This window comes from Stylophora pistillata, chromosome 1 (assembly GCF_964205215.1).
Source record: "Stylophora pistillata chromosome 1, jaStyPist1.2, whole genome shotgun sequence".
NCBI lineage: Eukaryota > Metazoa > Cnidaria > Anthozoa > Scleractinia > Pocilloporidae > Stylophora > Stylophora pistillata.
The window spans coordinates 22,521,797-22,649,296 of record NC_142519.1 but is presented as its reverse complement, the minus strand read 5'-3'; the positions used below and the strand labels follow the sequence as shown (position 1 = coordinate 22,649,296).

General features: G+C 38.5%; 8 protein-coding genes and 2 long non-coding RNA genes across 26 annotated transcripts in view; 5 read left to right on the top strand and 5 right to left on the bottom strand.

Moving 5' to 3' along the window:
* Positions 1-7,995, top strand: part of LOC111326446 (guanine nucleotide exchange factor for Rab-3A) — a 9,803-nt gene extending 1,808 nt beyond the window's left edge. For all 3 annotated transcript variants that reach the window (XM_088744802.1, XM_088744796.1, XM_022930447.2), the window contains 9 exons: positions 637-766; positions 2,764-2,859; positions 3,026-3,103; positions 3,439-3,666; positions 4,339-4,467; positions 5,093-5,169; positions 5,800-5,899; positions 6,403-6,469; positions 7,094-7,995. In XM_088744802.1, the coding sequence (XP_088600928.1) occupies positions 637-766; positions 2,764-2,859; positions 3,026-3,103; positions 3,439-3,666; positions 4,339-4,467; positions 5,093-5,169; positions 5,800-5,899; positions 6,403-6,469; positions 7,094-7,200 (1,012 nt within the window). In that variant the 3' untranslated portion in view covers positions 7,201-7,995. The remainder of the gene's footprint in view (positions 1-636; positions 767-2,763; positions 2,860-3,025; positions 3,104-3,438; positions 3,667-4,338; positions 4,468-5,092; positions 5,170-5,799; positions 5,900-6,402; positions 6,470-7,093) is intronic.
* Positions 7,996-10,161: 2,166 nt separating this feature from the next.
* On the top strand, positions 10,162-12,285 carry LOC111326431 (G protein-coupled receptor 22). Its single transcript, XM_022930432.2, has one exon. It carries the CDS (start codon positions 10,782-10,784, stop codon positions 11,736-11,738), a length of 957 nt encoding a protein of 318 aa, XP_022786167.2. The 5' UTR covers positions 10,162-10,781; the 3' UTR covers positions 11,739-12,285.
* Positions 12,286-15,256: 2,971 nt separating this feature from the next.
* On the top strand, positions 15,257-21,071 carry LOC111326449 (uncharacterized). The gene is made up of 3 exons (XM_022930451.2): positions 15,257-15,845; positions 18,284-18,338; positions 18,625-21,071. Exons 1-3 carry the CDS (start codon positions 15,434-15,436, stop codon positions 20,366-20,368), a joined length of 2,211 nt encoding a protein of 736 aa, XP_022786186.2. The 5' UTR covers positions 15,257-15,433; the 3' UTR covers positions 20,369-21,071.
* Positions 21,072-43,708: 22,637 nt separating this feature from the next.
* Positions 43,709-54,509, bottom strand: LOC111326451 (uncharacterized). Of its 5 annotated transcripts, none has more exons than XR_015995295.1 (7): positions 54,277-54,509; positions 50,428-50,507; positions 48,390-48,474; positions 47,206-47,351; positions 45,324-45,533; positions 44,799-44,863; positions 43,709-44,514 (listed from the first exon to the last, which is right to left on the bottom strand). It is a non-coding gene; the product is annotated as an uncharacterized LOC111326451 (long non-coding RNA). The 5 variants fall into 5 exon arrangements; XR_015995297.1 differs by having other exon boundaries at positions 45,324-45,411; XR_002694446.2 differs by having other exon boundaries at positions 45,411-45,533; positions 54,277-54,503.
* An 803-nt stretch (positions 54,510-55,312) lies between these two features.
* On the bottom strand, positions 55,313-65,322 carry LOC111326417 (deformed epidermal autoregulatory factor 1 homolog). Its single transcript, XM_088744775.1, has 9 exons — positions 64,533-65,322; positions 63,729-63,911; positions 62,546-62,663; positions 61,491-61,518; positions 61,208-61,269; positions 60,239-60,471; positions 59,745-59,876; positions 57,690-57,848; positions 55,313-56,785 (listed from the first exon to the last, which is right to left on the bottom strand). The coding sequence occupies exons 1-9, from the start codon at positions 65,112-65,114 to the stop codon at positions 56,702-56,704; spliced, it is 1,581 nt and encodes a 526-aa protein (XP_088600901.1). The 5' UTR covers positions 65,115-65,322; the 3' UTR covers positions 55,313-56,701.
* Positions 65,323-66,657: 1,335 nt separating this feature from the next.
* LOC111326444 (uncharacterized) lies at positions 66,658-82,692 on the bottom strand. 5 transcript variants are annotated; one of them, XR_015995282.1, is made up of 7 exons: positions 82,534-82,692; positions 77,293-77,487; positions 76,627-76,690; positions 72,372-73,661; positions 68,222-68,396; positions 67,268-67,338; positions 66,658-67,019 (listed from the first exon to the last, which is right to left on the bottom strand). It is a non-coding gene; the product is annotated as an uncharacterized LOC111326444 (long non-coding RNA). The 5 variants fall into 5 exon arrangements; XR_015995284.1 differs by lacking the exon at positions 82,534-82,692 and adding an exon at positions 80,377-80,636; XR_015995285.1 differs by lacking the exon at positions 82,534-82,692 and adding an exon at positions 79,213-79,362.
* On the top strand, positions 81,702-106,685 carry LOC111326441 (adhesion G protein-coupled receptor D1). Of its 3 annotated transcripts, XM_022930440.2 has the most exons (23): positions 86,685-87,024; positions 87,104-87,140; positions 88,442-88,606; positions 90,135-90,302; positions 95,194-95,313; positions 96,335-96,408; positions 96,741-96,824; positions 97,371-97,542; positions 98,244-98,363; positions 98,997-99,057; positions 100,164-100,278; positions 100,412-100,464; positions 100,815-100,950; positions 101,403-101,506; positions 101,659-101,761; positions 102,402-102,552; positions 102,991-103,057; positions 103,158-103,224; positions 103,332-103,417; positions 103,538-103,664; positions 104,475-104,516; positions 104,863-105,006; positions 105,942-106,685. In XM_022930440.2, the coding sequence occupies exons 1-23, from the start codon at positions 86,986-86,988 to the stop codon at positions 105,960-105,962; spliced, it is 2,256 nt and encodes a 751-aa protein (XP_022786175.2). In that variant the 5' UTR covers positions 86,685-86,985; the 3' UTR covers positions 105,963-106,685. The 3 variants fall into 3 exon arrangements, with proteins under 3 accessions (XP_022786177.2, XP_022786175.2, XP_022786176.2); XM_022930442.2 differs by lacking the exons at positions 86,685-87,024; positions 87,104-87,140 and adding an exon at positions 81,702-81,829; XM_022930441.2 differs by lacking the exon at positions 87,104-87,140 and having other exon boundaries at positions 86,687-87,024.
* Positions 106,354-114,876, bottom strand: LOC111326443 (galanin receptor type 1). Of its 4 annotated transcripts, none has more exons than XM_022930443.2 (3): positions 114,661-114,811; positions 114,418-114,541; positions 106,354-108,113 (listed from the first exon to the last, which is right to left on the bottom strand). In XM_022930443.2, exon 3 carries the CDS (start codon positions 108,091-108,093, stop codon positions 106,963-106,965), a length of 1,131 nt encoding a protein of 376 aa, XP_022786178.1. In that variant the 5' UTR covers positions 108,094-108,113; positions 114,418-114,541; positions 114,661-114,811; the 3' UTR covers positions 106,354-106,962. The 4 variants fall into 4 exon arrangements, 3 of the variants coding, with proteins under 3 accessions (XP_022786178.1, XP_022786180.1, XP_022786179.1); XM_022930445.2 differs by lacking the exons at positions 114,418-114,541; positions 114,661-114,811 and adding exons at positions 108,495-108,613; positions 109,123-109,413; XR_002694440.2 differs by lacking the exon at positions 106,354-108,113 and adding an exon at positions 111,396-113,505 and having other exon boundaries at positions 114,661-114,876.
* Positions 114,877-119,245: 4,369 nt separating this feature from the next.
* LOC111326448 (galanin receptor type 1-like) lies at positions 119,246-124,030 on the top strand. 2 transcript variants are annotated; one of them, XM_088744668.1, is made up of 3 exons: positions 119,246-119,616; positions 120,294-120,356; positions 120,774-124,030. In XM_088744668.1, the coding sequence occupies exon 3, from the start codon at positions 120,776-120,778 to the stop codon at positions 121,916-121,918; it is 1,143 nt and encodes a 380-aa protein (XP_088600794.1). In that variant the 5' UTR covers positions 119,246-119,616; positions 120,294-120,356; positions 120,774-120,775; the 3' UTR covers positions 121,919-124,030. The 2 variants fall into 2 exon arrangements, with proteins under 2 accessions (XP_088600794.1, XP_022786185.2); XM_022930450.2 differs by lacking the exon at positions 120,294-120,356.
* Positions 124,031-124,225: 195 nt separating this feature from the next.
* LOC148741718 (prolactin-releasing peptide receptor-like) lies at positions 124,226-127,393 on the bottom strand. The gene is made up of 2 exons (XM_088744678.1): positions 127,285-127,393; positions 124,226-125,561 (listed from the first exon to the last, which is right to left on the bottom strand). The coding sequence occupies exons 1-2, from the start codon at positions 127,298-127,300 to the stop codon at positions 124,561-124,563; spliced, it is 1,017 nt and encodes a 338-aa protein (XP_088600804.1). The 5' UTR covers positions 127,301-127,393; the 3' UTR covers positions 124,226-124,560.
* Between the last annotated feature and the right edge of the window lie 107 nt (positions 127,394-127,500).

Genomic DNA, 127,500 nt, shown 5'->3' with positions numbered 1-127,500 from the left:
GGCAAGGCCTGTCTACAATGAAGATTTAAAACTAGTTTCTACAGTGTAATACCCAAACAAGAAAACCACAAGTTTCTGTGTTTAAAACTAAGTAGCGCTTTATTTTGACAAAAGGTGCAAGACCTGATATGCAGATTCCTCAACTTCCCAAATCTGTGTCACCACTTATCTGTTTGAGCACTAGCAAACATGAGCAAATACAGTGTAGTAAAGTGTTCAACACTTGTGGAAATGACTGAAAGATTGATATTTTGTTCATTTGTTAAAAAGATTGTTATCTTTTTAGAACTGTTTTTTTAACAGATAGTTTATCAGGATGCAAAATTTCTATTCTGGCTTTATTTTTAAAGGAATTATCATGTGTTTTGTAACAGACATCTTGCGAAAAGACAAAACTATTCTGAATGTGAAAGTATTAGCTGGCAATGAAAATGATATGTACAAGAATTTAAAGTTCCCTGATTTCTGAGGAAAATAATTCTTGGTGGCTCTTACCATCCAAACTTTTCATTATGACTTTATTTTTTAAGCTCCTTACTTTAAACTGTTGACAGTCAACCAGTTTCCACAAAATTTATTTCCTACAACGGTAATTGTTTTTGTTATCTAACCTGCAGATTCTTTGTTTGTTTTCAGTACACTGAATGAAAGTTTCAACAGTGCAGACTTTACCTTCAGGGACCGTGCACCAACATCACCAAGTAGAGAGGAGGTGAAGGCACAGGCTTTTGAACGACTTCAAGAGGAGCTTAAGAAAGCTCAAGAGGTGAGGGCTTTTTAAATACACTAATCTGGACACATAATCCTTGTGTCGGTGATAATTGCACAAGTTCTCGTGGCTGACATTTTGTCACTCTGTCCTGAAAACATGCAATAACAATCATGACATTTATCAACTTCATAATATACTTATAGAGTTGAGTTTTTGGATATAAAATTTTTTGCTAAATTTACAAGACTGGGCAAAGGAAGGAACTTTCATCATCAACTCTTTCTTCCTAAAGAATGGAATTCTTTTCTCTTTGAGAGATGATGAACTCTCATCATCTCTCAAAGGAACTCTCAAGCTTTCACCTTTGTGATTGAAAGGGTTAAGATATATGCATTATTAACTAAGTGTGAGGTCAAGATGGCTGGATGTTGGCCAAGTTCATTTTTCACATTTTTATGGACGAAGACTTCGTCTGCATCCATAAAAATGTGAAAAAAGAACGAGGCTAATATCCAGCCATCTTGACTGAACAAGCTTGGTTAATAAAGGATTTCTTATATTGCAGAAAGATTTTGCTTTAATAAGAATTAGGAATGATTTGTTTATTTTGAGAGCCTAGAAAGAAAGCCAACTGTGTATGTAGTACAACATAATTTGGATATATCAACAAAGTTGAAATGGTAAATTGGCCACCGTAATGATTACAAAAGCTGACGTTTCGAGCGTTAGCCCTTCACTCCGACGAAGGGCTAACGCTCGAAACGTCAGCTTTTGTAATCATTACGGTGGCCAATTTACCATTTCAACTTTGTTGATATATCCAAATTATTTCGTTACTCCCACCGACGCAGCCCCAAACAGTTTCTTTCGAAACTATCAGCCTTTATTCGTATGTAGTACAACAAACTCGTGAGAGTCATTTCTGTTTTCTATGTTTTGACTATCTTCTGCTGCTTTTTGCATTTCCATCATCGAAATTGTCTAAGAATTATGAACATAGTTCTAATTCAATTTTTTTTTGCAAAGGATTAATGCAGGTAATCCTGAGTGGTCAAGATGGGCTCATCTTGCCCACTCGGGTAGCCAATCAGAACACAGGATTTGCTTTATCTTGTCCATGGGTGTTGTGAAGGATGTAGTAAATACCATTATAAGACTTGAAAGACTGCTGTTAAGCCTATAACTCTTTTAGGTTCTAAACAGACATTTCATGATTTTAACATGATTGAACTCTTAGTTGTTACCAGGCCAAGCGAGTGATCTTGTTCGGCCATGTGTATGATAAATTTTGTTCTCAAGATTGTGAATGTGAATCTTTTTCATTCTATCGATTTCGATGAACATTTTTCAGTTATTTTGAGAAGGAACCCTCAGATTGTTTGTAAGTGTTCGACATTTCGATTTATTTGAGCTTTGTATACTTTCATTTTGCTTTATTTTGCTTTGCATTTGCAAGTTTTGATTGTGTAATTCTACTGTCAGAAACATATTTGTATGCCGTTTATTTGATGAACCAGGATTAAAAGACTCTAAAATTAACCGATCGATTCAGTGGCTACAACTCTCAAGATCTGATTTTTAATTCTCCCCTCTAGCTTCCTCAATTTCCTTGTAAATTTAGTCAGAGTTTAGATTTAAATCAAGATAACCTCTAGCTGATAAGTTTAAGTATTCTCATTACCTTTTTTCTGATTATTGTATGGAAGTTATAGAGGAAGTAACTTGTTAATTATGTCTGGGAGTTAGGGTTACAATGTAAATCATCTGGCTCCGGTTGTTTGAAGGATGGATAATGCTATACACTGGATAAATCTCTATCCGGTGGATAGCGCTGTACGTTTTGGTAACACTTATCCGCTGGATAGCAATTTATCTGTTGGTTAGCGTTATCTGCCCTTTGAAAAACCAGAGCCTGGAGTAGATTTTGATCCATTTTGATTATCAGTTTCAGACCTGTTATTTTATAGTGTTTGGGCACTGACACCTGTACACTTGTAACTGGTTTATTTATTCAAGCTTAATGATATAATTCTGTTGTTGTTTCAAAAAAGGAGCTCAAACTGAAAGACGAACAATGTGAAAAACTATCAAGAGTAAGAAATCAATTGGAATCAGAGTTAGAAGAACTGACAGCAAGTCTGTTTCAGGTTTGTTTGGAATATACAACTATGCATTTAGAATGAAGCTAACTTGAGTGTTACTCTTCTTATTTGGAATTTAGATCAAATAGCTAATATTAGATATGTCATTGTATTTTAATTAACAATGTCTTCAAAGTCATTCATTGGATTATTTTTTTCTTAAATTTAACAGGAGGCTCATGCTATGGTTCGTGCAGCAAATGTTAAAAGGGCCGCAGCAGAAAAGAGGTTCAAAGAAGCAAATAACAAGGTTGGTGGAAAACTACTTGTGTTGTTTTAATCTTCAGTATTCCATTTATAAATCAGTTTTTTGCATGAATAAGCATGGTAAGGTATATTTTGGAATACTCCAGATCATTACCACAGATATTTCAATGCACTTACAGCTTCAAGTGCTGAATTATGCAAGTTTAACCTCCTGAAGGAATCAGGATACAGTCTGATTCAGGTTGGAACAAGGATTAAGACTTGTCATCCAAATCTGTTTACTTATTAGATTATGTCTGTCAGACTTCATTAATGAGTACAGAAAGAACAGTGAGATTTTTAAATGAAACAAATTTCATCCCATGCTGTTATTACTAGGTTGAAGTCCTTCAAGCAGAAGTGTCTGCTCTCAAACAGTTAGTGTTAACCTCCACATCATCACGGGGTCATTCTAGTGGAATCAGCTGGCGACGACACAGTGATGAACACCTCAGCCCATGTCCAGATTGCAACTCATACAATTGTGATGCTGCTGTAACAAGGTTAAATGGAACATGTTTGCATGGGTCACAAAATGGAAATGATCCCCCTTCAGATGAATCAGAGGTTGGTACAAACTTTTTGTTTCTATTTTTGTGATTGTATTGTAGTTTTGAGTCCAGTTTTGATGTATTGGGAAAATCCCAGGAATTGAAGTCATAAACAAAGGATTTTTGCAAATGCACAGGGAATAAATATATCCTTAATTTTTTTCATCTGTTTATTCAATAATGACTTCCTAAAGTAGAGTTTCCAGGGGAAGCATAACAAAAATGATGTATATGTATATGTATGGTGTATGGTGTATGGTGTATTGCGTGTTGGGGGTAGGAGACGTTAATTTCTCACGCACGAGATTACTGTGTGATGGATGTCCTTCCCTGGGGTGGGATGGGTGGGATTTATTGGGTGGACTACTAGCATGGTTTGCATATGTTCCATTCTAGTCCTACCCCACTGCAGTAATGCAGTGAAAAATGGTTAGGAAAAAAAGTATATATCAAACCATACATGTACCAAGATTACTGGTACTTTTCATGCATCCATTTCCAGGCACCAAAAAATATCTTCGAAGCAATAAACCCCCTCTTTGCCGTAGTTCAAATTAAAGTTACAAAACAACTTTTAATTATTTTTGTTTTATCTACTCTATTTTCATCTTTTTCTCAATCTGGCTGTCTTTTTTTTTCTTTTTTTGAAGTTCTTGAATATTCAAGCAGGTATGTAAATTATCTTCAGGTGGATGTGATCCTTTTCCGAGAATTTTTACAATGGATGGATGAACGTTCTGTTTCACATGATCAGCCATTTTTAGCCAGAATTTACAAAGAAGATGTTGGACCATGTTTAGATTTTCCTAATAAGGAGGTACTGTATGTGGTTACTGGGGAGGTAGACTGTACATTGTAGCATTGATTTCTTAGTTATTATTAAATGGCAAAAATTGATTGTCTTTGCTTCAGCTTTTTTCAACTAGTTTAGCTTTTTTTCAACTAGTTCAGCTAGTCATTTTTGGAAGTGTTTAAAATTGGCTTCCTTTGCTCCCTTCACTTGAATTAAAGAAGCAATCACCAATGAATGATATAAACGTTTCATGCTTTTTTTAGGGGACAGCTTTAGAGTGGCTGTTCCGATTCATTTTGTTTGGATGGCGTTGGAATTTGGACTGTCTTTTTGCTTGTTTGTTTTGTTTAGTTTTGTTTTTGGTTTGGGTGCATCGGCATCTGCCATAAACCCTTTTGGAGCAAACAACAAGCCTAATCCATGTGCATCAGACCCTGGGGGTCTTTGTAAAGGGAATTGAAGCTTTTCAACCCTGTGCCAGTCCTGCCATCCTTTTTACTTTCTTAATCCCTTCTTTATCTTATTTGAAGAATTTTGGCAAGATCATTAAAAGCAGGAGGTGTAGGGTGCATCTCTTATGTCAGTAAACTGCTGTCAGTTTATTGCAGAGATTGTGACCACATCACATTTTACTGGTTGTGTTTTTTAGCTTGCATTAGCTGTACACAGTGCTATTGAAAACAATACTTTAATGATGGAGACATTTAGTGGCAAACCAGTGTTCAGGTACGTTTCTTTGTCTTGTGTCATTTTATGTCCATGGTTGCAAAATGAACCACATCATTTTGTGCTATACTTTTCCCTTTTATGAAAATATATTTTTTTTTTGTTTTGCCCTCACAATAGCCCATTTCCGAATTACCCTTGGCCTCTTTTTCAAAACGAGGCCTGGTGCTCAACCATTCTTGTGAAAATGAGTTTAATTTGCATGTGAATGAAAATTTATTATCATATGAAAGGATGAGCACCAGGACTCGTTTTGAAAATGAGGCCAAGGGTAATCCAGAAATGGGCTATTGAGATTTATATAGGAATGCATAATTTCTGATGCTGACTTTTGTATTAAGTAAATTTTAGTACTTTTTATTGTGTGGCTTAAATCAATGTGAGGGTATATGTATGTACATGTATATTACTTTCATCCCACATGAGCGTCTTAAGACCTAAACTTCTCTTTTTTCTGATTATATTCTTTTGGTGGCATTAAGTGAGAAACGATGATCGTTTAGTGTAAGTTACTTGAATCATTTTTAGTGCAGCATTACAAAACAAACAATAAAAAGAAAAACTGCATCCTAGATTAATTCACTGTTGACTATTCCTCTCGTCTATTTTGTTTCTCTCTTTGTTGTGCAGGAAGTGCGCGCTCACAGGAACGTCTCGATTTTGTCTTCATCGTGTGAAGTTATCAGAAAAAGGTGACTGGTATAACCTGAGTCGCAACAGTAGAGTCAGGGTGAGTAGTAATCATTTGAGGAAAAATGCAGTTTCAGTGAAGTTGTAAAACTTCAAGGGACAACGAAGAATAACTGATCAAAGAGCATACAATGAGTTGTGGAGTGGTGCAAACGTTTCATACAGTGTATAATTATTCAAGATTGCAGTCATAGACAGCAAAGAATTGTGTATGATTTTTTCTATAGCCTATAATAATAATAATAATGATAATAATAATAACATATTTAACCAGGGTAAACCCGTCAGCAGAAGCTGTTATTAATAGGTGCCCTGGGAAACAAAAAAATAGATTCTTTTCTCCTTTCCCTCTGCCAACCTTGAGTGGCTCATGTAGAAACTCTCAACTCTTGTGGACAATTTCAAACGTGGAGCCTACTTGCAGGCTACTGTTGGTAACTTGGGAGCTTTATCATAGCTTTGAAAGGCTTCAGTATTTTATCAGCTGTTTGCTGAAACAAGACGACTTACCCCTCCCTACCCGCAATTTTTTTCTTGTGTTAGATTGTAGCAGTCTGTGACTTTTACACTTATTTGCGGTACATCCAGCAAGGACTGGTGAAGGCAGACGGTAAGTCTGAAAAACGTTTAACCCCTGGTGGCTTATGGCTACGTTTGTAAGAAATATACTCTGCACTGACAACGGCAACATCAACCATTACAGCAAACTATAAGAGTAAAAGCAACAAAAATAACAACAGAAGTGAAAAAACGTAAAATAGAGCAAATTTCGGGGTGATTAAAAACAAGTGCCGCTGAAATCATGGTAGATCATTGGTCGGTTTTACCGTTAGATCATTAGTTTCAATGAGATCATTGGTTTCCTCCAAGAATGAGATCCCACAATTCTCAAGTTATTGCCATAGGGATATTTTTCTGTTACCATCCGCAGACTTGAATTTTACCGAGTTGTTGTTATATGCGGGCTGTTTGTGGGTTAAACGTGCCCTTTATTTCACTCTCTGTCTTTCTCTCTCTCTCTCCTCTTCTACAAGGCCAAATCTTCCTTGCGTCTTGAAATGTTGTAGTGCTTTTGTAGTATTGGACAGGGCAGTAGTGTTCACATGTGTGAAAATGTCATCGTGTTTGAAGTATGTTTCATCTTTGTTACAACCTGCAGTACAATTTCATTAACTGTTGTATTGATTTTGTTATTGTTTGTTTGTTTTTTTTTTATTTTTTATTTAATTACTAGTAACCGAGATATACTGGGAGCTAATGAGATTGAGGAGTAAGATGGCACTCGCGCGGTTCGGAATGGAGGGCACAGTCAAGGTTCAAAGGAGCAGTGGTCACTCATAGCAACGCATGCTCTCTGGTTGAGATATCTTACGGGATCCGTAAGTTTTATATCAGGGCTCAGACAAAAGTAAAATTGTATTTTCATGTGAAGTGACTAAGCATACTGTGACTCTGAGCAGCTGTTAGGAAGCAATGTGGAAATGAATTTTACTGAGTGGTCCTAATAAAAATGAGTCGCTAAAGACTTCAACAGAATTTGTAAGACTTCAATATTTCAATTATTGAAATTATCAAAGTATTTATGCTTGCATTTTGTGTTAATGTAATTGAATACGTCATTTAAGGAGTTACAAAGTTAGCAAAATTCGCAAATTTGTGTAGGGAGTCTTTTTATTCACTCAAGCAAAATTACTCAAATTTTAAAATATTTTCAAGTGTAGAATTTGTGATTTTTATCGCCAAAGGACGGTGCTCGCGTGGGGATATTTCATTTAGAATCAAGTTATTTAACGTATTCTTGTAAAATCAGTGTGTATTATTATTTTAGAGCACTGGTATTACATATTACTCCATCACTGACAGAGATTGATGGACAAGAATTCTTAGAAACTTTGAAAGGTGGATTTTCACGAACGAGAGGTTTTCTTAGAGTTGTCGTGCGATTTTAATGAGTGATGTTGAATTTGAGGCCAGGAAATGAATATATATATATAAATAACTCATCAAACAATTTTCTTAAGATAATTTTTTATCAGTAGTTTCTATTTTTCTATGAGGAGGCCCTTCAGTCTCATTTGTACATAATGACAGAATCTTTTGATGATTTATCCAAAAGAAATAAACCTTCAAGCTTGACGTTGTAGTCAATGTACATGTTTGTTTATGTCTAAGTTACTAATAAGTAGTCCGGTTGGTATATTTTTGTTGACTAAATATTGTTGCTGTTATCGTTGTTGTATTTTAGACAAGCTTCAGAGTTCTGCATTTACTTTTCAGTGTGCAGACCTTCCAATATACACAGTAGAAATCTTAACTCTCTCTTTTTGGGTTGCTGTCTTTGAAATTTTCTTCCGTAATAAAAGATGCTGTATTTGTGGCCAGCGTAGAACGAAGTAAAAATGCGAGTTCTCGCAAGTACTCCAACCTTAGACTGTTCTGATTGTTTCACCTGAGGCACCATCAATTAATCTTTGACAGAGTAATCGTCAGTGATTCCGGCTATTTGCAATGCGTCATGTTTTTATTGCAATAATCATCATCATTATCAATACCATTTTTGCTATTATAAAAATATTACTTTAATTATGATTTGTCTTACTGTTATTGTGGCTATTTATGCCACAGTTGTAATTGTTATTATTTATTTGATGTAATATCAGTTAGGATTTTACATTTTGGAGACCTCATTTAAGTTTTACCCTCGTGTATTACAATCAACCTCTTTTTTCGCCTTGCGGATTTTTAATGACAAGCCATATCCTAATGTTCTTATTAAAATCGGACTGCTATGAATAATTCTTGTTTATTATCGGATAGTAATCGTCAATGGTACAAGTGTTCAGTGTTGCGGTGTGGATGTTATCTTTATGGTGAGCCGGTTTTATTGTGCCGACTCCAATACTCCGAGTCCTTCTGGAACAGATTTGCGGTTCAAATAACTCTTTGTTAGCTTTACCACTTTGACAGGTGTTAATTTAAAATCATAGGGCCGTTAAATTGTAATAATATTGTTCTCAAAAGCGAACTTTACACGAGCTTCTTTCCATTTTGCATCACTCAACTTGTTACCTTCTTTGGAATCAATATTATGATCGTTACACGCCCTGTTCGTCCTTAAGAGAAGCTGTTAATTCATTCGCGTCGCGTGAAATCGTAAACACTGCACTAGAACGCACAAAAACAAATTTATGGCTGCATATCAGGTAAAGCCTTAAAGTAATAGCTGAGGAAAATGAGTTGGCCGAAACATTGGGGTATTAAAGTTAAAGCACAGCGGTTAACTCCCCAAGAACTTGGAGTTTTGAAGTTTCCTATTTTTATTAAATTTGTTACATACATTTTCCATATAGCTGTAATTTCTATTTTTTTTTCCTACCACAAGAGATGTGAGTGATGAATTCTCGAAAATTTTCATTTACCATTATTTAAACACTACATTGTAGAAACCTATCTGTACCCATCCGTGTTATCTTTGACATTGTTGCTAAGAGAAAAAACAAAAACCATCGCGAATCGTCTTTCTTATTGTTAGATTTGTGGTTTAGTCGTCGTTTTTGTGATTTTCGAAAGAGATTTACCCTTTCTTTTGTTTATTTTTGTGGAAAAAAAAAAAGAATAGGAAATAGATAAAAAAGTTTCAACCTGTATTTCAAATGATTTGCATGACTAACTTTTTAGTACAATTTTTTTGAACGATGCTTTTAGTTCTTTTACAAGTCTCGTTTATAATTTGTAATCAAGCGAACAAAAACAATAACAGCTAACAGTGCACTGAGCACAAACTGTATATCTCACAAACAAGAGACGTACAAAAAACTTACGGCTCTACACGTGGTCGCAGATGAACGTAATGGGTATTAGTTCCCAGTACATTGTTGGAGGCTCTAAAAAGATCGCTCAATTGTTACCGTAAGACTATTAGCGTGTTAATTTACCTCAGAATCTGCTCGATCATTTTACATTTTATCGACCCCACAGATCTCACTCTCTGACAAATCTTTATTTTGGTAGAATGTTGTAATTCGTGATAAGTCCATTATTAATTAAACTGGGGATCGCGGCATCGATTTGTACTTGATTAGGGATAGCTTCCCGCTTACACTCTCTTGGACAATTATATATCCGTTTTGTCAATACGCTGTGACAGGAACTCTAAGTAAGTACAACGCGCACAGTTGGTTTTTGCCGCCCTTTTTGTCATTTTAAATGATATTTCTAAGAATGTAGTATATTGGAGGTACTTTGATGGAATATGATATCACTTCTCTGAGCAATAAATACCCTTTTTAATGCGTTATTTCTCGAGAGTGAGATAGTGCAGTTTGGAAAGGATTCTCGGTGATTATCCTGTGAAAGATCTCCAAGCAGGTGTTTGTGACAAAAGAAAGCAGAAAATCATTTGCAACGACGTGAATGCAAATTGTAGTTAGATATTAGCGCACTCTACTTAGTTCTGCGACGGAAACATGCAGTGTGTGGGCCTGGAGATTTCCTCTGCCAATTTAAGAAAAACAGATGAAGGTGTTTCACAATTCTGTGGTTTGTTTCGTTTATTCAGTCATTGTTAAGTCCAGAGCAAGCAGACTAAATATGTTTCCCGACGAGGATTCGGGAGAGTCTGAAGGAAGATAATAAATGGCACTGCCGCGGTAATATGTCAGACGCGTTTGATAATTCAGCCAATCGTATATGCGACCACTGACGAGATCGACGTATCATAAACAAAGCTCATTTTGCAATTGTTTTCGCAGGTGAAAATATCGCTCCAGAGACAAATCATTCGTGCAGAGTTAGGTAGATACAGTCACGTAGAAGCAACGCACCGAGCGCGGTGTTAGAAACGGAAAAAACGCGGGCATCACAACCTGTAAATGGTGCTTTAACGGTTTGCCCGCGCGGATTTGCCGCGCTGACACCGCCATATGTTCAGTAACATTACTTCAGAGTATAAAGAGCTGGGCCTTTCCCCAGGATTTAAGATCTCTATAATAATTGTGCTGGGGTTGGAAATAATTTTTGGTATTTGTGCCAGCTGCACTGTTTTGCTGATATACTGGAACAAGAGGAGTGTTCGGAGCGTAGCAACAAAGTTCATCGCAAACCTTGCTCTTATTGACTTAATAATCTGCTGTGTTTGTGTTCCGTTCACCATCGCTCGCGTTTCAGGATTTGCTTATCATTCTGCACTGTTTTGTTGTTGGCATGAGGCTGTTACATCAGCTCTGAGAAATGCGTCGTTTATAACTTTACTGCTGATTTGTTATGACCGTTACAAATCAGTAACGAACCCGTTTGTGTTAAGACTTACCCACCTCAAAGCCAGGCGCGCTGTTATTTTGGTATGGTGTTTGAGTACTGTTAGTGTTATAGCACCTTTCCTTGAATGGCGTTGGAAGGCCAAGACATTCTGGTCTTCTGCGTGTATTTTGATGTTTAGCGAGTCAAAGGAACCCTGTTTTTTTCGCCTGTATTATTTGCCATCGTTTTTATTGTCATGTACGATTCTGCTTCCCGCCTACTTGCGAATATCGAAGGCCGCCTTCTCCAGAGTGCACATACAAGCCATGATGATTCGAACGTCGTTCATTGTGCCTGCGACGTTTACGCAAAGGCGAAATGAGGCAATGGTGCGTCAAAAAGAATGGAAAATCGCCAAAATGACTGGAGCAGTAGTCTGTTCTGTGTGTGGATTATGGTTGCCATACACCACGTTAACATTCTCCATGTATTTTATGAGGCCCTCTAATCTATTGGTTCGTTTAGAGTTCGTGTTTTTGGCTTTTGGTTACTTCAACTGTGTCTTGAATCCTTTATTGTATGCGTTCACAAAAGAGAAATTTCGCACTGCGTTTTGGAGAACTTTGCCTTGCAAGAAATAACAGGTAGAGCGGATAATCAACTTTGTGCTCGTTTTCAGTCCCAATTTACCAACTTTATCTTTGGTTTGTTTACTGTAAGGTTTTTTCTTAATCGATGTACTTCCCTAGTGGCCTTAAATGCGGAAGATTATCGAAAGGAGTTGAAAAGTTGAAGCACCTCTGCGCTTTTCACAGTTGAGTTGCTTTCCGTAAGAAATTTATAACCGTGCATTAACACACGTAAAATTAACGTATATTTACTTTTCTAAAGGACTTCGTTTCCTTTCGAACAAGTCTGGTTCTTACACTATTGTAGTCGGATTTCTGTGGCTCAGTGTCTTTATACGAACAATAAAGAAATTTGTGTCCACACAAAGCTGCAATTTTTTTCATATCGTATTTCGGGTCGTTCGTTGACAAAACGATGAAAAATGCAAATCGAGACCTAAAACACGTACACACATAATCCGAGCAGATGGCATTTGAAAAATAAACTTTCATTTTTCCCTCGATTTGCATTTCGGTGGATTCATTAAATAATAAATTAAACGCTTTTCATTTATTTTGAAGATTTAAATAATTTTTAGCCGACTACGAAATAGGTTTTTTGGCACTTTTTCGTCCGCACTCTATACGATGGGGCTTTATTGGATCTCGTCTTTAACAAATTCGGTCATTCGTTCCTCCATTGTGACGCGCGAGATAAACATTATAGGTCGTAGTTGTGCACTTGTTACGGCAGAGAAATGGCGAAGATGTAAAACACACAGAAATTTGAAACCCGTGTATCGATTGTACCTGTTAAAAAGAATTGATGGAATCGTTACTTTTGCAATAAAAGGTTTGAAATGAGACCTTTTGCGGGAATAGGTCAGTAGTTCAGTTGTTCAGTTTACAAATAGGCGTGAATTATTAAGCGGCAAACTGAAGCAATTACAGATGCACCTGACGTCACAAGTGTGCTTGGAGCAATTGATATGAAGTTGTTTCAAAGGGGAAGGCTGCGCCGGTTAATTTGTTGTCAGGATGGAAGGTCAGGTAAAATATTAAAAAGAAAAAATGCGAGAGTCGTGAAAATAAAAACAATAATTATATAAACATCACGAAAAAGAGTTTCTCTCGTGCAGGACATTTGTGGTCGTGTAATGATTTTGTTTGTTAGACACGCGCAAATTATTTATTTCAATTTATTTTTGAAATCTTTGTTGTTCCCTGTGGTTGATTATTTGAAATTTACTCAGTATTCTTATATTTGAAGAAACTACTCCTTTTACCTTTTATACTGAGATGAGAATTTATGCACAGATCACTTCCTCGTGACCGTCGTAACGGAAAATCATCGGAATTTCTCGGGTGATACGTAACTCTAGTCGTTCGATCAATTTATGAAAGGTATGAGAGGCATTCTTCGCAAATCGTGGGTAGACTCTGGTTTAATGCCACCTCAATTATTTAGAAGATGTAATTTAAATAGCGCACGTTGAAGCTCAGCAATGCTTGTTAAAGCTTCGCAACCTTTAAAAATGAACTCACACAAAATGCATTGCGTTTCCATTTCTTTGTCACCATCTGTACAATTTGGTTCTTGCTGGCTAAGTCGATTTTACTAAAAATATGATTTTTGTGTAGATTGTCCTATTACGGCGTAAATCGACCAACCTTGTTCATGTTTTTGCGGTTTGGCATCGCTGACGGAAATGCATCCTCCATGAGTTCGCTAATTTTGAAGGTTGTCGCATAGCAGTGATAATTATGTTGACTTTTAACGAGTTGAAATCAATTCACCGCCGTTAAAAAATTTTTCAACTAAGTCAAATGTAATCTTGGACGGCATTGGTTTAGCTTCACTTCACTCAGGAGTGATTAGTCCAGAAGAATTGCACCAGCCTCTAAACCAATCACATACAAAACTAAAGCTAATTGTGTTTCCATGTCATCCGAGTATGAAGGAATGTTTCATGCTTTATTTTGTTGTAACGTTTTTCTCTGTGGCTTCTTTTGCCATTGTTGTTTTTGTTTTGTTGGTGCATTTGTGTGTATCGTAGTTCACGGAGTGTATAAAGGGTTTGCAATCGGTGTAAAACTGACGCTTTTACCACAGGACAACACAGGACACCACAGAAAGGCTGATTGTCGTTCGGCGGGACATGCAGCGCACCTGTTTGCGCGTCGGAAAACCTAAGAGTACAGACCGACAGTATTGTCGTTCATTGTTTTTGTTTTTCAGTTCTTGTCACCTGTCAGGAGCCCATTACCCAGAGAATGGGCTCCTGCATGAGCCATACGCTTTTCAATAACGACTATTGAGTCTAACTTAAAAATCTGCATTAGTTTTTGAATGCGAGACAATAACACACGGTCAAACATTTGTACTACGCGACTGAATTACTGGCTGTGATTTAACCGTTTAAGTCTCTGTCGATAAACAGGGGAAAAAATTATGCAGTCAACTGTCCAAGGTGGGTTATTACTTCAAAGCTGCTAAGGATTAAGTGTAACGATTGTCCGCTTGACTGAGTGTTTCAAAAGGGCTCTAGAGGATTCTTAGACTCCTTTGGTTTCTCTTTGCAATTGTTTTGTCTGATTTTTTTTGTCGTAGTTCTATTTTGTTGGTATGACTATACGATGAACTGTTTACTCCTCTTTTTCCTCCGTGAAATTTGTTATGGTACTAGTTGGGTTTTCATTAAGACAAAGGTAATTTATTACGTGATCTGTTTTTCTTTCCTTATGGAACGCTGAATGTTTTTGGCTTGATCGTTGCGGGGGAAGTAAACTTTTGAACAGCTAAGTAATTTCCCAATTGCTGAAATTACGTGAGTAAGCACATTTAATTCGCTTCCTGTGACTGAAACATTTTCCTTTTTGAAGTGGAAGTGTGTTTTAAGGTAACCAAAGTAATTTGTTCAAATATCCAAATATCACATGGATGATAAAGCGTATTTTTTTTTCCTTCAACGCACATGACGCATGCGATAAACCGCAGGTCATGGCAGTTGCTTGAAGTTCATTCTACAACTACTAAGATGAAATAAAAAACTCGGTCTATTCTGAAGATGATTAAAAAAAGAGATTGTTTGTGATGGAAATGGATTAAAACGTGTTGATTCTTTTGGACCCTTACTACGTTTAGCGGTTTTTCTGTTGAGCAAATATCAGGCTTGACTGGTCGGATGAACAGTTCACTATGTCAACATCGTCAATTTTCTTCTGCGGGGTTTTAATAATGGCCTCCCACTTCTAACCGTAATTCTACCCTTTCGCGAGTGTAGAGCGTGCAAATGTTTACAATGCAATCCTTAAACGTGCAAATATGTTGCAAAAATAAAACATTAGCAATTGATGAGCAGCATAGGTGAAAACTGCAGTGTCAAACGCTAAACTGCCAGTGTCAAACCCTAAACTGCAGTGTCACGGTGAAGAGAGAGGGAGAAAAAATTATGCTGACTCCTAATACATCATGGCGGTTCTCAAGATGAGCTATTGTTTCTAGATCGGAAAACAGTGCACAGTAAACAGCTTGCTCTTGTGGGAAAATTACTTCTTACGAAGGCAATTAACCAGATATTATTCTCATGTTAATTTCGTGTTTTTACGCTTCATCGAGTTTTTTGTGACGAAGCTGGAAGCTAATATAATCTTAGATATGCAAGCCTTATAGAACATTCCTGACACCGAAAGAGCCACGCAGTTTGTTGCTAAAACTCTTCGCGAACATGGATCCCGCAGTATCTGAGGAACATTTGAAAAAGTGTCGCTGGATCAAGGTGAACTGGGCATGGACCAAAATCGGCAGAGTAAACCTTGGAATTTTCTTGAGGTTCAACCCAGTAGTGAGTATTTTGTCGTCCTTTTTTATTTGGGGCTTCGTAATTTGGTGCATGGTCGAGTCAGAAGCCGCGAGCAAAGAGATGGGAAATTGGAAGATGTGGATCACGGAGAAATTCACCTGGATGTACATCGGAACCCAGGACATTTGGGCTGTGATCATTATAATGCTGTACTTCTCTAAGTTCGCCAACATGAAGCTGGGAAGGGACGACGAGGAGCCGGAGTTCAGTGACGCATCCTACTTTACGATGTTGTTTGCGGCGGGTATCGGAATTGGTTTGTTCTTCTTTGGAGTTGGTAAGTCAGAAGTAAACATCAATATTTTACGTTTCACACAATGCAAATGAACCACTTGTTGCATAATCGTAAAATATTGTTGAGTGAAACCTTCCATCTAATGACGTATAACGTCTTACTGAAGTCTTCAAACTATCTAGAAATTTTTTAGATAGTTTGAACGCTTCAGTAGCTCATTATAAGCTCAAAGAATACAAACTTTAAGATAAGTGTATTCTGACGCAGATGTTTTCCGATGCCCTTTTAGACTTTTCAGCCACGGATTAGCCCAACACACCCATTTGAACAGGGTCAAGGAGCTTGGTTTTTATGTTGTTTCGGAACGCGTTGCACAAAAATATGTTGCTTTTGTCGTTTTTTCATGTTTAGTTCTGTTTCGATGATCGGTAAACCTTTGGAAACAAGGTTACCTTAAGGACAACGGGAAACAACTTAGATATTGTATATCAGTGAACATTTGAAAAGAAATCCGCAAGATTGAAAACTCGGTTTTTTTTTCCGAAGCCTTATTTTTTTGTACGAAAGAGTTACATTGTTACCTTCAACGGTGTCAGCTGATGTAATCGTAGCGAAAAAAAACACCTCTACGAACAGATGGCTGAAAGAAAAAATTTACTGAAGGTAACAAGAGTTAGATCTGCTTGTACCCCATGTTACTTGTGTAATATTTCGTACCATTATTCAAGTATTTGTTTTAAAAACAAATTCTCTCAGAAGTCTATTTAGTTTTATAGAGGTATGATTGTAAAATTACGCAGTTTGGAAAACCTGCAACGGACTGCCTTTTGTGACCTGCAGCTGTTTGGATTTCGACGCATAGATTTTTAGGAGGCAATTAACGGACAGTTTGGCGTAGTGGTTTTGATTTGAATTGAGAGAGTAAATAATTCAATCATTTGGCCTATGATGACAAAAGACTGTGAATAATGTTTGCATGCGCAAGCGATGGGTTTTAATCTTCATTGTCTCCAAATATTAGAACGCTGAGCCCAAGAAATGAAAACTTTGTCTCCGTGGACGGAAATTCGTTCCAGGTCAATGCCGCTTTTGACTCTTTGCCTGTTCCTTTCCGTTTGATGTCTATTTTATTTAAGGATAAGGGTTAAAAAGTGATCAAAATGTAGGGAAATCAACAGACGCCTTCATTAAATCGGTGATATTTGGATTAAAGATTCATGTGATGATCACACGTAAAGCGTGTGATGGTCTGTGCGCTTCGTGATAACTTAATCCGGGTAGGAACTAGTGTTGGTATGCAACAAGAGAAAGAATTTATCGATCATTTCCTTTGATCATTTTTACGTACTTACACTTGTTGAAACAACTGAAAATTAATATCAACTGTATCCTGGTATTTCTTTGTGTGGTTGTTGCCTGCTAATGACAGAAATAGCTAAAATACCTGTAGCCCACGCGAAGTGATTTAATGATGTTCACGTAAATTCGAGAATTGAAAAGTTTAAGTCAAAACAACAACACCATATTTTCTTGGTGTGTGAAAATTCATTGTTGTGATCACTTCTCGGACACAAAATTCGGAAAGATTCATAGAGTAGACTTTATCATTTGGTTTCCGAAATAACTTTACTGTTAGAAGGTTCCTCTGTTTTGCCGCAACATGTCAGAGAGCTATACTTTCTTATTACGCGATTGGTTGCTTGGTGACGTGAGTTAAATACACTGAAAGAGAATTAAACCCTTTGTTCTGCGTAAACATAACGGTTCAGTAGCTTGTCATCATTATCATCTTACTTTCAGTTGATTCCATCAACAGCTGGAAGGGAAAAAAAGAACACTTGATATTGGCCTTTGATATGATAATTCTGGCGAAGAACCAATTCTTATAGGTCAGCTTTGTAAGACGTGCAGAGGCATGCCAAGCTCTCCTTTTAGACCTTTCATACAAGGACATGCATGATCGTTACGATATTAGTCAAGGGGAATAGGACTCTGAAAGCCCGGAGGTCCAAATCAAGGAGGCTTGCATACAAATTTTGACCGAATAGATTTCCCTTTCTCACATTTAGAATAAAAACACTGTGTCCTTTGTGTCCCTTTCTATCCCCAAAAAAGAGGCAGGATAAACAGAAGACGCGCTTTGATCAGAAATTTTTGTGCGGGTAACCCCCAAGATGCCACAAGGCTATGATCATTTGAAAATACCGACGCCACAAACGAATTATTTATTAGAATCTTAGAAAAGGACAGTATTCCTAAGGCCCTTCTATATCTGCAGTCAGATCCATGATAAAATATGTAGTCTATTGAATGGGCACCTACAATTATGGCCACCTACAGTCATGGCCAAAAGTCACGAGACAGTTAAGAAAAGGATGTGCAAGTTACTCATCCTTTGTTTTCTAGACAGTACTTTCTCCCAGGGTTTTGGTTCCTTTGTAATCATTTGCCTCATTGTTGTCCTCTTTCTTACTTTTCAGCCGAGCCGATTTACCATTACGTCCCAGGACTTAATGGAAATCGTTATGTCAACAGGTAAGGTTTAATACATAGACTTGACTCTCACAGAGGGGTCGCCATATAGAAAGGAATCTCTCGAATCTACGTTGTCGTGCTTAACCCTGCAAGAGGCGAAATATTGACAGAATGTAATTAAGATTTGAAGAAAGGGCAGTACACACTTTATTAAGCGTTAAGTTTCACTCAAAAGAGAATCCGTTTTTGGGTTCCTGCAGAAACGAGTCTTACATTAACTTCATCCGGTTCTATACCTTTAGAAAGTACTTCTACTTTTTCTTTTAAATTTCTTTCTTTTGTCAAGGTACACGGACAACCAACAGGCACAAGATGCGATGAACCTGACCTTCTTTCATTGGGGAATCCATGGATGGATTGTGTATGTGGTTGTCGGTCTGCTTTTGGCTTTCGTGTGCTACAGGCAAGGCCTCCCTATGACCATCCGCTCCTGCTTCTACCCACTAATCGGAGACAAGGTATACGGATGGATGGGGGATGTCATCGACATCCTTTCCGTCGTGGGTACGATGTTTGGTGTATGTACAAGTCTAGGCTTAGGTGCCATGCAGCTCAACACCGGGATCCACCGTATCAACAAAGACATCGCCATTTCATCTACCAACCAGATCATAATAATTTGGTGTGTCACCGCTTGCGCTACAGTGTCTGTGATCACTGGTTTGAAGCTTGGAATCAGGCGACTGAGTGAGCTCTGCTTCTCCATCGGCATGCTTCTCATGCTTGTTGTCTTCTTTTACGACGACACATGGTACCTCCTGAACCTGTATGTGCAGAGTACCGGCTACTACTTTCAGTGGATAATACAGCTTGGCTTTCACACGGATGCTTTCGCACAAATGGGAAATTCCCAGGATGGGAAGGAGGCTGTCACGTGGATGGACACCTGGACCATCTTCTACTGGGGATGGTGGATCGCCTGGAGTCCTTTTGTGGGAATGTTTATCGCCAAAATCTCCCGAGGACGTACGATCAAGCAGTTTATCAATGCCACCATGACGGCGCCCATCCTGTACTCATTCTTGTGGCTGACGATCTTCGGTGGTGCTGGAATAAGAATGGAACGTAGAGCTTTCCACGCTGGCATCACCTGCGCGTCAACTCTTGGAGGTAAAAACTCTACTGATTCCGACAATGGCCTGTACCGTCTGTCCTGTCGCACAACTGATGACATGTGGTTTGATTTGATGGAACAGTATGGCGACATTGGCTCAGTGTTGTCCATAATTTCTCTGGCTGGCATTATTCTATATTTCGTGACGAGTTCTGACAGTGGATCTCTAGTTATTGACTGCCTCTCTGCAAATGGTGATCCAGATCCCCCAATTATTCAGCGTATCTTCTGGGCTCTTACCGAGGGCGCTACAGCCACAGCTCTTCTGTACGCAGGTGGTTCGGAAGCTCTAACAGCCCTGCAGACCGTTTCCATTGCAGCTGGGGTCCCTTACACCATACTGCTGTGTTTCATGTGCGTTGCCTTATGGCGCGCTGTCCAAGTCGAAGGTGGAGCCCTGGATCCTAATGGCCCGCAATTTTCTGTCGACCTTCTGGAGGTGTTCTCTAAACCCACACTCGAGATGATTATAAGTACCATCATCGCCGTATTTTTTCCATGGTTCCCCATGGGCCGTGCTGCACACAGGCTGAACGACTGCAAGGGGAGTCGAGTGCCATACATGCTGTCCTTGGCTATTCCATTCTACTTGTGGGTCCTGGGGATGGCCCTCGAACCTGCCGTAGAGGGAATTAGCTACCTGGCCTGGGCTGTGTTATTTGCGTTCTTCGCGTACGGCTCTGGAATCCGCTTGGGTATACGAGAGAGGTATGGAATCAATGGCAACATGGTTGAGGACTTCTTTGCTGTGATGCTGTTGTACCCTTTTGCAGCTTACCAGATGGATCAGCACATGAGCAATCCACCCATGTCCTTGGAAGAAAATGGCCTTGAAAAATATGACCACGGAAAAGGTGCTGCATACCAGAACCAGGGAGCTGACTTTCCGTTGGAGAAAGTGGACACTGCTTTTTAAAGAAATGCACGTTTTGCATGTTTTTCTGTTTGAGAAAAATGAATGACTTTTTTGCGTTTGGACTTACTTAGCTCAGTTGCGTTGTAGAAAATTTACATTTGTATAATGACAGGTTTTAATGTCCAATTAACTGCCAACGATTTTGAAGTCTAACCTATGTTTCTTTGTTTGTGAATGAAAGGAGAGAGCATGGGTTGTTACATGTAGACAAAACTCCTCTTTACACCGGCTCTAATTCTTTGTTTTTACGCTCCGTCAAGACCTTTCATTTGAATACCGTCTGCGATTATGGGGCTACCATAACAAAGAAGAGTTTCTTAAGTAGTGTAATAAGGAAACTACATTTTTAGATTTTTAATTTTAATCGAGCTGGTAAGCGAGTATAAGGCATTTGTCTTCCAGGACTATTCCTTTGAAAGTTGTCAAAATAGTTTGATGCGAACAAAAGATGGTTCCGTGAAAGCTAAATGAGCTTCAAAATATATTTTTCTCAAAGAGTGATCGTCTCGATTGTATAAGAGTTTAGGCAAATGATATCCATTTTGAAGTCATGCGATGATATGACCTAGTAGCGACGTACATTTTTTTCGTTATTACCCGATGAACACTTTCTTTAGTCAGAGACACTCCATTATATTTCAATCAGGTAGGATGTTAATATTCATTTCAAAACTTTGCTTAATAAAATGTTTTCTTAACTGCACAGATCCCTATCTCTTTGGAGCAAATTAGTTGGGAAAATCCGGAAACTACTTGTACTGTTCGCAAGGGAAACCTACTGCAACTAGAATTTATACGCGCTCTATTTGATGTTCTGCCCTGGTGGCGAATCCGTTTATGGTTAACTTATTGAGGCGGTCAAAACTAAAACAAAGTTACAAACAAAGAACTTTAAAATAAAGCTAGAGAAATAATTATAAAAAAAAAACGATCGATCGAAGTTCAATGACTGCACTTACATTTGTTACCAGGTTTACTTAAGACTGCACTGGATGCGACTATAACTAACGAGCGAAACAAAAAGAACAAACGATAAATTTTAACTCTAAATACAACTACGAATAAATTACATAACATTTTTGCATCGACACATTCCACGCGGGTGTTGAAAAAGTATAATAACATTCTTAAACAAAACAACATTCAAAAGGAAGACAAAAGAAAAATTGGAAGTGATCATTAAGTGGAGTTTGGTTCTCACACTTCTTTGTTAGGCAAATTGTTTGATTACTCGATCTAATTTTATAAGACAAAATTTTCAGTATTTTTGTCTAAATGACTTGCTCTAATGGTCCTGGGTCCGATTTACCTCTTGCGCCTTACTCGTGTTTTAATCGAAATTTCTCTCTTTAGTTTCCAACCAATATTATTGTTCTCTATATTTCTAGTCAAGATACAATCTCCCACCCCTCCCTACCATTTCCCTTTGTTGCCACTCGCACTTTAATTCACAGATGCGTTGTTGAAAAAGTTTCCACAGACTTTTTCCCAACATGTCGTGGCTGGATGCGGATGAAGGTGAGCGTGGAATCACAACTCCGCTTTTAAGGATCGTGCACAGGCTAGATGAAAATTGTTACTCTTAAGTGCACAATCATTTCGTTTCACTTCATCGTGTTTTTTTTTTTTTGTTTTTTTTTTTTTTGTTCCTTGACCGCAAGCGTCAAACTTTCTTTTCAGAATACACGTATACCAAAACAAGCTCCGGATAGGCTTTCCTATTCACCTCCAAGCAACTCGCGCAAGATTTGCGCCCGAAGATATTGTTACACGGATAAACGTCTCAAAATCATCTTATTGTGCCATATTACCCCATGGTTTTAGTGTATTCTAAAACAACTAGTCACCTCGGTGTCGGTGGTTAGTGGTGGATATTTACCTTGCCGCTTTGAGACTCGATACTAGCCCCCTGTAGTTCCCTGCCCACTCATCTAATGGATGGCTTGCCTGTGGTTGGGCGAAAAACACTGGAAACCAGTACAACATGGCTGCGAATAGTCTTGACACTTTATGGACGATGGGATGTAAATTGCTTATTCTGGTCCAAAAACTGGAGGAAACCAGTAGCTTAAATATCACTTGCCTTTCATTACATTTTTTCCCCTCTTGTTTGATGGTGTTTGAATGGACAAGTGGCGTCTAAGTGAGTAAAAAAGAGTTTGAAAAGTAGTCCACGTGTAACAAGCAGATCGTAATATGCGCACCTCAGGTAAGGAACAGACATAATTATCACTATCATAGCCTTTATTTGAACACAACAACCTTGAATCCGTAAGCTTTTGGAGTCGTACATCTAACGAATAAAAACTAAAGTGGTTATGAAATGCAGATAAAAAACAAAAACAGTTTGTCCCAGGGCTCGACACTAACTTTTCAACTTCCTAGCCAAGTGGCTAGTGACAACGTAGCTGTTACAACAATTTCAGTTTGTTTACTATCCAAACTGGCCAGTGAGAATCGAAAACCACCAGCCAAAACTGAATTTCTTCTAGTCTGTGGCTAGTTGGCTACCGTTAGCGTCAAGCCCTGATTGTCGTCTTAATCTTTCCTGATTGTAGTTACATTTAATAATGAGCATTATTATCCAAATGTGCTTCGTAGAGTACAAATAATGCGCAAGATGAGAACAAATATCACACAATATTTGTACTCCAGGCCCTGGTTGTTCAAAGGCTGGATAACGCTATACACTGGATAAATCTCTACCGGTGGATAGCGCAGTACGATTTGGTAACACTTATCCGCTGGATAGCGATTTATCCGTTCGATAGCGTTATCTGCCCTTTGAACAACTGGAGCCTGAAATATTTGCAATATTCGCAGATATTCCAAGAAGTTTGCCCTTCGCGCAACAATTTGGCATGTTGGGTAATAAATCTCTTATTAGACGTTTTGTTCTGTAGAATTGCTGAGTATTTTAACTTGTTGTTTGTATTTTGACTCGCCCTACAGGCTTGTCATTATATGGCACAACTTGTAAAAATAGTCAGCAATACTATGCAACAAAATGTCTAATGAGATATGTTTATTACATCACTCGCAGCGCCTGCGGGCAAGATGAAGCGAATCCTCTGTTCTGATTGGCTACCTGAGTGGGTAAGATGGGCCCATCTTGCCTGCTCGGGATTGCCTGTATTAATCCCAGGCATGAAAAAAAGTAAATTAGAACTATGTTCATTATTCTTGGACAATTTCAGTAAGGGAAACACAAAAAGCAGCAGAAAAGTCAAAACAAAGAAACAGAAACGACTCTCTTGAGTTTGTTGTGCTACAAACACAGTTGGCTTTCGTTCCTGGCTCTCGAAGTAAACAAGTCATTCTTAATTCTTGATAAAGTGAAATATTTTTGCAAAATAATAAATCCTTTATTAACCAAGCTTGTTCAGTCGAGGTGGCTGGATATTAGCCTTGTTCTTTTTTTGCATTTTATGGACCTCAACTTCATCTCAGTCCATTTTTTCCTGTGAAACATGAAATGGCTTGCTTTTTTCCTCATGAATTGTGATTTCATTAGTAGCTGTGAACTGTGATTTTTCAAAATAATTCCCTTTGAAATGCACCAGAAAATGAATATAGAAAAAGAGAGGGTACAAATTCATCCAGGGATTCTGGAGGTGATCAGCTTTCTGAATATGACGAAGACTCCTCTGACGGGAGGGTAGTGCCCCTAGTTATAAACAAAGTAAGGAACTTGGTTTTCTTTTTGCTGAGCCCAGAAAAAGAAGGGGACAAATGGTTTAGACATAAAACAAGGCTGTGCTCTGGGTGTAACTTTTCAAAGATCAACTTATATGTAAGTTTGTATCAAAAAAATGCATTTTGCGTGAAACATGAAATGCCAATTTGATTTCCCATGAATTGTGAAAGGATGGATTTAATTTCTGTGAAATGTGATCTTGACCCCCCTTTACCACTCTCATTCAAAGCTGGGATAAGATAACCAAGGGTCAGTATGAAATCTGACTTAAGATCTGAAAGCTTTTAAAAAGAAAATTTAGTACTAACAACCATGAGATGAGAGATGATAGTTTATTACCAAAAAAAGAAATACTTTGCAACCATAGGCTGAATTCCATACTTTTCACAATTGTTTATAAATATATATATATATATATATATATATTGTGGTAGGAAAAAGACAAGTAAACTACAAGTTCATCCCTACAAGCCTGTTTCGTGGTCGCCCACTCATCAAATCCCCTGATGAGTGGGTGACCACGAAACAGGCTTGTAGGGATGAACTTGTAGTTTACTTGTCTTTTTCCTACCACAATATATACTTCGCTCTACTTCTATGTATTGAGCACTGTTCTACGAAAATCAAGTCACACTTTATATATATATATATATGTGAGACTATATAAAACTACAAAAATATATATATATATATATATGAGACTATATAAAACTACAAAATTTACAAAAAGATTCTAAGACCTAAAATAATTACAATTATTAAAAACTGGATCATTGGATAATGCAATTCAAGAATTTTTATTGGCTTAGCCATTATGGTATATCAGCCAATATGCCATAATCTACAAATATGGTAAGCGTACGCATCAGCTTAAAATCGAAAGGGAGCTAAAAAATCCAGTTTCTTCTTACAAAATAATAATTTCTTGGGGGCGTTTTTAATAAAACAATTATTCCACTCGCGCTTGTTGGATATGAGATGGTTATAGCCAACTCGGCGTTACGTGCCTCGTTGGCTATCTATCATCTCATATCCAACGCGCGCTCATGGAATAATTGTTAATTATACAGCAATGGAATAAAATGCAGTCAACGCTAAGACCCTAGATTAGCTTTTGCACACATAGCCGGAATGAATGAAGACTTCAAACGATCAGTGCGGAAGCATGGCATGTTAAAAATGCACTGGCATCTTGTGTTGGATGCTGAATGATGTCTATCTGGCAGCAAACTGTATAATTTATGAAATGGATTTGAGATGGACAAAAACAGATTCATACATAACTTCTTGAGTGAAGCTAAACCATGCCTATCTAAGGAATCATGATATGACAGTTCTGGTGAAATAATAGATAATGCGCGCCTTTGAACCCTTTCGATGTCATCACTAAGATACACGGGTAACGTATGATGGAATATGTGCGCGGAGAAGACTTCACCCTCGCTGTAGCTGGTCTACATCTGCACTCATAATTCTAGGTCTTTATATTTTGTTTTTCCTATTTAGTAATGCTAAATTTTTTCTATTCTCATATATTGTAATCAGTTCTCTATCGTGAACATTAATATTAATTCTTTTAAAATTTGTAAATAATTAGATATGAGGGTTAAAATTGTAAATAATTGGGTAAAAGTAAAGAACAGCTCCCCTAAAAGTCTGTCGGCCAACTGTCGGCCAATTGTTGGCCGGCAGTATACCAACAGTTGACCGATAGTTGACCAACAGCAAATTGACACTTAAAGTGCCACTACGACGAAAATTTTTGTCCCTGGTTTTGACATTTTTTAGCGCGAATCAAGTTAATATGGTTAGAATTGTACCATGCAATAGTTTTTAGGTCGATGGAAGCGAAATACGCCTTGATATAGCTGGCCGAAATTCACGAAAAACCCGTCCGCCATTACTCAGCTCGCAACCGAGAGCCAGCGACTGAACTGAAAAGTGGTTTTACACATGAGTTGGCGTGTGACGTCATATGTGCACTTTCGCATCATGCTTCGTGTGTTGTGAGAGCTTCCACAGTGGAAATTCTAGGCGTTTTATAAGATGTATTCTTCCTCAAATTCTTCTTCCAAATGGCATACAAATTTAGCCACGTTTTTTAGGTCGAGCTGCGCATATGACGTCACTTCCGAAGGGCTCCAACTAGTGCCAACTCTTTTTGCCACACTCGGCCATTTTTGAATTGAGTAATGGCGGGCGACCAAAAACGAAAAACAAGATTGAAATAATCATACTTCCCGTGAGAATTTTGCGATTAAACTTGGCAGGGTAAGTGTTTCTTACTTCTAGTTTCCAGAAGTGAAAAGAAAAGGCAATGCGAAATTTTGATCATAGTGGCACTTTAAAAATTTGACAAGTATAAAGACATCACAGTTACTCAACCCTTACCATTCTAGTAGAATCAGTCTCGTGATGTACCACAAATTGAGCTAAAATTGCATCATCGTATGTCCTGGGTAAGTTTATCTATGAAATCGCCCTATAATGCATTGCGGTTTGTTTTAGGGCATCATATATGGACTTTCAATTATCTCTGTCTGTTTGAGTTTTCTTTTGGTTAATATTTTCAATTAGTTTATTATTTTTTACATAGTCACTAGTCAGAGACAATAAAAGCTGCTTACATTTAGTAAAGTTAAAAAAAAAAAGCTGCAAGAAGCCACTGTAAACAATTTTTTGCGAGGATGATGCGATGGGATTGTGAGGGGTTTGGTACCTGAAAAACCTAAACATAGGAGATTGTGTTGAGATTGGTCCCAAAAAAACCTAAACAAAATGGCGGACTCAAGTGAGAAAGTTTCATTTTGTGTCGATATGCAATGTCCGTCCCTGCGAGCGGAGGCTTTTCTGGTATTCAACAGGGGTTCTCAACCGACACTTGGCCAACAAATTACCGACATGCTGCCAACAGTCAGCTGACAAATGGCCAACAGTCGGCCGACAGTCGGCCGACTGTTGGCAGAAGATTTTTGTAAAAGGCGGTAAACGACAGTCGGCCAACTGTTGGCCAACTGTTGGTCAACAGTCAGCTGACAGTTTTTGGGGGAGCTGTTCTTCACTTTTTCCAATAATTGCTATCATTATTATTAAATGAAATGGGCCAATTTTTATCATAATTTTTGTAAATACTTTTAGTGATTATAGTGAATAAAGGTTTTATTTTTAGTTAAATCAAAATGTTTGTACAATTCAGCTTATTATATTTTCTGCCTCAAAATGATCCTTATTTATTTGTATGTGCTTTCGTGCTCATTTGTATGTAAAAAGTGAATTTCCATAAAAAGTATTTTTCAAGGGAGTCTTATATTTTTCCTCTTTGCTGGTTGCATTTTTATTTCACCAAGTCATCCGAAACAAGTGCGGCATGGTAAAATGACATTCTAAACAATAGGCAGAGAGTAAAATTACATGGCCACTCCTGAGTGACATTTCTGATGACACAGTTAATTAAAATTTTTCTTTTGTTTATATGAGATGGTTAAAAACAAAGGCACATGTCAAGAGGAACAATACTAAATTAGCCGTGAAAAATGGCATGTTGTTTAAGTGAGCAAAATAGGCTCGCCAGTGACTGAAATGGTACACAGCTCAAGTAAGTAAATTGACACATTAACTGTGTTAAATGACAGTAGTTGTGTTTGAATAATTATGGTAAACAGCCTTTAAAGACAGACAAATAACCTGCTCTAATCTAGTATGATATCAAGAGTATACCATTCAAATTATTCTTCCCTTCTATGTTCTTTGAGGCAATAGAAAGGAGACAATTACAAAATTCCACATATCAAACGTGTATATGTGCTACCTGCAAAAGCAGTTTTCAGTCTCACTTAGCAGTAGTTTTGGTGTATTATAGTTAAACATTATTGCATTTCAAAGTGGTGTGTGAAGAAGTAGGCATTAATACTAAAGTGGAAGAAGTTTTGTGCTGAAAGACAATGAAATGTTGTTGCTGTGTTGACCTTTGTGCAGGCCAGTGTGAAGTTTCTTTACAATGTGTTGTTATGCAAGTCAGACTCAAGATGTTATTCATAAGTCTGGTCGAACACACAAGTGGGCTGTTGTGAGAGCCACGTCTTTTTGCACAGGTGCCACATGGCATGCACGCCTTTTCTTATGTGAGTTGTATTGCATGCTGAGGAGGTCATTACCACACTACTTGAAGCAAAGCCCAACAAGACTTGCCATGTTGGCATTTTCAATTTGAAGCCTTAACATCCCTCCCCCTCGGGCAACATTAGGGAACTTAAGCAGTCATGACAGCAATGCCACGGAAGACATCAATTAAAAAATGAGTTTCTACTTTAAGTTAGAATTTTGAAAATGGCTGCAAGTGTTTACCGTCTCATAGGGCGCCAGACCTCAAACTCAACATAACGCATAAAAGTGGCGTTGAGTTCCAAATGTAAATTAAAATAATTTGCCGCCGCAGTTTTGGTTCGCAGATGACGCAAATTTTGGTGATTTCACGTTGTTTTGCAAAGGATGGCTAAGACATGTACAAAGTTTTAAAATGCACGTGCTAGGCTATTGTTCTACCAATTACATCTATTGTTTTTCCACGTTCTCGTTGCCGTTGCTGTCGTGTTTTGCTTAAATTCCCTATTGTGCATGCTAGGGGGGAGGGTGGAAAATTTTAACCTTGCCTGGGTAGGGTGAGCCATTTGAACTTGATGAGTGACATCTTTCCAACTTGAAGGAAATACACATGTTTCAGTGGAGGAGTTTAAAGGAGAAGAGTCAGCTTTCTTGAGTGAATGGCCTAGAAAGAAAATTTTTGCATTGGAGAATTTATGCTTACAGGTGAAAAACCCAACAGCAACACCTTTAACTAATACCTGACTTTGCTATCTTCTACAAGTCAACATTTGTTTTATTACACAAAAAATTGTTCAATGTTGGGTATTGAGTGGGGCATTTAGAACTCAATTTTGGGCTAGGAGCCAGGAATTTGAACTGCCTTTTCTCAAAAGTTCAAATGCCAGTGGGTTGTGGGGGCATGGGGGGGATTTTAAAGCTTCAAATTGTAACAAACGAACTTATACACTCAAATCAGTGGGGTTTCAAGAAAGGTGTCTCCACCGAATCACTACTCTTGTACCTGACCGAAGCATGGAAAAAGGCAATCGATGATGGCTACAAAGTTGGAGTTTTATTTGTTGACTTCAAGAAGGCGTTCGACACCGTCGACCATACCATCCTAAAAGACAAATTGTCCGATGTAGGTGTGTCTGGTGTGTTCTTCGAGTGGATCGCAAGCTACCTTCATGAAAGATCCCAATATGTTACTGTTAACGGTGTACGATCAAAGCTACAACAAATTGATATCGGTGTTCCACAAGGTTCTTTACTGGGTCCCAGACTCTTCACAATATATGTCAACGATTTACCGAACTCGTCCGAAACTGGGTGCATTCATATGTTTGCAGACGACACCACAATTTATTACCTTGGGAAAGGAGTCGAAGAAATCATTGATGCGTTAAATTTAATATTAAACGACTTCAAAGTGTGGTGCTGTAAAAATCACCTGACTGTTCACACTGGTAAGACCGTGGCAATGTTAATTTCCAGTCAAGTCTTTGTCGGACCAATGAGACCCCTAATGTTCGGAAACTCTCACATTTACTTCACCACCAAATCTACTTGCTTGGGTGTTGAAATTGATTATAAACTGAACTGGAAACCGCAAGTTAAAGCCCTGCACTACAAGTTTGGAGGAAAGCTAAAATTCCTTAAAAAGCTCAAAGCCCTACCATCAGGTGTACTAGAAGAAATATATTTTAAAGGGATTGTCCCAAGCATCACATACTGCATTGCTATTTGGGGGTCCTGTTCACCATCTACATTTAATGAATTGGAACATTTACACTTGAAAGCAGCCAAACTAATCCATAAACTGCCCAGCGAAACTCCTGACTCTGACGTCCTTGACCTAGTTAAATGGAAATCATTAGGCTATATTTACAAACGTAGACTCGCTTCTATAATGTATCAAGTACATTATAATAGTTTACCTGATCAACTTACTGCCCTTTTCACAAAACGCAACATTGATAGTAATTATAATCTAAGGCGTATTAATGACTTTCCGCATGTACGGTGTAACAGTGACCTTGGTAGAAATAGTGCAAGGTACAGAGGGCCCATTGTATGGAATTTGCTGCCTAAAGCCATCAAGGATGCTTCCTCTCTACAGCTTTTTAAACAAAAACTTAGACAGGCCTCAAGGACATTAGATCGCATTCAATTCGAAAAGGAGGCCTGTGTGATAACATCAAAGCAAACGGATTTTTTATACTTTTAAGCCCTTGAAATTTCTTTACTTTTTCCTTAGAATTGTCCATATATTTAAGTAGTTCCTTTTTAGTTCCTGGCAGGTCCACACCAGCCTTTGGGTTGCCACAAACCGACCTGCCTTAACAAAAATTATATGTATGTATGTATGTATGTATGTATCAACACATTAGTGTACAGTTTCATGGCATGTTTTCCAGTGCACTCACCTGAGGAGGATCATTTTGTTTTCTCAACTGAGTTGATAGTGTAAATTGGCCACTGTAAAGACTTCCTAAAGCTGATTTTTCAAGTGTCTGCCCTTTGTCAGAGCAAGTAGAGGAATTGTGGATTGTGTTTGTTTTTTTTTTTTAGTTTCTCTAGAAACTTACCCCCTTTATTTATGGAAAACAAAGATTTTTCATAGCGTTTTTTGTGAGCAACTGGAGCAATATGCCTTATTGCCATGGTTGCAATAATTTTTTATGTGATTTGTGGGAACTGGGATCACCTCATGTTTTTCCTAAGATTGAAAATTATTTGAATTTGGAAATCTATGCAAACAGCTTCTCCTTTTCTTGATTTTCTTAGATCACTTTTCTGTTTTTGTTTCTGTTTTTCTGTTTTTGATTTCAAGGCCTATTTTATTGCCAGGGTAATTTACTCTTTAATTTGCAAGGGTTTCAAGTGTTTAAAGGTGCATGTTACAGTAGAAGGGTTAAATTTTGGTTCAGGCTCGTGTACTCTCCCCTTTTGTAGTTGTTAAGTGAACTCCTTGTGCTCCTCTTTGTGTAACTTAACAATTGGTAGCTGTCCAAAGTGGACAGTAATTTTTGGGGTCTGTGATCAATTTTTGGTCCATTGTTTAAATCCTTTGTAGCATTTGGCTGAATATTGGGGAAATCTGAGGTTTATTGATGTTCCCTTCTAATATAAAAAGTTATAAAAGCAGACCAAATAGCACTGACATTAGCATGATGTCATCAAACACATATCCTTCACAACAACCAGTGAGTTCTCATTTATTGGAGGCACCTCTCATTTTGGTGGTGCAAATCTACCAAACACTTGTTTTTGGACAACACTGCAGTTGATTGAAAACCACAATTTCATGTTATCCCTGCCATGCAGGGTTTTATGAAGGACTCTGTTGCACATAGAGGCTCTGTGCTTTGGAATACCCTGACTTCCAAATATACTGATCTTGTTGATGCAAACCATCATGAACTTGCCAAAAAAACTCAAAACTTCAGAACTTTTTAAGGCCATTAAATTCAACTTAGTATCAGCATCGACCACTAGTTTTGTACTTGAAGATTTTGTATACATCTAAATGTAAATTACGTATGATGGACGATCCTCGCAGTAGATAGCGCTATTTGAGCAATAGCGAAATTCAGACCTGAAAAAAATCAGGCCTGTACGGGACTCGAACCACTGACCTCTGCGATACTAGTGCAGCGCTCTAACCAATTGAGCTAACAAGCCAACTGAGAGCAGGCCGTTAAGTTGATTCGTAATGAACCCGTGAAAGTGATAAATGAGATAGAATAAATATATGAAAATCATATATTTTGAACTGCGGTATTTGATACGTATGATGGACGATTTGTACAGGCCTGATTTTTTTCAGGTCTGAATTTCGCTATTGCTCAAATAGCGCTATCTACTGCGAGGATCGTCCATCATACGTATCAAATACCGCAGTTCAAAATATATGATTTTCATATATTTATTCTATCTCATTTATCACTTTCACGGGTTCATTACGAATCAACTTAACGGCCTGCTCTCAGTTGGCTTGTTAGCTCAATTGGTTAGAGCGCTGCACTAGTATCGCAGAGGTCAGTGGTTCGAGTCCCGTACAGGCCTGATTTTTTTCAGGTCTGAATTTCGCTATTGCTCAAATAGCGCTATCTACTGCGAGGATCGTCCATCATACGTATCAAATACCACAGTTCAAAATATATGATTTTCATATATTTATTCTATCTCATTTATCACTTTCACGGGTTCATTACGAATCAACTTAACGGCCTGCTCTCAGTTGGCTTGTTAGCTCAATTGGTTAGAGCGCTGCACTAGTATCGCAGAGGTCAGTGGTTCGAGTCCCGTACAGGCCTGATTTTTTTCAGGTCTGAATTTCGCTATTGCTCAAATAGCGCTATCTACTGCGAGGATCGTCCATCATACGTATCAAATACCGCAGTTCAAAATATATGATTTTCATATATTTATTCTATCTTAAATGTAAATTGTTTCAATTTCACACTTATGGCATTTAATATGCTTTAATTTGCTTAATTCTACTTAATGTTTAGCTGTATTTGATTTTAATTTTAAAAGTAGTATTTTATTGTACACAACCCCACAAGCTTTTATCTTTCATATATATCGTGTATAAATAAAGATAACCAACCAACCAACCCTATAACTCCCAAGATCTGATCATTAATTCTCTCCTCCAGCTGTTACACATTTCTTAAGTTTGTAAATTAGTTACAAGAATTTGGTGTTAGATCAAGATAACAACTTCTGCCTCGTAAGTTTGAGTATTCTTATCACCTGTTTGCTAGATAATGTATGCATATCATAGGGAGAAGTTACATATTAATCAGCTCTGGGAGTTAAAGGGTTAATTTCCCCCCCTCTCCCTCCATTGTTATATTGGTGAGTTTACATGGTGTAGCACTTGCAGCATGAAGGTGTACAATCTACATACATTGTATCAACTTTGTAATGGGGGAGATGGTAGGAAAATGATGGATGTGGATGTGGATTTTCAGATATAATTTAAACTCTTTTTCAAATTGTGTCACAAAATAAGAAATAAGGGTAAGCCATTAACACCAAGATATTTGGATTAGCTTTCAATTGGTGACTGATTTCTGGATAAGAGGTAACTCTGGAGATTTATCAGTAATGAGGAAACAAATCATTGGTTATTGATCTTTTTTACTTCCAATTTTAAACAAACAAGATTTTGGACAAACTCGTGTTAACAAATAGATTAACTGTAAGCTACATGTAATTGTAGAACATACTCTAATGCTAAAGTGAAAGATTGTAAAAGAATAACACATTTAGAACCTTTGTCAGGTTGGAAGTTCAACTTTTCAGTATTTTACCAGCTATCACATTTGACAAAGAATCACATTATTTTTTTCGTCATTCTTTCCTCACAGTATCATTTGAAAATTGATTGAGGGGCCCATGAAATGTGGGATTTGAATTGTTGATAAGGATGTGCTTCTATTAACTTGATTAACTTTTAATGATTTCAGGATGCTTATCTGTAGAGCTCAGACCTTGTGTGGCTTAAAGCTCCCTGTATATCAGTTTGTTGCTGTACAAAGTTTTTTTAACAGGTGTCAAGTCCTCAAGGCTTAAGCCAAATTGTTGGTTGTTCCTGAGTGCTGGTTTTTGGGTCAAGGGAGTCAATCCATGAAGTAACAGGAGTGGTTCCCTCTTTGAACTCATGTAAGTTGCCTAGTTTCATTCAACACAATAATAACAATAATAATAATAATAATAATAATAATACAGCATTTGTAGTGTGCAAATTCCATGTGGATATGCTCAAATGCGCATTACAACATATCACTATTTAAATAGTTTAAAACTAAGAGAACAATAATAAAAGGATCACAATATATAGAATAATTAACATATAAAATAAAATAAAGTAATTAATATTAGGCAGGCTATGAAAATGCAGCATGAAATAAATGTGTCTTAAGTTTAGACTTGAAGCCAGCAACAGTGTTTTCAGACCTAATTTCCAGAGGAAGCGCATTCCAAAGTTTTGGCGCAGCATACGTGAAGGAGTGATCACCAATAGTTACTTTAGACAACTTTTTAGTATAACTAAGGAGGAGGTTATCATGAGAACTCCTAAGATCATACCATGAAGGTGACTTAATGGAAATTAAAGAGGCTAGATATGTAGGTGCCAAACCTTTAAGAACCTTAAAAGTAGTTAAAAGAATTTTTAAAAACAATTTGAAATTTAACTGGTAGCCAGTGTAAATCAAAAAGTAAAGGTGTGATATGGCACTATCTACTCTCCTAAGTAGATACCACAATATGATGTGATAACTGACTGACTCACTGACTCACTGACTGACTCACTGACTAACTCACTGACTGACTCACTGACTGACTGACTGACTGACTCACTGACTGACTCACTGACTCACTGACTGACTCACTGACTGACTCACTGACTGACTCACTGACTCACTGACTGACTCACTGACTCACTGCCTGACTCACTGACTCACTCACTGACTCACTCACTGACTCACTCACTCACTGACTCACTGACTGACTCACTGACTGACTCACTGACTGACTCACTGACTCACTGACTCACTCACTGACTCACTCACTGACTCACTCACTGACTCACTGACTGACTCAGTGACTGACTCACTCACTGACTGACTGACTCACTGACTGACTAACTCACTGACTGACTGATTAACTCACTGACTGACTCACTGACTGACTCACTGACTGACTCACTGACTGACTCACTGACTGACTCACTGACTCACTCACTGACTGACTGACTCACTGACTCACTCACTGACTGACTCACTGACTCACTGACTGATGCACTGACTGACTCACTGACTGACTCACTGACTGACTCACTGACTGACTCACTGACTCACTGACTGACTCACTGACTGTCTCACTAACTCACTGACTGACTCACTGACTCACTGACTGACTCACTGACTGACTCACTGACTGACTCACTGACTGACTCACTGACTGACTCACTGACTCACTGACTGACTGATTGACTCACTGACTGACTCACTGACTCACTGATTGACTCACTGTCTCACTGACTCACTGACTGACTCACTGACTGACTCACTGACTGACTCACTGACTCACTGACTGACTCACTGACTGACTGACTCACTGACTGACTCACTGACTGACTCACTGACTGACTCACTGACTGACTCACTGACTGACTCACTGACTGACTCACTGACTGACTCACTGACTCACTGACTGACTCACTGACTCACTCACTGACTCACTCACTGACTCACTCACTGACTGACTCCCTGACTGACTCACTGACTGACTCACTGACTCACTGACTGACTCACTGACTCACTGACTGACTCACTCACTGACTCACTGACTGACTCACTCACTCACTCACTGACTGATTCACTCAGGGACTGACTCACTCACTGACTCACTGACTCACTGACTGACTGACTGACTCACTGACTGACTCACTGACTGACTCACTGACTGACTCACTGACTCACTGACTGACTCACTGACTCACTGACTGACTCACTGACTGACTCACTGACTGACTCACTGACTGACTCACTGACTGACTCACTGACTCACTGACTGACTCACTGACTGACTCACCTACTGACTCACTGACTGACGCACTGACTGACTGACTCACTGACTGATTCACTCAGTGACTGACTCACTCACTGACTCACTGACTGACTAACTCACTGACTGACTCACTGACTGACTCACTGACTGACTCACTGACTGACTCACTGACTCACTGACTGACTCACTGACTCACTGACTGACTCACTGACTGACTCACTGACTGACTAACTGACTGACTCACTGACTGACTCACTGACTAACTCACTGACTCACTGACTGACTCACTGACTGACTCACTGACTGACTGACTGACTCACTGACTGACTTACTGACTGACTCACTGACTCACTCACTGACTCACTGACTGACTCACTGACTCACTCACTGACTCACTGACTGACTGACTGACTCACTCACTGACTGATTCACTCAGTGACTGACTCACTCACTGACTCACTGACTGACTAACTGGCTGACTGACTCACTGACTGACTCACTGACTGACTCACTGACTGACTCACTGACTGACTCACTGACTCACTGACTGACTCACTGACTGACTCACTGACTGACTCACTGACTCACTGACTGACTCACTGACTGACTCACTGACTGACTCACTGACTCACTGACTGACTCACTGACTCACTGCCTGACTCACTGACTCACTCACTGACTCACTCACTGACTGACTCACTGACTGACTCACTGACTGACTCACTGACTGACTCACTGACTGACTCACTGACTCACTCACTGACTCACTCACTGACTCACTCACTGACTCACTGACTGACTCAGTGACTGACTCACTCACTGACTGACTGACTCACTGACTGACTAACTCACTGACTGACTAACTCACTGACTGACTCACTGACTGACTCACTGACTGACTCACTGACTGACTCACTGACTGACTCACTGACTCACTGACTCACTGACTGACTCACTGACTGACTCACTGACTGACTCACTGACTGACTCACTGACTGACTCACTGACTGACTCACTGACTCACTGACTGATGCACTGACTGACTCACTGACTGACTCACTGACTGACTCACTGACTCACTGACTGACTCACTGACTGACTCATTAACTCACTGACTGACTCACTGACTCACTGACTGACTCACTGACTCACTGACTGACTCACTGACTGACTCACTGACTGACTCACTGACTGACTCACTGACTGACTCACTGACTCACTGACTGACTGATTGACTCACTGACTCACTCACTGATTGACTCACTGTCTCACTGACTCACTGATTGACTCACTGACTGACTCACTGACTCACTGACTGACTCACTGACTGACTGACTCACTAACTGACTTACTGACTGACTCACTGACTGACTCACTGACTGACTCACTGACTGACTCACTGACTGACTCACTGACTCACTGACTGACTCACTGACTCACTCACTGACTCACTCACTGACTCACTCACTGACTCACTCACTGACTGACTCACTGACTGACTCACTGACTGACTCACTGACTCACTCACTGACTCACTGACTGACTCACTCACTGACTCACTGACTGACTGACTGACTCACTCACTGACTGATTCACTCAGTGACTGACTCACTCACTGACTAACTGACTGACTGACTCACTGACTGAGTCACTGACTGAGTCACTGACTGACTCACTGACTGACTCACTGACTCACTGACTGACTCACTGACTGACTCACTGACTGACTCACTGACTGACTCACTGACTGACTCACTGACTGACTCACTGACTCACTGACTGACTCACCGACTGACTCACCTACTGACTCACTGACTGACGCACTGACTGACTGACTCACTGACTGATTCACTCAGTGACTGACTCACTCACTGACTCACTGACTCACTGACTGACTAACTCACTGACTGACTCACTGACTGACTCACTGACTGACTCACTGACTGACTCACTGACTCACTGACTGACTCACTGACTCACTGACTGACTCACTGACTGACTCACTGACTGACTAGCTGACTGACTCACTGACTGACTCACTGACTGACTCACTGACTCACTGACTGACTCACTGACTGACTCACTGACTCACTGACTGACTCACTGACTGACTCACTGACTGACTGACTGACTCACTGACTGACTCACTGACTGACTCACTGACTCACTCACTGACTCACTGACTGACTCACTGGCTCACTCACTGACTCACTGACTGACTGACTGACTCACTCACTGACTGATTCACTCAGTGACTGACTCACTCACTGACTCACTGACTCACTGACTGACTAACTGACTGACTGACTCACTGACTGACTCACTGACTCACTGACTGACTCACTGACTCACTGACTGACTCACTGACGGACTCACTGACTGACTCACTGACTGAATCACTGACTCACTGACTGACTCACTGACTGACTCACCTACTGACTCACTGACTGACGCACTGACTGACTGACTCACTGACTGATTCACTCAGTGACTGACTCACTCACTGACTCACTGACTCACTGACTGACTAACTCACTGACTGACTCACTGACTGACTCACTGACTGACTCACTGACTCACTGACTGACTCACTGACTGAGTCACTGACTGACTCACTGACTGACTCACTGACTGACTAACTGACTGACTCAGTGACTGACTCAGTGACTGACTCACTGACTCACTGACTGACTCACTGACTGACTCACTGACTGACTGACTGACTCACTGACTGACTCACTGACTGACTCACTGACTCACTGACTGACTCACTGACTCACTCACTGACTCACTGACTGACTGACTGACTGACTCACTCACTGACTGATTCACTCAGTGACTGATTCACTCACTGACTCACTGACTGACTTACTGACTGACTGACTCACTGACTGACTCACTGACTGACTCACTGACTGACTCACTGACTGACTCACTGACTCACTGACTGACTCACTGACTCACTGACTGACTCACTGACTGACTCACTGACTGACTCACTGACTGACTCACTGACTGACTCACCTACTGACTCACTGACTGACGCACTGACTGACTCACTGACTGATTCACTCAGTGACTGACTCACTCACTGACTCACTGACTCACTGACTGACTAACTCACTGACTGACTCACTGACTGACTCACTGACTGACTCACTGACTCACTGATTCACTCACTGACTGACTCACTGACTGACTGACTCACTGACTGACTCACTGACTGACTCACTGACTGACTCACTGACTGACTCACTAACTGACTCACTGACTGAGTCACTGACTCACTGACTCACTGACTGACTCACTGACTGACTCACTGACTCACTGACTGACTCACTGACTGACTCACTGACTCACTGACTGATGCACTGACTGACTCACTGACTGACTCACTGACTGACTCACTGACTGACTCACTGACTGACTCACTGACTGACTCACTGACTTACTCACTGACTGACTCACTGACTCACTGACTGATTCACTGACTCACTGACTCACTGACTGACTCACTGACTGACTTATTGACTCACTGACTGACTCACTGACTGACTCACTGACTGACTCACTGACTCACTGACTGACTCACTGACTGACTGATGGACTCACTGACTGACTCACTGATTGACTCACTGACTGACTCACTGATTGACTCAATGACTCACTGACTGACTGACTCACTCACTGACTGCCTCACTGACTGACTCACTGACTGACTCACTCACTCACTGACTGCCTCACTGACTGACTCACTGACTGACTCACTGACTGACTCACTGACTCACTTACTGACTCACTGACTGACTCACTGACTCACTGACTGACTCACTGACTCACTGACTGACTTACTGACTGACTCACTGACTGACTCACTGACTGACTTACTGACTGACTCACTGACTGACTCACTGACTGACTCACTGACTTACTGACTGACTGACTGACTCACTGACTCACTGACGGACTTACTGACTCACTGACTGACTCACTGACTGGCTCACTGACTGACTCACTGACTTACTCACTGACTCACTGACTGACTCACTGACTCACTGACTGACTCACTGACTGACTCACTGAGTCACTGACTGACTCACTGAGTGAGTCACTGACTCACTGATTGACTAACTGACTGACTCACTGACGGACTTACTGACTCACTGACTGACTCACTGACTGGCTCACTGACTGACTCACTGACTGACTCACTGACTCACTGACTGACTCACTGACTGACTCACTGACTGACTCACTGACTCACTGACTGACTCACTGACTGACTTACTGACTGACTCACTGACTGACTCACTGACTGACTCACTGACTGACTCACTGACTCACTGACTGACTCACTGACTGACTCACTGACTGACTCACTGACTCACTGACTGACTCACTGACTCACTGACTGACTCACTGACTCACTGACGGACTTACTGACTCACTGACTGACTCACTGACTGGCTCACTGACTTACTCACTGACTGACAGACTGACTCACTGACTGACTCACTGACTGACTCACTGACTGACTCACTGACTCACTGACTGACTCACTGACTGATTCACTGACTGACTCACTGACTCACTGACTGACTCACTGACTGACTAACTGACTGACTCACTGACTCACTGACGGACGTACTGACTCACTGACTGACTCACTGACTCACTGACTGACTCACTGACTCACTGACTGACTCACTGACTGACTCACTGACTGACTCACTGAGTGGCTCACTGGCTCACTGACTGACTCACTGACTCACTGACTGACTAACTGACTGACCCACTGACTCACTGACTGACTAACTGACTGGCTCACTGACTTACTCACTGACTGACAGACTGACTCACTGACTGACCCACTGACTCACTGACTGACTCACTGACTCACTGACTGACTCACTGACTGACTCACTTACTGACTCACTGACTGACTGACTGACTGACTGACTCACTGACTCACTGACTGACTCACTGACTGACTGACTCACTGACTCACTCACTGACTCACTGACTGACTGACTCACTGACTCACTCACTGACTCACTGACTGACTCACTGACTCACTGACTGACTCACTGACTGACTGACTCACTGACTCACTGACTGACTCACTGACTGACTGACTCACTGACTCACTCACTGACTCACTCACTGACACACTTACTGACGCAGTGACTGACTCACTGACCTACTTATGGAGTGACCAACTGACTGGCTGGGGGGCTGGTTTATTATTTTAATGAATAACCTGCTAAGTTATCAAGAGATTGATTAATGAATAGTTACAGACCGAACATAACTAGATTTCCAACTGATGTACTGCCTTTTGCTTGATCATTTTATGGTAATGGGCTCAACATGTTTTTTTTTCACAGCTGAACTGGTCTGGGAACCTGAAAAAGAACTATTTCAATTCAATGAAAAAATTGAAGGACCACTTCATAGTATCCATTTTAATAGCTCCTATTTCTAACACACCTTGATGAACCCCATTTACATCCTCACCTGTTGATGGTGTACAATTAAATTGCAGAAAGTTGACAAATGTCCTTTCATTATCTGTATGAGTTAAAATAAGTGACTACAGCAGCCTTTTAATTACTCAAAAATCCTATGTCTACACGAGTTCAGCCTGTTTTGTTATCATTTTTGATCAATTATCATTTTTTCCTCAGCAGATAAGGTAGAACTTGCTGTAATGTTTGAAAAAATCTTTAATGGATGTATAGGGTTTAAACCTATGATTAAAATTGTTATGGTGATACATACCTTTTACTTTTCTTCTTTCAATGTGACTAAATCAAAAAAGAAGAAATGTGATGACTCAAACTGTTTCAAAACCATTTCTGTTTTCAGCTCCTCCTGAGAGAAACCAAGAAAGCTGCACATGAGTCACATGAAGACTTTAGCTTTACACAACAAGATCTTGTATTTCTGCAAGGTGCAAGTCACAAACAGGTATTTATGTTACTGTATTTTCTCCCTTAAGTAAGTAATGTTTGTATGTTATCTCTTCAACATACATTTCCATACCTAAAACAGAGGAAAAGTGGCCTATTACTACCTCTAAAGCTTTACTTTTATGCTCCCGTTTCTACGTAATGAATTTATATGTATTTGTAGGTAGCAACTTTTGGGGTAGGATTCAGATCATTTATGTGCACAGACGTGCCCCTCCAAGGTTTATACAGAAAGACAAATTGGTGTGTTTCACGAGCTCTGACTTATTAGGTAGACTGGCTGGTAGATTCTTTGGTAATCCGCAAAAAGAACTATGAATTACAGTTGAGTTGACAGAAAACAAACTGATTTTAGTTGTATACCAGTGTACATTGTGCTGCAGGAAAGCTTTTCTGAGCACCAACATTCCAAACCATCTTTTAAAAGTATTCTTGCTGTAGCAACTTGCACTCACAGGAGTTTAAATATACATTGTATCAGATGTAGATTTTGTTTCTTCCAAGCTCATTTTCCATCAGAATGAAGGAAACTATCATTTAAAGGGTTTGGTTCCTGACATTGGATTCTAGTGAATGGTGTATAAAGAAATGTATGGTCATCAATTAGGAAAACGAGTCTTTAGACATCTACGGAGAGAGAAATAGAGTTAACAAATGTTACATGCACCAAATGGTGAATCCCCCATGCGGATTATTAGTCAATCCAAAACCAGATTCTTTAAATGAACACCATAAGAATTGCAAAGCAGACAATAAGGAGAATTACTAATCAGTCTTGCTAGTGAAAGGATTAAGGTTTCTTAGCTTTTTTCGGTGGGTAGGGTCAGCAGTGGGGGCCGGGGAAGGGGGGGGGAGGTTGCCTTTTGAGGAAGTTGAATTTGTTTATGACACTGTCGTTTACCAAATTTACACAAAAACTTTGTATAGTTGATTTCTGTCCTCGCGCTTAGTACATTTGCACAGTTTTTGTGTTCCTATAGTAAAGAAGTCTTGCGGGAACAAAATCTAAGGCGATCCCTCACTTGGAAATTCTAAACTTTAACCTAGTTTATTAGTTCCACGGTGACCGTGTGGTGTTCTTGGTATGCTTTCACTTTTTGCTGCATCAAAATAATAGCTACCACCTTTCGGTTACAGTTGAATTCTTTCCACTCGAAGGGAGGGGGTTGGGAAATCGGCATAATTAGTGAAGTGGAGCTCACGGCTTTGACTCTGGTTTTTCTTTTTGTGTCGTAAAGGTATTTTACTAAAACATTAACTTGCAGTAAAGTGTGTTGCAATCTGGCCGATATTTACACCAGCAAATGCTTGCTCAAATTATCTTTTTTAGATAGACGATGATTCTTTCAGATTGCAGTATTATGATATCTTCGAGAACTGAAAATTTCAAACTGATATGTTGACAAACTGATTACAGGCTAGAAAGTTCTACATCTTATTTAGTTTATGTAATATTTTACGAAAACCGAATTGTTCAGGCGTTTGGGTTGACAATTAAGACCACGACAGCTGTGGCAACGAGAACGTAGCCTAACGAAACGTTTAATGAGCGCATCAACAGCTCAGCACTTGAGTTTGAAAACTATACATTCCTTAGCTGTCCTATGCAAAACAGCAACGCAAAATCACCAAACTTTGCGTGGTCCGGCCAAGGAAGGGAACAATGATGGTGAATTATTGACGTTTCCATTTGGAACCAAACGCTGCGACCTAATCACGAAATTATTAAGAAAAATATAAATCTATTTTTCAAACGTTGTGTGGCCAAAATCCATGAAGAAGGCAAATTCCACGCTACCCGAGGGATTGTAGTGTTTTCCACACAGTGAAATGCAATATTGGCAATTGGTCTTTGTTTTTGTCATTGCCTTCTTTTCCTTTCTGGCATTCATAAAGAATTTTATTGTGTTGTTTCTTGGTCAATGACATTGTTACTTTGCTGCTAGTTTATTTCTAAGGAGTGAGGTGATTGAATACATAATAACACGGAGAAAAAGCTCATCCCATGCAAAATTGTAATTTTAATTTTCTCAGGCAAACTTAATGATTTTCTTCAATTTATTTCAGATCGACAAGAAGGAAAGCAAAAAGCCAGAGAAAAATCATGAACATTGTAAAGATGGGGGCCGATTGTCGAGAAGTAAAGCAAGAAACTAGAGAAAAATATCAACCTTGGACAGAACGCAAAAATTGGGGTCAGCTCGCCATGTCTTCCACCGTCAATACAGGCAGTCTTTTTTTAAAAGCAATCTGTATAAGCTGTCTACCTTGCAGTGACAACATCTTGGAATGCGTATGCGCAATTAAGACAGACGTTTGGTTACATTAACCGCCTGCGTTTGAAAGAAATGTTACTACCACAAAGTAGACAATCCTTGGAAAGATATAAGAAATGTGTAGGCTAGTGGCGGGTGCGGTGGGAGAGGACGGTTGGTGAAAAATAATTGGTACTGTAATATTACTGTATTGGGAGACTATAAGAACAATATTGTGCTATTCCTATTGTAATATGTACAGTACTGAACTGTATGTCAAAGGTGTTTGTACCACAGGATAGTTTGTCTTCAGTCAAGAGTTAAGAAAACTGTCTAAAAGTGGCGGCTACGGGGAGGGGTTGAGGACGGTGAGGCGCTTTTCGATTCTTTCCAGGGTAGATGGTGGACTGATCGAACCCCAATTTTTCATTTTATTCTCTGGATTGGGGCTCGATCCAATTGTGCTTTCTTTCCAAGATTGAAAATTGTCTCTAGTTTTAATCTTAAGGTGATCGTGTTCCTTGGTATCCAGCTTTGGGTGGTCGAAGAAGCCTGCAACACAAGGAAATAAAATTAAAACTAAGAATCTGAGCCATGAAAACGTTACCCGCCTTCATACTTCCTAAGACTTTAACCAAAAGGACGACAAACGTCGTCAACAAATAATCTGTTTCAAACTAGTGTAATATTACTGTATTACAGACAAAGACAAACTTTCACAAACATCTGTTCAACCTTTATCAAAAGGACACAAAATCTTCTATCAAAACACCACGAAAAACTTTCACGAACATTGCACAAGTTTTCGTTATAGTGAACAACAAAGCTACACACACCAGAGTAAAAAGTATAGTCGTCTCTCTTGACCATCTTTTTTTTACACTTTTAATCTTTGGGGTAGCTGAAAGAGAAAAGGTGCGAGAGAATTATACACATAAAAATTGACAGTTGTAATAATTTACTAATCGGAGACATTTCTGGACCATCATAACAGAATTACACAAGTATCCGTTCAACTGTGCCATAATAATTACACTCATCATAATCTAACTGTTAACGCTAACTTTCCTTTATCTAGCAGACCAGGAAAACGAAACGATAAAATTTTAAGACCTCTAGTTCTGGTTAAATAATCTTTTACACTTGAGCGACACAAAACAGTTGAAGATGGAAATTTCAGACCCACCGGTAAAAAAATTTTAATCATCCATTCATCTTAATCTCGTCAATTAAATTGATAATAAAGAAATCTTTTAGCAGTTCGAAATATTCAAGATGCAACTAAAGGATCGAGAAATTTAGATATGAAAATTAAAACTATTTCCAGACCAAACCTAAAGAATTGACATAAACAAGTTTACCTTGACGCATTTCGTACTGACTGGATGAAAAGATCAAGTAACTGCCTGCCGTTTTCAGGGGGAATAAAAATGTATATTTTCTCTTACCCTTGAAAAAAGGAGATAAAAAGTCAGGTCTTCCCCAAACCAGCTTATCCTTTCAAAGCAGCTTATTCTTCCGAAGCAAGTTTTTAGAGGTGCATAAAACTATATCCGCCATCAATCTTTGCTCTACAATCACAAACACATATTAAAGGACATTGTTAACAATGGTATATTTTGTAATTTGGTAATATCAATTAAGTTGAAATTGTAAATTGGCCACCGTAAAGAGTTAAAAAACTGACGTTTCGAGCGTTAGCCCTTCGTATGAGCGAATGACGGAGGGTTAACGCTCGAAACGTCAGTTTTTTAAACTCTTCACGGTGGCCAATTTACAATTTCAACTTAGTTGATATTACCAATTTACCTTGTTACCCCAACCGACGCAGCACCACAGTTTCTTCAAAAACTTACCCCCTTTCATAGTATATTTTGGTTTGGTTGTAAGTAGTATTACAAAATGTAGCGCTGGTCGTTATTATAGCACTAAAAAGTACAAAGATATTACGGGAAATTTGACCTCAAGATTTTGGAAATCTTTCATAGTCCTTAGGGATTGTAAGATCTTAGGTCTTGTGTGCTTTGAAAATCGTTTCTTTTTGGAGTCTTTTCAACTTAACTGGCTTGCACTCTGGAAACGGTTGGAAGAAACCATTCTCTAGACAACCTAACTAATAACCGTGCACTTTTCTTTGGTCATAAGAAACCCATGTAGGTCGTGCGAGAATGTAAACAGACTTACTCGTTAGCTATATCTTTTTCTGATATCTACCTGTATACTTTCAAGTACCGCGTTAAATTGTACACAAAAACCGATACAAAATCGAATCGCAATGCACTCTAACGCGGAATTCACGAGCCAAGTAAAGGATTTTCCTCGAATCGCATAATTGAAAAAAAAATAAGAAAAAAAGAAAACGATATTGTTTGTTTTTATCCGAGCGCAAAACAAGAGATGCCAAACAATATCACTTAGCCTCGTTTTCAACTTGCAATTTCGCGCAAAATACCTTGCTTCGTTAACCAATCAGAATGCGATTCTTTCTAAAATCATTCTCTGTAAATCAGTTACTAAACTAACAAAACCAAGTGTCAAGTTGAGTTTGATTCTTATCAACGTGACCTTTGCATATTTCCTAGCGATCTTTTCAAAACGTTTTAGATGTATTCCAGCAAACTTGACGCTTTTGGAACACTTTACACTTAAATAGCTATAAACGGTTCGTACCCTCTGCTAAAAAAAAAAAAAAAATCGATCTCGTTTGCCAAGCGCAGCAACAGAATGCTAACAGTAACAATTCTACTTCTTCTTACTTCTTCTTTATGTTGTGAAATGTGTTATGTTCTTTATCGTCCGCTAGTGTTTAATGTCTAACCATTTGTAAAACCGCCCGTAAAATAGTTTGAGAGTTTGGGAGTTCTGTGTTAGGAATCAAAGCCGTAGCGTTGACTAAAAGTTTGCATAACGAAAATACAAATTGAAAAAACTGAAAAACAATTTTTGTAGGGGGCCAAATCAGCGAGAGGGGATCTGTATCCGCTGGCGGATTCGAACAGGGAGGGGGATCCATATCCGCTGGCGGATTAGGACGGGGGGGGGGGGGAGGTCATATTCGCCAGCAGATTTGGACGGGGGTCCATATCCGCCTGCGGATTTGGAGTGGTTGGCCAATGTACATTATCAACTCCGTTGATAAAACCAAATTATCCTTTCGGTAAATGCAATTGTCTTTACAATCCACACCAACTTGAAAGTAAATTCTAACTGGCAGGTCATGAAAAGCCCAGCTCCGCGACATACCTAAATGATGCTTCTATGATGTGTACTTGAGCCTAAATGGAATACGTGCACCGCCTTGTACACCTCATGGAGTCGATCATGGTCCAACAATCCTCTGAAATCCAAGAACTTTGAAAACAAACAGCATCTCAACTCTTGCTTAGGTCCTGAGTAGAGATCAATAGATACAAAAATAAAAAAACATTACACCTTCAGTTTATACATACGTTACAAGTTTATAGTACTCTTTGAATTTAGTTATCTACAACTCTTTTCAGAGATTTGTTTGGTGAAACCGACACCTCATTGTATCAGTTCTTAGTCACCCATCTCTGGTACAAAATCAAACACCTGATCAGCGTCTTTGCATCATAGATCAAGACTAAGGAAAAGTTGAGTAGGGTGAGGCCAGCCTCTTAGCGGATCAGCCTTCAGTCACCCATCTCTGGTACAAAATCAAACACCTGATCAGCGTCTTTGCATCATAGATCAAGACTAAGGAAAAGTTGAGTAGGGTGAGGCCAGCTTCTTAGCGGATCAGCCTTCAGTCACCCATCTCTGGTACAAAATCAAACACCTGATCAGCGTCTTTGCATCATAGATCAAGACTAAGGAAAAGTTGAGAAGGGTGAGGCCAGCTCCTTAGCGGATCAGCCTTCAGTCACCCACTTCTTGTACAAAGTCAAACACCTGATCAGCGCATGAAGACAGTCCAGTGTCCAAAACAGTTTATCCTCTTTTTGGGGGACCAAGTCTTTGCATCACAGATCAAGACTGAAGAATATCAATTTTGGGTGACATGCTCAACTTTTTGTCACCAATATCCTTCCAAGAGTGTGCATCAGTTCAGAGCATAAAAACATTACAATTTTCCAAATGGGAGAAGGAAAAATGGACGGCAAGTTATCCACTGCACAGATCCACTTTTATTGACCCTACAAACAAACAATTCAGTCATGGATACAAGTGGAGAATCCAGACCTTGAGCTAAGGGGTGGTGCCTGGGTTTTTCGTGTGGATACACCTGCCACCTTTTCTTCCTTCAGTGTTTATTTTTTTTTTACCCCTAGAACCACCACTGGATAGTTCCATTTTGAAATGCCAGGGTGCTCTTCTTGCACATCAAACTCAGCATGTTACATAGCACAATATGCATCCATGGTAAACTCCCAACAACACATAGCTTATATCATAATTTTGTTTACCTGCTTCAGCCAACAACTGGATTTCACAGCAAAGCAATCTTTAATTAGCCTGGGATAAATACCATGGTTGTCATACATGTACACCCTGAAAAAAAAAAAAATAAATAAATAAATAAACATTTTCCTCCAAGTGTTCCTTGCATTTGGATATATGATGGAGAAAAAAGATACTGAATGACCTAGTTAAACTAAGAAATGCAACCTTAAACTTTTTATCAGTCTGTCATAAGTCAGAAAGATTATCAGCCAGTCTGGCAATTTATCAGCCTCAAAAAGCTAATTAATCTCTTCAAACGTGATCAAGATTTCATCCTGTAACAATTAATTAAAGAAAGGAAAACACAGCACAACTACTGTAAAAACCTGTTTAGAAGCCACATCTTTTTTCTAAAATATTGGGCTCAAAATAATGGTTGTGGCAATATACAAGACCACTGTTTCCAGAGGGAGTGAAATGGATTGTTCAAGGTCATAAATAACACTAAAAACCATCTTAGACTGATCACTTTAACACATATATCTCTTGGGAGTACTCTCAAGAGAAACAGCTGATTGTTTTGTAACCCTATCATTACTTGCATAGCATGTTTATCCTTGTGGTTGTTGAAATTTTGTTTAGCTATAGTTTTTCTTTGATTGATGGCTTTCATGATAGATATGCACACACAGCAAACCTTTCCATGTTTTTTACTGAATGTGATTCCTACGCAAATGTTTTTCTCCTATGCTTCATTTCTGTTCAAATTTCATTGTTTTCATTTCAACTGAGGGCTTAACAGTACAGACAACTGTTGTCAGTCTCAAGAGTTAGGGAAATTGATTAAATACTAGCTTTTAAAAGGTATTTTAATCAAGAGTTTGTTAATTCATTAAGGTTGCTGCAAATGCTCAGCAATAGATTTTGGCATGTTTATCACGAAAAACTGCAAATGAACAAACAACCTTTTACTGGATATCTTTTTCAAGTTTTAATTGTTTTTCTCGAAATCATGCTTGAAATTTGGGGGTGCTGCTTATACACAAGTTATTAAGGTATTTTGAGGTTATCCAAATACCAATTTTTATCTTGTGGAGAACAGTTGCTCGCCAACATGTGACCTTACGTTAAAAATTGCAAACACATGAAAAAGAGACCCTAAGGCTCAGGGAAATTCAGAAGGAACCACCAGATATTGCTTTAAAACTTAGAACCAACACGCAGCGTTTGCTTACTCATCTTGCTAAACAGGATCACTGAAATAGTTAACCCAATAAATCTCAGCCTTGTGGAACCTGGGAGTCATTCAGTCTTTAGTTTAATGGACCAATCTCTCTGCCACCTGAGCTGAAGCAAGTTACATATAGCACACTTCTTGAGTTGAAAGCTTTCTTATCAAATAGTGCAAAAAGAATGCAGGATAAATTTAATTTTAGTCATAAAAAGTTAAAAGAGTCAAAGAGCTACAGCAGAATCAGATGTCTGCCCCTTTTATAGTCTTTCCAGAGAAGAATAAGAACAAGTTTGTTTTACGTGTATCTCTGCCCGCTTTCACAAGCACTCTAGATGGACTTTAAATTATACAGGTATGAAAATAGGTAAGAAGTTATCACATTGTACTTTTAAATGTCACTGAAAGAAATAATTGTAGGCTTCTGTTAAAAAGGTGTTGACTTTTAAATTAGTTTCTTTCAGTAGGAAAATCTGTAATTTATCAGAGCAGGAGAAACCATACGAAACCTTGAGAATTCCCCCGTGAGGTAGATCAGGAGTAGACCATCAAAATTAGATGAATATGATGGCTGACCCCAATACCCCTGGGCATTCATTTCATTATTATTGACTGTTTTTGTGTGTGTAGATTATTCTCTTTCATCTTGAAGCATGGCTAAGGAGGAGAAGGAATACAATTTTATCAAATGCTACAAATCAGTTTCCCTGGAAATGTTTGTTTACATTTTCATCAGTCAGTTTTAGATTTGGGATAAAACCAAAACCAAAGAAAACTGACATGACTCGTGCGTGTAAAGATTAATTTTTTTAGAATTAAGTGTTACATACCTGAATTTTCGTTTGATTGAATTCTGTTTTTAGTATCAGAAAAGCAACATGTCAAGAGTGGCTTGATTCAAGCTTGATTCCTGTTTAGAATGAAAATATTTGCACACCTGTCAAGGGCTTCACCTTTGGCCATAATGTTTTGGTTGCAAGAATTAAATCTTTACTTGAAATTGCAATTGAGATACTTGAAAAGTCCTTCAAGCATATTGATCCTCAATACTCAAGCATCGATTCTTGATCCTTGATTCTCAATGGTTTCTATGGGCAGTATTTTAGTCAGTCTGTGGGCAGTCACAAGGTCCAGTTGTAAAGGTTATCAGATGGTTAGTCTCTTGGTTTAATATTGACAGGCTGTTTGGATTGTCAGCTACTAAGCAATATGTCAGTCTTTATATGGTCCAAATCTATGGTCTGCAGTTTGGTCAGTCAACCAATCAATTAGTCATTGAGTTCCTTAGTCATTTGGAAAGAAGCAAAACCTAAGAAGTTTGTCAGAGAATAGTATTGTCACCGATGTTACCAGAGTTGAATGTGGTAGACATACAAATGAGAATTTTGAAATAAATGAAGATGCCGACATCCACTAAGGTCAGTCAGTTTTGAAAACAATCAGAAAGATTATAAATCAGAGAGTGAAATGCTTGGATAGTTTTGTCCCAACAAAACTAAAAAGTAAAAGATGTTATTAAGGGTCAATTCCTTAAAACACCACAAACCTGCAATTAGAATATTAAAAGTGAACCCCTAAATGATTTCAGTTGTCAGTTCTTAGCATCAATGGCTTTTCCAACTTTATTTTCAGATGGTAAAGGTGACCTAACTAATAATGCAATATTTTCTGAGAGTCACATAGTATGGCACACCCATTTGCAGACAGGTACCCTGGTCCCAGAGGTTCTCTTCTCTCTCCCGGAGTATGATAATTTGGCGCGAAATGCCGATCAACGAGCTACAAAGCAGCGAGCAGAAAGAGAGAACCCCTGGTCAGGACTGTTGAGAATCTCACTTTCATGCCACCAAGCTTTAGGTGACAGCTATCAATCACACCCCTTTCCGACAACCAATCAGACTAAAGTACTATTAAAATACCTCTGGGGGTAGGTGTAGTGTTTTTACTTGTATCTGGAGTGGGGGTGGGGAATATATTTTGTTTGTGGCTATATAACTTCACGAGTCTTGTTGATCACTGTTTACTGTTGGTTATATTTATGGAGTCTACTTCAAACGTACTATTTGAAAGTGTAATCTCTGGTTGTTTGGAGAAACATTAGTTTCTTAGTTTCTTAGTTTCTTAGTTGTTTGTCCATTTAACTTGTTAGTGAAATCACATTCAAGAACTAGAAGAGCGAGGAATTACAGCTACAAGCCTCGTGGGTGATGTTGATGACGAAAGAATTATGCATGGTGAGTATTCGTTCGTTTTTGCAAACCCTGAGTCCCTTGTTCTGAGCGAAAAATGGCAGAATAAATTATCCTACAGAGCGATGTTTATCAAAGAAATCTCTTTTGGGGTTGCGAACTCGTTCAAATATTTTTGTCGCTGGTGAACTCAGTGTTCTTGCAGTTCTCAGTGATTTACAAGGAGAATCTTTCGCACATCTCTTGCGTCGCGTCAATTCTCCGACATCTATGTTTACTTCTTTGTATTTATTCCTGAACTCTTGTAATTCTTCGGATTGACTGAGTAGCTTTTCGTGCTTTAGGACAGCCCTGTAGCACTTTTTACATAGCACTTGTGAGATCTTGGAATTGTTTTCAACTTTGGCATTCACAACAAGCCTAAAGGGGCGCAGAAAATCTTGATTCTTCTCAGTGAAAATATTCAATTGAGTGTAGCCATTTATCTTGACATTTTCATTGCAAAATTGGCAATAGTCATTTGCCCGAGGGAAGTAGATTTTAATTGGGGTTTTTGTTGGAGTTCGTACTACATGCGAGCTTGTCATTTGGCACGTGTAGCAAATATTTTGACAGATATTGTAAATATGGCCACGAAACAAAATATATTCCCCACCCCCACTCCAGATACAAGTAAAACACTACACCTACCCCCAGAGGTATTTTAGTACTTTACTCTGATTGGTTGTCGGAAAGGGGCATGATTGATAGCTGTCACCCAAAGCTTGGTGGCATGAAAGTGAGATTCTCAATGGTCCTGACCAGAGGTTCTCTCTTTCTGCTTGCTGCTTTGCAGCTCGTTGGTCGGTGCTTCGCACTGAATTATCGTACTCCAAGAGAGAGAAGAGAACCTCTGGGACCAAGGTAGCAGACAGGCAAATGGAGAAATAAACTTGCTTTACATTCCAGATTTACCTTCTGAGCTTAAAATGTATTGTATCAAAAAAGGATTTTAAGGCAAGGTTTTAACTAAGTTTCATGATCTGCCAATCACACTTAAATTTCTGCAAAGAGAACTTTTGTTTTAAATCTCCCACAATCCTGAAATGATCATTTTAAGATGTTTATCATTTTCTGCTATCCTAAGTATGTTGTAGTGTCATGGAAAGAACTGAAAACATAATGTGCTAGTAGTTGTAAGCCAGAAATCACAAGAGGAGAGAACTCAAGTATGCATCAAGTGCAAATGTCAAACTACTGAAAAACTTTGAAAAAAACCATCAGAAACATAAGGTCCAAATGAAAGAAAACTGTAAAAAGAAATCCACCTGGAAAATGAATAGTTCAAATCCATTGATGGTATAGAACATCACAAAGTCAGCATTGTAACAAAAGGTATTGCTAACCATCTTTATTACATACACTTTGAAATCACCAGTGATTCTTGCAATCTGATTGGCTCTCATTGGTGCAATTTTTTCAAAAGTTGAACCATTTTTTTGCTCTAAATCACATCTATTTCCTGGCCAATAAGAAAGCTTTATTAAAACACAACATCCAATCAGATTTCAAGGCTTGTTTAAGTAACTGATCAAATTGCAACTATTTCCGCACCAGCTCAATAATGGATCAATAAGATAATTGTACAGACTTTGAGAAACTGAGTTTGCAATTACAAAATGGATGTGAAGGTGTAGCCTGATCGTAGGGGTGAGTGTAGTCCTGAGAAAGACTGTTGTCGGTGGTAGTGACTGACGTTTCGACAACCTGTGCGGAAGTCATCATCAGAGTCAAGTGAATGATCTTTGTCCGTAGAATGTTCTTATTCCAGTTCGTGTGGAATGATCGGTTGGTTTTGCCGTGATGTTATTGGCTGTAAGACTCAAGTGACGTAAGTCGGTCGTGATTGGTCTGTTTTGATCTGTCGGTAAAGTTAGGTCATTCTTTTTCGGTCGTTTGTGATGTTTATGTCGTGAATGAGTCGTTTGTATGGGGCGGGTAGTTGTTGACATCTGTTTAGGGGAGTCTGTTCTAAGTTAGTAAACCTGCTTTCCAGAGTCAGTCGTTGAAAATAGTCAGTGACTACACTCACCCGGACGATCAGACTACGCCTTCACATGTTACCCCCGGGTTCAAGCCATTTACTGCATTACAAAATGGATGTCATAAAGTGGTAATTGCACTACGTGTTGTGATTTCAAATCAAACTCGCACTGTGCGCTCATTCGATTTTAGAAATCATGCGTACGACTTCAGACCAAATAGAGTTCCACTCAGTTTAATCACCATTATGAGCTCAGCTACAAGGATGACAAGCAAATTGTGACATTCAAGTTATCATTGACTATCATTTTTGCCTTAAATAAAAAGCAAAATATGCTGAGAAATATTATTCGTCACAAGAGATGATTTTTGTCAGAAAGAGTATCCAAATCGATACCCATATGACTGAATGCCTGTCAACACAGCATTACAGTAAATACAATGTCATTCAAGCGTGCAAAATCTTACCTGCCAGCAGGTCTTTCTGATCGAGGTCATCTCTGGTGCACTATCCAGGATGTTTCCAGACTTCAGCCATCGAAAAAGTGAATTAAGTCATGAAACATTCGACACGATTTAAGAAAACTATTCTGAGCCGTTAAAATTAAAAACAGAGCTTTGCAAAAGGCAAATTCCAGTCTATTCTTGTCCACATGGCAGCGATAAAGTCGCCAAGTTATATACCCGCAATGATTGCTGGGAGATGTTTTGACTGCGTACGCGGTGAGACCCTGGAGACTAGCAATCGTGCTGAGCTCTTTACATTCAAGGGGGTGTCAAAGTTTCGAAAATTATCCAGCAAAACTATCAGCTAGAGAAACCAACGGTGCTAATACCTGCTTCTTTCATTTTTAAATGTCGATTTTAAAACATAGCTTCAGGCCCAGTAAGTTACCAGGACTTTCGAGAAACAGATAAATGATATGGGACAAAAAAACAGAAAAATCACAGCAGAAAAACAAACCACAGACTAAATGGTGACTTGATGCTGTCACCTCTACTTTACAGAGTACCAGTAGAAGACAAATCATGTCATTTTTCTTGCCTTATTTTATATTTAATGAAAAGTCAACATCAATGAAATTTTCAATGAGAAGTGAACCATGGAGCTACATATAGTTGTATGAATACTTCTCCTCTTGTGGTGTGGCGGGGGTGATTAAAAATGAAGATCAAAACAAAAACTAACGAATTAAATAATAAATGAATAAAGAAGCAACAAAGATGACAAATAGCTCCACTGTACTCATACACGAGATACCCAAATTGAGTGTGGGAGGGGGGGAGGGGGGATGGTGGGAGAAGGTGGGGAACAAGTGAGAAAGGGAATGGTGTTTGAAAGGAAAAGGAACTGAACACATAAGGGATGTTTCAAGGAATTGATTGATTGAAGGGATGAGTAAGAGAAATTACATTCCATGGTTAGGATGACAAGGAAACAATTGGGAATGCTTATGAGTGGCATTTGTTTGGTACAATATGCAGACCACCAGAAGGATACAAATTTTGTAACGATCAAATGTATTTATTTTACAAATTCAACAAATACAAACATGCATAAATGTATATGCAGTCACAAAATATGTAAAGTTTGCCAACCCCTAGCAGTGTAATGACACAAGAGTTAACAAAACCAACTGGAAGAACTTAAAACAAGTTGGCCACAAATATTTACAACAGTGGCCTTCTGAAGACTTCAGTTCTCCTTTAAAATAGTTCGCCACACTGCCTCCCTCTAGCACATTAAGCTCCTTCCAGGTTCTTCTATCTCTCTCTCTTTTCCCAGGGGGCAAGAGAGAGAGAGAGAGGAAGAGCAGCATGTTTGCTTCTTAAATGTTAACTCAAACAAAATATCAAAATTCTTGGCCCCACTTCTGTACAAAGAGTGAACAACACTATTGACAGGCCCAAGTTGTTCGAAGAGTGGGTAATGCTATCCACTGGATAACTCCCTATCCAGTGTATATCCAGCACAGTTTGTTAACACTTATCCACTGGATAACTCCCTAGCCAGTGCATAGCAAAGCACAGTTTGTTAACACTTATCGGCTGGATAACTACCTAATGTATCCAGTGTGTAGTGCAGCACAGTTTGTTAACACTTATCCGCTGGATAACTACCTATCCAGTGTATAGCGCAGCACAGTTTGTTAACACTTATCCACTGGATAGTGATTTAACCCTTGGATAGCATTGTCCACCCTTTGAACAACTGGGGCCAGAAAAATAACTGGAAAGCTCACTACCTTTTGTAAAAACAATGAGAGCAGTCTTCAACTGAGTGTCCAAAAGCTATTCACACAGCTGTATTGCTTCTGGTTCACTTCATTCTGTGATTCCTCTACAAAGCTCCTTGAGATGTTTTCCTTTTTTCTGATGGGTCATTAAGAATAGTTTCATTTTCTTTGGCAACACTCAAATAGAAACAAGTACTATCCAGTGTGGATGTATGGCACTATTCAACCCTTAAACAATATTGGCCAGATGTCTTGAGAAATTACAGCACTGTCTACATAACAAACAAAAAATTGAAAGAACAGCAGTACAATTAAAGTTCATACTTTTCTGACGAGAGACAGCCAAGGGAAATCACCTTAATGAAATAACAACAAAGGTACATGTACGAGTAGAATTAAAGTGGTGGGCAGGATGCTTGTATGATGAATGAAATCAAGAAATGCCGTCACAGGTGAACAATTCCTATATCAACCAATCTGGGAAAGTTTCTCCAAGCAGTACCGGTACTCCTGATACCTCTATAGAAATTTCATTGGGGCTTCAAACGCTGCTTTTGGTCTGTCAAGTATTCCACGGTACATGTACATGTATCACTCTGAGGTTCTTCATATCTCAGTTTAGTTTAAAGGTACGTTGGTTTCAACTTGATCTTGTTCTATTCCACACCATTCTTTTCTCCTTCTTCAACAACTGAGGGGTCATCTTCCATTGTTATTTCTCCTTCACCACCATTAAGGGACTGTGAAAACAAAAACCTCCTATCAGCAATTTACATCTGGGCTACATTAATTTCACAAAAACCAGTAAAGAAGAATGCCCCTCCATTCTACTTTACTTAGGGGAGCAGAGATCGTGCACAGGTAAATGGTGCTATGTAAAGAAGTGGTAATAACCCAATAAGAATATTATCACTAGCTCTTTGAAAAAAGAGACGTGGAAAGGACATGGAAAGGAATGACAAGGACACATCGAAACCAACCGCTAGACATTTTAATTTACTTCATCATTCTAAGCAACATATGGCAATATGCGGTCTTTCCATACACTTAGGTAGCACGGAAAAAATCTTGAACAAAAGCTCATCTTTCAAACCAGCAGTCTAAATCCGACAGGGATCAACAAACGCTTTTCATTCCACTAATTTATTCTTGTTTTTCCCGTTGCCATGTTCCCACCAATAACGTAGCTCCATTTTCTGCCTTTAAAGCACACACAACCCACAATTCCTCTATTCGCTCCGACGAAGGGCTAACGCTCAAAACGTCAGCTTTTGTAATTGTTACGGTGGCCAATTTACCATTTCAACTTTGTTAATATATCCAAATTATTTCGCTACTCCCACCGATGCAGCCCCAAACAGTTTCTTTCGAAACTATCAGCCTTTATCTTTGAAAAAAGGTTTTACTCATACAACTGGCTTGCCAATAAATTAAACATGTAAACGTTTACTGTAAATGAAGGAGGTCAGAGTTCAAGTATAACTGTACTAAGTTTAATCATTTGGTCATGAGATTGTAGCACATACATGTTCAAGTGAATCTGTGACTGGTGATACCATTCAATTACATGATTCAATACAATAAAGTTTACAAATAGAACACACATTGTCGCACAAAAAAGCTATGCAATGCTTTTCCTTCTACCTTGATAAGTTGCTCCTGTCGTTCATCAGCAGCAGCCTCCATCTTCTCAGCTTTTGCTTGAGCCACAGCTTGTGCTACTGCAGCTTCTTTTTCCACTCGAGCATCATTTAATGCCCGAGAAAACTGCATCAGAGAGTTCATACGAGCTTGTGCCAGGGCCTACAAAGTTATTGTTGACATTAAGAATAACTCAACATAAAACACAATGGAACTACGGGTATATGACATTTCATTTAAAATTCCATTGCTGAGAAATGTTTGATGGAGAATAAAATGATATAGAACAGTCATGTGATCTTTCTATGCATTTAAATTGAATGAAATCCAAAATTCTCCGCTAATGGAGTCAAGTTGGATTTGAAAGCCATTTCTGGAAGTATGAAAAATAAACATGTATGCAATGTAAACCTTCTTCATAAGATCTTTAACAACAAAAGGATGCCAAAGTCTGTTTGAGTACACTTTGCTGTACTTGTATGTGCTTTTAATTTGCAATATACTTTGACTTCAGAGCATTGTGATGTAAGTTTCATATGATTTCATTCATATTGGTGGAAATTCACTTAGCAAAAATCACTCAGTGAATAACACTCTGGTTTTGCTGTTTGCAAACTGATCAAAATCTTCGTGATGGATTATATTTAATGCTCCATTATTGAGACACTACACCTAATTTCAGAGTTCCTTTCTCTTTTCACAATCTTGGCTTTCATTTGAAGTGAGTTTCACACAAGAGGCTACACGTAACATTTAAGTCAAATTGCCACCAGTGATGATTTGACTTTGAGTGGTGGCAAGTTTGTTGCGGTGGCAAGTTTGTTGTGGTGGTGAGTTTGTTGTGGTGGCGAGTTTGTTGTGGTGGCGGGTTTGTTGTGGTGGTGAGTTTGTTGTGGTGGCGAGTTTGTTGTGATGGCGAGTTTGTTGTGGTGGCAAGTTTGTTGTGGTGGCGAGTTTGTTGTGGTGGCGGGTTTGTTGTGGTGGTGAGTTTGTTGTGGTGGTGAGTTTGTTGTGGTGGCGAATTGACCGTAAACTGATGAAAGCAAACATTGTACATATATTTTGTTTTTGTTTAGAATCACTTAAACACGAAGGCGCGCTATATAAGGAAGTCTTCCCTGGGAAGACCTAGGCTCATTTGTCACTCATCATTGATGTTTGCTGGTCAAATTTAAACACTAGTAGACAAACAAAGGAGCTAATGAGATATCTATTGTTTACTTCCACCAGCATGGTGGCATAAGGTAACATGCGAACCACCTACTTCGATCTATTTTAATCACTTTCACCAGAGTATGGTGAGGGTCGCACAACAGAGCGAGGCTCCAAATTAAGTGCGCCCAATATCCCAACCATCCCACCCCAGGGGAGGACATCCATCACACAGTAATCTCGTGTGTGGGAAATTAACGTCTCCTACCCCAACCCTGCAGGAGACGGGACCTCCATTTATTCGTCCCTATCCGAGAAGACTAGAATATCTAACCATTTCTTGATGTTATAGAAAGGTAGCAAATTCTTCTCAATTATTTTAAGACCCTGAGTGTTGGTCCGGCCGGGGCTCGAACCCTCGACCTCCCGCACAACAGTCCAGCGCTCTATCCATTGAGCTAACCGGGAGGCGATCTCAAATTTACCGCCACAAATAAAGACAGTTTCCATTGGAGAAAGGAAATACAAATCTCAAAACTTCTTGTATTGTGATGAAGACACAAAAAAATTTTGAGGAACGCCCCTGCTGTTCACTGCTTTGGAGTAGCTGTAGCTCAAGCTGACTTGACTCTAAGAGTTCTACATCACACGACAGTTGATTGACAAATGATCCAGCAGGACCTAAGGCTCCTTTCACAGTGTGCCTTTGTGTTTAAAACTTGAAAATGTTATTTGAATTAAATGAAATAATTTTATAAGTGCAATGATGTCAAAATCAACCAAATACAATAAAGAGACAGGACAATGACAACAACAAAGCACTCCGCATCAAATTCTTTTAGATATAACAAAGTTGCAAGATCACAAGTAAAAGGTAGGTTTAAACAAAAGAACTGTTGTCCCTACCTCCTTCTTTTCTGCTTCTGCCTGGAGTTTGACTTGAGCAATGGCTGCATCCTTTGCCGCTTCTGCTTGCAGCTTAGCATGTTCTATCATTCCCTTCAACTGCTGAGCTGTATTCAGCAGAGAGTTTACCATCTGCCAATCACAGAATGGCAATATTCAGTACAATTAAAATAACATGCCTTTATCTCTGCTCTGAAAACTTGTTTTGATTTCACAAAATGGAATATGAGATCCATCCTCACAAAATTCCCAATTCTGCAGGTTTTAATAATGACTAAGACATAATGAACATAGTATGCATTGTCTGATTGGTCATTCAGTAATGACTAAGACATAATGAACATAGCATGCATTGTCTGATTGGTCATTCAGTTTCCAAGGTGGTGCTTTATAAGGTTATAGAGCCTGCATGAAACTGGTTATGTCATAAGAGCAAGAGAACACACTTTTTTTTTTTCATCATTCACTACATTGCAAACCATATGTTCAATTACCTCTTCGATATGCCACCAATGTCTTCTCTGATCTACGACTGCATCTCCAGTTGGGAGAGGTGTAACAGGTAATGTAACTGTGATGGTCTGTTGACCTTCAGGTCTGACTGCTGCCGCCTGTGTCATGATTGGAGGACAGGGACTCATCATGGGTGTAAGAGGAGTGGCAGGAGTCTGAGGTGGCACTGCACTTGTTACGCAGCTGCTGACTGTCACCAGACCATTGGATAAATCTAATTATTAAAAACTAGATCATTGGATAATGCAATTTACGACTTTTTAATTGGCTTAGCCATTATGGTATATCAGCAGATACACCATAATCTACAAATATGGCAAGCGTACGTGTCAGTTTAAAATTAAAAGGGAGCTTAAAATTGAATAAAATTGAATAATTTAATTTAACGTTTTTAGTAAAACAATTATTCCACTCGCGCTTGTTAGATATGAGATAATTATAGCCAACTCAGTGCTACGCGCCTTGTTGGCTATCTATCATCTCATATCCAATGCGCGCTCGTGGAATAATTGTTAAATAACCAATGAAGTGAACCAATCCTCTGTTAGTTGCAGGAAAAAACAATGATTCAACAATAACATGAATATGCTGGATTCTCTATCTGGATTCTCTATGGAATGCTCCATTCTCTATCGTTTCCATAGTAGATAGTGAAATCACAAGCCTTTCTAGTTTATTTTAATGAAAAAACAACAAGATTATTTTCCCTTGATCTCTGTAGGCAATAGAAATCATGTAATCTATCTGTAAAAATAATAGACACATCTACAAAGTGTAGGCCTGGTCATAAAAAATCCTCATAAATTTTGAGGGTTTTCACAATTAGGAATTTGCAGTATACATTGAACAAACATTTTATGTACTGATAAGTCTATTAAATCTGAAGATGTCATGAAATTAACCATAAAAAAAAACCATAAAAGTAAAAACTTTGACAACATTTTTATTACCTCCAGTGTCCATAACTGTCCCATCCTCATTGGTAGTAAAAGCACCCGATGCTGAGTCAACACTGAAAAAACATAGTCACTCATCAACTTAGATGTACCCTTTTTGAAGTCAATTTCAATTTGATAATAAAACACACAGTAAGTATTTCACTAGCCTACCAATGCTACAGAACATCTCTTTTGTTCATCCAATATATACAAATTTAAGATGCAAATTTCACACTCCTGCACACAGCATGTACATGTTAAGTGTAATTTTCAGTATACTGAAAATAATTCTTACCTAACAGATCGCATCATGAATCCATGGGCTTTGACAAAAGATGTAAAATAAGAATGTTGATTATCATAAAGAAATTAGACATTGATAATAACATGGCTATTATTAGAATTGCAAGACTGATTGTCTCCACACATATTTCACAATTATAATATCTAAAAACATTTCTAATTCAGGCCTATAATGTGACAGTACATAATGCACTTCAAAATTGCCCAGTAACAAAAACAAACTGGTGTAAACAAGTGAGAACACGCAGTTATTTTCATTAGAGAAAGGATGACAGCTGTGCTGTAATAAAGGTTCCATTTTACACACAACTATATAAATGAAGTTTAGAACTTTGAATTGGTTTGCATTAACCTGCAATCTTTCAACATGTTTTCCTGTAGTAAACGGCTTGAACCTGTGCGGAAGTCATCATCAAGAGTCATGTGAATAGTTGTTGTCAGTAGAATGTTCTTATTTCAGTTTGTGTAAAATGATTGGTCAGTTTTGCCATGATGTTATTGGCTGTAAGACTCAAGTGGTGTAAGTCAGTCATGATTGGTCTGTTTCGATCTGTTGGTAAAGTTAGGTCGTTCTGTTCAGTTCGTTTGTAATGTTTATGTCGTCATAAACATGACATGACAACAAACACAACATAAACATTACAAACAAACTAAACAGAATGACCTAACTTTACCGACGGATCGAAACAGACCAGTCACGTCCAACTTACGCCACTCGAGTCTTACAGCCAATAACATCACGGCAAAACTGACCAATCATTTTACACAAACTGAAATAAGAACATTCTACTGACAACAACTATTCACTTGACTCTGATGATGACTTCCGCACAGGTTGTCAAAACATCAGTCACTACAACCAAAAACAGTCCTTCTCGGGACTACACACACCCAGACAATCACAATACACTTTCACATGTTTTCCTGTGTTTACATGAATATGTATATCTCTGTCACAAAGTTTTTTAAACATCTACATCCAAGAGTGAGCATGGGTATAAATTTATCCAAAATAAAAACTTGCTAGTGCAAGACTAGATTAATTACCATCTCGTCTTGAGTTCTCAGAACTGAGAGACAAACTCTTCTTCAGAATCGGTGATCCAGATTGCGATGACTCACGCTTACGACGTTTATATGGGACAAACAGCCTTATTGGACCAGCCTGATGAAGATCCAGGAAATAAATTAGAATACTGCTATAATTTTCATTTGTCTTGCAGAAGTAAAATTTTTGTGTACATCTTGAGGAGTACAGTTTCTTGATTCTTACTACAATAATAATGGGTATGCATTGTAAATTGCTGCCTAGAATTGCAAATAACAATAATAAATTCAAGTAACAAAAAGAAGTCAAATATGGTCAAGAGTCAATAGTTTGGAGAAAACTAAAAGGAAAATAAAAAGTGCTTGAGGTGATCTCTCCACAAAGTGTTTTCAAGATGATCTAAATTTCAATAACAGGTATCATGTACATGTATGTAGAATGCTGGTTTGTCATCCAGGAGTCACAAATAACTGTACAGTGGATTTCACCTGCTAATTAAAGATGATTTTTTTAAATATACAGCTGTATATAAACTAATAGCATAAACCAATAACAATAACAAAGATGATTTTTTTAAATATACAGCTGTATATAAACTAATAGCATAAACTAATAACAATAACAATCATCAGATTTAGCTGTAGACACCCACAAAGTGGTACTTGGTGTTTACCATTTCCCACTGAATTAGACATCACAGAGCTGTTTTTCCAGAGGAAGGAAAAGCAAAGAACCCAGAGAAAAACTGTCAGAGCAAAGATAAGAACCAACCACAAACTAAATTAAACCTTAAAGTGAAAAAAGGTTTGGGAATGGACCCTGGGCCAGAGCATTGTTGGAAAGATGGTCTTCTTGCCCCCTACAAAAGTAACCAATGCATTAATTTTTTCACAAGCACATAATTATATAGTGTCTAATAGCTTTCTGGTACAAACACAGTCAGCTGTACACTTGTATAGATTACAGTGCCCATGCAGGGTGCTTCAGTTTTGGCCTATTCACGCCACTGCTTTTCCAATTTGAGCAAAATTTTACTTTCATAGTCAATAATTTGTCTTTACATCAATAATTTATCATGTTAGTGTCAAGACATTCATCATTCTTTATTAACCTATCAGAATACATAAGAAATAACTATTTCCTGGAATGAAAATTTTAAAATAAACTGTCTGTTCAACATACCAAAGTGTCATCGTCACAACAAGTTGCACAAGTGCAGGAAATGGCATGAGGGGAGAGAATTCCATCCTCAATCAAAGACTGGAGGGTTCGACCACCATAACGTATGCTACGCTTCCAATCCTTTGAAGATGCCCTTCCACAACGTGCTTCAAACTCTGATGGTGTCATCCATTGGTCTTGATACTGTCGATCAGTAAGAGAACACAGAGACAAAAGAATAATTTCTGACATTTTATCAAAATAAACATTTCTCCCAATCCATGTTACAGCTCAGTGTACCTCATATAATGCATCATGAAATTTGCTATGGGGACTAACTAAAATTAATTTCATCAGGTTTTATTTTGTGCTTTGTTGCTTTTCCTTTCTTTTATTTTCTCCTTTTGGCATTTGTGCAAGAAACTATACTTTTGCTGGCCTATGACGTACTAGTGGACCCTGGTCACCCATATCAAATATGACAGTAACACTATACATAGCAGTAGCTGACATTGGGGAAAGATATACATTTGTTGTATCAGAATTGTTATGAGCGATGAAGCCAAAATAAGAAAAAAAAATGTACAAAGAACGGTAATAACTATACACAACAAAAACAAGATATCTGTGGTTGATTAGTTTACAACCATGAAGCGATATTACTGAGTTGAAAGGTTTTGTGAACCATTACAATCCTCAATACACAGAAACGGAAGCTCAAAAATTTCTTATCTTTACATGGCACGAAAAATGTAAGATCAAAGACCCGAGTTTCTTTACTGCAGAAAATCAGTCTGAAACGAGCGTGATACTTTTATTGCTTACCTTAATGCACTTTCCACGACCTCCTGATCCAAGTTTTGTCTTGAATAACTCAGCTGTTTCGTTTCTGCAGCGGACGATGAGCACGTCTGTACTCAAAGCTGCATCCCACGCCGATTTTCCCTGGGTTTCGAACTTCTGACGTGCCAAAGGTGAACCATTGTCGGCGTGTTGATTCCCAGATATTTCATCTTGTTCTGCTTGTTGAATAGTTGTCACGGCTTGCGATTCTTGAAGATTCGGACTAGATGATCGCGTAGAATGCGCCGGACTGTCTGCGATGACCTCCTGAATAGGTTGTAAAGAGGCTTGAGAAGCTTGAATGTGTGACACGGCCGGAGCAGGGGTGGCGAAACTGATACTAACATTGCCATCTCCGACTTTCACCACTTGCACTTCACACTGTGGATGTCCACCGACATTCGTGTTCGAAGCCTCTTCGCCTGCATGGAAGACGGCAGTTGTGGTAGTTTCGTGTTCAGTCGGGATGTGCTCGGCGATGGCGATCTGTTCGCTTACTTCAGATAACGAAGGCACTACCGATAATCCTTCGCCTGTCCTCGGAACGCCAACGTTGTCGTCCATTGTTTCTCGCTGGTATAACGATTCAGATAACGTTTTTATCGCTGGAAAACTTTCGTTACCTCAAAAATATATTGAAAAACCTCGCTCAGTCCTAATTTTTGTGAAAAGGGGGCAATTCAGGCTTTCTCAAGTGGAATATTTAGCGGTATTTTGATCTCGTAACAAACTTCGTTCCTTACGTGTCTGCTGGGGGTCTTTTGTATTCGTGGCCGACGAAAGTATAACTTGTTCCCAATCTTCTCGTTGAATCTGCCAGAGAGGAAAACAAAACACCTGATCGATCCTGAACCAAGCAAACCCCCCTCCCCTCCCAAAAAAATAAGATTGATAAAATCAGATCGAATAAAACAGATAAAACATTATTTTAGTAACTTTCCAGAGCCTTTTTCTAGCTCTCCCTAACCTTAAAGACCGTAATCGACCTTCTAATTAGCGTGCTCGTAGTCGGTGGTGTTTATTTCGGAGAAACATGTTAGTACAGGGCCGAAGAATAACACAGTAGGTATTATTAAGTGATTCCATCGGATGTCAAATATTAGGGCTTCACTTTTCAGCGTTTTTGCCCCCTATTTTCCTCTCTAGTTTAACAACATCAATGAGCGTCAGATATCTTCCGAAGTTGTTTCGTTGTCCAAAGGGGTCAGTCAGCGAGTGGGTAAGTTTCATGGAGGGTGGGGGCAAAAGGAGTGGGGGGAGGAAACAAAAGGTTACGGTTTTTTTGTGGGATATGGATTCCAAAGGAGTAAAAATTAATCAGTATCCAATGAGAAATCTAGCTAGAAATTTGAATCATAACTTCACGATTGACCTAAACAAAAAACTGGGATGTCATACCATTTATCTACTCTCTTTCACTTATTTTTGATGAATACAATTGCTAATTTGTATATTTTTGCGCAAGAGAGCGGGACAATGAATAACCTTAGTGGCCGAAAAATAGCCCCCCCCCGGCTAAAACTATCGTTACGATAGACTGCTCCCGCAAGGAATAAAGGCTGAGAGAACCAGAAACAGGGCAGCTTTTGAAGATTGTAGCAAGAGGAGGACTTGGGACGAAACTAAACTGCTTTCATAATATCCTAATTTTTTCGACGAGATACCATTTTGACGGGTCACTTTGAAGACGTAGGTCTGCAGAGCAGACACAGCGACTGAGCCACAAACCAAAAAATACATTTTCAGAGGCAACTTTAACGTCATTGGTTTCATTTAAGCGTGATTAAGAACTCTTTCATCTGCTACAAAGTTGCTGGCTTAGTAAGCGTGCAAGGGCTATGTCACAGTAAAGCGAGACAAGTGACCATCATAGCATGGCCATATGGGAGATTTGGGTATGATTGAAATCACCAGTAAAATTAAACCCCAAGCCCTGGCGAAGTGTAGATCACGTATGGAAAATTAGCAATGAGGCGTGTGCTCATCAAGATCTGGAGTCGACAAGCAGCGGAGTGCTAAGGTTGTATTGTGAAACCAGCAAAATGTGTCAAATGTGATTTCCCCAATTTTTTACAGTCGAGAAACAACAATGCAAAGTTCAAGCGGAGCGAGTGAACTCGAAAATTTTATTTCTTTAATCATCGATTTTCTGCTTTTTTTTAGATATAAATATACACGTAAACGTTTGCAATACCTATACGAATGATACAAGAGCAAAAACGATAAAGTAACTCGTTATCAGACAAGTCATGGTATCATCCAGTTAGAAGTAAAGTCACTGAAGCTGACTAAATAGGCTTTGGTTTTTGTCGATTCAGATAATGCAGTTATGGTGCCGGTTGCAAGGAGTCATAACTTTTCTATTTGGGTGCACAAACACAAAACGTGTGTGTTCTATTGAGAATTTATTTACACAGAAAATTGTGGCAAACGTTCTGGTGGTAGATCAAAATCTTCAAGCAACATAACCTGTCAAAAAGAAATTCTATCGTTAAAACACTGAACAAGTCAGGTATTATTACTTCGACAAAACTTAATATGGGACGAAACGAGTAGGAGTTCTGGGCCTGAACACCAGGTGTATCATAGAGGTGGGGGTAGGGTCCTTCAATTTCATGTTACTGGTACCTACGGCTTTGTCATGTAATTGGATTGTAATGATAACCACTTTTTCACCTTGCCACTGAATCAGAAGAAAACTAAACATTTTAACAAACCTTTTTTCTCCGCCATGCCCATCTGCAAATGACCTTGTCCATATCCCATTTTCTCGGAAAGGTTGCGAACTCTGTGCAAAATTGGAATAAGAGTTTTCATAAGCAGGTAGTGGCTTTTTTTACTTACAAATGATATGAAAACACATACCTAAGAAAAACTCATTGCCGATAAAGCGCCGTTGCAATTAATGATAAAGTTTCAAGCATTCTTCTGTTAATCAACGTGTATAGAGCTACAGTTGAAATTTTACGTTAAGGAATCTTTTTTCTTTTCCAACATTTTTCACTTAGAGAAAAAAAAGTTTATAACATAACCAAAGTAAAGCGCGCGCTCTGATTGGTCAATTTAGCGTTCCCCATTTGCCCATGGGTGTACGCGGCTGACGTGAGCAAATGCAAAGACTATTTTTCCGCGCGCGCTTGTTTTTTCTGGTCGCGTAAGATTTGTTAAATAAACGGGAACTCTTTAGCTACAATGTATCAATGTTATGTTATAAAACAAATGGTAAACACCACAGCGTACACTATTGAGTTATGGATGCACTTGGGAGGTTTGCTAAGCACTCAAGAAGCTAGAGTCGCTCTCGGCTGTCGCCTCGAGCGACTCTTACGCTTCTTTCGTGCTTAGCAACCTCCCGCGTGCATCCATAACTCAATAGTGTACGCTGTGGTGTTTACCATTTGTTAAATGTCTCTTGATGTCCTAGCACATTTCACACCCTAACGTCAGTATGCGTATTCTCCATATTGTTCTCCATACATTTCCTAAGTGCTGAAGAGGAGAATTTGTCAAACACTCAAGCGGTGATTTAGTTGGTGATCATTTCCTTTATTCTCCTGACCTTAATGTGTGATTCAGGTGGTGATATTGTAAGGAGACATTAGATGCCAGTCACTCTTAAGAGAATTGGTATTTGAGCTTGAATAGGAAATCATATTTCTTCCAACACTTACTGTTTCTTCATCATGATGAACAAAACCAGCAACACGACACAGAAGACAGCCAGAGCAAAAATAAAGATGCCGTACATCAGGAACGCTTCCTGATTGGTCATTATCTCTGGCATAATAGTCTTAGGCTCGGACTCAGGCTCTACGGTCGTTTCTGGTTCAGCGTTGTGTCCCATGGCTGTCAAGGTATTTGAACAATAAATGATTGTTTGATTTTCTAAATGATTTTATAATCTCACAGGCAGCATCTATCTAATTTAAGCTGTCCGTTATATGATCATTTTCTGGCCAATTTTGTATCGATTTTCGATAAGCTTCAACAACGCTTTGACTATTAGCAACTTACCAAAAATAAGAAAAAGAAAATAGAAAATAGAAAAAGAACGCCCGCGATCACGCGCACGTTTCTCGAAGTTCCTGCTACTTAAAGCGCCCGAAGCTATGTTTTAACAGCAAAAGTTAGTGAACAGAGAAGCAGGTTCTGACGCCCTAACCAGTCCATTATGTTTCTTTAGCTGATAGTGTTATTGTTCAACTCTCAAAACTTTTGAAACCCCCATCTTAAATGAAAACAGAACAGCTTCACGGACCTATCAAATTACCTAAAACTTTCGAGAAACGGGCCCCAGGTTGTGCTTCTGTCTCGTTATCGTTTCTGTCTCGTTGCTCTTAGTCGTTTCGATGAACAGTGAATTGATTCAGTTGTGAATCTGCCACATTGAAAAAGCCTGATTTGAAAGATGCCACTCACCATACAAAACGGTTTCTGGAGAAATTTAGTAGCTCTAAGATAAGAACTGAATCTTGATTACTTCGTTTGCTAAACAGTCTCATTGCCAGTTACAAAAAATCTACCTAAACGCAAGGGCTGATTCAACACTGAGTAGCTTAGAAGGTGCTTTCCCATTCTTGCCACCGCAAAGACCTTGAAACGCTCATGATGTTAATAACTCTCCTAATAAAATAGAGATATTCAAGTGATGAAGACGTTTTCGAGGGCGTTAATCACCGAAGGTAATTTAGGGATTTTATTTTTGCTCAAGAACTTGTTGCTGACGTAAAATTCAGTATGGGAGGGTCACTGAAATGTCTGATATTTCCGTTGAAGTAGAAAACTGTTCAGCTGCTCGTTCGCTCATTTTGAGAAAAGCAACTCTCACTAGTACTTTTTAAATTAAAACGATTTTAAAAGAAGCATTTGGTATAAATCAGTTTCTACCTTAAATTTTAAAATGTAAAGAGTTATTATTTCTCTCGTGCACAAGTGCAGTATGAAAGTTCATCGATGTTAAGAGCGATTCATTGAGGCATCTCCAATGAGAAACCTGAACGAAAACTTCACAACCTCAATTGTCGAGGATTAACAGTGTTGCAAGTGGAAGACAATTGATTATGTAACATTATGGAGGCTGTTTTCAACAAAGATGTCCATAATAAACTATAGATTAGTAATGTTTTAGATAAAGAAAATTTCCTTTTGCGAGTATCCGTTTCTTAGATCGAGCAAACTGATTGTGAAGGTTCCTTTCCGGCAACAAGCGATATCGATCAAATAACAGCGATGCAAATATAAGACGTCACTAGCTTAACAACAAATTCCCTGCATCATTGCAACTACCTCTCTCGTGGATATCTGTAGTAAAATCCTTAGGTAAGTTTAATCGCTCAGAAATTGAGATGAGAAATAAAGACATCGGATATTGTGGCGGTTATTTTATCACCTACTTTTCCTTACGACTGCAATGATCTGTTCGATCGTTGTGGTGGTGGACTAAAAAGCAGTTGTTATGACCGTTTTCACCAGATGTTTACCGGTTTTTCTTTTTGAATTGTATGATGAGTCTACGGCGATTCTCTGTTAGCTCCAGCTCGAATTCACTATCATTTCTCAAGTATTGATTACCGTACTCCTTTAAAACTTTTTTGCTCACCTGCGATTGTCAATATTCAATCTTTGTAATGAACGATGCGGGAGTTATCTGCAAATGAAACTTTTTATCAAACGACAGTGTTTTGTTTCGGCCCACTTGTCACAGTTACGCCTATATTGGACCGACAACGTGACTTGTCACTATTGGCCAAGCGTATCCTTCCTAATTAGACTGCATATAGGTGACATAAGCCTCTTATCAAATACATACTCGCTCGAAAATAACCAGCTCTATCAATGGATAAATTAGAAAGTGAAACTTGTATTATCTTTTCTTTGAAACACCTTTTTTGAAAGACCATTACAAAGTAAGCACTGAAGTCGGATGTCAGCAGTATTGTTTTTGAAACACGTCAATTCACGCTCTACTTAACATGCGGTTGTCTTTCAAGGCTTTTATCACACTGAGGAATGTTGTTTTGCTTTTGTTGCGTAGCCACAGAAAATTGTTTACAAACCCACTGAGAGGAAGGAACATATTTTTCCCGAACAACGTCAGTAGACCATCGATTTAATGCAGAGTCACTGAGTTATTTTGGTTGAATGGGTCTCGTTGCAAGAATTGTCGCTGCCAAAAAACGGGTTACACTATAACCTGAAACAAATTTATCACTTTTAGTCTAGAATTCTTTCCCGGTTAGCAGCGCCAATAAGCCTTTCGTGCTTTTCAAGGTACATCATCGGGAACGCAATTACTGAGTGACTCAGCGATTTACAAAGGCTTAAATGACGAACAATTATCTACGGTAGTTCAACTATAAAAATTATTTAGCCACAAGCTTTTTCCAAAGATGGCTTTACGTTAAAATTCTTGACTGTTGTGAAACGCGTTATTGCACAGACTTTTATAAGTCATTACTTGGCAAATTGTTTTTCTTAATGCAGTAATATTTGATAGATATGTTGTTTTTACAATTAAAACTTTTGTTTCATCTGTCGAAACTCTCAGAGATGGTTGTTTAATTTTTTTGCCGGCACTGGGGAATAATGTCCGAACACCGTTGGTGCTGGTCAACTTGAAGAGATCACAGTTAAATTCTATGCTAACGGTTGCGGAATCTTGTGATGACTTTTAGTAAGCGAAGCTGAGACAGCGCATTAATTTGTCGACTTTTAATTCATAGTGGAATGTTTTAGGGGGCGCAGACATTAGCATATGCAACTCTGAATGCAGATGCTATGAAATATGTTTACATCTGTAGTCAGCTCGAATGTTTAAAATAAGAACAGGAAGTGTATAATGAGTCAGTCTCCATGTAATATACCCCTAAAAGTCTCCTCGTTTTATCAATGATCATCTTTACGCCGTGAAGTGCTCTTGAAAATTACGACCTTTAAATGTGCACCTAACTGGTTCGTTGTGGTGGTCGAGTTCGTAAGTTCAGGTAGTAACCAACATATTAAGTTGCTTCGTCTATCTGATGTTGGTATATACACACTCAGTGATCTTGGCGTTTCAAGCAATCTGATTGGTTCGCTATCTCGGGCTAACACCTCCGAGCGAGTGGATAATGTGAAAAACAAAATAGCGGGCGTAAATTCGCGTTTCGCTAAAGTTTCAGAAGCGGAAATTGCCTTTAAATGGCTTCCTTTTAATTTTGTCGAGATCATTTCGTGTGTTTATACTAAAACAATTATTCTTTTCAATCTCGGTGAATAGTGGCTTTCGGGAATATTTACCTCGCCGTTTCGCGGCTCGGTAAATATTTAGTCACTATTCACCTCGATTTCAAAGAATAATTGTTAGTAATTCATGTAAAATCATTGATAAAGAGAGCTGGGATTCCAAAAGTTCCCAGTTTACAATATTTAACTCGTCAATAAGTATCCTTCGGATAAGCTCTTGTGCGGTATGATTTATTTTGATCGGCGTCAGAGTTACACTCGTGCTGATAGTTTCCCATCCATTTTAGAAACTAACATTACAGGTCTCTTTCATGTCAGCTCTTAGAGACAAGAGATCTCAGTGACGGAAAGGTTTTGGCAGGATTCTTACCTTTTTGTGAAACTGCTTCAAAATATGTGGCTCTCCTAAAACAGAATTTTCAGTTGTAATTGATTGCCCGATAACCTGTCTTGTTATAACACGTTGGTGACGTTTCCGAAATGACGCGCGTCCAATTTGCGTTTTCACCTTTTCATGGTGCCCTAATGTCAACCAGTGACATCTGTATTTGAGTATTCCGTGAATTACACTTTTATCGCATAATCATGATCTCTTACCTAGAAACACAAATGCACACCTGACTGTATGAAGGGGTGGCGATCACCTGTCATATGAGCGGAGGAGGTGATTAAACGGACATCATGACGCTGGTTTCTCTTGGTCGTGCGTTGAGCAAGCCATGAAATTGTAAAGAATGTGAAATGGCTCAAGTGAGCAGGACTCCTCACTTGAAAATCAAAATTATCTACAAAAACCCTTGAAGGTCAAAGCTTTCCTAGCCTCCTTGCAATCTTTGTTTTTCATTCCGTCTCATTATTTCACTCACAAGCGAATATGAAAAATAAATGTCACATTGCCAAATGTTGAGTTTCGGATCAGTGTTAATTCTTGGAAACCGAAGGTGCGAACTGTAAACTCAGCCCAAGAATAAACATGTTTCATTACAATGCGATTGAAAGACTTAAAGATTATTGATAATTTTATAGATTCCTCTGATCCATAGAGGAAAAAGTCGAAATCAAAGTGGCATTATCACTTTTTAAATGAGTTATTCGACGGTTCCTGTTGGACCATGCTCCTTTGTCGAATGGATTTAGATTCGACATGACTAATCTTTTTTTGTTTTTTGTTTTTTTTTTTTATCTAATGTTGTGCTTTTCGATCGAGTTTTGTAAAACCAAACCCAAAGTTATCACAGCCGGCCAATAAAATGACAGGAAAATATCTCAAGTAGCCAATGGAAACTCAAAATAAAAATAACCAAATTGCCTGAAGTGTAAAAGAATGCGCTTTGAATTCGATTGGTTACTAATAAAGAAGCGCAAGTTTTTACTTTCGACATTTAAACCTAGTAGGGGACTTGTGTCCTATTGTTTTTGCTTCGGTACTGCTTTGTACAAATACTTGAATAAATAAATAAATAAATCTAGTCGCAAATTGTTCTGTGTAAAATTAGTCATATCTTAAACAACTTGCGGATAAGAGATGGCTTTTAATTCAACAGCGAAGTGCAGTATCTTCAAAGAACAATAAAAAATGTAATACATGTTTTTAAAATGTATGAAAGTGATTAGCTATCGCAAAAATGACTGAAAAATCTTCGAGTTTACGATATTTGTCTTTCTCTACAGCAAAAAACCATTAACTGTAAGTGTGGTTTACCCGATATGATAATAGCTGTCCCAGTGTTCGACTTTCTACCGCTACGGGAACTTTCAAAGGCAGTAAAATTTACAGCATTTACAGTAACCTAAGAGTGATCACTATCCATGAGTATTATAGAAGTCATTAGTGATCACGTGCTATGCAACAAGAAGCCATCTTTATACAGATCCTTCACAGACAACCTGAAAGGTAATATCTAAATTTCATTAATGAATCCTCCTAATCAAGCGGTGTGCACACTCTGACTGCGTTGCATCATGGTCGCAAAACAAAAATTGAGTCATTTGCATCTTGACGCATTGGAGTTCTCTTCTTCGGTGGTAGTGAGATGGCGTGAATATACGTGGATTGCAATGGGGATTCACTGTCTGTTGCCGTTCCTTCGAAAGTTAAAAAGTTTAACGGGCTTGCGCGACTCATGTTATTCCTCCGTGACGAATTCGTTCTCAGGAGGCAACTGACGTTATTAAGAAAGATTCGAAACTGCAATCTGCTTAAGAATCTCGACACAAATGGCAACAGTTACACTCACAGCTGATGGCGGGATGAATAATTTCATAGTCAGAAATTATATTCCCAGACGCGAGTTACTTAACAGGGAATTGACCCTTGAAATGCAAACGCATATTAAAGAGACAGAGAACTTGTAACACGAACTTTTTCAACCAAGCGCAAATACGGGATTTGTAAAAGGAGAAGCCCCACGCCTCCAAGGAACGAGTTTGCCTCGCTCCACGTTTAGTAAGGATGGGCCGATACGGCTTTTTCGAATCGATGCGATACCGAGTACGATATTTACTTTTTTCTTCGATATCGATACCGATACTATGACGTAATTGAAATATATAGTAAGTCACGTGATCTGAATGACTAAACGAGACACTCTCGCACGGTTTTCTGTTCAGGTCTGTATAGTAGCATCGACAAGACAGTCAAGCATGTCAAAAATCTAATTTATTGGGACTCATTTTTAATTTTCCCGAAGAAATGAAGAAGACCGCAATGGTACAATCCTTCTACTTACTAATAATATTAAGCAATCTGCAACTTTCACTTGCATTCATGATCATAAGGCTACACTGAAAGGTTATCAATGTAAGAAACCGCCACTTTGACCGGTACACTGCGGCATATGCAATCCTAGATTGCACACAAATGTACACATACACGATCTCGAGCCCGGAGTCTTTTCGGCTGCTTGTCAGCGGTTAGTCGCAGGAGATTTAAAGCACGGGTAGGTCACTTGCAGCATCAAAAGAATTGGTACTCTCCGCTAGTATCGATATTTTTCGATCCCACTTCAGTATCGCTGTTATCGAATATTTGGTATCGGTATTGGCCCATCCCTAACGTTTAGTAAAAACGTACAGAGTTTCATAATACCCCCCGAGAATAGGGGATACCTAGATGAGGGTTTTGATAAACGTATCTCTGGAGTTATTTCTGCAGGAGAGGAGTATACTTTAAAACAAAGAAATAGCACGCGCACAGAAGAAAACATAGCCTTTTGTAACACAATCTCATCCGGTTTTGCCAAACATCAAGAACATCCAGATAGGGAAATGACACCCCATAATTGACCCTTACTATCACATTGCAAAGGAAAGTCATCAAGAGATATCCTTATAAGAGCTAAACTTTGAGGGTAGAAGATTTAAAAGCTCTGGCGAATGGTAGGAGACGCGCAGGCCTATCAACTGAGCTAACCGCCTCCCGGTTAGCTCAGTTGGTTGAGCGCCGGACTGTTTTGCGGGAGGTCAGGGTTCAAGCCCCGGCCGGACCAACACTCAAGGTCTTAAAATAACTGACTGCATCTATTAGTTAATTTGGTTAGGCAGGGGACGTTAAAGAACCCACTCACGAGATTACTGTGATGTGGTCTGGCCTGTTTACTGGGAATTAGGGGGAGGGGGCATCTGTTAGATTCGCCTTTCATTGATTGTAAACTGCTTAGCAGTCTGGTAAAGTCCCCCGCACAGTGTTGTAAAGCGCCATGAGCTTAGGATATGAGCGCTATATAAATAAAAGCTATTGTTATTATTATTATTATTATTATTATTATTATTATCATTATTATCAACGCCTTTCAACGGTCGACTGCCTTTTGCTTTCCGGCTTTCCGGCGGGTCGCCTCACGCAAGGTAGAGGTTTTCATGGATCAAGTGGCTCTTTTTATCACTCTAATTAAACTGTCCTTCATTCAATGATCAAGATAGAAGATTTATCACAAAATAATAGCGATTAGTTAATTTTCCTTCACTTAAGAAAGTAGATTTACAATACGATTGAGTACATACGATAAATGTCCTTGGAGTAGTGACGCTATGTAACGCAACAATGGGCCTTTTCGCTCCATAAAAGGGCCTCAAACACTATCACTTTTAATGCATAAAACAGTTGTACCGTTGAAGCGCGTTTGAGCGCGTTTAGTCAGAGCTGTTGAAGAAGGATCAAAGTAGCCATACAAATCTTTGAAAGGCTTCAAACTACGACGTGCAATGAATTTGACCTTCTCGAAAACCGGTCCCAAATTATATGCTAAAAAGCAGTGCTTGCGTTTGTCCTTGAGAACGATAGAATACGCGACAAATATGTACGAAAAATACTTCTACACATTCAGAATATATCAAATTATATTTACGTATAGTGAAAGGAAAAATAAACGGCCTAACTTTTACGGAATGTTCAGTCAAAAGCTGCTGATTTCTGCCGCTTTTACCGCCATATTGAAAATAACGTTACCACAATGCAATGCAATCGGAGTGCGCACACCGCCTGCCTCCTAATAATGTTATCATTAAGTCATGAATATTATTTAGTCATAAAAAGAAATGCACGGACGGACCCAACCCCCCCCCACCCACTAACAAAAAAAAAAAAAAGGTAAGAAAAAAAAAACAGTCGAAAAGCAAATTAGCAAATGCTGAAAATGGAAAAAAATAAATGAACGAATAAATACATGATCGGTCAAGTGCCAGCTATTATCATTTAAACAATAATTTCACCACTCGAGGTCATTGTAAATCATGATAAAAGAAATATGTGAAATACGTGTTAAAAGAATAGTCTTGAGACAGACAAAAATCAGAGATGATTCACAGAAGGTGAAAAACGCGACAAAAGTATCCAAAATTTTCATCTACTGACCCCTGGCTAACCATTATAAGCTTTCATGTCCACTGATCCAGTTGTATTCATCAGTTTTTTCACCCTAAAAGTAAATGAAAATAAAAATGTTTTACATCACTTCTCCACGCAGTTCAACATGAAAAACATCCCACTATTTCCCATAAAGAATTTAATTTTTTGAAAGGAAAGAGTCTGGTCATCGGAGTCCTTTGACTCTGATGATGACTTCCGCTCAGGTGGTCGAAAGGTCAGTCACCATTAACGACAACAACAGGCCTCCTCAGGACTATTCCATCCGGATGATTAGATTACACGATCAAATGTTAACCACCACTCTCAGAGCAAATTTTAGCCCCGGGTTCAAACCGTTTACTCTAAGCGGTTAACAACTGAACACCTGCCAGTCTTTCTCTGCAACACAGCAACACAAAATCATCAACCCAAATTTGTCTATTCTGAGACTAGGAAATCCCATAGCAGAATGTTTATGTTAAGCCCTCAGATGTTTTACCGAGGTCTAATGATGTCACAAAACGATCCCAGCAATTCGATGACTGTCTCTTTTGATTTTTCTCAGTTCACGCAAGGGCAGATCTCGCTATCGTGAATACTCAACAACCCCTTGTCGTTCAATAAAAAAGAAGGTATTCAAATGCGAAGTAAGAGGGTAGAAATAAAACTAACCTCTTCTTCAACTTGATGTAGAGAACCAGCAGCACAATGCAGAAGACAGCTAGGCAGAAGATAAAAACCCCGTACATCAGGAACGCTTCCTGATTGGTCATTATCTCTGGAAACAGAGTTTTTGGCTCCGCTGTACTCTCGGGCTCAGGCTCGGCTGTTGAGTTGTGTTCAGGTTCTGCGGCCATGATTGACGCTCTAAGCATAAGATCGTGAAGGGAAAGAAAGTACATAGCTTTTGATGAGAATATTCTCAGAAGGGTCAAAAGGGGATCGTCAGCTTGATCCTCTCTTGGAAGACTATAGAACCAATTTGATTACAAAAGTCTTGCATATAGGATCCAAGCGAAGTGGCAGGTGATTGTCCAGTGGCGTATGTTGGTCAAGTCCTTTAAAATCCAGTCCAAGAGGCCTAAAGAGCCAGTCAATTCTTCGGTAATCCGGCTGCCACTGGACAGTCCCTGATCCCATAGCATCCCCTTTTAGACAATAAAACTGTTACCCAAGAGACCATCTTCCCTTGTGGTAAACCTTTGTCTAGCAGTTTTTCTCATATATTTTATAATTAAGATCAAAAGGTATCATTTCCTTTTGGTATATTATTTCTGTCACTTTTCCCGCCAAAAAAAGTTGGCATAAAAAAAAAAGAAACAAACCGAGCACATTTCAAAGTAAGTTTACCACAGTTTAATCGCTCTGAAGCCCGTTTTTAAGTTGCCGTAATTCTTTAAACGTTTTCTCAATTATCAAATGATTTGAGTCCGTTTTACGATGAAAAAAGAACATATTTACCGAAGAACCCAAGATTCACGGTCAATACAAATCAAATTTAAAAGAAAGTCAATTTAGTGGAAGAATCACTAATACCGATGACACGAATAAATATGTTTTACCATGGATCATGACCAGGAAGTAAGAGAGAGACGTTGTGACAGACGCAAAATATAAACATTCAGTTTCAGTGGTGGGCAACAGAGAATGACAGACTTCTCTTTGGTGACTTTTGTATATCCCTCAGGGAATTTAAACTAGGTTGATCTATAATGAAAACGTACTTCTCATCCTCGGCTCTTCAGATATACTCCTGATCAGAGCCGGCATAAATAATTTCTAGAGAATTGAACTATGTAATTTCGTCAGGAAACTTTAACACATCACACAAACGATGTGTGAACGTCTATCCGTGAATAACCTGGTGATGAATTGAGGCGGTTCTCTCTTGTCCAATGCCAGAAGACTTGAGAGCCGGCCGTGGTACGAAAAAATACTGAACATTCAAACTGTCGGAAGCTTTACTGAAATTCCACTCAGTTTCACCGGTGTCAGTTTCTTTTATGAACTTTTTGGCTCTTTTCCGAAGATTCTTACATGAAGTGGAAGCTCACAATATCAAGGCAATCTAACCCCGACGGGAAAAAATTTCCGCCGCCTCGGAAATTTCTATCGCTCAATTTTAATTTAATTTTTCAAGAGACCTTTGAGAAATAAATGGAAAAGTTAGCTAGCTTTTCCATATTATAGATGGTTCCTTAAAAGTTAGTGTATTTGACTGTGAAGAATATTATGGAAAGGATAAGGAAAATATCATTAAGAGAGCTGATTCAGCTGTCTTCTCGTGTTAATCGTGATAGTAAACTGAAGGTGATACTTTCAGTTTGGCTCACAGTCATTTGACACTTTTTTGTTGTTCACGAATTTCTGGTTTTTTTCTTTCAACAGCTGAAATAAAGGACTTGCATCACCATGGAATTTTGACAGAACGCTGCAACTGATTACTGACATACATTCAACCGTTCTTTCGCAACCATTCTTTCGCGCAAGGAATCTTTCTGTGGCAAATGCCTGTTCATTTCCCAGAAGGGAATTAAATGATATTCTAAGCTAACGTTTGAAATACAACTCATCCGTATAATTGTTTACTACCTTTTTCTCCGGAGACGTGAGCGCGAAGATACGAGATAGAGGTACTTGTTGTTAGCGTGATCTCCGTGATAAACTAACCACGATTGCAAATCAATAAAAACAAAACAATCAGTGACAACCCCCACTGTTGAGGGACAGAATATTGTATTTACCTGACAGCCTCAACCTCATGCCAGCGCACAGCTTGATACGAAGCAAGCAGGATGAATCAGCGAAATGTAGGCATAGATAGAGTGTCACTGATGAGCTCCTTTCTACAAGGAGATTGTGGAGCTAACATCGTTTGGATGCGCTTTCGTGAAATCGTGTGAGCAGATTTGAAACAGATGATCGAGAAGTTTTTATTTTCCGCGAAAATTTCGTTTGTAAAATTACTCAAATTCCTTGGGTAACTAAGAAGTCTCTTAAAATCTGAAAAGATCGATTTTCTTTGACTTCTTTTGTGAAAATCTGAGATGGCTTTTGAAAGGAGAAGAAATTGACAAGGTGTTCCGTTTCAACTAATTAACTCAATCGCCCGGATGTGAAAAGCTTTTCGACGTCTGCTTTCATTATTCTCACGCCATAATAGAAACTCACACGCTAGAATTTTCTGTAGGAAACAAAAGAAAATAAACCTAGAAACAAACAAATGCCCCCTACTAATCACATAGATAAATTCACTTGTAAACAAGATGAAAAAATGAAGCGAATTCACTTGCATCGCATCAGATCATGACGGATCATTGGCCCTTAGCCATGCTTGGTCGAGCTGTTGATACAACCAGTATGTCTCAAAAGCCAATTACAAAGTCGACAGTCGATGGCAGAAAGTTTTCTTTCTCGTCACCTACCTAAGGAAAATCCAAAGTAGTTTGGAGCGATTTTTTCAGTCAGACACTATAATCAACATCATCTCAGCGCCGGAAAAAGCGAAAAATCAATGACAAATTATTTCAATACTTGTGTACGAACACCTTCACGCTGATAAAGATATCGAATTTGCGTCAAGCTTTTCTACGGTTTGAACCAGTGTTTGCTTAAAAAAGGGATTTTCACAGCTCCATGGGAGCTTATCAATTCTCAAAATCACTAAAATTATGTGTTCGTTACGAAGAAACTATCCAACCTAAGTTAACGTTATAAAAATAAACAAGCATCAAAACATTGTCTCTCGTGACTTACCGAGAAGGAAGTTAGATCAGACACAAATGTGAGGTGGAAATCTTCCTCTAATATGAATCAATCTCTGTCTAGATCGAAGATTTTCGCAGAAGCCGCTAAGGTAATGAAATATTTGCAAAGAAGATTGGTCTAATTCCACCAAACTTTTTCCGTTCCTTAACAAGAGTGAAAGTCGACGGGAGGAAAAATGAAAATTCTGAAACGTCGGACAAAGCTCGGATATAAGGTTTCCGTGACATTCAGTGAACCTTCTACAGCTTGTTATTTAAATTATACTAAGCAATAAAGTACTCAGTTCAATACTTCCGCGTTCCCATTGGCTGAATTCTTTATCAACACTAGTTAATATTCGTACAACTACTTCTGACAAAAGCAAAAGCTTAGAAACTACACAAATTGAACCAACATATTCATAAACAATAAAAAAAGAGAGAAAAAAACATTAGTAAAATTCAGCCACTTGACACAGAGCAATAATTAGCAAATGCAGTGTATGGATGCGACTCAATTGTGACATGGCTCCGATCCAACGAATATGGTACGTTATTTAAAACATCAAGAGATCTTATTCGATATCAGATAAATACATCCAATCAAAACAAAATAAACAACAAATGAGAAATTAAAAAAATAGGCAAAAATAAACGGGAATTGTGAAAATTGGCGTTTTAATTTCATAAAGCTTCGTATTTCACGCATGATATCAGAGAAATTTTTTGCGTCAAGAACTACTTTAACCTTCTATGCCCAAGCATCAGTATGCATATTCTCCGTACTGTTCTTTATTATGCATTTCCTAAGGTGCTGACAAGAAAAAAATTTTTCGCAATCAAGAGCTTCTTTTGTTGGTGATCCTTTCCTTTATTCGCTCGACCTTAATGTAAGATTCGGGAGTGATGTTGTGAGGGGAAATTTGATGTTAGCCACTCTTAGGAGTTAAAGCGTTATGAAAATCAATCTGTTGTGACTTCAGTGTTCGAGATTTTAATCCCCTCGAGTAATTTAATTTGGATAGCTATGGAAGACATCAACAGAAACCTCCTTAAACATGATTTTGCTTTGCGGAGGTGCAAGTCAATCTTTTTAGCCTTTTAATCGGATAAAGACTTAAAGTAATTCCATACTAACTTTTTTCTCTTGACTTTAACAAAACCCTTGTCCCAGCCCTTCTATTCTCTTGCATATTTGTTCTCGCACGAGTTAATCTTTGAAGTTATGGAGTCAACTGACTTTTTACAGTTGACGATTCTCTTTTCTATCTTTCTTTAAGTAATTACAAAGTTTAATGCTGACTGCGCATGCACAAATGCAATCCGTAGACAATATGAGGAGCATTATTTAGGTAGTCTACGGATACATTTGATTATGGAATCATCTTAGAAACAAGAAGTAAGAAAACATAATATGGTATACAGATTTGGAGTGGGCTTGTATTAACTTGGCACAGGGGAACGTGAGTAAATACGCTTTCAATATTTATGCTAATTTGGTAATTAAGTTCACTGCACAAGTGTAAACATCAAGTCAATATCGTCAGTTTCGAAAAAAAAAATTGTCATACCCTAAGCAGCATGTGTTAATACAGCCCAAAATACAAAAACTTAATGAACAGTATGTTTCACAAAGATGCTGGCAAACACGTACACACGGATACAACGTACATCTTTGTTCTCTGTAGCCATAATTAGAGGAGTTATTTAAATAGTTGTATCTGAATTTTTACTTGCTCTATATTTACCGAGAATTCCTAAACCTACTAAGCTCACAAGTTTGACTCCACTAGACAGTTCTTTTGCTTGAATACGGTCTATTCACTTCCAAATAAACATAATTCTACTCGCAAGAGTAATAGCATGCATTCGTCAGCCGAACTTTCGCTATTTTCATCCGGTTAATCTCGAGTAGCCACAACATGAGCTTGCATGTCACTCAGGTGACATGCAAACTTTCAATGAGGCTTTAAAGCACTTCTTAGTGGCCTTCATCTTTAAGGAAATGTCGGATTCACCGCGCGAGTTCTCGACGAAATAAATGGCAACGTTAACTTTTTTTACAATAGAAGAGCGTTACAAATCATTTGATATCGAGGTTCAAGAGTCGTCAAAGCTGTTTTCATAAGATTTAGAAACCGTAAATTAACACAAGCTATCGATATACCTGCTCTTTTTTTCTCCAAGGGTCACTTTTACCTTTGCTTCAGATATATCCTTGATCAGTTCCGTGTAAACGAAGAGGGAACTTACAATAACCTTGGTATATCAACTTCAAAACAAAAAAATTCCTACGCTAATTGAATTCAGCGCAGTATTAATTGTTTTATATTAACGCCCAATTGACACAAAATACAATGGCCTGTCACAAAAGGTCAATATTTTGAAGGCCTCTTCAGCGAGAAATATAATTCAGAAGAATAACAATGAGGAATGAGTATTTTTTTGTTGACAATCAGTTATTTCTCACGGCGCTCCCTACAACCGCTATAAATATACAATTGATTTTAAAATGCAAGTTTGGACAAGATCTGCGCAGGCCTGCAAAGACAGGATTACATTTTTGATCATGTAGGTGATGCAGGGAACTTGAACTGAGTACTAAAAAATCGAAACTGCATGGAAACATTAGTGTATTGGTTACGATGATTATGTATTCAAACTACTTCGCTATTTTGATCATGATCACGTACTCAGTACAAAGAACGATCTATCATACCCAGTCGATCGCAAGCAAGCTTAGCATTCTGAAAAATATTGCCTTTCTGTGTTTAAAGGTGCAATCCGTATAAATGCTCGTGACCCTAGAACATTTTTTTCGCTTTGCTTTGTTTTTATTATCAATAGTTGCCATCCCTAACAAACTGTCACTTCAAGGTTTCATTCTATCTTTAAAACATATAGCTCAAAATGGTTACACATCAACTCTTTGATGGGTCATAGAGTCTATATATTTACGTTTGTTTATTTGAAAAAAGCTACATGATCGAGAAAACTCGAAAAATACAAGGTTACCACAATGACTCTACGGCATCGAAGAAACACCATCAAGTTTTGGTTTTTGCACTTACAATCAAATTTGGTAACCGCCATTTCTCATTTAGCATGCTGAGATGACGTAGTCACTAAAACATGGAACGACCTACAACCACCTACAACCACCTAAAACCACCTAAAACCACCTAAAACCATCTACAACAACCTACAACCACCTCAAAAAAATTCAACAACCACCTACAACCACCTCAAAAACATCTACAACCACTCGCAAACAATCTAAAACCATCTAAAACAAGGTATAAATGTCTGAAATAAGGCGAGACGACATGTCACGTACATGAAATACGAGAATCGAACAAAACATCCACTCCCCCCCCCCAAAAATATCTTACTCTCCCTGGTCCCTTGTAACCATTGGCTTAAAATTGTCGATAAGTTTCACAAGAGAGAGAGGAAACAAAATCAAACTCATATCCCAGCCCTCCCAACATATGAGGACAGTGCGGTGGAAGGTTTGTGTTAAGCTTAATGGTTGATGACGCAAGGGACCAGGGAGAGTAAGAGTAAGAGTAAGATTTTTTTTTGGGGGAGGGGGAGTGGATGTTTTGTTCGATTCTCGTATTTCATGTACGTGACATGTTGTCGTCTCGCCTTATTTCAGACAGTTATACCTTGTTTTAGATGGTTTTAGATTGTTTGCGAGTGGTTGTAGATGTTTTTGAGGTGGTTGTAGGTGCTTGTTGAATTTTTTGAGGTGGTTGTAGGTGGTTGTAGATGGTTGTAGATGGTTTTAGGTGGTTTTAGGTGGTTGTAGGTCGTTCCATGTTTTAGTGACTACGGCTGAGATGAATAAAACCGCTGATTTAGATATGTACACACGGTTTAGAGCTACATTAAGATTTTTTTTTTTTTTTTTTTGAAAATTGAAAAAAACCGGCGTTTGTGCCTTTGCTCCTTTGCTGTTTAAGTCCGACAGGAGGAAGAAAAAAGTCACGCCACTCTACAAGCAATGCTTAATGCCATCTTTGTATTAAAAACTGATTACTTGAGAAATATTTTTACTGACTCGAGATAAACAGTCAGCTGGAGAACAGGAATCATTAGCTCCCTTTCTAGGTAACGCCCCCGCTCAGTTGCTTAAAACTCACATGTTTGTTTCTCGTCCATATAGGCGAGGCCTGGAAACAAGGTTGTCAAGAACATTTATAATTTGGATATAACAACAAAGTTGAAATGGTAAATTGGCCACCGTAACGATTTAGATGACCGCTTTGGTTTCCTTCTTGACATGTTGATCTCATCAACCCCGAGTTTCATACTGTTTGGCGCTCTTATTCAGCAATATGTAAAATTTCGTAAATCAAGATTTCGTGTCACTTCACTCTGTGAAAGAGTCACCGACTTAGTCCAGAAGAGTTAAGGTCTAACCCAGGAATTCTAAAATCGTTAGATCAGAATCACAATATATCGGTAGCCGGCTTCAGAAAGTGACCGATTAATCGCTTAGGCCGAAAAAAAGGTCAAAGACTCACGCGCACAGTATGTAAAGCCCGGACAAGAATGTTTAGTTTGCTTGTTCAAATTATCTTTCAATGCAATCATCATGTGAGTGACGGAAAATCTTCCGTCTCTTAGTAATCTGAAATGTGTCGATTTTTGACTACTGGTCGAACATTATTGTAATGAAAGCATAGCTTTCTGTGGATAAAGAATTAATTCAAGTAAAGTTTGTTAATCCATTAACCCTCAGTAGCGATGAACTTAACATGCAACGTCCTCCGATAATATCCATACATTATCCAGTAAGGAGGTATTGAGAATACTCAAACTTATCATGTAGGAGTTGTTACCTTGATCTAACACCAAATTCTTGTAACTAATTTACAACGAAAGTGTAAATTAGCAAGAGGAGAGAATTAACAAACTTATCATGAAAGGCAGCCCAATCATTCCAATCATTGGATGCGGTTTCGAAGTCACTATTTACATTGTCACGTAGTTATCTTGTCAGTTCTTATTTCACAGACAACAAAGACCAAATAACGAGTGAAATAAATCATACTTGACCTGCAGTTGACCAGATAAATGACGAGTTGATACGCTTTGTTATCCTGTCAAAGAGTAATTAAATCTGAAACGCACTGAAATGCCTACGGTGATATCTGAAAGAATAATTCAGGCTTCCAACTGGGGCTTAAACCTGCAGTTTCAAAGGTACAGTTTGATGGCGAGACATTGGTCTGCCTATCCCATCAAATCTGTGAATTTTCCAAGATCAGCTACACTGTGTTTGCAGCTGTTTCAGTGCAATGTAATTCCAATTCATTTAATTTGTGGCGATCAATCTGTCCCGAACTTGACTCGCTGAAATCTACAATACAATGGAACCCGTGGGAACTTTTTCTAATAATGCCACCTTAGTGTTATAAAAACCTCTTAATGCGCTTGCAGCATAATAGGTGTAGCTTTCGGGTCACAGTAGAGCTCAATTAAATTATTGTTGCTGTTGGTTCGTCGGTTAAGAGATTTCCACATTATCAAGTTTCATTTTACGGCAAATATAAGGGCGGCTAAAGTGAGGCTTTGGCTGGTGACTGCTTACACCGTGTGCTCACTCAATGTGCGTTCCGCTCGATACAGGTTTCATCATTGTTAATTATCATCTTCTGACTCTAGCGTCTTCGCTTTTTGCGGAAAACGGTGGTCTGTGTTTGGCCATTGTTGCGATATTTGCTTTTCCTCCAAGACTGGGATAGTAAGTTGCAACTGGCTCCTTTCAAGTAACAGTTCATCGGTTATCGATTGAACTGGATACCTGAGCGACAAGCTTTGTTCTTCGCGCGCATAGCAGAAAAAATGGCAGCCTCAAGGGTCTAACTTAATGAAACACAACAATGGTTACTTTTTTTCATCTAAATATACGTATTCTTACTACAACTTAATTAGATAAAATAAAAGGAAAACGTCTGAACAGGAGACAGTCGCATCTAGCAATCTCTTGCTGTTTTCAGCTTCTTTGTTTGTTTTCAATCAATGACAGAGTATGATAATCTCTTATTTAAATTCTCTTGGTCGTGTTTATAGTAGCACTTTGGTAACTAAGTTAGCCAAGGGGTTGCACAACCAAAACACTAAAGCCCAATATGGGAAAGTCTGAAAAGGGTGTGCGAAGTGTTGAGTGACAAGGTATAGAGAGTTCCGCCGACTATGATATCGATTTTAAAAACGTTCTAGAAGCTGAAAATAATAGTCAAGATAAAAGGCTTAAGAGCTTTGAGTCAAAGTTAAAACTGATAGTGAGCACCAGGTCGAAGAGGAAACGTGTTAATCCGGTAGAACTAAACTCATTATTATGATGTAAATTTTTTTAGTCGAATCGTAAGCCGACTCGACATTTTTCTGATTGTGGTCAAATTAGCCCAGCAGCTATCACACGGACAGAGGGCGGTTTCAGTTTTCGTACATTGTCGTGACCACAGGTTATTTATAATATCTCGAGTTCCCAGGAGCATTGCCAACATTATCCTCAAGAATTTGAGTCTGGGGAAGTGTATGCCTTTACAGGAGCGTCGCCATCTTTGCTTCATTCCGAGCTACTCCGAAGCTTTTCCTTGCAGCTATGTCAAAACTGAGTTGCACTGTTTTATTTCTGATTGAGGTAAGAAACTGGAGTTTCGCTAACGTGTGAGTACAGTTTGAAACTGAATCCTTACGTGTTGATTGTTATCGCTTCTAAGGTTTGCATATTTTATGGAAACGGCAAGAACACAGTAGGTAGGTCAAATCCAATTTGATTTATAATTCAGGCAGTACTGTTAGAGTGTTGCACTTGTACTTTATCTTCTCCTGAAAGTTGTTGGTTGGGACTGCACGAGAGGTCGACACAAAGGGCGCTGCCGATGATATAATAACACTGTAGTTTCCTACTTGATTCTCTTCGGTTCCCATTCTATGTCGGTGGTCTATTAAATGATGCTTTTCTTAATAAAATGCACTGTCCAATGCACATACTATTATACTCGACACTTTGATCTGAAAGAATCACATTGAAAGTTATAAAAACTGATTTTGGTAGAAATGTGTTTAATGCTTGGTGATTGCTCCTGTGAAGTATATACCGGCTCGAGCTGAGCGCTGGGTTTTTTCAGGGAGTGCCTATCTTGGAGGTGACGAGCGACTACAAATTCAGTTCTACCTTTCTTCCTGCTCCTTAGCTGTAGCTTTCCTCTAACCAAGTCGTATTAACTATTTATCACTTTCTCCTCTCGATCAAGAACTTTCTCTTTTGGTGTATTTGAATCAGAAGCAAATCATAAATCCTTCCTTTTGCTTTATCAACGACAGAGCAAATGTTACACAGCCCGAATGGCGTCTATGATCATTTTGAGCCAGAGCTACCTGAGGCATTTTATAAATCACTTTATTCTATATTTAGTCCTAAGTGAGCTACGAATACTTTTCATAGGTTGCCAGCGGGTAGACTCTCGTTACCACTGCAGAAAGAGAAGCTTAACTCGATAGACTCGAGCTGGCGAGCGAAGAGGGCGAGTTAGAATTTTGTGAGGGATTTGGTACTAAAAATTCTCGCTGTCCTCCCGCTCATGTCTCAAGGTGGCTCGAAACGCGCGTGTTTAGCCGCTCGTATGCGTGTCGCTGCATCAGTGAGAGCCAGCCTTTTCAAAGGAATATCTTCATTTTCTGTTCTAGGCGAGTCATTTTTGTTATAGCGATCGAGATGTTTAATATTGACTGTTTAGTTTTTGAAACGAGTTTATGATTCCGCGTAACGTATAGCGGTCGCGTGTATTACCATGTGCTCTAATCGGAGTTATTGGACCCGCATCTTGTCTGTTGTACTGTCTTAGAATTCTTTTAACCCAAAGATATAACAATTGTATTCCGATTGTTTGAAATGAGGTGATTGTTGTTGTTATGGTTGTTGTTGTTCTTTGAGGTTTGGTTACCGCAATATGATTGATAGCTATTTTAAGGAGAAATTCTGTCTTGGTCACCCAAAGTATTGAAAGAGTAAAATGATGTAAACTTTTTGTGTTTCGTGATTTTTTTTTTCGCAGACGGTCTCATATGCTTAACCAAAGGGTCATTCCCAGATCCAAACGACTGTGCAAAGTTTTATCACTGTTTTTCCACTGGAATAAAAGCCAATTTAGAGATATGCCCATCAGATCGTCCTATTTACAATCCAGTGAATAGCTTCTGCATGAATATTACAAATAGAGGTAGGCACTTTGTTCACCCATTGATTGTTTTGTACTATTCGAACTAAATTTTACTTGGCGCGCTTAATGCCCCCGAGACGAAAATTAACTATTTTATATATTTTGGGCCAATTTTTGCCCAGAATGTTGAATCAGGTCAAGTCAAACCCTTTTCGCCATTAAAAACCCCAAAAAAACCTTCGATGACCAATTTTAACCGCTTCAAAGTCGTCCAAAATCGTCCGCCATTCCTAAAAGCATGTTCCAGCCGAGCCCGAAATCGTACAGCAGAAAATGTCATCATGACGTTAAAGGCTCAACCACAGGCAGCCCAAGCTCACTCTAGAAAAGCGGACGTGACTCTTACCGTGTTGCGTAACGTTTTATATTTATAAAGGTTTGTATGGAATGTTATCGGTTTGCCTTAAAAGAGAGAAAAAAATGTCTTGTTTTGAAATAAAATGGGCTTACCTTATTGCCTTGTTGTTTTCTTTGTTGATTCCGAGCGTCTCAGGCCATTTTGAAGCGTTTTCGGCGAGTTAGCGCTATGTTGGTGTTTAGCAGTTGAACACCAACATAGCCGAGTACTTTCCTTTCTGCCAGAGAGTTGTTAAAGGCAGATATTGATCAGCTCACATGTAAAGGTAACGAATCACGTGGACTTCCCTTTCGTCGAGATCGCACTGAGAACGGTTTTTCTTGTCCCTTTTTTGGAACGGTAGGCATTGAACTCTTCGCCGAGATCCTCCGAAGTGCACAGATCTCTCGAAACAGTCTTCTGAAAAGTGTTCGGAGCAGATTACAAATATTCCTGCAGGATTGAAGTTTACCCGGCAGGTTCGCACAAATCGCACCCGATTTTCCCTCTCTGACCTATTTGCAAGGCTTGGATGCAGAGAAATACCACCAGCATGGCCTGTACGATTGCTACAGCCTTGAATTACGCATCAATTCCCTGTCATTTTTGTATGTGTTTTCGTAAGAATAGAGTAAAGCTCTGTCATGCTTACCTGACATTTTGACAGGTGAGATTTTCGCGTTGAGCCTTTGACGTCACTTCCTCTGAGTCTTGCGATCAACTTTCGGAACATACTCAAATAATGGCGGACGCGAAAACGCGAATTTAACCGCCCAAAAAAAAATACTTCTGGTGCTCGGACTAGATTGAAATTTGGCTGGGTTGGTGAAGGAGACACGCTGAACACGAAAATGAAAAAAAAAAAAAAAATGGATGTACGAAAATTTTGATCTCAGGGGCACTTAAGGTGGGTGAGAAAAAGTCTGGGAGACGATTGACAATAATTGTGTCACAATTTGATAAATTATCAATAGTTCAATAATGACTTAACGTAAAATATTTTTCCTAATTCGATTAAAGACAGACTGACCCAAATTAAATCATATTTAAATGAAGAATCTGTCGCGGGCATGAAGTCTCCACTCTTCTGTACGATGTGCAACATGGAAGCTACAGGAATTACCTTATGTGTCAGTGTGGAAATCAGTAACATTCTTTGTTTCGAAGATAACAATAAAATCAATTTTTCAGCTCAAATCGCTTCACTTTGTAGCAGTTCAGTCACTCCTACTGCTACGATATCCTCGAGCTTCAGGAGCTTGGAGTCAGGTGGAATTTTACGTTACTCGTCAATCAATGTTACTCAAAGTCCATATTCAACAATGCCAACACAAGGAGAGACTACATCTACACTAGCAGGTAAAGAAAATCCCTCATACCATCGATGAGCTTTACAAGTAGGTGTACCGCTGAATTTTCCTTGGCGCGCTTACGGATGATCAGGTGAATTATTAAGTTTCAAAAGCCTTGGAGACGACTTGCAATAATTATGTTACAGTTTGATATAATATCAATAGTGACTGAAAGAAAAATCTTTGCCAAACTCGATGAAAGACCAACACAAATTAACAAAAGCTGATAGTTTCTAAAGAAACTGTTGGGGGCTGCGTCGGTGGGGGTAGCGAAATGATTTGGATATATCAACAAAGTTGAAATGGTAAATTGGCCACCGTAACAACGATTACAAAAGCTGACGTTTCGAGCGTTAGCCCTTCGTCGGAGTGAATAGAGGAATTGTGGGATGTGTGTGCTTTTAAAGGCAGAAAATAGAGTTACGTTATTGGTGGGAACATGGCAACGAGAAAAACACGAATAAATTAGTGGAATGAAAAGCGTTCGTTGATCCCTGTGGGATTTAGACTGCCGGTTTGAAAGATGAGCTTTTGTTCAAGAGTTTTAAGGCTTTCCGTGCTACCTAAGTGTAGGGAAAGACCGCAGATTGCCATATGTTGCTTAGAATGATTAGGTAAATTAAAATGTCTAGCGACTGGTTTCGACGTGTCCTTGTCATTCCTTTCCACGTCGCGAAGGTGTTCTCGGAATCGGTCACCTAGTCTTCTGCCTGTTTCGCCGATGTATATCTTTTTGCAATAAGTGCAAGTTATGCAATAGATTACATTGGCGGAGGTGCACGTGAAGTGAAATTAGATTATGATCGCACGGGAGACAGAAGGAAGCACATTTTAACCAATCGTTAAGAGTTTTAAACTTGAATTTAGCCATGTTGAAGTCTTAAAGGTAATAAAGTCCTAAATGTAACAAAATTTGGTCCTAAATGTAATAAAATTTGGTCCTAAATGTAATAAGCCTCCAATGCAATAGTTTAACTGTGCTTGTGCATCCACATTGAGATGTTAAAGTGACAACTGTTGCACCAGAGAATCCTCTGACCAAAATTCATGGCGTATTGTGGGCTCTCTCTCGCTGATTTTAATCAGGATCTTTTTTTTGCTTGAGATGTAGGCCGAGAAGCATCGGCTACAAACCTTCATACTGATGTGCTTTTGGCATCAAATTGACAGACCCCAAAACAATAGAACGCTGACCAATACGGCCATCTTGACCGAACAGGCTTGGTCAAGAGATTTTATATTTTCGGTAAGCAATTTTTCACGGAAAAAAATGCGTTTTTTTTTAATAATAACGGATAACGGAAAATAGTATCTTTGTTTCACGTAACGCGACTGGCATATCATTCATAGTTCACGGCTTTTAACTCTTTACAATCATGAGTCACGGCACTTAAAAACAGCAAATCACGTTTCACTGAAAACCTCCACATATACATTTAGACATGGAGACGAAACGGCCGAGACGAAATTATTTGTCTGACCATTTACTAATGCAGATTTAAAAGACAAAAACCTGCGACTAGTTGTTGAAGAATCATCGCATGAAAACTGGAAACTCTTAACCTTGGGATCTTAAAGAAATTTATGAGAAGACAAATCCGAATTTGCGGAAGCATTTTAGCAGTTGTAAACGAACGATGTAGTTAATTTAATATTACCACTAGTGTTATTTACCCATTCAGACTAGGAACAATCTAGGACGTGTGAAAGAACTGAGGCGGAAACTGTTTCAAAACAGAATTTACATAAACTTCAACATTGCCTATATTCAGGGATGCAACTCGTTAATCGCCAGCAGATAAAGCCGCATTCTTTGCATTTTCTTCTCAATACATATAGGACATTGTATTTTAATTTCTCCTTAGCGTCTTCCAAAATATACCACAAGCTGTGGTGGACATAATGTTGGAAGAAATCGAAAGTGATGACGGAAGAATGTTGGCAGCTGAAGGCTTTTGAAAAAGTCCCGCGGTATATGTACTTTCCTTAGTCTTAGGCCCTGTTTACCAGCAAGGAGGGTAACCGTTGTGCTAGGGTTGCCCTAGCAGACGGGTCAAAGATAGCTCGGGTTTACAAGCAAAACTTCACTGGTAGGGTTACCCTACCACCCGGGACAACTTACCTATGCTTGGTAACCGCACGCATTGTTATCAATGTTCAAAGGGTCTGGAAACAAGTAAAAAGTTGTCCCGGGTAGGCGAGTTATCCCCAGCAGAGCGTTTACAAGGCAGCTAGGGTCACCCTAGCGCTAGGGTAGGGTAACCCTAGCGCTCAGGTAGGGTTATCCTAGCACTAGGGTAAGACTAGCTGCCTTGTAAACACGTCGATGAAAAAAAGAAGAAATGTGGGAGTAGTAGTAGTAGTAGTAGAAACTTTATTAAAGTGTCAAAAACCGTCTAGCCAGGGAACAAATCCCTTACTAATTTGGGGACACCAATTAGGGGAGAATATACAAACTAAATACAGTAGTAGATAAAATATCTATAGTTAACTTATTAAGAGATTTATAGTAAAAAATACACAGAAGTCAAAATGAACAAAGGCTACAGCCTGCGCAGCCATCATCTAAAAGTTCACTTATATTGAGTAACCCTAGCACTAGCGTAACCCTAGCACTAGGGTTACCCTACCTGCTTGTAAACAGGGCCTTAAAACTCATTAAATGGTCTTAAATGCAACCCTTTGTCTCTACTTTAAGGTAGACTTTGAGAGATATTTCTTTTACTGTGCAAAAAGGTTGGAAAATGTTCTTGTTTTTTGCGATGAGCCATAGTCTCGGTATTTGGTGAAGGTATTTGCTTTCTTTTTTCTGTTGTGACTGTTTAAAAAGGGACTAAAAAAAGGGCTCGTGAAGGGCTCGATACAAGGCCCACGTCTTAAGACCCCACGTCTTAAGGTCCCCTAGCCTAATTCTGCTGACCACAAATTTTATGCTATTTATTCGTATATTTTATGCTATTTAATCGTATATTAATACTTAATTATTTATTATTTTATCTAAATTATCTTGTTGTGTCCTTACTTAGTGGTTTTTGTTACTGCTATTTTATAATTGACACATGAATAAAGTTCATCATCATCATCACTAACAAGGGACATCGATCAGAAAGCGACAACATGTAGCGATCTTTCTTGTTCAAGAAAGATGCATCTAAATAGTGGTTAGTCTTGTTATATACCTACCTTGAAATTCAAGTTTCTTGGCGGCGCACAACGAGACTGATCAGCGTAATGATTTATACATCGGAAATGCACAATTACATCCCTTTTTAATTAGAACAATTAATTTTAGCGGTATTACACAATTCGCGCCGGATCGGGGTAAATAGGCACCGTCCGCTAAATTAATGTTCCTGATGTTTTGAACGGATTTTTTCGAGGGTAGGGAAGGTATTCTTCTTCAGATAAACAGTATCAGTTGAAATTATATATTCTATTGAGTGTGTACGATAATTTCAGCGTGAGAAAATTAGCCAAAATTGAAAGAAACGACGGTAAACGACTTCGAAGTAAGATAGATTTTATCTTTGGCTTAGTCAATGAAGGATTTAATATAAAGCAAAAAGATTTCGCTCTAATAAGAATCAAGAATAAATTATTTATTTTGAAAATCGAGGAGAGCCGACTGCGTTTGTAGCACAATAAACCCAAGAGGGTCGTTCAAACTTTTTTCTTTGTTTTGACTGTCTAGCCCTTCTACCGCTCTCTGCGACTTCGTCGCAGACATTGTTCAAAAGTTACAATCAACCACGCAAGCGAGTAAGTCACTGTGTTTTAGAAGCGCAGAGCCATATTGATAGTTAAGCTTTAAACAGTAGGATAAAGTATTTGAATAAGCTTTGCGTTTGAAAAGTCTCCAGTTTTTCTTTTCCCTTCTTTTAATTCCTTTTACAGACTTCTATAAATTTTCTTGTACCTATTTGGCAACAGCTGTTGATTCTTTATGTTTTCGTTGAAAATTTTGCGTGAGTTTTTGGGGATCGGTACATCATTAACAACCTTTGACATAGATAACTATTTTGAATGTGCTGGTCAGCAGCTTCTTTTCATTTACACCTGTTAAATGTAAGTCACTGAGTATATAATTTGATGCAGATCTTCGCAGTACCTTTTTTCTTTGTTGGATTTGTTGCATGCATTTCAAGATCAAGAGAAAAGTCTAGGGGAGAAAATAACCTCGTCGCTATTCATATGGCCACGAAAATATTCGTCAATTTGAAAACAATAACTTTCTGGAGAGCTGTCACAAGGTCCGCATTAGGAAACAAAATCTGCAATCTAACAAGGTCTGGTCTAAAAATAAAATAAAACAAAATATTTATATCCAAGCCCGCAAGTCTGCAGACCTCCTTGTCCAAGTTCTTAATTTGGTTTTATGACTTGTACCTCCATCACTGATCACACAAGTATGACGTTATCACATTTTTCCAAAACCTATTGTACTTAAGAGTCTGAGTCAGTGATATATGGAGGTATTGGCCAGCGTACTCATTGTTTTGCCAGCTGTCATTAGATGCTGTCAGTATAAGGGTCTCCAGCCAATGCTACTCGACTAGCGATGAGTAAGTAAAAAGATGCTGGTTGATATCAGCGAGCCCGCAATGTGAGATGAATACTGGACAGATGAATTTTTGGTCCAACAGCTGTCACTTTAACACCTTAATGTGGATGTCCGCTATAACAACAATGTATTAGCGCAGTCGAACGATCGCATTGGAGGCTTATTACAATTAGGACCAAATGTTATTACATTTAGGAAAATTATTACATTTAGGACTTCAACAGCACCTGTATATATGGTACTACTTTTCTGGAAGCTACAGAAATTATCTTACGTGTCAATAAGGAAAAAACATTATATGTTCCGAAGATAACAATAAACTGTTTTTTTTTTTCAGCTCAAATCGCTTCACTTAGTAACAGTTCAATCACTCCTGCTGCTACGATATCCTCAAGGTTCAGGAGTCTGGAGTCAACAACGATGCCAACACAAGCAGTGAATTCATATTCATTTACTGGTAAAGGAAATACTTCATAGCATCGATGAGCTTCAAAAACTGTCTTGAAAACAAATTTTATCCGATGTCTCCTACAAAAGTAATGCAAACGATAATCACCGAGAAGTGTCAGTGTGCCTGAGAAATGTCCTCTAGAGCGTAAACTGCTACATGTAGCAGCTCAATCATCAGAATTTCAATTTGAATGTACAATTAATTAACTTAAGGTGATTCCTCAAAAAGTTATCGAACAATTTTTTTTATTTTCCTTAAATGTTCCCTACCAATGTTGAAAAATATAATAAAAAAGGTAGGTCACAGTGCCTGTTTAAGCGATTTAATAGGAAAAACCACCCCATTTATGCTAAAAGTGGCTCTAATCACGAGCATCGTTTCATCGGTTCACGACACATTCGCGGTCGCTGGAAGTAAGGGTTTTTAAAGTAACACTTGAAAAAAAAACTTGATGGGTAAGAAGTCTCGAGCGTTGTGGAAAAATTACGCAATTTCAAACGACATCGATTCAAAACGTTCAAAACGTTCCCAAAATTATGCAATAGAAAATGACAGGTCGCCGTGCTCTTTCAAGAGCTAAAGACCAACGTACTTCATTGACTGAAGAACATTACGGTCTTCTTGGAATGCGTGCGTTTATTCGCCTGATTAGGTGATTTTTATGCGCAGTACAGGATGCGCAGTGCAATACTGAGGAATCACCTTAAGATATATTTTGGCAATTTTTTAGCATTCATTAGGGTCCTATGTACTTTTGACCTCCAAAACATCGCTTAATAATGAATAACAACTTTATTATAGTTATCTCGGTTAATGAAATTTATCATAAATGTAATCAGCATCATCATCACCATTATTATCATTGACGATTATCTAAACTACGGACATTTGCCTAACGGTAATCTTCATCGGCTAGATTTTCTCTATTTTTAATTCCAACGTCAATAATCACTGTAATCCGCAGCAAAAGTGGAATCAATTGTCTAAATTGTCTCATGGAAAATTTGCTTCTTTTTCTCTTCTTTAGAGTCAGAGAATTCTCACCTAACTGTTGAACCTACAAAAACGAAACACTGTGGGTCGGAGGCCCTAGAGGAAAAGGTAGCGATTCCAAAAATTAACAATCGACAAAGATGGTTCATGAATTGGACTTTAATTACGATTGACGGAATAATTTCGAAATTCTGAGGTAAAACTTTAAGAAAGACGCCTAGTGACCACAGAAAACGGCATGTCCACCTTAGACTCAAAAGTCCACTGTTTCCTTTGTGTGTGTGTGTTTGTATGTGTGCGCGTGTGCGTGTTGCTCCATCTGATTGACTGAAGTGGATTTTCCTATCTTGCGAAACTTGAAATACTTGCCAACCGCAGGGGAATAAAGTTCTCCATATTCTGTTGTAAACATGAAAACCAGCAGATAATTTTCCCCAAAGGTTAAGTGTTTCGAGAACGAAGCTGAGCAGCTTCAGGAAAGCATGCAGAGAAATACAACTGCTTCGATACTGGATATTTTACAGGTGTGTTACATTATATTCTTCCTTGTCTAAACAACGCGATACAAATCTCCAGCATCCCATACTTTCAAAATCCTTCTGATCGGTTCAGCCGGATTTCTCTCTTGAATAAGAAGTATTTTAGAAGCAATGACTGGGCTAGGCCTTATTGTATTTGTAAAACAGAGCCACTTAAAATCATAAATATCAAATAACAAGATAATGACAGCTGTGTCTAGAAAGTGCGCACACATCGGATCTGGATCTGATACTACGATTTTCAATTTAATGCAGAAGGTAGTCTAGGATAGCACTACGTTTTCTTTGGTCCGAAAGCCTCGCGTCATCTTCTCAACTGAATAGATGCAATGTAGAAAGCCAATCTCGATTTAGCGTTTTTTCGCCATTTACGAACTATGCTTTTTTTCCTCTACCCCTTGGCTTTTTAAGTTATTTTCCTTTCTTTGGTCGGAAGTTTGACAACGCTCAATCGAAAAGCGGTTCATATTCGAGAAACTTATTTGTACAAATTACATGCGGCAATACGCTATTGTATTTCATTCCGTGTAGGCAGCGGCTAAAGATGCCGACGACGTGCTTGGAAGCTTGACTTTTCAAAGGAACAGTTCTTCTTCTTTCAACGCTTTTAAGATCGTATCAATACTAGACGACCTTTGGAGGGAGGCCCAAAAACGTCTGAAGAATAGCAGCGAAATTATTCGAATATTTACCGAGAGTTTTCGTAAGTAAACGTAACAATAATAATAATAATAATTTTATTTATATAGCGCTAAAATCCACTAATTGTCCAAAGCGCTGTTACCCACCCATCCCACCCCAAGGGAGGACATCCATCACACAGTAATCTCGTGCGTGGGAAGTTAACGTCTCCTGCCCCTAACCCTGCAGGAGACGGGACCTCCATTTATTCGTCCCTATCCGAGAAGACTAGAATATCTAACCATTTCTAGATGTTAAAGAAAGGAAGCATATTCTTCTCAGTTAATTTTAAGACCCTGAGTGTTGGTGCGGCCGGTATTGAACTCTCGACCTCCCGCACAGCAGTCCGGCGCTCTCCCAATTGAGCTAACCAGGCGGCGGTAACCAAGCCTTTTGTAATTATGGAAAGATTTTTCAGGAAATAAAATGAAAATATTAGAATCAGTTAAAATTTTATAGATCAAAATGTTAGAAAACTTGACAACTAGGAAAGCAAGATAGTTTACCAAAAGTTGACGTTGGCCGTGATTTTATCAGCGTTTAAATGGTATCAAAAAATGAATAGATTGGTTTTAACAAATGCTTATCTCCTTGGTGGTTAATCGTTTTCTCGTTTGAGTTCGATTTTTTGGCGATATGATAATAAACATAAATATAGAAAAGGGAAATAAAGAGTTCTCGCCTTCTTCATGATAAATTGATACGATTTTCGTCATATTTTAGTGTTTGAAAGTGTCAACATCAACGGGGAGTACATATTTCGCTATCTGCAAAACCAGACGCATTGGGATGGACTTACTGACCAGATACGATTACCCAGGAAACTGTTTTCTGAAGACAAATGTAGGTGCCCTTTCTACCCTGAGATCAGTAAGCCTTTTTTCCATGCCGTTCTCTCTCTCGCTATATATATATATTTCTTAAGGTCCTGACAAAGAGAACTTGTTCAACAATCAAGAGCTTCCTTGGTTGGTGATCATTTCCTTTGTTCTCATGACCTTAATGTGTGATTCAAGGGAGATAATGTAAGGAGAATTTTGATGCTAATCACTCTTAGGGGGAAAAGGGTTAATAGTTTAAGTTTACAGTATGTATCCCTTGACTATCAAAGCGCTTTGAGCGGCTCCTCATTATCCAACAAACCATATAATAGGTATTCGCTCTGACAGAAGGCTAACCCACGAAACATCAGCTTTAAATCTCTTTACGGTGGTTAATTTACATTATCAACTCAGTTAATAAAACCAAAATTACCATATAATAAGCAAACACGCGCTAACTGCAGGATAGCCTGACCGTGAAATGCACAGACATTTACAAGAGATTATAAACTACATCACCTCTTTGCATTTATGATTCTACCTTATGTTCCTCAAATACTTCCTGAACTTTCTCTGTTTAATTAGCAAGACTGTGAAAATTGTGAGAGTTCAACGCTAGAAAATAGAGATCCTTTGGTCTCTGACTTTTGTTTAGATCCCTGTCGTTCGGTTGGTGCGCTGTACTCAAAATTACATGCTATGGTACCCGTGCGACTGTAAGTATTTACTCATTTTAACCGGAACTTGAGTGTTAGGCCCGGTTTAGACGCCGTACTTCAGCCAAACCGAATCGAATTCAACAAATTCAGTTCATGTGAAGTACGGCGTCTGAATCAATTTGGAATGGTTGATTGAATTTAGATCGGCTCGGTCAATTAATCCCGCCTGACTCAGCCGGGAAGAATGGCTGTAGACCGACTTTGATTCAGACGCCGTACTTCACATGAGCCGAATCAAATGCATATATTATTTCAATGTATTTTCCCTGCCGTTTTTACATGTGAGCATGTGCAAAGGAGTGCTGCAGAAGAAAAATGGCGGCTTGTAGAGCTTAGCAAAACGATGCTGACAGGTATTGAATGGGCGCCTATTCTACGCCTCTCGAACTGCCACTGATTCGTCGCTCTGTCGGTTGTTTGGGCTTTATGTAGTTGTCCTCTGCGTCAGTAACGTCCTCTCCCGCCTCTTTTGTGTATCGCTCACAAAAAGCGACGCTTTTACTGGCATGGTAATCTTTGTTTTTCTTCAAAAATTGAACATTTATTGTATAATCAAATTTCACATTTTAAGCAAGTATATTTGGTCGCGCCGAAACGTTTACTGATCGACTGCCGGACTTTATTTAGGTACTTCTTCATAGAAGTGACCAAATAAAATACTTAAAACTTTCTTACAACGACCATGCCATACAAATAGCTTTCGTCCTATATAACACTTATCAAATTTGTTATTCTGAACTGCGCCGGCCTCGGCCGCAAATTTTCTTCAGTTAATTCATGAAATTTCGGCCGAAATAAGTTCGGCGTCTGAATCAATTTAGCCAGGATTAAATAATTTAGGTCGGCCTAAAGTTGAATTCGATTCGGCACGGCTGAAGTGCGGCGTCTGAACTGGGCCTTAGTCTTCACGGCAATTTGCTCAAGAAGTTTATAATTGATGTTTTAAAAAAGGAGACGTTTTTCTCAAAGTAATATAGTCCAATATAAAATAACACAGCCAGGTTTGCTGCTGACAAAGTCGCCTTGTAACAACCAAACAATAAAGTAGAGAAGCTGTTACTGTATACATGACATAAGTCTATCTGTAACTGTTATTATTTCAGGAGCGACACCAATGAAACTCTTAGGCTGAATAGCCACGTGATATCCATGTCGCTATGTGTCCCGGTGAAACACAACTACCAAAGAAATATACTCATCATGATGGAACATCTGAAGGTAAATGATATGTCTGGTATAATCGCGTGAAACTCAGTACATGCTTAATGATGCTTACGAATTTAGAAGTTCTGAAAATCCACCGAGTTTATCTTCATTTCTAGCAGTTGACGCTCCACTTCCTTTTTTTCAGGCTCTTGATGACAACGAGTATACATATTGCGCCTTTTGGAATTTTTCAAAACAGTAAGTGTACATGTACCTTCGCCGATTATAAAGCTGATAGAACTATTAGGTCTATACACAGGGTTCCTGTATTGTTCGTTTGAATCTGAATGGCAGCTTACTTAAAAACGTTTTAATTGTTTCGATACCGATACCCGATGCCATCTACACTCATGACTTATTTTTAACAGGTTAAGTGCTCGTGTTAATTTTTATTATAGAAAAAAGTGATGTCATCTCTTAAAATTGTTCAAAGTTAATCATAGGAGTCCCCCAAAATCACGCTGAGTTCCATTACTACGCCATATTGTAATGGGGCTTTTGAATCGAATTTTCAAAATCCTTATCACCTTGTTTAAAATTTCCTTCAGCACGATTCATGGTAACGGAGCTTGGTCACGTGACGGTTGTCACGTAGATACAGAAAAGTCCAACAGGACACACACAGTGTGCGCCTGTGGTCATCTCACCAACTTTGCTGTTCTGATGGGATCTGGAGAATATTTGGCAAGTGTCTCATCCTATAACTCGAAACTCGTCCTTGTTCTTTTAAAAATTAGCTTGTGTTGACTGCTTTGTTTCATAACGCACTCGGCTTTAACAGATGGTCGTGTTTGAATTGGTTATCATGGTATGGGGTCAGGGGATATGGCCACTTCCTTCCCTTCCCCTCCCTCCCCTTCCTCTTCCCTCTCTTCTCCTCTCCCCCACGAAAAGAAAATTGTTGAAAATCAATTTATGTTCAATAGGGCCGTTATAGTGGCTTATGCCCCCAGGACAAGATTTTTAGATTCTCCCCTTCTTTAGCTGTACTATCGCTTCACCCTCACTTATAGAAATGAGACAGTTACCTACAAAATCGATATTTTTTAATGTTGTCACACTTCAAGACGTTAGTGAATGCTTGGATGATTTATTGAGCTGACCCAGTTTGGATTTTACTCGCTTTATTTTCGCAGGTGTCAAAAGCTGACAAATTTGCTTTGGGTATAATTACTTACGTTGGTTGCATTTTATCCTTATTTGGAGCTGTTGGTGCCATTACGTCGTTTGCTGTTTTCACGTAAGTTTCAAGTTCAACCAAACTCAGGCTCGGACAAAGCTTAACGACATAGCTAAACATAAAAAATCTTTTGGCTTGGATTTTGTGCAAAACCTTGCGATTGTGATGAGGAAGGGCCTGTTTCCTAACATTCCTTTGCTTTAATTTTGCAGCCAGTTGAACACAGACCGACACATCATTCATGGAAACTTGCTGGTCTCCATTGCTATTTCCCAGACCATATTTTTGTTTGGAATAGAGCAGACCGAAAACGAGGTTTGAAAAGTAGTTACGGAACTTTAAAACCGTATTCTATCTACTGATTTTACGTACTGCCAATGGTTCTCACTCGTTCAAACGAAACGAAAGAGTAAAAATGATTAATTAATACTTAATAATCGTGATCTCAACCAAGCCGGGTCACAGTTCATACGAAACGATTTAAAAGCTGAAAAAATCGTGATAAGTCTTTAAAGAACGAAAAGAAGAAAAAGGGAAAAAAAAAAAAACTAATTAAAACACAGACATCGGTAGCGGTTTATAAGGATGGAATCCTAGTAACAAAGAGTTTCGTTATCGAATAATGGACAGATCATTGTTTATCACCTGCCGGGGCTGGAGGATTTAAGTTGTGTCACGATGAAATTTACCAGATATCCTCATAAGGCTCTCTAATAATCTTGTGATTCCCCATCATTGGCAGTTATTTGACAGTCAATTTTCTATTTCTTTTTCAATTCTCTTTTCTCTTTTTGCTCTGTTGGCACCTACTGATCCACCCTCCGTTCCCTTCTGTTATCCCCACCCCTCCCTCCCAATCCTCCGACCCTTCCCTCCCCAGGTGGTAAATCATGACTGGTTCCTAAGTACAGGAATGAGCCTCGCAATGTTGTCTTTCTCCTCTTTGCAACCCTAGTTCCAGTGTAGATTCACGGCGATCATGCTTCATTATTTTTACTTGGTATCGTTTGGTTGGATGCTTTGCGAAGGACTTCATCTTTACACCATGGTGGTGAAAGTCTTCAATTTGTCTTCTAAAATTTATCACTATATTGTGTTAGCTTGGGGTAAGCGATTTCAATTTGCGTTTGAGAGTCTATCATAATTTTAGTGTTTCGGACGAATGTCAGAAATCTTCGCACTAAAACTTAAGGGGCACTTAAAATTATACTTGTATTGCAAGGTAATTTGATTTCATCCGGCTGTGTCGATGATGTAAACTGGCCAGCGCAAGAAGTTTCTAAAGGTAATGTTTCGAGCGATGGACTCCACTCCACGGGGACAGCACCACAATTTCTTTACTGAAAACTGACCCCCTTTATTTATTTTACGCTTGCATTGGACGGGTTCTTTTTTATTATTATAACAAGTTGTACCACAGTCAATGGTCGAATCTTTTTGTCCAGCTCATTCCTTTATGTCTCTCTCGGTCAATGATATGAACATTATGACCTCAAGCTGTTATTAATCTACTTTTTCTGGCCAACATTTTTTTCTTCTAAAAGGGATTCCGGCGTTGCTCGTTCTCATAACAGCTGCTTGTAGTTACTCCGACTATGGCACAAAAACAAGGTATATAAGAGTTTTAAAAAGTTGTGGCGGCATTCATTATTTTCCCAGTAGCAGTATGTTGCCTGTCATAACTGAAGATGTGATCGTTCTATTTATTCAGTTGCTGGATTTCACCCAAACGAAACACTTTGTTGGCCTTTATCATTCCTGTAGCTGTTACTACTTTGGTAAGGTTTTTGTAGCGAAGTTTATTAAAATATAGGCACGGTACGATGATTATTTTCTCAGAAAAACTCTCTGCTTTTAATTAATGTTTTGAATTATTATTTTTTAGGCGAACATTGTGATCTTGGGTTTGGTTTTACATGAAATTTGTCGTCTTCACACGACTGGAAGAACTTGTATGAGCGATATCGTTCGGTAAAGTCTTTACATTCTAATTCTGTTCAGTTAAGTGAATAAAACCGGCCTTTATTGGACACCGGTTTGATTACAAGGCTACCGACTTCGCTGAAAAACACATTTTATTCTATGTTTCAGATCTACACTAAAGTCATTGGTGGTACTCATTCCTCTTCTTGGAGTGACTTGGTTATTTGGACTGCTGGTGTTTGCAACTCATAGTGTTGAATTTCAGTATCTTTTCGCTATTTCTAACACAATGCAGGTACTCTTTCTCTTTTTTCAAAAAATCAAACTCATAACGATCACATCTTAGAAGGAGTTCATCATTTTACGAAAACAGCATCGAAACGCTTCCAAGATAACAGCTGTTACAATAAAACATGTGCAGTATACTTGCCATATCCACGAAAGCATACACGCGTAATCGCGCACGCAAAGAATACGTGTATATTAATGTCGTGCGCGTAAAACGTGCGTGAATAGTGCGCAAAATGGCGTATTTTCGTTCATAATACTTCGTACATTTAGTCTGAAAGCGTTTTATCACTAACAGTAAGATTTCACTTATAACACAAACGGGCGACAGAAAAACAATCAATGAAATACGTGAAAGTGATAATTTTTTTCTAGGTTTAAAGGAAATGTGCGAGTTCGAGAGAGAACGGGTCTTACCTTTCGACTTTTTGTCAAATCGTGAATAGCTGCTTGGTCCCCTCCGCTTAAGAACTTCGTTTGTGCCCAGATGTGAGCAGTCTGATATGACCTGTCATCTCAGATCTTAATAATGGAGTTAACTTCTTCATTCCTTTGTAGCGAATCTCTCTCGTCGCCATTTCAAACACAATTGTTACTGTGTGGTCAACGTTGAACATACAGCAGTTGATGTTCCGTTTCCGAGGTTTCTACATAAACATCGGTATTTTCATGCGTGCAAATGTCATTGTTATATGCGTCCCCCGGGTAAAATCAAACAAAGGAAACCTTATCAGTTTTGCATTCACTTGACCGGAACCCCGCGCTTTGTTAGAATGCCGGGTAGTCATAGAGATAAATTCTGTCTTGTCTTTTGCAGGGCTTTTTCATTTTTCTCCTCCACTGTCTGTTTAATTCGGAGGTATGTAATGTCGTTTCAACTAAATATACATTTAGAACTATAAAGTGATTTTACCGTGTTCCTGTTTCGGATCATCATATCCCCTTCAAAGCTTTGAACAAGTTTTCTTTTTCTTACCAAGAAATTCTCAAAACATCTCTTATTATCAATTACATTAAATAATTGACAAAATATTATTCGACTAAAAGCAGAAATGTTGTTTGAAATCATTAACTTTTGATGAGATCTCCGAAGATAACGTTACGTGAACCTCATGTCTGCGCAAATCACAGTCAAAACAGTTCGTCTGGGCTAATAAATAGACCTTACATTATAGCATCATACAACGAACATGTTTTTGTTTTAGATTCGGAAGAACTTCATGCGTAAGAAAGAGACGTGGAAGTCAATAAAAGCCATCCGCTATATCCGGAAACGGCTACTAGCTCCCTCAGTTGTGGTACCTTTAGAACGGCACAGCTCTCTCTCAGAGAAAGCTTCTACATTCAAGGTAATTAACTCGATGAAACACTGCTCTAACCTAATGCCTCTCAAGCAAGCTCTTAGAATTTCTTCGACGATTTTTCTTGACAAAAGAATTTCTTTCCAAATTTTTTTTTGAACAGAGAAACTCAATCAAATTTCCAAATGTAGCTTCTGCCCATTTTTTGGTCAGCATTAGGAAACTACCCGTTGCAATCTTAGCATTCCTCGTCCACCAGATTGTCCTTGGTCAGTTTTGGACGATAAGTACGAAGGTAGTTGTCCTTAAAAAGTCACGCTACATGAGCATATTACGCATCGCATCATTGATCAGTTCAGTTTCCAAGCGAATGCTTTATCAGGTCGGTTGAAGAGCCCGCATGGAACTAGTTTTGTCATATAAGCAATATATAGAACGCGAAACAACTCGGAAAATGTGTTCTATTGCTTAGTCAAAGAAAGTCTTGCTCGAAAAATGTCGTTGACAAGTTTTCTTTGTGAAGTAAACATCAAACATTCAATTCAAAAGTGCACTTACTCAGCCGAATTTTCCTTTAGTGGCGTAAACTGACATTAGTTGTTCGATTTTATCGTTTAGAGATTCAGAAAAACAGGGTCAAGAGTCCAAGATTTCAGGTTATTTACTTGGTCATCGCAGCTTACATATGGTTTATCTTTACCTGCCCCTAGGTGTCTCCTAGTAGAAGATTTCTCCCAGTGTTTTCTCAGTATTCTTACTTGTGTGGTAAAGAATTTGTGGGACGTTAAAGAACCCACACACTGTTAGAAAAGAGTAGGGCACGTAGTGCCCGGTGTTGAGGTCTATCTTTGTGTAGTGTCTATCAAATTGATGGGGGGTACTGCGCCTTTGAATATTGTATAGAAAGGGCGCAATATAAATAAGGAATTCATTCAAAGACACATTCTCACCCAAAGTGAAAAACACATTTGCTTTTTTTCCAGCCTTCTTCAGCTGAATGCTAACACGACCATAAGGATACCTGATATCCACGACTGTTCACGATGTTCACGCCTATTGTGACATCAAGGTGTGCTCTCTGATGCTTACTTGGGCTATGGGGTGATGGAGAGTACCTAAAGTGGAATACTTAGGAGATGTTCTTCGCAGAGAGTGCAACTATAGCGGAAAAACATGTGCACTTTAAATACCTACAGAAAGTTTCAGGACCAGTTTTCTGAAAGTCACGATCGACGGGAAGTATATCTTTGGCAATCAGTGATGCGTAATAAGGGTAGACCCTTATAGCACTTCCGAAATAAAGTGAAAAGAATTTAGTATGAAGGTTACCGAAAAGGTTCTTGGTATAGCTTTGTGCTCCCTGTAAAGAAATGGAGAAGAGGTTGTCATAATGAATACTTTTGAGACACTTTTTACTCAAAGCATGGATACTTGCTCTAAAGGCGTTTTGAACTCAGTAATCCTATGACGCACAGTTAATACATTAGTTTCGGTTGTATATCTAAAACCATGTGGTGTTATCCTACATATGAATGAATGTGTCCGATCAATTTCTATTACACAGTGACAAAATCTATTTTAGCATTGCAGTTATTGCACATCCTGATATCGACAAAATGTTTTGGTTATTTGATGTAAAGAGTATGCCACCAGTAGGGTAGCATTTCACCTTACAGAAATCAAGAAATAAACATTGGTGAGCCCAAAGCCAGCTTTTAAGCTACGTACTTCATGTATGCCTGTTTCTAATGCAAGTACTATTAGAGACAATTTTAAATGAATTAGTCATCGCAGAAAAATTAGATGTAACCCTACTCCCTTCAGTTTTCATGCGGATGTAGTAAAAACCAATTTAAATGTGAGTTTACTTATCGAAAAAAATCCAAACTCTGTCAACTAAACTTTGGAAAAAAATCCGTAGCTAGGATGATGAACAGAGCGTCTGTGATATGTCATGGCTCTCAATTTATCAAGCAGACCGTGACTTTACGAAAGAAATTAAAATCAAACGGCGTTTATAGCGACGAACGAATCGCGTTTTGTTGTGTTGGCCCCGCGAGCCATACTTGGATCACTAGACAGCGTTGGTAGGGAAAATGTTCGTTTACTGAACTGGTCAAAAACATTGGTGCTTCTGCTGCTAAGATGCCGGAGTATTCCTTTCGTCTCCATTCGTAAGTTCTCGCCAAAGGAAATGAACAACCAGGGATGGATTGCAGCATTAGCATGCGCCAGCCAGTACATAATCACCAGGGTACTCAGGGGAATCGTGTAGTAGATATCAGTGTAAAATTGTTCCATTATGTGAGCGATATGAACGGGAAGCCAGCAAAGGGCGAAAACGACAACAGCTGTAACCAGCATCTTGATGACCGCACGGTGTTTTCTTGTTCGCTTGACATGCACTTGTAATGTGGCATTTCCCGGTGGCTTGTGTGTCCAGAGGAATCTGGCTATCAATGAGTACAGGACTGAAATGATGAGTAGTGGAACAGCATAGTTGATGACGAATCTGACGATCATTTCAACTCGATAAAGAAAATCCGAAAGCTCAGGCCTCAAACGGTGCCACTGGTGATGGCATTCAGCGTTTTCCCCCTCCTCCACGTCTACCGTAAACTTGTAAAGTTCCCCACTAAATATGAAGCCTGCGGATAGCCACACGGCAACGATGGACTTTTTCACAGACCTGTGCGACATTGGCTCCCTATTACTCCTCCAATCTGTGCCCACAATGGCTAGATATCGATCGATAGCAATGATGGCGAGGCTCCAGATTGAAACACAGATGGAAACCGGTAACAAATACGCCGTCAACTTGCACAGGATCGCGCCTAGTACGCCTGATATCCATCGGTTGTCACACAAGATGAATGGCACCGTGAGGGCAGAGGCTGTGGTCACATTCAAAAGATCAGCTACAGCAGTGTTGACTAAGAGCCAGTTAAAGGGGTTGCGCCGAATGCTCACACGAGTGCGCACAATGTGGATGACGAATGAATTACCCAGGAATGAAAGCAGGAAGATGATCGCGTATGCACTAATGGTGACTATCTTTGCGACGTCATCCATTTCTATTTCGAAGTCGGGATCCTCTTCGTCAGGGACGGTTGATTCGTTGGAGTTATTCATCATCGGCACGGTAATCTCAGGAGCTTGAGAAAGATATAATCATCATAATCAGCGACAATTTCAACAGCAAACATACTGAAAAGTTCTCTTTATTCAGTTTTCAATAGGATGAAAACGATCTCAATCAAGTTAATGATACTGACTCGATAGTAACCGAGCCGAGTTACTTCAGTGAGGAACTAAGTTAAAAAAGATAGACACCGTTTCAACAGTAATTTCGTCTCGCAGAATTGAAATGAATCGAGAGGCTGTTTCATGTGAAGGATGTTTATATCATGAGGGGAATTCTATTGGCCGCAGAATGTATTAATTATGGAAAATCAAATAATAAAAGCTCCTCGCAGGTGTTCAGTTAAACAGTGGTTTCGTGTGAACGGTTTTAAAGGTATATTCTTGCGTCTTACTTTTTTGACGAGCCAGTCGTTGGGGTTTTTATGATAAAACGTCTTAGAGATGGCTACCGATTGTACACGATGTCGTTTTCCTCCCTTGGCTTATTGCTCATTTCATTTACCTTCACCACCTGGGGAAACGTCACAAACTACTCACAAATTTGATTCCGCCAGAATTTCCCAAGCATTCTTACGATCAAAGCTGTTATCGTTAACGCGTATTATTAAGAAATATTCTTCCTAAAACCAGATCTTGATTAACAAACGTGCTTTAGGCTGAACAGTGCGATCTGTCAGTGCGTCAATGAAAGTGAAAAACAATATCAATTAACAGTTCCACTCCACAATGAATCGCAAATTTCACTTTGTCAAATATGATGTTATAGAACGGAAATGGAACAAAATAGACAACCATAACAAGAGAAGTCCAGTCTCAAATTCTTTTTAAGAGTTGGTCTACTTCCCCGGCTGATGCCTTTTACTCTTCCCTGCCGGCGGTGATCTGTGCTGCAGTTTGTTTTGTCGCCAAAGAAATAAAAGAAATCATGCAAGTGCAGATTGGCGAGGCTTCCCAAAAGGCACGTTCGAATTTTAAGAACTTATTTAGAATAAAACACCTTGTTTTCATAAAGCACATTACCTTTCTTTTGAGTTCCCTCCCGTTCCCCTTTCGAACATTGCTGCAGTAAGTTTATGCGATTATTTCAGCACTCGCCACTTGAAATAGTGAATCTCACTTTCGCAAGGGGAAATAAAAGACAGAGACAGAAAGCAAATGAATGACGCATTGCTATCGCTTGATAGGATCAATATTGACAGACCGGAGACAAATGCATTTCCCGTATATCACGTACATCTGAGGAAGTATTCATGAATGCGAATTTGTTTTTCAATTTTCAGAGAGAATGATAGATTCGAGTAAATTTTTCAGCTTTCAAATTCCGTAGTCATGGTGCTGAATGCGGAAGGAAAGAAGAGCTGAAACAAAGATGGAAAAAAGGCGAAATTATCTAACTATGCATGAATATCTTTTCCAAACTTCTGTTCAAGGAATAATACCTAGAATGATCAGAAATAAATAGCATTGTCAACAAAGAACTGGACGTTCAAAATCTTCAGGAACAGACGAACAGCTTCGTTTTACCAAGATCTGTGTGTTTGTGAAAATCTGACGCTTTTCGAAAGAAAAAAGTATATTTTCTTTTAGGTCGAAAAGTGTATAACTCATGAAACTGAGTCCCGGGTTCAAACGTATTTTACAAATTCAAGAAAATTGCAACTAACCAGACAAATCTGTAACTAACATAGAAAAATTATCCTCTCCTCCCTTGACGAAAGAAATGTCTAGGCCTTAACTATGATTGGGTTAATATTCTTTCTAGATACAATGAATATATGAAGTTGTATCTGATTTATCATCACAGGTTCATTACGAATCAATTTAACGGCCTGCTCCCAGTTGGCTTGTTAGCTCAATTGGTAGAGCGCTGCACTAGTATCGCAGAGGTCAGTGGTTCGAATCCCGTACAGGCCTGTTTTTTTTCAGGTCTGATTTTCGCTATTGCATAAATAGCGCTATCTACTGCGAAGGATCGTGCATCATACGTATTCTTTCTAGATGTGATTTCCATTAACTCTTCCTGTTTCAGTAATTATCAGTGAAAATTGGGCCTTTATTTTTTTATTTTCAGAATTCCCTCAACAGTGAGCTCTAGTCGGAAGAGTACATTAGAGTATAGGCATACATCACTTAAAATACTTCAATTTTTAGCTATCTGATTTACAATTAACTAATTTAAATTTCCTTTTCCAGTAGATCACGAAAACAGGAGTATATAGTCACAGAAATATAAAAAAAATCTCTTGGAAATTTCCGTAACTTTACTTTATCAAGATTGAAATATCCTTGCTTAATTTGCGAAATGTCTTCGACTCTTTCTATCCGGATCCTAAAGCTTTAAGAAAGGTAAAAAATAGCTCTTCCTGTACCTTATGCGTTTGCCTTAGGGATAAGTGTAAGGTTATTTCAGTTCTCTAGCTCCGATGTCACGGACTGAAACTTGATCTTTCCATAATTAAATATTTTTAAAAAGCGGAACTGTCAAGAAGCCGTATAAAATCAAAGTTTTTCAAAGCCCTTTTATCCAGATGGTAAAATTAAAAAAATTTCCTTTATTCAAGTGCCGCGTCGACGGACTTCCTCTCAGAGTAAGGAAATTTTACCTCTAGGAAACGTGATGTGTGTTTTCTTATAAAGGTGAATTTGAGAAATTGAATAATTGTCTGAAGAGTTTGTATTCTAGCAATATTAAGGCTGAGGAAAAGCAGCGAATTTCCGTCGCTCTTCAGATGACATCCTTAGAGAGAATCTTATTGAAATTAAAAAATAGAGAGATTGAATATTAAAGGCAGTGTTCTGTTTTGCAAAAATCTTGTTCCAGTTATTGTCTCAAATATTTCGCTAGAATAATATATATTTGAAAAACGCAGGTTTCTATTTTATTGCATGAAGGTAGCCCCCAAGGTTAAGATATAATTTTTTAAATACTGTAAACAATGATTGATGTGTTTTCTGCTGAAATTGTTGGAAAGTTCCTTTGCTTTTTCAATTTACATTTATGAAAACTAAGCTTCTCATAAGGTTGTTTTTCTAGCCTATGTAAACATTAAAAAGGGTCTGTTTTGCTTTCAGAGAGAATATGTTGATTTGCTTTGATAATTTTAACATGAGATCCTACTGATTTTACAGAGAGTTTGCGACGTCTAAAGGTGAAGGATCTGTTGAATCGAGTGACAAAATAACTTTTCGATGTCTACAGCTGTTTCTCGCCAAGATTAATTTACTGTATTATGAATTTCCGGTGCTATAAATATGTATTTTGCACAGTCTACCTGACGGTTAACTTCCGCAGCCAGAGTTTTAACCTGAAGGAAGTCTTTTGACTTCCTGATGACTTAAAATAGCTCGAACTTGAAGCTTTCAGTTAATGGAACACGGTTCATTCAGTTGTTTTAGAACCAAATTATTGCAGGTATCAGGAATCCTTTTCTACTATTTTAGATCAGTTGAGACAGTCTTAGTAGATTTCCAATAGCAACGTTGAACCGAGCTTTATTTTAGTGTGATGATCTCAATATCAGCTATATAATTGACCACTTTCAAAAATGGCTGCCGGATTGATAATCTTTTGTTTAAATTTAAATTAGTCTTTCTGGCCTCGTTCTCCAGTTCAAAATTCAAAAGAATGCATTATCTCAAGCGAAGCTAGTGAGGCTAATTTGAATTTAAACAAAAGAATATCAATCCGGCAGCCATTTATGAAAGTGGTGTATAGCCGGCACTAATGAAGCCGAACGACACGACACTTCCACGATGAAAAATAATCAAACTACATGACGACAACATACTGTAGTCGCTATGGGGGGAGGGAGGGGGGAGGGGTAATTGATTGCCATCAAGTCATTATCGTCACATATGAGTACATTACATTTGAAACTTAGCCCAGCAGACCGCGATAAGAGAAGTTTCGGAATAAAGATCTTTTTAGACATTTTTTTATTTGTGAAAAGATGTCTAATTCGAATTCTGTTTTGACTGAATCGAAAACTTACTTTTAACCAAAAGGTATAAACAGATGCGTGAAGCCCTATTTTTGAATATCATATCAAAGCCTTTGATATGATATTTAAAAACAGAAAATAGAGTCTGATAAACATGGCAAATTTTTTATAAAGAGAAAAAAACCTGAAGTTTACGAGCTGTGTTTGAATGTGAGACACTTTTCTGGCGTTGTTACTCACTTTTGCTTCACAGCAAAGTTATGATTGTAGAAAATAGATTTTCCAGAATAACAATACCATGACGCAAAGGAAGACCTTTATTCCGGGGCGCTATTATTTTAAATCACTCCACATTATTGTCAATTTCAACCCCGAATCTCTAGCTCAACTGCTTCTCGATTTTTTTCCGCTTTATTTCATTGCAGTTTTGTCAAAAGACTTAGATTCCTACCAAAATCATGAATAATAAAAACCATTGAGATTATCTGTAGACAATGCGAAAAAGTCACTATTTCCTCCTTTATTGGAAGAGGACGCCACACTGCCTTCACCCCTGATGATGTTTTCAAGCTGCCAACAAAGATTTTACTTTTCTCACTACTAGTATGTCTATACATTGAGAGACCAGTGAAATACGATTTGAAAGAATTGTTTCCAAGTGACAAAACGACAGAGTCGCAAAAGAAAAAAATCTTATAGGGCAGAATGAAATAAATCGAACTAAGATCCAATTTAGAGCAATCCCACGGATGTTTAGAGGACAACGTCAGCTCAGCGAGAAGTTAAGCAAATACAAGGCCTCCGAGATCATATGGAGAACATTTTCCCTTTGAACGCAAATCATTTCCGATGCTAGATTTTCGTGTATACGTTTTGTTCCATGGTATCAAAAGTAATTTCGAAGTACAAAAAACCGGATCGTAACCACTTTCTCTAGTTTCACTTAAAGTTGTGTCGACTCATATAATGAAAGTAAGTGGTTTTGGATGATTGCGACATACATTAGGGTTGCCATGTTATATGTCGCATGAGGCGCCCCCTGAAATTGCTCGCAATTTTAACAGGAAGAAGTAAATGATCATTTCAATCATTATTTCAGAATGAAGGAAAACTAGCGTGCAGTTTTCTCTGTAACAAGTTATTTTCTCGCCCCGTGATAAATGATGGCTCAGAGGTGCAATCGCCGATCATGATGCATTAGTATATAAATGCAAATAAACTACACCTGGGGAAATATTCCTTTTTTTGAGAGACAAGTTCTTTTAAACGAACCAGTACTAAGTAGCCATCGATTTCTGGTATACTACACTTTTTCAATTTCGAAGAAAATTAAGACGTAAATTGAGAAATAAACTGTGTTTATTTTGGTTGACTGGTAATGCTTATTTATTGACTCCAATTGCTTTCCTTGAAAACGAAGTTCCATCATTTATTCAGCTGCCTCAAGTTTCTCCTGGTTTATCTGGTTTAATAAAAAAAAAAAAAAACGCTGCACCTAGTAACACTTGAATGAATTTAGAAATCGTTGTTATTGAAACTATTTGTGTGTGTGTTTTTAAGAAATATGAGTTGTTAATTCTCTTTGTTAAATACCCGATATGTTTTTGCTGCGGTTATCTGAGGCATGTATAAACGTCAAGAAAATTAAAAATGTCAAACACAGCATTTTATCATTGCATGTGTTATAACTTTGAAAAGCAATCGCCGTTTGCGATAAAAATCACATTTCTGCAGTAAATGAAACTATTAATGCAATTTACAATTAATTAGTATTCTTCATTTTGAGCTGCACAGCAACTACAAATGATTAAAAAACGCCATTTCATCAGACGACGCTTTTCGAAATTTCTCTTTCATATTTGGGACGTACCAATCTTGATTTCAGTACTGCATGGGTAAAACGCCAGCTGGCAGTTTGCAAACATTATTCACAAATACTTATCTTTGGTCGGAGTACTGAAGACTTATTTTTCAAAGCCAGTTTAATTAGTGGTCGCGTTATGAAATTTAACTGTTTACGTTTTCTCGTGAACAGTGTTGTTCGGTTAGGCTTCGACCGCGCAGTAAGGGTGTGAATAATTTTTATATGCACTGCATTGCTTATTTGTCAACTCTGTGTTATTTCTTGGCCACGCAAAAAGAAAACACCTGCTAAACCATTGCAACCTAGATTGACTAGAAACGAAAATATCCTGGCACATTTTCAACTGTTAATCACTGCTTATTAAACCCAAGCAATGATAACAATAAACCTTGAGGGAAATAAATGGACTAGTCTCGGTGTTTACACCGAATAAAAAATGAAAATTAAAAAAAAGAAAGGGGAAACCTGAACTAATTCAGAAATCTAAGGTGAGCACACACACTTGCTTACCATTCGAAGCCAAATTTCTTTCCGCGAGCTTTAGTTTCGAAAAACTCGGTCAGTGCGTGTTTAGGGAAGCTTGGCCCTTTTCTTTTTCTTTGCTTTTCCCTTTTTTCGCGAATGGCAAACGGATCTGATATCGGAGTGAAAGGAGAGACAAAATTAGACATCAAAGAGAATAAAAAAGTAAGAAAGAATTCGACATTAAAGACAATAAAAAGGTAGAAAGATAGTAGCACTTCCGGTACATACCTTGTAGGTGTTAGTTCTGCGTAGTTTTCGACTCTAGGGAATGCTTATTGATTCGAGACTTGTAAATCCTGGAGATTCAGCGTGTTTCGATACTTGAGACAAACAAAGAAATAAATGAATATGCTTATTCGATTTCATTCAGGTGTCCTATCAGCCTCACTATCATGCAAGCAGAATTTAAATGGTCAAAAGATATGCAATTCTCAACATATTTACTTTTGGATCATGCTCAAGTAATTCTAAAAGGCTAAGACGCCCTTGACAAAGAGCGCTTCGGGCTGCGTTCCAATTACAAATTACACATTATCAGATGGGAATTTTAATGAAGGACGCTTAATACAAACGCGGAGTAAGATTAAAACAGGTTAAAACAGGTTTCGGTCACGGCGATAAGCACCGTGGGATGCGATCAATAAACGGCAATCTTCATTCCGTTTTTCAATGTGATTCGAAAAATAAAGGACCATTTATGAACAATTTCTTATCAAAAAATGAGTGATTCGCAACTTGTAAGTTTTCAAAAACACAGCTTTTATTTTCTGGTCCCGGCGTGAACCGCCGATCGTAATACTCCTCCATGTTCTTCATATTTCTCTTTTCTTCTTTGTTTTTTATTCAACCTCTTTGGTGTTTTTCTACACTTAAAAATATCGTTCAGCTCTTAATCCATATAGTCCGGCAATTTTTCATTTACCCCACGCAGAAATTATTCAAAATGAAAAAAGTCAAGTGATTATTAGTTATATTGTAAAAGACAATGATAAAAGTCACATAAAAGACTGAAAGAGAGACACGCAGCCCCAAGGGCTTTAACGTAGATGGCGGCGTTACCGTTAAAAACCTTGGCTTACTAGAGTCATTCAGTTTTACCGTTCCTCAGTTCTGGAGCATCTAAAAAAATGTTCATAAAGAGAAAGCACTCTTGACGTCAATATTGGCAAACTTCTGACTATTTATCACTTTAAACAAAATGAAGCAAAATATCGTGATCTTTGCATCATCAGACAGCTTGTACCACGGTTTCCTGAAGTAAAGTACACGCTTTAATCGCGCTAAGGTTCTTTTTCAGAGGTTTCTCATTTCTTTGATTATTCACGCGGGCTTTTAAATCATGAAAAACAAATTTAGCTCTGTTCGGCTTATAATTAAAATATCATTTGCACGAAGCTTTTAAAATCTCATCGACAAAAAGTAAATGTAATAGACATACAAAATGTATTGATATCATTCATATCACTCTTTACTATTGCAAGTGAAGACATTTCATGAAGACAAGCGAGCAGCCTCTCAGATGAGATTGAAGGAACTAGTACTGGAGTTTGTTACCATTTCAGTAGCTCCTAAAACCGAAATAGCTTGAATAAAGTTGTAATAACAATAGATTTTGGAACAAAGTACTCGAAAAAATGTCTTAATAATACTGAATTTCTAAGCATGAGCAAAGAGAAATCACCGACAAGAGTTCGAGATGGTGTGACATTTCATCTACAAATATTCGTCAATTCCTAAGCTTTACCGGAATTTTAATTACTCGATGATTCGTCACGGAGTAGTTTTTAAAAGGAATATGTTTTGTTCTCTGTTTTTCATAAAATTAATTAAGGCAAGAATTTATCAAGAAGAGGGAAATATCCCAAGTAAAAAAATCGTAGCAAGAGATTGGGTTCATTTCAACCTGGATCCAAATGAAATACTCGACTGATCCTGGAACTCATATGAATAGCCCATTTCCGAATTACCCATGGCCTCATTTTCAAAACGAGTCCTGGTGCTCATCCTTTCACTGATATGACAATAAGTTTTCATTCACATGCAAATTAAACTCATTTTGACAATAATGGTTGAGCACCAGGCCTCGTTTTGAAAATGAGGCTAAGGGTATTTCGGAAAACGGCTATTGATTGTTCATTTTCCCTTTCACCTGCTGCACAATTCTTTCAAATTAGTGACGACAATTTAATGTCAAATCATGATTAAAACTGCCACCTGATTCAGTCATGACCTGTTTGCGGGATAATTTATGGATATTAGAGGGAGAAATTACAAGTTAATCATTGACAGGAGTTAACTCAGGGAGCGAATCTGAACCGCCATGCAGTCTTCCCAGGTTTGGTTAAATTGTTAAAGTTAGGTTAATTTTTCAACTATGTCCACCTTTACATGATTTTTCATTGTTTTCGTGAAGAAGGTTGTAACAAATAACAAGTCATTAAGTCCAACAAGTCATTAAACACGAAGGTGCGCTATATAAGGAAGTCTTCCCTGGGAAGACCTAGGCTCATTTGTCAGTCACCGTTGATGTGTGTGGATCAAATTTAAATGCTGGTAGACGAACAAAAGGAGCTAATGAGATATCTATTGTTTACTTCCACCAGCATGGTGGCATGAGGTAACGTGCGAACCACCTACTTCGATCTCAAATTTACCGCCACAAATAAAGACAGTTTCCATTGGAGAAAGGAAATACAAATCTCAAAAATTCTTGTATTGTGATGGAGACACAAAACAATTTTGAGGAATGCGCCCGCTGTTCACTGCTTTGGAGTAGCTGTAGCTCAAGCTGACTTGACTCTAAGAGTTCTACATCACACGACGGTTGATTGACAAATGGTCCATTGGGACCTAAGGCTCCTTATATAGCGCGCCTTCGTATTTAAAGAAAAATGAATAAATAAATATATAAATGAGTTGATGACGAATGAATACATAAGAGAATGAATGAATGAATGAATGAGAGAGTGAATGAGAAGAGGAGTGAATGAGAGTGATTAAATGATGCCAACGTGCAAAATTCGTGTATCAATCATGAAAAGAATTTCTCTCACATGATTGGATTTTAGTTGTGAGTTCGACTCCTTAGCCCCACCTCATACACGTTGCCGTCATAGTGTGACCCCCCCTGACTATAAACGCATCGAGACAGAAACGATCTAACTACTCCGTAAGCTCATTTGTAAGAAATGGAACTTCTTGGCATATAAGTTTGGTAATTGAAACCCAATTCAACCGAGACTTTTAAATAGGGCAATACGTTTGCAGCTAAAATAAACGGCACACACAGTTGTTCTAACTCTTTTAATTTGAGCTTCATACACCCATTTGCTCAGCGATTTATATATATATTTTAAAATAATTCATATACATATCCTTTCGTTTTCATGCATATTCTTGTAGAGGCCATTTAAGGAACAATTCTGTAATGTTATGACTATGATCTGTAAGAGCATTTTTTTTATCGTATCTGACAGCATGAGACATGCAAACAGATAAATGGAAACGCTAGTCTATTAAATTAATCCTCTGGAAAATCTCTTTAAGTCTCTCTCTTTTTTTGTGCATTGTTCGGTACATTCGAACGTGCGAAGCAACCAACAACGTTTCTAGGTGAGCAACTTATCTTGAGAAAGAACTTGTTAAAATTCTCTTGTGCATGTCGTCCATTTTTACTGGATTCCGAAATGCAGGCATGTAATTTGGCACGAACCCCCAGGTATACGGTATAGCTTTCAATAAATTTTAGGTGAACTTCAATTAACAATCGTGTTATTTCTAAACTACCGCATACATCCAAGCAGTCGGGTTTTTTTTTCTAAAATCACATGGAAAGGAAAGTGCGTCATCAAGTTCTGACGTTTTCATTAGGGCTGATTAAGTCAATCAGAAGGATATTAATTGAGATAAAGCGGAATTAAACTGAGTCAAAGCCAACCGGACAAAGTAAATAATGTACATTATAATAAAGGTTAATGGGAAAGAAATGAAATATTCATTTTGCCGGGTTATGTTTAAGCTTTTGAAATTCATACATTTCATAGCCTTCTTTTTGTTTTCACTTGAAAGCGTAGCTAAAATGAAAAACAAACAATACGACGAACTTTGCCAAATTCTTCTGGATTACGCAAAATGTGAAATTTAGAACTCAAACGATGCTTCTGTGTCAACTAAATTGATTTCTGGCTAAATGTCAATGGAGAAGTAAGCACTTATTCGTTCGGGAAAAAGTTTCAAAATTCGAGAAGTGTTCCAAAGTTTGGGTTGCACTTTTAAGCTTTTTTTATTTCACTACCAACTGTATAAATCTTTTTTTCTCGCAATCTATTCACGTTTGCATGAAGAATAATCTTTTAAATTGATTATAGACTTTTTTCTTTTCGCCTGTAAAAAGATGTATGACGAGACTAAATAAAGTTTGATTTCATCTTTCCGCTGACCCAGACCGGAAATTCCGCTGTTTAGTTTCTTTCGGGGATTCGAAATATTCAATATTTAGAGAAATATTTTCAGCAACACAGCATTGGCACAACTAGAAATAATTTCTAACAGCTTACTTTTTACCGTAATACTGGCAGAAATTACAATCATGTTAAAGGCTTTATGGAGATGACAATTCGAAACATTCAATATTTAGAGGAAATATTTTCAACACCACGGCTCTACCACAACTAGAAAGAATTTCCATTTTTTATTGCAATACTAGTACTTTTGAAAAAGTAAACACCCAGGTATTTGAAATCGTGACCAAGGCTTGTAATTCAATTACTAGATGAACAATTTTAATATGTTACACTGCTACAAATTAAAGTGTTCTAGATTATTCTTGGATTTAAAAAAAGTACCCTAATTTGAAAAGTTTTTTTAATTCGTGGCAAGTAAGACTATTCTCTTCTCTTGAGTCAAGCAGGAGCAAAGAAATTTTTTTTGTGGAAAAAAAGCACTCTCGGCGCCCGAGGCTGGACCGGTAGCGGCAAAGTCACAGTCAAATCTTCGGTTCGGCTTTGAATGCATCACGTATATTTCTCTAACTAATTAAATTGATCGCTTTTAAAAATTCCCATTTACAATAAACAATATAGGCTTTTGCCGGTTTTGTGAAACAGCACATTTTCCCCTTCATCTACGATGGAGAAGGTCTATGCTATTCAGTTCAACAAGTCGAGGGAACATAAGAGCTTAATGGTAAGCCAAAACCCCTTTCTTGTTGAATAATCATTACAAAAAAAAACCCCAAAAAACAAAAAAAAAACAAAAAAAAACTAAAAAACAACGCCTAAAGGGGATGTCCATATTCTTCTACTCTCAGAGCAGTTATCTTTTACTGTAAATGAATACAGTTCAAAATGATAACAATGAACGATTGTGAATTCCATTCAGACATAATAATTTTTAAGACAAGAAAATATAAAGTCAATTCAATAACCGCTCGTAACTGATGGCAAGAGTTTTTTGTTCCTATGAAATGATATCTGCGATCTCCGGCATGAGATATTGAATGAGCCTGATTTGAAAATAAACCTTGGTTGATTTGTCTTTTTCATCAAGGAGTATCGAGGGACAATACTTGTTCCTCGAGCACCTTGCAGTGGAACCCTTAACACGCCTTAGTTTTTTCTTGAGACACTTCAGCCGTTCCTTTTCACGATCAAGTGTTCCTTTCAAGATCAAGCGTTTTTCTTTAAGATCAAGTGCATCAGAAGCAGAAAATATAAATGACAACAACAAAAAATACAAACCAGCGTACCTGGTTCAATATTCTAGTCGCGTTACTGACGAAAATATCAAATTTACAAGTAACGCGAATGCTACAGTAAACCCTGTAACACATTGAAGAAAGGTCTCTGTATCAATTTCCACAGTTCGACTCTCGGATTGTTTAGGGGAGCCATGAGGAATACATACTGCTACGAATTTGAAAGCAGGTAGGTTCTTATCAAGAACCTAACAATGTAAACCGAATAAAGGGATAGGTTTTTTTTTTCATGGGCTAGTTCGCGTGTGTACCACTACCACAATGCACATGCTCACTTTCTTGCAGCAGGCTGATTTGATATACTTTCGGAATTGTTTCGTTTTTCTTTTACTGACAATTTAATGAAAGTTCTTGCAATCGTCCAGCGCGACTGGGGAGAATCGTTATTGTGAAGGAAATAAATTAATGATGTTTATCACCTTGTTATCATACAGAAGGACAGGATATTAAAGTACAAAGTGAAAATGTCATTGTATGCATGCATTTCCGGGAACTGAGCATGCTCAAGAAATTATAAAGTTAGGTGATTTAGCTTCGGGCAGAAGGCCCACAATATCTTAATACACATTTTGTTTCCAATTTACAGATATGAACAGCAGTAACAATTCAATGGGTGATGTACACACCTCTACTCAGTGTACCTTTGGGCTTATTTCAAAAAGCCTTTCGACAAAGTTGGGTTTGACTATCGTCTATGTTATTGTGTTCATTGTCGCCCTCTCTGGAAACTGCGTCATTATTTTGATAGCAAAAACCAAAAGGCGTCTTCGAAAAGTGGCCTTCAACTATTTCATTATCTCCATGGCAGTGGCTGATATACTGGACGCTTTGGTTGCCGTACCAATGACAGTTTGGCATATCTATATGTCCAACCACTGGTTTGAAGGATTAATTGGAGATATCACCTGTAAATTTTTCAACGTTCTCTTTAACACATCACTAGTAGCCTCTATTTTTACCCTTGTGGCTATCTCAGCGGATAGGTACTTGGCGATTGTGCACGTTATGAGGGAACCTCCCTCGAAAACGAGAGTGAAATTGGGCGTGGTTTCAGTATGGTTGCTTACCGCTGTCATGTCTCTCCCCTATATGGTCAAATACAAATTTCGTCCATGGAAAAATGGACGATATTTCTGTTATGGCAGGTGGAGCGACGATTCTGGAAAAAATTTATATTTTTATAAGTATGAGGTGACAGCAAGATTTATATTCTTCTATGCGTTCCCTCTTATTGTTATAGCTGCTTTGTATTCCCTCATCATTCAAGTCTTGAAGAAACGACAAGCCTTTGGCGAAAACATGTCACAGCTCCGCATTCAACGGCAGAACATCACTGTGATAAAGATGTTAGTGACCGTCGTTCTTCTCTTTGCATTTTCGTGGCTTCCAGCCCATGTGGTGTCGATGATGATTGCGTTCGCCCCAGAAAAGATCTATTGTTGGCCAATTTCTCTCCTGTATACACTTCTTGTGCCAGGCCATGCAAATGGCGCATTGAATCCGTGTATCTACATCATCTTCAACGAGAATTATCGGAAAGGACTTAGGCAACTCCTCGTCAGATGTCAAAGAAAGACGAGAAATCGAATTCCTACTTGGAAGATTAAACAGTGGCCGACATCATCAACTCTCGAGCGAGATCCCAGCCGAGGGGGCATAAAAGGCTTCTTTCGTCAACTCTCTAAAGAAAAGAGCACTGAAACCGATGAAGTGTTTGTAACGCAGCTATAAATCAAATACTCGATGTATGGCACAGTACAAACTGACTTTTGAATCTGTTTAAGTTATCTTTCTGTGCTCTTCACTTTATTTCTGCCTTCACTTTATTTGAAAGTCAGGTGGAGTGATCAAAACAAAATGTTAAGTAAGTCACTGTCACATTTATGAACGTGAAGAACTATTAGTTATTGGTTAAAAAATGTAATTTTTTTCCTTGTGTCACGATTGAATATAATCTCCTAATTCTTTTATGGCATTATAACTTCTGATGGAGTTTAAAGTTTTACGATGGACCTCTGTACAGATAAACTTTATAACCTGAGAGGCTCTTTTTCAAAGTCTGAAGTGACTGAACATAATGATATTTGATAATGACACCCAATTGTAATGAACAGTGAGTTAAATTAACGCATGTGTACTATAGATCAGACAAGATATGTTCTGCCCAGGATGGAAGCAAATACTTTTTAAATTAGCATTATCTCTCTTTCACAGAATATGACACCCTTAGTCTGAGTAATCCTTTTATCAGTTATTCAAGGAAAACGATCTGAGAGAAGGATATTATCTTTAAACCGGATATTTCTTACCGGCTGTGCATCAAAGTAGAGTCTATTTCTACTAAACGCTTTTGTAAGTATAATAATGATAACTGTATAAACCATAGATACGAAAATGACGAGAAATATAACAACAACCATCACGATAAAGTTTAAGACGACAACGACGACGACGACGCACATCGATGACGACGACGCACATCGATTACGACAACGAACATCGATGACGACGACGATGGTGATGACGATGATGATGATATTACAAACAATGCTCCATGATGAAGACAGTGATCCAAGCGGTAGTATAGACCGTATTGAAAGTAATAGCTATAATAATGATACTGAACAAGTTGGAAGACGTGAAGAAAAGAATTGATGTTAAGTTTAGTTATCATGCAGACTCAGTTTTACAGACATGATTGCCATGATACCATTTATTGTATGATAACATTTATTGCCTATGATACCATTTATTTCCATGATACCATTTATTGTATGATACCATTTATTACCATGATACCATTTATTGCCTATTACCATGATACCATCTAATGGTATCATGGTAAAAACATATGGAACACGCTAAGCCGGAAAGTTTCCGAGTCCATCAGAGACTTCAGTTGAGTGTTGAGTATAAAATGTGATATAAAATGTTCAGGAATATACCTAATTGACGAATTCTTCATATAGGACAGAAGTATCAATATTTAATACATGTACAGCTCATCAATCAAATTTATTCTTGTTTTTCTCGTTGCCATGTTCCCACCAATAACGTAGCTCCATTTTCTGCCTTTAAAAGCACACACAACTCACAAACCCTCTATTCGCTTTGACCAAGGGCTAACGGTCGAAACGTCAGCTTTTGTAATCGTTACGGTGGCCAATTTACCATTTCAACTTTGTTGATATATCCAAATTATTTCGTTACCCTCACCGACGCAGCCCCAAACAGTTTCTTTAGAAACTATCAGCCTTCTTTTATCAATCAAAGGACCCTTCCATCAAAAGTATTGGTTCCCAAAGTGGTTCAGAAAAGCCAAGCGGGGCTTGTTAGAATTCGCTGTATTGATTGGTATCACAAATTACATGTGCTACAACATAATTATGCAAATATAATATTCATTTCATTCAGACCGAAAAAAAGATTCGATGAGCGTAATGCGGTGTGTGTATATATATATATATATATATATATATATATACTGGGGTCCAGTAGCTCTACCGAGCAAAACTGACGAAAATAAAAAAGAATAACCGTAATGAGAAATTACAGCTGATCGATTGTAAAGGAGATCAAACTACTTCGGCAATGTCATGTCATCATTTTCACGCAACAGATGTCTCCGCCCTATGAATTTCCTAGACAGAGCAGAAGAGTGTTTAGATACGACTACCGAAACTGTGCTTTACCTTTGCTCGAGCATGACTTGTGTCACAGGTTAGAATCTCTTGGTCGACAACATACCTGATCTTTAACTAATTTACAACCTCTCAGCAGTATTATGGCACAAAAATCGTTAGAATGTGAAACCTCGATAAAAAAAAAAAAAAAAAAACAGGATGGCTTCTTATTAAAGAAATAATTTGGATATATCAACAAAGTTGAAATGGTAAATTGGCCACCGCAATGATTACAAAAGCTGACGTTTCGAGCTTAAATACGAACCTAATCTATGTAGCAAAGTATTAAGAATACTTCATAGAAATTTGGGAAACAATAGTTATTAAAGACGTTCGGTATCCTTTGTGCTGTAAAAGTGATGGGCTTTTTGATTCTTCCTCAGCGTCGTAAAGTTAATTTTGATTGGATTTCCAAGGCGCGGATTTGCCCATAAGAGTTTCCTCTTTATCAAGCCCAAATAAGTTACTTACTGATGACGGTATTCACTAAATAAGGATATATTAACTATGCACATGGGTAGTTTTCTTGAAAATCGCCAGAAATATAACCACTTACTCATAGTTTACTTTTTGTTACTCAAGTTATCCATCTCTTGTTTTTATTTTTTCCACAGTTGATTTAAATACTGACAACTGTATGGGGTCGTCCTTAATCTCCTACTAAGAACTTCTCTTCGAGGGCTGCATGTTTTACACTCGGTTTTTGGAAACATCGTTCTTTCCTGTTTTCCTCAGCCCTTTTTCAAAGCTGCCATTAAATACAGCATATATGATTGGGTTACCAGCTGCATTTAAATGTGAAATCCAAAAGAAGAAAAATGGAACTGCAGCGGGAAGTTTGCAATAAGTAATAATATCAAAAGCAGACAGAAGGTGGTTTACATGGGCAAATACCCAACAAAACGCAAATAACGAAACAATAGAAATTAAGAATTTGCAAATTTTTCGGTTACGTTTGGTTCTCTTCGCTTGCATTTTACTGTCATTGATTAGTTTCAAGCTATTCAGAGTGAGACTGATTACGATATTCATTGTCCCTATTACAAATAAGGGAATAACGTACGTGAACACAAACTTGACAATCTCTTCACCCCTACTGACAATTAAATGCGTTTCAAGATCATCGCTCCATAGTGAACGACACACAGACTTATCAGTTGTCTTCCTTAAGTGCATCTTGTATAAGTAAGGGGAGGCAACTACTGCGGAGAGGAACCAGACTGAGACAATGCTCCTCTTTACTGCTTTTCTACTCATTGGTTTCTTTGAGGAATGGGAGATTGAAAAGTACCGATCCACAGACATAACTACTAAGGTCCATATTGATAGATAAATAGACAGCGTAAGAACGAAAGGAACAATTTTGCAAAGAACTTTTCCCAACAAGCCTGAAATCCAATGATGACCAACAAAGGCGAAGGAAACTGCTAAGATGGCGGAACTGAAGACCCCAATGATATCTCCAATAGCCATATTAATGATAAGATAGTTAAAGGTCATTCTCGCTGTGGTTTTACATCTACGCAAGATTAGAATGACGAGGATGTTTCCTATACTTGCTGCAATTAGTAAGACGGCATAGGCAATTGTGAGTGAAATTTTAGTGTAGAGACTTGGGCAAAACACGCCACAGTTACAGTGCAAAAGGTTCGAGGACGGGTTGCCTTCGGAGTTGTTTGACCCATTCATATCTGTAATTAGAAAACAACAGTCGAAATATACATTTAATATCTAAAAATAGAGTGAACATAGACAAGTTAACCTGCTGAGGACTTCCTCGTAACAGTCAAACCACATTAAAAGCTCGCTGACTCTTATTCAAATGTAATCAAAGCCGGCAGCAGTGGTGCAACGAAATTATTAAAAATTAACTGGAAGGAAACAAAAGGGATAAATTACCATCAAAACAATGCAAAAATTATGCGCTGTGTAAATTGATTTTCACTGCAGGTTTCTTATTTCAGTTTCGCTCTTATTCATCTCCTCAAAGCGATGGATTCCATTGCCTCGAGGAACACAGATTAAAATGTTAAAACTGTCACATCTAAGAATTTTTAGCTTTATAAATTTGTTTTTGAAATAAACGTTATTCCCTGTTTTTTTTTTTGCGTCATCATCCTCTTGCTTCAAAATGTGTTGATATTGAACGGAGAAATCGCTTCCTGGTTACTTTCAAGAAAGAAAGGGTTAATTTCCGGCGCTTCCAAATCTGAGCGGCAAAGTTTAAAAGCATGCATAAGAAACGTTGCTGCTAAACGTTATTTTTAAAAACATAATTTTTCTTTTTTCCATATGTGTTATTAGTCAAGTGAATATCCTCCTACAGAATTAAGAAAATTTACCTTTAACATATACAAACACAAGATCGAAGAAGTTTCTTGCGGTGTTGACGAAAGGATAATGCAAACAGAAGCTACATAGAGTAATATATTCCAATGAAATTTGATATACTGGCCACACTTCTTTGGTTCAGTTTTTATTAAAAAGCTCAGGTTCATTAGATTCTTACGAGCACTATTCTAACTAGGAGAAACAAAACAAGCTTAAAAAACCGAAAAGTAATTTTAATCATGGGTTACCAAGATGTTAAACTATAACTATCTACTGAACGTAACGTGGTTAATTCTCCCCTATGATGCCAAAATTTCATTTTACTTTATTTTCCTCACCAGACGTAATGATATTCCATGTTCAGACTCAGCTGTTTTTCTCGTTTATGGGTTGATCAATTATCGAGGCAATGCAATTGAGGTAATATCTCTGGAAGATTGCTTTGCTTTATATACTCCGACACTATCTTATTATCTACCAGAAATATCCTTGAAAAAAGTCGATTGGCCGAATATTACAACCACATTGTTCATCAGAATTTATACGTCTTCAAAATAAATTTTATCAAGCTTTACTATAGGTTGTTCTGTTTTCTAGGGGTATGTTATTATATCTGAATACCGTGATGTTCTCTGACACAAAGTCGGGGTTTTCACGACTCCATCTCGACGCAGCAATTTGCATGATAGTAATCAACTGCATAAATTGACAAATTAAGTCCATGCAGTTGTTAAGATCTTTCTTTTGTCGTGTACTGAATGAAAAGTGAATTCATTTCTTTAAAAAGGATAACACCTGGCTGGCGAGGTTTGTGACAGAGAAAAAGGGATCTCAACTCTAGAAAGGCGCTAAGCTTTCCAATTTGACTGATTCAAGTATATTGATATTATTTGGTGCCGAATTCTGTTTGTAAGACTTCCATAAATAAATGGTCATCATTGTACCCTATTATATTATGGTTTGACTTGAAGTTACCTTGGACGGCGCCATATGAAATAAATACGTTTTCACCCGATTTATATACATGAACACACACATACAAATTCTAAAAATTCAGATGAAACCATTTATAGCACAACATACCTCGAGAAGTTTCCATTCAAAACGCAAATTCCAATTCAGGAAGCTAGTAAAGTAAAAATTCCTACCAGAATCAAGAAATGCTCTGTGGCGTTCGCCAATTAGCGAAAACAGTAAGCATCCCGACTAACAATTACTGGATAAACCACAGAAGCCGAGGTCCCTGATTGGTGATCAGTTAAATCGTGTTAACGTGTTAACTACACGTGTTTAAACGAT

What these genes read in the sequence shown, in the direction of transcription:
- LOC111326449 (XM_022930451.2), top strand. Translation starts at nt 15,434, where the DNA reads ATGGATCCCGCAGTATCTGAGGAACATTTGAAAAAGTGTCGCTGGATC. An exon ending in TTTGTTCTTCTTTGGAGTTG is followed by an intron (nt 15,846 to 18,283) that starts GTAAGTCAGAAG and finishes CTTACTTTTCAG; the next exon opens with CCGAGCCGATTTACCATTAC. An exon ending in GGAAATCGTTATGTCAACAG is followed by an intron (nt 18,339 to 18,624) that starts GTAAGGTTTAAT and finishes TCTTTTGTCAAG; the next exon opens with GTACACGGACAACCAACAGG.
- LOC111326441 (XM_022930440.2), top strand. Translation starts at nt 86,986, where the DNA reads ATGTCAAAACTGAGTTGCACTGTTTTATTTCTGATTGAG. An exon ending in GACTACATCTACACTAGCAG is followed by an intron (nt 90,303 to 95,193) that starts GTAAAGAAAATC and finishes TTTTTTTTTCAG; the next exon opens with CTCAAATCGCTTCACTTAGT. An exon ending in TGTATGAGCGATATCGTTCG is followed by an intron (nt 103,418 to 103,537) that starts GTAAAGTCTTTA and finishes TCTATGTTTCAG; the next exon opens with ATCTACACTAAAGTCATTGG.
- LOC111326443 (XM_022930443.2), bottom strand. Translation starts at nt 108,093, where the DNA reads ATGATGAATAACTCCAACGAATCAACCGTCCCTGACGAAGAGGATCCC.
- LOC111326417 (XM_088744775.1), bottom strand. Translation starts at nt 65,114, where the DNA reads ATGGACGACAACGTTGGCGTTCCGAGGACAGGCGAAGGATTATCGGTA. An exon ending in GTTGTGACGATGACACTTTG is followed by an intron (nt 62,664 to 63,728) that starts GTATGTTGAACA and finishes GATCTTCATCAG; the next exon opens with GCTGGTCCAATAAGGCTGTT. An exon ending in GACAGTTATGGACACTGGAG is followed by an intron (nt 60,472 to 61,207) that starts GTAATAAAAATG and finishes TTTAATAATTAG; the next exon opens with ATTTATCCAATGGTCTGGTG.
- LOC111326431 (XM_022930432.2), top strand. Translation starts at nt 10,782, where the DNA reads ATGTTCAGTAACATTACTTCAGAGTATAAAGAGCTGGGCCTTTCCCCA.
- LOC111326448 (XM_022930450.2), top strand. Translation starts at nt 120,776, where the DNA reads ATGAACAGCAGTAACAATTCAATGGGTGATGTACACACCTCTACTCAG.